Source organism: Arachis ipaensis, chromosome B1, assembly GCF_059453495.1.
Source record: "Arachis ipaensis isolate K30076 ecotype BB chromosome B1, ASM5945349v1, whole genome shotgun sequence".
Classification (NCBI taxonomy): domain Eukaryota; kingdom Viridiplantae; phylum Streptophyta; class Magnoliopsida; order Fabales; family Fabaceae; genus Arachis; species Arachis ipaensis.
The window spans coordinates 131,459,382-131,603,560 of record NC_142436.1 but is presented as its reverse complement, the minus strand read 5'-3'; the positions used below and the strand labels follow the sequence as shown (position 1 = coordinate 131,603,560).

The window sequence follows — 144,179 nt, the reverse complement described above, 5'->3', positions numbered from 1 at the left end:
AGGCCACTCCTCTTCCTCTCCTTTCCTGTTTCGAAGTGGAAGTAGAGAAGCAGAGAACAGAAATTACAGATACAGATCGAGATGTTGGAAGTAGAGAAGCAAGGATTCAAGTGGCAGAAGTTTAGAGAGCTTGTTAATTTGGGATTAGGGCAAATAGTTCTGATTTGGGGCAAAATGAAATCAATTTCCACTTAGGCTAACAAATTAATTAATTAAAAATTACAACTCAATTAAAACATGATTTGTCAGCATAATCCGGTGTCCAGGTAAGCATTGTCCTCACCGGAGTTTTGGTCCGGCAAGCTTATGGACACGCTTGTCAGTTTTTAAAATTAACCAAGTACCATTTTGTCGATTACAATATTCAGGTACCGCAATGTCAGCGTTTTAATCTTTCGGGTACTGATTTGGTCATTACCTCTTTAATTAATATTACAACATTCAACAATTCAGAAAAATTAAATCACCTACGGAACAAATCCTAGATGAACATGTACAAAAATAGTCAAATAAATTTTAACTATTTTGCCGTAAAATTTAACATTCCCAAACTTAGTAGAGAATTATCCGCATACATAGCAAAATCAACATACTTTTGATGTGAACAGAAAATCTAAAAATTGGAGAGAAAAAAAGGTTCCCGATTCACCATCTTTAGATAACTGAATCAGTTGTGATTATGTAGTTAGATTTCAAACCATTCATATAACATACAACCCAGTTGAGCATGTACAGGTACTAGTAGGGGTGTTCAAAACCGATCCGAACCGATCTAAACCGATCAACCGAACAAAAAAAAATCGAAAACCAAAAAAATCGAAAACCGAAAATACCGAAAAAAAAATACATTTTGCTGTTTTTATTGCGGTTCGGTTCAGTTTTCGATTCTGACAATGAAAATCCCAACCGAACCGAACTGAACTGATATATTAAAAACCCTAAAAAACCAAACCCCCTAGGGGTGTTCAAAACTGATTCGAACCGATCTAAACCGATCAACCGAACCGAAAAAACCGAAAACCAAACAAATTGAAAATCGAAAAAAAAATACATTTTGCTGTTTTTATTGCGGTTCGGTTCTGACAATGAAAACCCCAACCGAACCGAACTGAACCGGTATATTAAAAACCCTAAAAAACCAAACCCCCCCAACGTGACTCTCCTCTCCTGACTCACTCGCGACCTAACCCCCCTCCCCAGTCCACACCCCCAAAACGTAAACCTAGATCTAGGCCTCTAGCTGCTCTCTTCTCTCAGTCTCGCACTCTTGCTCTCTCCACTGGAGTCTCGAGCTCGAAGCCCTTCCTTCCAGCACCTGTCAGCGCCGCTGAAGCCTTCTTCCCAGTGAGTACGGACCCAGCAGTGTTCTTCCCAGCAGGGCCGAAGCCTTCCCCCAGTTCCCACCGAGCCACCCAGCACAGCACAACACAACACAGCACACCGAAGCCTTCTTCCTAGCAGCGTTTCCGGCCACCCACAACACAGCACAACACCGAGCCACTCAGCCACTGATTCAACTCAGATATGGAGCCCGAGCCTCCAAGTCAGGTTTGTAATTTAACTAATTTTTGTTTAATAATTATTGATTCATTGTTTTATTCTGTTCAACAGCTTTTGATTTTTGTTCATTGTTTATTGAAATTGCTTCTGATTGCTGGTTCACTATTCATTGGTTTATTTGTTATTCATTGTTTAGGGAAATTGCTTCTGATTGTTGGTTATGTGGTTCACTGTTCAATGTATTTGATTAGGGAAATTGCTTCTGATTGTTCAATGTATTTGTTTAGGGAAATTGGTTCTGTGATTCACTGTTCAATGTATTTGTTTAGGAAAATTGCTTTTGATTGTTCAATGTATTTGTTCATTGTTGGTGAGCACGTTGAGAACTATCACTGCCACTACTGTTAGCATAATTCTGTGATCAAGTATCTTTCATTAATGGAATGAAGCGAGGTAATTATTTTGAGATGGTACAAGCATCTCCGTGATGCATAAACAGTGGTCAGAATCTTGCAATTGACTGCTTTCTGTGTTGTAAATTTGTGGCTTTATTAATCAAGTAGAACTTGAAAAGCTTAGGAGATGCTCTGTCCAAGAATTATGTGACTGCCGAAAGATGTGTAATCTTGAAAACCTACCTTGGTCAAATAGGTTTTATCATACTCTGAAGTAGCTTAGTATTGTTTGATGTCGAAGGGTATGTGTTCCATTTCTTCGATCAGCTAGACTTGTTCAATGATACAGTTAGCTTTGGATCTCCCAATTGCTTAAAATGTTTGGATCTTTGTTTGCCGATTTTATGCATTCAGTGAAAAAGAGTTCATATGAACAACTTTGGAGAACCTATCAAACTGCAGGTATTTTTAATGTTTAGTGAATCATGATGTTTATCGGCTAGAAATATCCTTTCTTATTGTTTAAATCTGCATAAATTTACATGATACAAAAACAAAAAATAGCATATAAATGGTCATGAAAGAGATTTTATGTTATGATGATGGATTGGTGCTGTGCCAGTTCCTCTTCCAAATGAATCTACAAGCATCAGATCTCCGACTGCATTGCCTGCTGCGCCAGTCCTCGTAGAAACACTAGAAATTTATATTTATTTTATGTTGTGTTGACTACTAAACTTTAAACTTCTTTAATTATCGTATGTTAATTTCTTTTGTCGTTGAATTTCATTGGATTAAGACTTTGTTAGTTATTGTGTATTTGTGTTTGTTGATTTCAACGTGATGACTTTGTGAAATAGTATGGTAGTATTTTTTTGAATTGATTGAAAAACCGAACAAACTGAACCATACCAAACAGAATTTAATTGGTTTGGTTTGGTTCGGATGGTCTCGGTAAAAAACCGAACTGCATATTAATTAAACGATTAGATCGGATGACTTTTCTCTAAAAAACTGAACCAAACTGCACCGTAAACACCCCTAACAGGTAGAGTTAACAAATTATAACTATTGCCAATAAATTTTAAAACCATCTGCATACATGTTTAACTTCAGATCCATGTTCTTGATAACTAAAAACCAACAATGCAGAAAATAAATTGACTCTTGCATCATATTTAAGACCAAACTTAAATTAAACCAAAATCAATCTAAATTTAATCTAATTTTGGCATTGAACACCCAAACTACCTTTACAAAACAAAAAGTCTGTGCAAAACGTGCATGCAGAATCCACCAATTCAAGGAACAAACAACAGTACAGGAAACAAATTAAATCATCAACTTTTTTAATCGAAAAGAACAAAATTTTCTTTGTAAAAAAACTCTACAATCTATAATAACAATAACATCCAATCTATAATTGCATCTAATTTAGCATTATTAAACACAAATCAAAGGAAAAAACTCCAATTACTTCTTCCCTCCAATATAGGGTTTGAAAAAAGAAACATATACATATTCAAATGTAGTAGAAACAGGAACAGGGGACTCATAGTGGGAGGGTGGCGGCGCAGCGGCGGATAGCGCCGCAAGGAGGAAGGTCAGTGACGACGGTGGGCACGGACATCACTCAGAACGCGCGTAGAGGCGGTAAGTTGGTCGACGCGGCGGCAACGACATTGAACGGAACGGAGCTCGCGACTCGCAGCGATGGCGGTGACTTCATCGGTAGATAGCAGCGGCGTAGCAGGGATGGTGTGTGAGGGAGGAAGAGGAAGGATTGTGCGGTGAATATTTGAATTTTCTTGAATGTGAACTTGAAAGATGAGGTTAAGGTAACTAGTGGGTGGGTTTTTGGGTTTTTCTTTAGTTGTTTGGACTTTTTGTTATTGAGCCCAATTGAGTTGGCTGGTAATTGGTAGATATTGAGTTGGTTATCTAGCGAAGTTGAAAAAATATCTCACCAATCACACTTTCTAACACACACACACACGTGCATGCATGCACACAAGCTTTTAGTTAATGGAAAAGTATATGGAACCAAGAGGTGATCAGCCAAAACGTAAACAACTTAACTAATTTATAATTATATTTAATTAATTTTATTTGTTTTTAATTTATAATATTTGATATTAATTGCTTCTCACCCCAAATTAAAATTCTGAATGATACGTTGGAGAAATAAGGGCGAGGATCACGGAACTTCCAACAATCCCGATTCTTAGTATATAAAAATATTTATAAAATATATAAAAGAACATCTATTTAGTATGAAAAAGAAACATTCTGATACTTAGTAGAAGAAACATCCTAATGCCTAGCATAAACACCATCCACGTAGAGGTTTTGGATTCACCCAGAGGCATTTGGCTAGTTTTTGGCTGGTACCCTTTTGGTTCCCTAGCATTGTTGTTAGTTAATTTGTATGAGTAAATATTTTGTATTGTGTATGACAAAAAAAATACCTCACCAATTACACTTTCTAACACATGCACGCGCATGCATGCACACGAGCTTCTAGTGTAATGTGTGTGAGTGAATATGTTGTATTGTGTGTGACAAAAAAAATACCTCACTAATCACACTTTTTAACACACACGCGTATGCATATACACGAGCTTCTAGTGTAATGTGTGCGAATATATTCTATTGTGTATGACAAAAGAAAAAAAAATCTTACCTATCACACTTTCTAATCTTATTTGAGACACATGTATTATTTTAGACTTTAGTTGGCCTAGTATGATAAGGTTTTTTAAATTACATGGATATTAGCTAAAATAATATAGTATTTTTAAATTTATATGAAAATAAAAAATAACCAATCCATTTACATTGTCAAGCGAGTCAAGGCGAGTCCCTTTACTTGGCTCGTCAAAAAAAAAAAATAGGTCAACTCAATTTTTCAATTTTAGCTCATTGTGATAAGCTAGTTCAAATTTGCTAATTTATATTTTTAAAAGCATTATCTTAATCTAAAATGACAAATGTCAAACAAATATCATAGCCACGCCATATCCATGGTGCGCGAAATTGAACTCCACAAGTTTCGCACAGATAAACTGGCAAGTCCATCGGGTCGTCCAAGTAATACCTTAGGTGAGTGAGAGTCGAATCCCACGAAGATTATCGAATTGAGCAAGCAATGTCTATCTTGTAGATTTTAGTCAGGCGATTAGAAAAGATGGTTGTTTGTTGAAAGCATAAATAAAATAGTAAAGAACGAAATACCAGGTTGGTGTGAAAATAGTGATAGGTATTCAGTTAAGGCTTCAGAGATGCGTATTCTTTCTGGATTAACTTTTCTTACTGTCTACTTTAATAACGAATGATTCCTTCAATGGCAGCTGTACGTGATTAATTCATGTCCTCTCATCAAGTTAATCTCTTCTAAACCATAGCAGTCCACCATATCCGAGCAACTCATGTTCTCATCAAGTTAACTCATGGTTTTCCACTATGGCCGAAGGTGAAGCCCTAAGCAATCCACTCCCCTTCGTGATCCTACTCAAAACGCCACAGAGAAGATCAGATCTTCCGGATAAGGGAATACTACTTCCTTGACTCTAGCCTTAATGCCACAGAAACCTCAGTAACCCATGGTCAACGGAATTTTATGTCACATATCCAAAGTCACCCAGGTACACTCTTGGAATTTGCAATGCAATCTCTAGCTTTAGTTCAATGCTATCCGGGTCAGGACTCGCACGGAACCCAAGTAGAGCAAGGATGAATGTCATGGTTCATCCTCAATTCATGAGATGAAGAACGAGAATGCATAAGAGAATAGAATCAGACATATTGAAATAGAACAGTAATATTATTAATCCATGAGAATCAGCAGAGCTCTTAACCCTAATTTAGGAGGTTTAGTTGCTCATAGCTTACAGAAAATAATAGTAGTAATGTGTCGGTGCTTCTCCCCTCCCGGGAGGCATAATCCTCAGGAGGAAGGAAGTCTCTTATTTATAATAAAATACTAGACCTAAAAGATGTTACTCATAATTAAAAATTACAAAAATGTGATAAAATAAGCTAAAGGGTGCGTAAATCCACTTTCGGGCCCACTTGGTGAGTGTTTGGGCTGAGCTTGGGGTGAATCCATGTCCTAGTTCTCCTCTTGGGGCATTGGACACCGAGTTTGATCCCTTTTGGGAGTCCAAATGCCAAGCTTGCTCCCTTTAGGGCGTTGAACGCCAGAAAGGGGGTGTTTTGGGCATTCAACGCCCGTTTTGGACCTTCATTTCTAAAAACAAGTATAAAGTATTATCTATTGTTGGAAAGCCCTGGAAGTTAACTTTCCAACGCCATTGAGAGCGCATCAATTGGACCTCTGTAGCTCCAGAAATGTGTGTTTGAATGCACGGAGGTCAGGAGTTGACAGCATTTGCAGTCCTTTCTTTGCCTCTGAATTAGACTTTTCCAAAACCTGCCAAATTAATCCAAAAATCACCTAAAATCATAGAAAAACCAAAAGGACTCAAAGTAGCATCCAAAAAGTGATTTTTGCACTAAAACCTACTAAAACATAAAAAAACTTAACAAAACATACTAAAAATACTGAGAATATAGTGCCAAAAAGTGTATGAAATATCCGCTCATCAGAACTCCAAACTTAAACTGTTGCTTGTTCTCAAGCAACCAAAAATAAGTAGGATTAAAAAGAAGAAAAAGATACAATAAGTCTCAAAGTTTTTAATGAAGTTCAGTTCCAATTGATGAGCGAGGCTAGTAGCTCTTTACTTCTGAACAATTTTGGCATCTCACTTTCCTTTGAAGCTCAAAAGTATTAGCATCCCTTGGAACTAGAATCCAGATGATATTATTGATTCTCTTAGTTTAGCTTTTATTGATTCTTGAACACAGCTTCTTTTTTAGCCTGGCTGTGACACTAAGCATTTTGTTTTCCCGTATTACCACCGGATACATAAATGCTATAGACACTTAACTGGGGGAACCCTTGGATTCGACTTTAGCTTTGCTTAAAGTCACAGACAGTGGTGTCCAGAGTTCTTAGGCACACTCTTTTGCTTTCGAGATCATGACTTTAACTGCTCAGTCTCAAGCTTTTCATTTGATACCTTCACACCACAAGCATTTAGTTAGGGGAAGCCGTTCATTTGAACTTTTTAGGCCAATATTTTGTTTCTTTAGACCCTCCTTACCATTGATTCTCAAAGCCTTGGATCCTTGCTCTTGCCTTTTGGTTTTAAGAGCTTTTGGCTTTTTCTTCTACTTGATTTTTTTCGCTTTTTCTTTTTCTTTTTTTTTTCTTTTTGCTGCTTTTTCTTGCTTCAAGAATCAATTTTTTTGGATTTTTTAGATTACCAATAATACTTCTCCTTTTCATCATTCTTTCAAGAGCCAATACACTTAACTTCAACATCAAATATGCACTGTTAATTCATGCATTCAGAAAGTAAAAACAAGGGTCACCACATCAAAATAGTTGGACTACTCTTATTATATAACTCGAGCTTATGTATCTCACTATTCTTTTTCAAAATAATTTTTTTAAGCATGGTGAGGAATACATTGAATATTTTATAATCATAACAAGGCACGAAAAACAATACTAAAAGGAAATAAAAGACTAGATATGATCATGCACTAGAACATAAAATAGACAGTAATTTAAAGGATAGTGAAAACAGAAATAACATAGATAAGAGGAGAATGAAACTCAACCACCTTAGTGAGAGCGGCTACTGCTCCTCAAGCTGTGCTCTTCCATGAAGATGATTCAGCTTCCCTTGGTGCCATTGATAATAAGATAGAACTAGAGCTCGCTCTACAACACCAAACTTAAAAAGTTTGCTTGTTCTCAAGCAAAGAGAATATAGGAGGGAAGAAGGAGTGGGAAAGGTTTGAAGTTGAAGTGGGTGGGGTTTGAGTGGTACTCACTGGCTAAGGAGGCTTCAAACTTCGAGTTCACTGCCCCCTACCTGGCGTTGTCCTTCTGGGGCGTTAAACGCCCAGAGTGGTCATTCTCTGGCATTTAACGCTAGCTTCTTGTCCTCTATGGGGGTTGAACGCCCATTTTCTTCCTTGTCTGGCGTTCAATGCCAGCAAGGGGATCTCCCCATGGTGTTCTATTTCCAACTCTGAATGTCTCTGTTTCTGTTATAAGTACTACACATGATCACAAACATTAAAAAGGGAAAACAATGGAAATCAAATAAAATGAAGAAAAACAAAAGAAATAAAAACAATAGTACTCTACTCATGGTTGGGTTTCCTCCCAACAAGCGCTTCTTTACCATCACTAGCTTGACACTTGATTGCTGAATTTTTCTTCATCTTCTTCTAGTTGGTTAAAATAAATGACTCCAAGGGCAAATAGGAGAAGATTAATTCCCTCGGATTTGAATTCCTCCTAACAAGCTTTCTTTTATTGTTATCAGCTTGATTCTTTTTTCTTGTTAGGGTAGGGATTGTATTGTGTCTCCATCTCTTATGCATCTTCCTCTTGGGACGTTCCTCCTTGGTGGGTTGTGACTGCCCAACACCAAACTTAGGTTTGATATTTGGGGAAACTGTATAAGTTTTCACCAAAGGAGGAAGCTTCAGTATTGTACTCTGCATGGAAGTACCTCCTTTGTCAAGGGGTAATGGTGGTTTAAGGGCCTTGATAATCATGTAATCTTTCTATATCCTCAGCCCTAATTCGCCTCTCTTAGCATCAGAGAGGCTTCTTCCAGTAAAGAGAGACCATTGCTCCAAAACCTTAGCAAAAGGAATATTGATTTACATCTTTGTAGAGCCTTCTAAGGATTATGATCAGTGCTCGTCCTTGGTCTCCTTTTAGGGCATCTGAGGGTGTGGTACTTCAGACTTTCTTCCCATAAGAAGGGCGTGTGCTTTCAGCCTCTTCTTGAGCTTCTTCTTTATTTAGTTCCTCAACAGTGTATACCACCTTAGGCTTAGCCTCCTTGGTATTAATGAGGGCCTTACACTCTTCTCTTGGATTTACTTCTGTGTTTCTAGGAAGAGTGTTAGGGGGTCTCTGAAGTTTCTGAGGAAGGTTCCTCTGAATGACTGCATTGCACTCCTTAGTAAGCACCACTGTCTCTACTTCCCTCTAATCCCTCTTGTTATTCAGTATTTTCTTCATGAACTTAGAATATGAAGGCATTTGTTCAAGAGCCTCTGCAAAGGGGATTTTGATCTCCAGTTTCTTGAAAGCTTCTAAGAATTTGGCAAATTGCCTATCATTTTCTACTTTCTGGAGTCTTTGAGGGTAGGGTAACTTGGCCTTGTACTCAAGGACCATGAGTGGTGCAGGGTGAGTGTCTATAGTGCCTATAGAATGGCTACCAGCTTGCTTAGGAGAGGTGTTCTTAGCACTTGCACGTGTCTAGCCTCCCTTAGACTTGCGTTCAATGCCTGGGCTGCCCCTTTATGGGCGTTGGACGCCTAGGCTGCCCCCTATTAGGCGTTGAACCCCCTAGCGTCCCACCTCTGGGCATTGGACGCCCTGGCTACCCCCTTCTAGGCGTTCAGTGCTCTCTTGAGTGCCTTGAACTACAACTTGTTCATCTTCTGCCAAATCTTCTCCCTGCCTCTTACTATTCTGAGGTTGGGTGTTTAGGGTACTCCTTAATTGAAGAGCTTGGCACTCTTCTCTCATCTGTTCAGTCAAGTGTTGTTTAGCCTGGTTCAACCGTACTTCCATATTCTTGCTGGAGGCTCGGGTCTTCTGTACTTCTTCTTGCAAGCTTAGCACTTGTTGTGTGGGAAAGTGCAACTGATGGATTAATGATTCACTTTGTTCCAGAGGGTTAGATTCAGTGGTCACTGTCTTGATCTCTCCTTTCATTGAAGTCTCACCAGATGAGTATAAATGCTGGTTACTGGCGACTGTCTCAATGAGTTCTTGAGCTTCTTCAAGCGTTTTCTTCAAGTGGAGTCAACCACCAGCAGAGTGGTCCAATGCCATCTTGGACATATCTGTGAGTCTGTAATAGAAGATGTCTAACTTTACCCATTCTGAAAACATTTTAGCAGGGCATTTTCGTAGCATCATCTTGTACCTCCCCCAAGCATTGTAAAGAGATTCATTATCTCCTTGCTTGAAACTTTGAATGTTTAGTCTCAGCTGGGTTAATTTCCTTGGGAAAAGTATTGGTTCAAAAATTTGTTCATCAGCTTACTCCATGAGTTCAGGCTTGCTTTAGGCTGGATATCCAACCACCTCTTTGCGTGGCCTTTTATAGCAAATGAAAAGAGCAGTAGCCTGTAGACAACCTGGTCTACTTCATCAGTTCATACTGTGTTAGAGATTTGCAGGAAGTCTGCAAGGAATTTCGTGGGCTCCTTTTGTGGAAGTCCCTGAAACTGGCAGTTTTGCTGCAATAAAGTGATTAGTTGTGGGTTGAGCTCAAACTGAGCTACTCCAATAGGAGGCATACTAATGCTGCTTCCAAAGAAGTCAAGAGTGGGGGATGTATAAGACCCCAAGAATCTTTTAGGTTGAGCACTCTCAATTGGATCCATAGTAATTTTAGTGTTTCTCTGCAATAAGAGATAGAAAAAGGTGGGAGTCTCTATGTCAAATTTTAGAGAACTCCCAATGAGATACAAAAAAAAAACAGGAATTAAAATAATTTTTTTTCGAAAGTAAAGGAAAAATGGAAAAGAAATAATTAGAAATTTCAAAAATTAAAAAGAAAAAGTCAATTAAAGATTTCGAAATTCAAATTTGAAAGAAAGAAAGACCAAAGAAACACCGAACTTAAAATTAAAACAAGATAAAGTAAACAATTAATTAAAAAGATTTGAAAATAAGATAAAAGATTTGATTTTGAAAATTTTTGAAATTAAAAAAAAAAAAGAAAGGGTCAATCAAAGATTTGCAAAATTGAATTTTGAAAAAGAAAATCAAACAAGATAAGATAAGATAAGATTTTAAAATTAAAATAATATTTTTTATTTTTTTTAAAATGTTTTGAAATTAAAAGAAGAAAGAGAAAGGAGAATAAAAGAGATACCCAACTTTTAAAATTAGAATAAGATAAAACAAGCAACTAACTAACCAACAAGATTTGAAAAGATAAAAGATTTGATTTTAAAAATTTGAAATTTAAAAAGGAAGAGTCAAAAGAAGATCTTGAAAATTAAAATTGGAAAGAAAAAGTCAAACACAGATTAGGAAAGATAAGATTTAAAAGATTTGAAAAGATTTAATTTTTAAAATTTGAAAATTAAATTTTAAAAATTTTGAATTTTGAAATTTTGAATTTTGAAATCTTGAAGCTTGAAAATTGAACTTGAATTAAGGTAAGATAAGAATTTGAAATTTGAATTTTAAAATTTGAATTTAAAACAAGATAAGATAAAATTTTGAATTTTAAAGAAAAAGATAAGACAAAGATTTGGAAATATAACAAGAAAGTTTAAAATTTGAATTTTGAATTTTCGAATTTTGAAAAATTAAAAAGACAAATACTAAAAGACATCAAACTCAAAAATTTAGAAATCAATTGACTAGGATTTCGAAAAATTGGAAAGAAAAACACAAAAAAACACCAAACTTAAAAATTTTAAGATCAAACAAAAGAAAATAACAAGAACAGTTCGAATACTATGAAGAACACTCAAGGAAAATTTTCGAAAAACTAAAGAAAAGAAAAACCAAGAAACACCAAAAAGACACCAAAATTAAATATTTTGAAATCAAACAAGAAAAATTATCAAGAAAATTTCGAACATCAAGAAAGAAAACAAGAACAATTTCAAACATTCAAAGAAAAAGATGAACACAAAAAGGGACACCAAACTTAAAAACTGACAAAAGACTAAAACAAAAGATAAAGATTACTAAAGAAAAGAAAAGGTTTTGAAAATTTTTTGAAGAAGAAAACAAGAAACACAGTTAAAAGAGCAAATAAACCTTAAAGAATACCTAATCTAGGCAACAACATAGTCCGGCAACGGCGCCAAAAACTTGGTGCGCGAAATTGAACTCCGCAAGTTTCACACAGATGAACCGGCAAGTGCACCGGGTCGTCCAAGTAATATCTCAGGTGAGTGAGGGTTGAATCCCACGGAGATTGTCGGATTGAGCAAGCAATGGCTATCTTGTAGATCTTATTCAGTGGTGCACGAAATTGACTTTGTAATATTCACACAGATAGACTGGCAAGTGCACCGGATCGTCCAAGTAATACCTCAGGTGAGTGAGGGTCGATCCCAAGGAGATTGTTGGTTTGAACAAGCAATGGCTATCTTGTAGATCTTAGTCAGGCAATTAGAAAAGAGGAAAGTTGTCACAAAAAATGCATAAAATAGATAAATAAATAAAATATTACTGAATAAGTGTGAAATCAGTGATGATAGAATGGTTGAGGTTTCGGAGATGCTTCTTCCTTCTGGATCAAATTTTCTCACCATCTACACCAAATTCTGATGATTCATTCCATGACAGGCTGTAAATGATTAACGCTGGGTCAGCGGTCATTAATCTCCTCTGTTTCAGATCAAACGCCGAGTCAGCGGTCATCCAATCAAAACGAGGGTGAAGCTTTAGCAGTTTATTCCCTTGGTGATCCTAATCAAAGTGCCACAGACAAGGTCAGATCTTTTGGATCAGAGAACACTGCTCCTTGGATTCTAGCCTATACCACAAAGGCCCTAATCGCCCCGTACCTCGGCTGAACTGATATCTCGAGAAGTCCCCAATGAAGTCGTGGATTAGCCGTCTAAGAGATGTATAATCAAGCTTGTGGTTCAATACTATCCCGTCAAGGGCTCGTAAGAACCCATGTGAAATAGGGATGACGGTTAAGTTACACCTCCAATTCATTAGGATGAAGAACGAAGATACATCTTAGAATGGAATCAAGTATAGATTGAAATAGAATAGTGATATTATTAATTCATAAGAATCAGCAGAGCTCCTAACCTTAACCTAAGAGGTTAGTGACTCATACTGTACAATAAGGTTCGAATGTAAAAGTGGGGGAAGAAGATGAGCTGATCCCTAAACAAGGGTGATCTTCTCCTATAAATACTAATATGCTAACTAAGAATTACAGAAATAAGATAAACTAGTCTTGTAGTGAAAAAATCCACTTTTCGGGCCCACTTGGTGAGTGTTTGGGATAAGCTAAGGGTGTCTCCATGTCCTAGGACCCTTTTTGGGTGTTGAACGTCAGCTTTGGACTCCTGTTTGGGCGTTGGACGCCAACTACTCCCTTTTGGGCGTCCAACGCCAGGAAGAGGGTGAAGAACTGTCGTTGAATGCCAGTTTTGGACCTTTACTTCCAAAGCAAAGTATAAACTATTATATATTTCTGGAAAGCCTTAGATGTTAGCTTTCCATAGTCGTTGAGAGCGCGCTATTTGAACTTCTGTAGCTCCAGAAATTCTTCTTCGAGTGTACGGAGGTCAGATCTTGACAGTATCTGCAGTCCTTTCTCTGTCTCTGACTCAGACTTTTTCCAAAGCTCCTTAATTTCAGCTAGAAAATACCTGAAATCATCATAAAACACAAAAACTCAAAGTAGAATCCAAAAAATATGAATTTTGCACTAAAACCTATGAAAACATAATAAAACTTAAACAAAACATAACAAAAACTATATGAAAATGATGCCAAAAAGGGTATAAAATATCCGCTCATCAGAACACCAAATTAAACTGCTTGTCCCCAAGCAACTAAAAACAAAATAGGATTAAAAAAAAGAGAATGATACAATAAATCTCAGAGTTTTCAATGAAGCTCAGTTTTAATTAGATGAGCGAGACTAGTTGTTATTCACTTCTGAATAGTTTTGGCATCTCACTTTCCTTTGAAGCTCAGAATAATTGGCATCTTTAGGAACTTAGAATCTCGATGATATTATTGACTCTCCTAGTTCAGTTCTTTTTAATTTTTGAACACAGCTTCTTTTGAGTCTTGGTCGTAACCCTAAGTTCTTTGTTTTTCAGTATTATCACCGGATACATAAACACCACAGACACTTAACTAGGTGAACCCTTTTGGATTGTGATTCAGCTTTGCTAGAATCCTCAGCCAGTGGTGTCCAGAGTTTTTAAGCAAACCTTTGCTTTGGAATTTAATTGCTCAATCTCAAGCTTTTCACTTGACACCTTCACACCACAAGCATATAGTTAGGGAAGCAGCTCAATTGAACTGTTTAGGCTAAGATTTTTATCTCTTTTAGATCCTCCTAACCATTGATGCTCAAAGCCTTGGATCCTTGCTTTTGGTTTAAAGAGCTATTGACTTTTTCCTTTTTTCTTTCTTTTTCTGCTTGCTTTTTTTCGCATATATATATATATATATATATATATATATATATATATATATATATATATTCTTTTATTGCTTTTTGCTGCTTTTTCTTGCTTCAATAATCAATTTTTGGATTTTTCAGATTACTAATAATACTTTACTTTTATCATCATTCTTTTAAGAGCTAACACTCTTAACTCCAACATCAAATATGCACTGTTCATTCATGCATTCAGAAAGTAAAAGCAATGTCATCACATCAAAATAATTGAACTATTCTTATTATATAACTCGAGTTCATGCATCTTACTTCTCTTTTTCAAATAAAATTTATTTCTTTCAAGAAAGGTGAGAGATGCATGGAATATTTCATAGCTTTAAGGCATAAAATAAAGATGATCATGCACTAGAAACAGAAAATAAGATAAAATACATAGAAAAACAGAAAAATAACATAGGCAACAAGGGATTAAGGGAACGGGACCACCTTAGTGACAGCGGCTACTACTCCCTCTTTGGAATCCAATGGAGCGCTTGATGTCTTCTATATCACACCCCTGTCTCTGTTGTTCTTCCCTCATGACTCTTTGATCTTCTCTTATTTTATAGAGGATGGTGGAGTGCTCTTGATGTCCCATCCTCAGCTGATCCATGTTGGAGCTTAATTCTCCTAGAGAAGTATGCAATTGGTCCCGATAGCCTTGGAGAGAAAAATGCATCCCTTGAGGTATCTCAGAGATTTCTTGTTGAGGCCGTTCCACATGCTCTTATTGAGGTGCATGTGTAGGCTCTCTAGTTTACTCCGTCCTTCTTTTAGTGATGGTATTGTCTTCCTCAATGGAGATAGCTCCTTCTATGACAATTCCAGCTGAATTGCATAAGTGACAGATAAGGTGTGGAAATGCCAACCTTGCTAGGGTGGAAGGCTTTTCAGCTTTCTTGTACAATTCTTGAGGTATCACCTCATGTATCTCTACCTCACTTCCAATCATGATGCAATGAATCATGATAGCTCTGTCAATGGTCACTTCTGACCGATTGCTAGTAGGGATGATGGAGCGTTGGATGAATTCCAACCATCCTCTAGCTACGGGCTTGAGGTCAAGCCTTCTTAGTTGGACAGGCTTGCCTTGAGCATCCCTCTTCCATTGAGCTCATTCCACACAAATGTCTGAAAGGACTTGGTCCAGCCTCTGATCAAAATTGACTCTTCTAGTGTAAGGATGTGGGTCTCCTTGCATTATTGGCAAATGGAGTGCCAACCTTACACTCTCTGGGATGAAATCCAAGGGTCGCCCTCGGATCATGGTGCTCCAATTTCTGGGATGTGGGTTCACACTAGTATCATAGTTTTTAGTAACCCAAGTATTAGCATAGAACTCTTGCACCATCAAGATTCCAACTTCCAGGATATGATTGGTTAGGACTTCTCAACCTCTCCTCTGGATTTCTCGTCAGATCTCCGGGTACTCACTCTTTTTTAGCCTAAAGGGGACTTCAGAAATTACCCTTTTCTTTGCCACTACTTCATAAAAGTAGTCTTGATGAGCTTTGGTGATGAATTTCTCCATCTCCCAAGGTTCGGAGGTGGAAGCAATAGCTTTTCCTTTCCTCTTTCTAGAGGATTCTCCGACTTTGTGTGCCATACGTGTGAATGAAAAGCAAAAAGCAAGGTTTTTCCAACACCAAACTTAAAAGCTTTGCTCGTCCTCGAGAAAAATATGAACAAAAGGGAAGAAAGGAGTAGAAGAAGAAGAGAATATGGGAGATAGAGGGAGATAGCATTTCGGCCAAGTTGGGGCTTTAGTGTATTAGGAGTGTGTATAAAGGGTTGGAGGAAAGGGGTATATATAGGGGTGGGATAGGGTAGGGTTCGAATGAATGGGTGGGAATTGGGTGGGAAATTTTGAATTAGAAATGGGTGGAGATTGGTGGGAGTTAAAATGGTTTTGGAAAGAGATACGGATGTGATTGGTTGAGGGTTTATGGGGAAGAGTGTGTGGGAAAGAGTGAAAGTAAGAGAAAGAAGAAGGTGGGGGTAGGTGGAGATTCTGTGGGACCCATTGGTTCTGGGAGGCCTGGAAATTTGAATTCTCTACCCCCTTGTGGGCGTTGAACGCCCAGCTCCTGCTCTTGGCTGGCGTTCAACGCTAGCTTCATGCTCCTCGTAGGGCATTGAATGCCCCTAGGAGACCTCCTTCCTGGCGTTCAACGCCAGGTCTCTGCCTCCTGGCTGGCGTTCAACGCCAGCAATATTGCTTCTTTTCAGCGTTGAACGCCCATTAGAGATACCCTGTGTGGCGTTGAACGCCCACTCTAGCCTCCTTGTCTGGTGTTTAATGCCAGCAAGGTACCTGCTCTAGGTTGTTCTATTTCCAATTTTGACTGTCTCTGTTTCTGTTCTAACTACTGCACATGATCATAAACTTAAACAAATATGAAAATTAAATTGATATAATTGAAATAAACTTAATGAAAAACAGAAATAACTAATTATGGTTGGATTGCCTCCCAACAAGTGCTTCTTTAACGTCACTAGCTTGACGGTTAGCTCCTTACAGAGATGGATAGCGGCTCAGAATTTTGCCCCTTATAGTGAACTTCTTGCCTGGGCTCTCAGATAATCTCTACATGTTCTAGAGATAGGATCTTGTTTACTGTGTCTGGAATGACTGGGTTGTTAGTGACGACAACTCTCATGCCAGGTGAGAGGCCTTCAGTGGGGATTTTTTTGTCCCTCCAGCCTTTAGGTACTTTCTTCTTAGTACCTTTATTCTGACGCTTAACGATGGCTGCCCAAAAACAAACTTAGAATTGGTATCTAGGGGCTCTGGATAGCTTTGCACTGAGAGAGAGGGTTGGAACATTAAGTGTTGCACAACTGTCTCTCTTTTGTCAGAGGGAGAGTTAGGATTAGACATCTTGAACAAGATGTGGTCCTCCCATAACTGTAGAATCAGCTCTCCCATTGCTACATCAATGATGGCATTGGCAGTGACTAGGAAAGGTCTTCCAAGGATTATGGATTCATCCTTGTCTTTTCTAGTATCTAAGATTATGAAATCTGTAGGGATGTGGTGCACGAAATCACAATCACACTTTTGCAATTTCGCATAACTAACCAGCAAGTGCACTGGGTCGTCCAAGTAATACCTTACGTGAGTAACGGTCGATCCCACGGAGATTGTCGGCTTGAAGCAAGCTATGGTTATTTTGTAAATCTTAGTCAGGAGATTAATGATAAGAGTGATTGTATTTATGAAAAATAAATAACATGAAATAAAGGGTACTTGTTATGCAGTAATGGAGAACAGGTTGAGGTTTTAGAGATGCTCTGTCATCTGAATCTCTGCTTTCCTACTGTCTTCTTTTTCACGCACGTTAGTCTCCTTCCATGGCAAGCTGTATGTTGGTGGATCACCGTTGTCAATGGCTACCATCCGTCCTCTCAGTGAAAATGGTCTAAATGTGCTGTCACCGCACGGCTAATCATCTGTCGGTTCTCACTCATGTTGGAATAGGATCCATTGATCCTTTTGCGTCTATCACTACGCCCAGCATCCGTGAGTTTGAAGCTCGTCACAGTCATCCCTTCCCAGATCCTACTCGGAATACCACAGACAAGGTTTAGACTTTCCGGATCTCAGTAATGGCCGCCAATAATTCTAGCTATACCACGAAGGTTCCAATCTTAGATTAGAAACCCAAGAGATACACATTCAAGCTATTGCGGATAGAACGGATGTGGTTGTCAGACACGCGTTCATAGGTGAGAATGATGATGAGTGTCACGGATCATCACATTCATTAGGTTGAAGTGCGAATGAATATCTTAGAATAGAAACAAGCGTGATTGAATGGAAAACAGTGGTAATTGCATTAATTCATGAAAACACAGCAGAGCTCCTCACCCCCGACCATGGGTTTTAGAGACTCATGCCATCAGAAATACAATGTAAAGTGTAAAAATGTCATGAGGTGCATAATAAATCTCTAAAAGTTGTTTAAATACTAAACTAGTAACCTAGGTTTATAGAAAATGAGTAAACTACGATAGATAGTGCAAAAATCCACTTCCGGGCCCACTTGGTGTGTGTTGGGGCTGAGACTTGAGCTTTACACGTGCCTAGGCTGTTTTTGGAGTTAAACGCCAGGTTGTAGCCTGTTTTGGGTGTTTAACTCCAACTTGTAACCTGTTTCTGGCGTTTAACGCCAGAATGCAACATGGAACTGGCGTTGAACGCCAGTTTACATCATTTATCTTTGAGCAAATATGAACTATTATATATTGCTGGAAAGCTCTGGATGTCTACTTTCCAACGCAATTAAGAGTGCGCTATTTGGACTCCTGTAGCTCCAGAAAATCTATTTCGAGTGTAGAGAGGTCAGAATCCAATAGCATCTGTAGTCCTTTTTCAGCATCTGAATTAGATTCTTGCTCAGGTCCCTAAATTTCAGCCAGAAATTACCTGAAATCACAGAAAAACACACAAACTCATAGTAAAATCCAGAAATGTGATTTTTATTTAAAAACTAATAAAAATATACTAAAAACTAATTAAATCATACTAAAAACTATGTAAAAACAATGCCAAAAAGCGTATAAATTATCCGCTCATCACAACACCAAACTTAAATTGTTGCTTGTCCCCAAGCAACTGAAAATCAAATAGGATAAAAAGAAGAGAATATACTATAAATTTCAAAATATCGGTGAAACTTAGCTCCAATCAGATGAGCGGGACTAGTAGCTTTTTGCCTCTGAACAGTTTTGGCATCTCACTTTATCCCTTGAAGTTCAGAATGATTGGCATCTATACGAACTCAGAATTCAGATAGTGTTATTGATTCTCCTAGTTCAGTATGTTGATTCTTGAACACAGCTACTTTATGAGTTTTGGCCGTGGCCCTAAGCACTTTGTTTTCCAGTATTACCACCGGATACATAAATGCCACAGACACATAATTGGGTGAACCTTTTCAGATTGTGACTCAGCTTTGCTAGAGTCTCCAATTAGAGGTGTCCAGGGTTCTTAAGCACACTCTGTTTTTGCTTTGGACCTCGACTTTAACCGCTCAGTCTCAAGTTTTCACTTGATACCTTCACGCCACATGCACATGGTTAGGGACAGCTTGGTTTAGCCGCTTAGGCCAGAATTTTATTCCTTTAGGCCCTTCTATCCACTGATGCTCAAAGCCTTGGATCCTTTTTACCCTTGCCTTTTGGTTTTAAGGGCTATTGGCTTTTTCTGCTTGCTTTTTCTTTTTCTTTCTCTTTTTTTTTCGCCATTTTTCTTTTCTCTTTTTTTTTTCGCAAGCTTTTGTATTCACTGCTTTTTCTTGCTTCAAGAATCAATTTTATGATTTTTCAGATTGTCAATAACATTTCCCTTTTTTCATCATTCTTTCAAGAGCCAACATATTTAACATTCATAAACAACAAATTCAAAAGACATATGCACTGTTCAAGCATTCATTCAGAAAACAAAAAGTATTGTCACCACATCAAAATAATTAAACTATTTTCAAGGATGAATTCAAAACCATGTACTTCTTGTTCTTTTGTAATTAAAACATTTTTCATGTAAGAAAGGTGATGGATTCATAGGACATTCATAACTTTAAGGCATAGACTCTAATCTTTATTTATTATTTAATAGAAATAATATAAAATAGGCATAATAGCAGACACTTAGTAATAAAAAGAAAGGAAATTAAAGACATAAAGATAAATCACTCTAATTCTAATACTCATGTACTCTTAAAATGGATAAAATATTATCACAGAGTTAGGACTCAACAACCTTTATTTTGGGAGGTAGATGCCTCTTTAGTCTGTGGGGTGCTTGGCCCTTCAAGAGATAGCTTCTGGCGCTTCAGTTCCTTCAGTTCACGCCCTTGATCTTCTTGTTCCCTAAGCAATTTGCAGAGCATGCTGTTTTGATTTTGCTGTTCTTCCTTCAGTTGATCCATAGCTTCTTGCAACTTGGTGATAGATGCTTCTAGGCGCCCCCAGTATTCAAATTGAGGAATTTCCGGGAGGAACTCCTGTGCTCTCCTCTTGATGGGGTCGTCCTGCACTTGTCCTTCCATTGACTTTTTGGTGATTGGTTGCTCAACTGAGATATACTCATCTACTCCCATTTTCACCCCAGCATCTTTACATAGCAGAGAGATTAGGCTTGGATAAGCCAATTTGGCATCTTTAGAGTTCTTGTTTGCAATTTTGTAAAGCTCACAAGAAATCAGCTGATGAACTTCCACTTCTTTTTCCAGCATAATGCAATAAATCATCACTGCTCTTTTGATGGTGACTTCAGAGCGGTTGCTAGTGGGCAGTATAGAGCGCCCAATGAAGTCCAGCCAGCCTCTGGCGACTGGTTTGAGATCTCCTCTCTTGAGTTGGTTTGGGACACCCTTTGTGTTGGTTGTCCATTTTGCTCCAGGGATGCATATGTCCTCTAGGATTTTGTCCAAGCTCTGATTTGGTCTCATCATTCTCCTATTAAAGGAGTCTGGGTCATCTTGCAGTTGAGGCAGCTTGAAGATCTCCCTTATTTTGTCAGGGTGGGTGTAAACAATCTTCCCTCTGACTAGAGTTCTATAGTCATAGAATGTGGTTCTAGCTATTCTCTGCCTGTCTGTCTGCCACAAATTAGAGTAAAATTCCTGAACCATGTTTCTTCCCACCTTTGTGTCAGGATTAGTGATGAGCGGATATTTTATACACTTTTTGGGGATAATTTCATATAGTTTAGAGTATGTTTTAGTTAGTTTTTAGTCTATTTCTAGTAGTTTTTAGGAAAAATTCATATTTCTGGACTTTACTATGAGTTGTGTGTTTTTCTGTAATTTCAGGTATTTTTCTGGCTGAAATTGAAGGAGCTGAGCAAAAATCTAATTCAGGCTGAAAAAGGACTGCTGATGCTGTTGGATTCTGACCTCTCTGCACTCAAAGTGGATTTTCTGGAGCTACAGAACTCGAAATGGCATGCTTCCAATTGCGTTGGAAAGTAGACATCCAGAGCTTTCCAGAAATATATAATAGATTATACTTTGCACAAGAATAGACGACATAAACTGGCGTTCAACGCCAGTTCTCTGCCCAATTCTGGCGTCCAGCGCCAGAAAAGGATAAAAAACTGGAGTTGAACGCCCAAACTGGCATAAAAACTGGCGTTCAACTCCACAAATGGCCTCCGCACGTGAATTGCTTAAAGTCTCAGCCCCAGCACACACCAAGTGGGCCCCAGCACACCAAGTGGGCCCCAGAAGTGGATCTCTGCATCATCCCTCATAGTCCACTCATATTTTGTAACCCTAGGCTACTAGTTTAGTATTTAAACAACTTTTAGAGACTTATTCTGTATCTCATGACATTTCAGATCTAAACTTTGTATTCTCTGATGGCATGAGTCTCTAAACCCCATTGTTGGGGGTGAGGAGCTCTGCTGTGTCTCGATGAATTAATGCAAGTATTTCTGTTTTCCCTTCAAACACGCTTGTTCCTATCTAAGATGTTCATTCGCGCTTAACTGTGATGGAGGTGATGATCTGTGACACTCATCACCTTCCTCAAATCATGAACGTGTGCCTGACAACCACCTCCGTTCTATATACGATTGAATGAGGATCTCTTAGATTCCTTAATCAGAATCTCCGTGGTATAAGCTAGAACTGATGGCGGCATTCATGAGAATCCGGAAAGTCTAAACCTTGTCTGTGGTATTCCGAGTAGGATTCAAGGATTGAATGACTGTGACGAGCTTCAAACTCCTGAAGGCTGGGCGTTAGTGACAGACGCAAAAGGATAGTAAATCCTATTCCAACCGGATCGAGAACCAACCGGTGATTAGCCGTGCTGTGACAGAGCGCGTGAGCGTAGTTTTCACTGGAAGGATGGAAGGTAGCCATTGACAACGGTGATCCACCAACACACAGCTTGCCATTGGAGGACGGGCGTGCGTGAATCAGAAGACAGAGGAAAGCAGAGATTCAGAAGACAAAGCATCTCCAAAACTCCAACATATTCTCCATTACTGCACAACAAGTAACTTTTAATTTATGCTCTCTTGGTTATTCACAATTCAACTGATAAACATAATTGACTTCCTGACTAAGATTTACAAGATAACCATAGATTGCTTCAAACCAACAATCTCCGTGGGATTCGACCCTTACTCACGTGAGGTATTACTTGGACGACCCAGTGCACTTGCTGGTTAGTGGTACGCGTTGTGAAAAGTGTGATTCACAATTCGTGCACCAAGTTTTTGGCGCCGTTGCCGGGGATTGTTCGTGTTTGAACAACTGACGGATTATTTTGTTGCTTAGATTAGGAAAAATCTTTCTTTTTTTTTTTTTTGGTTTAGAGTCTTTTATTATTTATCCCTTGTTAAAATACTTTAAACTTATAGCTCAGTTATTTAGAACGTGGTGTTTATGTTCATGATAATTGGCTATCATATTTTTTTAAAACCTTTTTCAAAAATAATTTTTCTATTAAATCCTGTGCCAAACTTTAAGTTTGGTGTTTTTAAAAATAATCTTTCTTAAAATTTTTGAAGGTCCCATAACTCATTTGGCTAGAGCGTTAATCTGTGTTCTTAGTAATTGGGTTAGAGTCTTTCATATTCTTTTCAAAACTTTCTTTTTCATAAATAATATTTTTTCTATTAAATCGTGTGCCAAACTTCAAGTTTGGTGTTTTCTTGTTAAGTTCCCTTTGATTTTCGAAAATTTTAGTTGGGTTTTCTAAAAATTTTAAGTTTGGTGTTCTTTCTTCATGTTCTTGTGTTCTTGTGAGTCTTCAAAGTGTTCTTGAGTTTTCCTTGTGTCTTGATCTTAAAATTTTTAAGTTTGGTGTTCCTTGGTGTTTTCCCTCCAAAAATTTTCGAAAAACAAGGAGCATTAGATCTAAAAATTTTAAATCTTGTACTATCTTATTGTTTTTCTCTCTCCTTACTAAATTCAAAAATATCTTTTTAAAATATCTTTTCTAACTTCCTAACTTCTTATCTTTTCAAAATTTGTTTCAACTAACCAACTAACTTTTTGTTTGTTTCTTAACTTTTTCAAAACTACCTAACTAACTCTCTCTCTCTCTAATTTTCGAAAATATCTTCCCTCTTTTTCGAAAATTTATTTTTATTAACTAATTAATTTTTATTTTTTTATACGAAAAAAAAAAAACGAAAAAAAAATTTTTTTTTAATTTCAAAATTCAAATTCTTTTTAGTTATTTTATTTTATTTAAGTATTTACTTCTTATAAAATAAAATAAATAAAAAGATAAATCAGTCCAAGTTATATCCATATATCCATCATGGACATAAGTGGAATTGAACAGTCCAGGAGGACTCTGGGGTCATATTCTAACCCCTCTACTGCTTCATATGGGAGTAGCATATGCATACCCTCCATTGGAGTTAGTAGCTTTGAGTTGAATCCTCAGCTCATTATCATGGTGCAGCAAAGTTGCCAGTATTCCGGTCTTCCACAGGAAGAACCTACGGAGTTTCTGGCACAATTTTTACAAATTGCTGACACAGTACATGATAAGAAAATAGATCAGGATGTCTACAGACTATTACTGTTTCCATTTGCTGTAAAAGATCAAGCTAAGAGGTGGTTAAATAACCAACCTAAGGCCAGCATAAGAACATGGAAACAGCTGACAGAAAAATTCCTGAATCAGTATTTTCCCCCAAAAAGGATGACACAGCTAAGGCTGGACATCCAAGGCTTTAAACAAGGAGATAATGAATCTCTTTATGATGCCTGGGAGAGATACAGAGAGATGCTACGAAAATGCCCCTCTGAAATGTTTTCAGAGTGGGTTCAGTTAGACATCTTCTACTATGGGCTTGCAGAAGGAGCTCAGATGTCTCTAGATTACTCAGCTGGTGGATCTATCCATATGAGAAAGACAATTGAAGAGGCTCAAGAGCTCATTGATACAGTTGCCAGGAATCAGCATCTGTATCTAAGCAGCAACCCTTCCATGAATGAAGAGGTTAAAACAGTAACTGCTGAATTCAGTACTGTAAAACAAGCTGCTGAATTCAATCAGCAATTAGATTTTCTAACAAAGCAGCTAGCTGAATTCAAAGACAGGTTACAGGAGACAAGGATAGCTAATATACATATGGACGAACAGTTTAAGCAAACAAAGCAGCAGCTATCAAAGCAAATAGCAGAAGAATGCCAAGCAGTTCAATTAAGAAGTGGGAAAACATTAAATACCCCACCTCAAGGCATCAAAAATTCAAGAAATAAGCGACCCACCAAAGATTCCCCTGAGGACAGTAAGAGCCCAGGGAAAAATAATTCTGACACTAAAACGCCAGAAAATGGGTGGAAGGCTGGCGCTGAACGCCCAGACCATGCCCAAAATTGGCGTTCAGCGCCAGAAACAAGGCAGGATTGGCGTTCAACGCCAGAAATGGGGCAGAATCCAGCGTTGAACGCCCAACAGGGGCACATTTCTGGCGTTCAGGCGCCAGGAACAGACAGTGAGTTGGCGTCTAACGTCACTCCAGCTTCTGACTCTGGTACTCAATTGCCAGTGAGGGATCAGACACACACAAGTGCTGATAACAACCCCTCTAAAAAGGCTTCTTTAACCACTAAGGTTGAGGAATATAAAGCCAAGATACCTTATCCTCAAAAACTCTGGAAAGAGGAGCAGGATAAGCAATTTGCTCGCTTTGCAGATTATCTAAGGACTCTTGAAATAAAGATTCTATTTGCAGAGGCACTTGAGCAAATACCTTCTTATGCCAAGTTCATGAAAGAGATCTTGAGTCATAAAAAGGAGTGGAGAGAAACAGAAAGAGTTCTCCTCACTGAAGAATGCAGTGCAGTCATTCTGAAAAGCTTTCCTGAAAAGCTTAAAGACCCTGGGAATTTTCTGATACCATGCATATTAGAAGGTGATTGCACCAAGACAGCTTTATGCGATCTTGGGTCAAGCATCAACCTGATACCTGCATCCACTATCAGAAAGCTTGGCTTAACTGAAGAAGTTAAACCAACCCGGATATGTCTCCAACTTGCTGATGGTTCCACTAAATACCCATCAGGCGTGATTGAGGACATGATTGTCAGAGTTAGGCCATTCGCCTTTCCCACTGACTTTGTTGTGCTGGAAATGGAGGAGCACAAGAGTGCTACTCTCATTCTAGGAAGACCCTTCCTAGCAACTGGACGATCCCTCATTGACGTCCAACAAGGGGAAATAACCCTGAGAGTCAACGATGACGAGTTCAAGTTGAACGCTGTCAAAGCCATGCAGCATCCAGACACATCAACAGACTGCATGAAAGTTGACCTTATTGACTCTTTGGTAGAAGAGATCAACATGGCTGAGAGTCTCGAATCAGAGTTGGAAAACATCTTTAAAGATGTTCAGCCTGATTTGGAGGATTCAGGGGACATGAAAGAGCCTCTGAACTTTCTTCTGAAAGAGGAAAAACCTCCTAAACCAGAGCTCAAGCCACTGCCACCATCCTTGAAATATGCATTTCTAGGAGAAGGTGACACTTTTCCAGTGATCATAAGCTCTGCTTTAAATTCACAAGAAGAGGAAGCACTTATTCAAGTGCTAAGGACACACAAGACAGCTCTTGGGTGGTCCATAGGTGACCTTAAGGGCATAAGCCCAGCTAGATGCATGCACAAAATCCTATTGGAGGATAATGCCAAACCAGTGGTTCAACCACAGAGGCGGCTAAATCCAGCCATGAAGGAAGTGGTGCAGAAAGAGGTCACCAAATTACTAGAGGCTGGGATTATTTATCCCATTTCTGATAGCCCCTGGGTGAGCCCTGTTCAAGTCGTCCCAAAAAAGGGAGGCATGACAGTGATTCATAATGAAAAAAATGAACTGGTTCCTACAAGAACAGTTACAGGGTGGCGCATGTGTATTGACTACAGAAGGCTCAATACAGCCACCAGAAAGGATCATTTTCCTTTACCATTCATAGACCAGATGCTAGAGAGACTAGCAGGTCATGATTATTACTGCTTTTTGGATGGCTACTCAGGCTATAACCAGATTGCAGTAGATCCCCAGGATCAAGAGAAAACAGCATTCACATGTCCATCCGGAGTGTTTGCTTATAGAAGGATGCCCTTTGGGCTATGCAATGCACCTGCAACCTTCCAGAGATGCATGCTCTCTATTTTCTCTGATATGGTGGAAAAATTTCTGGAAGTCTTCATGGATGAATTCTCAGTATATGGAGACTCATTCAGCTCCTGTCTTGATCACCTGAAACTTGTTCTGAAAAGATGCCAAGAAACCAACCTAGTTTTAAACTGGGAAAAGTGTCACTTCATGGTGACTGAAGGAATTGTTCTTGGGCATAAAATCTCAAACAAGGGAATAGAGGTGGATCAAGCAAAAATAGAGGTAATTGAAAAATTACCACCACCTGCCAATGTTAAGGCAATTAGAAGCTTTCTGGGGCATGCAGAATTCTATAGGAGGTTTATAAAGGATTTTTCAAAAATCGCAAAACCTCTAAGCAATCTGCTAGCTGCTGACACGCCATTTGTGTTTGACACAAAGTGCCTGCAAGCGTTTGAAACGCTGAAAGCTAAGCTGGTCACAGCACCAGTCATTTCTGCACCAGACTGGACATTACCATTTGAGCTAATGTGTGATGCCAGTGATCATGCCATTGGTGCAGTATTGGGACAGAGGCATGACAAGCTTCTGCATGTCATTTATTATGCCAGTCGCGTTCTAAATGATGCCCAGAAAAATTACACAACCACAGAAAAAGAACTACTTGCAGTGGTTTACGCCATTGACAAGTTCAGATCATACTTAGTAGGATCAAAAGTGATTGTGTATACCGATCATGCTGCTCTTAAATATCTACTCACAAAGCAGGATTCAAAACCCAGGCTCATCAGATGGGTATTGCTTCTGCAAGAGTTTGATATAGAAATAAGAGACAGAAAAGGGACAGAGAACCAAGTGGCTGATCATCTGTCCCGGATAGAGCCAGTGGAAGGGATGTCCCCCCCTTCTCTAGAGATCTCTGAGACATTTCCTGATGAGCATTTATTCGCCATTCAGGAAGCACCATGGTTTGCCGATATTGCAAACTACAAAGCCGCAAGGTTCATACCCAAGGAGTACAACAGGATACAAAAGAAAAAATTAATTACTGATGCAAAGTACTACTTGTGGGATGAACCTTATCTCTTTAAGAGATGTGCAGACGGAATTATCCGTAGGTGTGTGCCTAGAGAAGAAGCACAGAGGATCCTGTGGCATTGCCACGGATCTCAATATGGAGGCCATTTCGGAGGTGAGCGAACAGCCACCAAGGTCCTCCAATGTGGCTTCTATTGGCCCACACTCTATAAAGATTCCCGAGAGTTTGTACGTAAATGTGACAGTTGCCAAAGAGCTGGTAACCTGCCTCATGGTTACGCCATGCCTCAACAAGGAATCTTGGAAATTGAGTTGTTTGACGTATGGGGAATTGACTTCATGGGACCTTTCCCACCATCATACTCAAACACTTATATTCTGGTGGCAGTTGACTATGTATCAAAATGGGTTGAGGCTATTGCCACACCCACCAATGATACTAAAACAGTGCTGAAGTTCCTCCAGAAACATATCTTTAGCAGGTTTGGTGTCCCTAGAGTGTTAATCAGTGATGGGGGCACTCACTTCTGCAATAAACATCTTTACTCTGCCATGGTTCGGTATGGAATTCGCCACAAGGTGGCCACTCCATATCATCCACAAACCAATGGGCAAGCTGAAGTCTCTAATAGAGAATTAAAGAGAATCCTGGAACGGACAGTAAATACCCGTAGAAAGGATTGGGCACGGAGCTTGGATGATGCTCTGTGGGCTTACAGAACAGCATTCAAGACCCCTATAGGGACCTCTCCATACCAACTGGTGTATGGTAAGGCATGTCACCTGCCTGTGGAACTGGAACATAAGGCCTACTGGGCAACCAGATTCCTAAACTTTGATGCCAAATTAGCAGGAGAAAAAAGATTGCTCCAGCTAAATGAGCTAGAGGAGTTCAGATTCACAGCTTTCGAAAATGCCAAACTATATAAAGAAAAATAAAAAAAGTGGCATGACAGAAAGCTGTCATCTAGAATCTTTGAACCAGGACAGAAGGTTCTGTTGTTTAACTCTAGACTCAGGCTATTCCCCGGGAAACTGAAATCCCGGTGGAGGGGACCATACGTGATTACAAGTGTATCACCATATGGTTATGTGGAGCTTCAAGATATTGATTCTGATAAGAAGTTCATTGTCAATGGACAGAGAATCAAGCATTATCTTGAAGGCAACACTGAGCAAGAATGCTCAAGGCTGAAGCTAGATTAAAAGCTCAGCAAAGTCCAGCTAAGGACATTAAAGAAGCGCTTGTTGGGAGGCAACCCAATTTTTATTTATTCTCATGATTTTTCATGTTTTATTAGGTTCATGATCATGTGGAGTCACAAAATAAATATTAAAAAATTGAAAACAGAATCAAAAACAGCAGAAGAAATATCACACCCTGGAGGAAGCACCTGTCTGGCGTTCAACGCCAGAACAGAGCATGGTTCTGGCGCTGAACGCCCAAAATGGGCAACATCCTGGCGCTGAACGCCCAGAACAAGCATGGTTCTGGCGTTCAACGCCAGAAATGGCTAGTAAATGGGCGTTGAGCACCCAAAATGGGCACCAACCTGGCGCTGAACGCCCAGAGTTGTGTGCAAGGGCATTTTGCATGCCCACATTGGTGTAGGGATGTAAATGCCTTGACACCTCAAGATCTGTGGACCCCACAGGATCCCCACCTTCCCTCCTCATAATCCTAGTTTTTTTTTCTTTCCACATCTTCTTCTTCATCTATTCCCTCTTCTTTTGCTCGAGGGCGAGCAACATTCTAAGTTTGGTGTGGTAAAACAATTATGTAAAGGATCTATAGCTCAGTGGTAGAACATGTGGCTGCAAATCAAGAGATACCTCAGGGGATGCAACTGAGGATAGAAATACCAAAAATCACTAGGAATCAAGCCACAAAGGCAAGGAAGAGACATAAAAGAGCTCAAGAACATCAGTGGTGCCTCAAGAAGGAAATGCCATCATCACTAAGGTGGACTCATTCCTTGTTCTTACTTTCTCTGTTTTTCGTTTTCTCTATGATAAGTGCTTATCTATGTCTGTGTCTTCATTACATGATCATTAGTAGTAATTAGTATCTATTTTGATTTTATCTCCAATTAAGCTATAGTTTATTTTTCTCATCATCATTAAACATGAATAAAGTAGTAGATCTTTTGAATAAGAGGCAATAAAATTTCGAGTTTTAATAAGAGAAATTCTAATTAGTTAAATGTGGTGGCAATGCTTTCTGTCTTCTGAATGAATGCTTGAATAGTGCATATGTCTTTTGAATTTGTTGTTTAAGACTGTTAAATATGTTGGCTCTTGAAAGAATGATGAACATGAGACATGTTATTGATGATCTGAAAAATCATAAAAATGATTCTTGAAGCAAGAAAAAGCAGCAAAGAACAAAGCTTGCAGAAAAAAAAAAAAAAGAGAAAAAGCCAATGACCCTTAAAACCAAAAGGCAAGGGCAATTAAAAGGGATCCCAAGGCTTTGAGCATCAGTGGATAGGAGGGCCTAAAGGAATAAAATCCTGGTCTAAGCGGCTAAACCAAGCTGTCCCTAACCATGTGCTTGTGGCGTGAAGGTGTCAAGTGAAAACTTGAGACTGAGCGGTTAAAGTCAAGGTCCAAAGCAAAAAAAAAAAAAAGAAGAGTGTGCTTAAGAACTCTGGACACCTCTAATTGGGGACTTTAGCAAAGCTGAGTCACAATCTGAAAAGGTTCACCCAATTATGTGTCTGTGGCATTTATGTATCCGGTGGTAATACTGGAAAACAAAGTGCTTAGGGCCACGGCCAAGACTCATAAAGAAGCTGTGTTCAAGAATCATCACACTGAAACTAAGAGAATCAATAACATTATCTGAATTCTAAGTTCCAATAGATGCCAATCACTCTGAGCTTCAATGGATAAAGTGAGATGCCAAAACTGTTCAGAAGCAAAAAGCTACTAGTCCCGCTCATCTAAGTAGAATCTGAGCTTCATTCAAAAAACTCTGAGATATTATTGCCTCTCAACCTATTAGTCTTCTATTTTATTTGTCTAGTTGCTTGAGGACAAGCAACAGTTTAAGTTTGGTGTTGTGATGAGCGGATATTTTATACGCTTTTTGGGGATAATTTCATATAGTTTAGAGTATGTTTTAGTTAGTTTTTAGTCTATTTCTAGTAGTTTTTAGGAAAAATTCATATTTCTGGACTTTACTATGAGTTGTGTGTTTTTCTGTAATTTCAGGTATTTTTCTGGCTGAAATTGAAGGAGCTGAGCAAAAATCTAATTCAGGCTGAAAAAGGACTGCTGATGCTGTTGGATTCTGACCTCCCTGCACTCAAAGTGGATTTTCTGGAGCTACAGAACTCGAAATGGCATGCTTCCAATTGCGTTGGAAAGTAGACATCCAGAGCTTTCCAGCAATATATAATAGTTCATACTTTGCACAAGAATAGACGACGTAAACTGGCGTTCAACGCCAGTTCTCTGCCCAATTCTGGTGTCCAGCGCCAGAAAAGGATAAAAAACTGGAGTTGAACGCCCAAACTGGCATAAAAACTGGCGTTCAACTCCACAAATGGTCTCCGCACATGAATTGCTTAAAGTCTCAGCCCCAGCACACACCAAGTGGGCCCCAGCACACCAAGTGGGCCCCAGAAGTGGATCTCTGCATCATCCATCATAGTCCACTCATATTTTGTAACCCTAGGCTACTAGTTTAGTATTTAAACAACTTTTAGAGACTTATTCTGTATCTCATGACATTTCAGATCTAAACTTTGTATTCTCTGACGGCATGAGTCTCTAAACCCCATTGTTGGGGGTGAGGAGCTCTGCTGTGTCTCGATGAATTAATGCAAGTATTTCTGTTTTCCCTTCAAACACGCTTGTTCCTATCTAAGATGTTCATTCGCGCTTAACTGTGATGGAGGTGATGATCTGTGACACTCATCACCTTCCTCAAATCATGAACGTGTGCCTGACAACCACCTCCGTTCTATATACGATTGAATGAGGATCTCTTAGATTCCTTAATCAGAATCTCCGTGGTATAAGCTAGAACTGATGGCGGCATTCATGAGAATCCGGAAAGTCTAAACCTTGTCTGTGGTATTCCGAGTAGGATTCAAGGATTGAATGACTGTGACGAGCTTCAAACTCCTGAAGGCTGGGCGTTAGTGACAGACGCAAAAGGATAGTAAATCCTATTCCAACCGGATCGAGAACCAACCGGTGATTAGCCGTGCTGTGACAGAGCGCGTGAGCGTAGTTTTCACTGGAAGGATGGAAGGTAGCCATTGACAACGGTGATCCACCAACACACAGCTTGCCATTGGAGGACGGGCGTGCGTGAATCAGAAGACAGAGGAAAGTAGAGATTCAGAAGACAAAGCATCTCCAAAACTCCAACATATTCTCCATTACTGCACAACAAGTAACTTTTAATTTATGCTCTCTTGGTTATTCACAATTCAACTGATAAACATAATTGACTTCCTGACTAAGATTTACAAGATAACCATAGATTGCTTCAAACCAACAATCTCCGTGGGATTCGACCCTTACTCACGTGAGGTATTACTTGGACGACCCAGTGCACTTGCTGGTTAGTGGTACGCGTTGTGAAAAGTGTGATTCACAATTCGTGCACCAATTAGCTAGGACTTCCCAGCTCCTGTTTCGAATTTGCTCTTGGATCTCCGGATATTCGTCTTCTTTCAGATCGAATTTAACTTCTGGGATCATTGACCTTAGACCCATTATCTTGTAGTAATGGTCTGAATGTCTTTGGTTAAGAACTTCCCTTGATTCCAAAGTGGTTTTGGAATATTCTCTTTCTTGCCTCTTGAGGTGGTTTGTTTTCCCTTAGGAGCCATGATCTTGGTGGGTATTGGCTTAGTGATCATGGATAAACACACCAAACTTAGAGGTTTGCTTGTCCTCAAGTAAAAGAAAGGAAAGGAGAGGGATAGAGGGAGAGCCAAGTTCGAATTGTGGAGGAGAGGGGGGAGGCCGAACGAGGATTTAAAGGGAAGGAGGGTGGGTTTTCAAAAATCTTTGAAAAAGATATGATAGAAAATGTGATTTGGAAAAGATACGTATAATAGAAAAAGATGTAATTTAAAATTGAAAAGATACGAAAGATATTTGAAAAAGATAGATTTGTTTTTTAAAAATATTGTGAAGATTTGAAAAAGATATTGATGAGTTTGAAAAAATTTTTGAAAAAGATAGATTTGTTCTGAAAAATATTTGAGAAGAGGTTGAAGAAGAATTGAGAAAGATTTAATTTTAGGATTAAGATATTTTTAATATTTTTGGAAAAGAGTTTGAAAAAATAAAGTATGGGAACATGTTTATGCAAGAAACTATGGATGGAAATATGAAAATTTTAAAAAATCAAGTTGGGAACAAAAACTTCCTCCTGTTCACAATCCTGGCGTTAAACGCCCAACTGCTGCTAGTTTTGGGCGTTTAACGCCCATCTGTAGCCTCTTTTGGGCGTTTAACGCCCAGCTGTTACTTCTGGCTGGCATTAAACGCCAGAAATCTTTCGTCACTGGGCATTTTTCTGAACGCCCAGGATGCTGCAAGTATGGCGTTAAACGCCCAGAATGGTACCCATTCTGGCGTTTAACGCCCAAAAAGGTATCATTACTGGCGTTAAATGCCCAGTAGATGCTTCTTTTGGGCGTTTAACGCCCAATTGTACCTCTTACTGGCGTTTTCTTGCCAGTGAGCTCCTTTTCCCTGTTTTGTACTCTGAATCCTTCTGTAACCCAGTGAACTTATGCAATTGATACTTTACCTTGAAGATTATCTATATTAAACTTGTATAATTAAAAATAAATAAATAAAATAAAAATAAAAATAAAAATAATAATAAAATAAAAAAAATTTAGCTAATGGCTGGGTTGCCTCCCAGCAAGCGCTTCTTTATTGTCTTTAGCTGGACCTTGCTGAGCTTTTAATCTAGCCTCAGCCTTGAGCACTCTTGCTCAATATTGCCTTCAAGATAATGCTTGATTCTCTGTCCATTAACAATGAACTTCTTATTAGAATCAATGTCTTGAAGCTCCATATAGCCGTATGGTGACACACTTGTAATCACATATGGTCCCCTCCACCGGGATTTCAGTTTTCCGGGGAATAGCCTGAGCCTAGAGTTAAACAGCAGAACCTTCTGTCTTGGTTCAAAGACTCTAGATGACAGCTTTCTGTTATGCCTCCTTTTTGCTTTCTCTTTGTAAAGCTTGGCATTTTCGAAAGCAGTGAGTCTGAATTCCTCTAGCTCATTCAGCTGGAGCAATCTTTTTTCTCCAGCTAATTAGGCATCAAAGTTTAGGAATCTGGTTGCCCAGTAGGCCTTATGCTCCAGTTCCACGGGCAGATGACAGGCCTTACCATACACAAGCTGGTATGGAGAGGTCCTTATAGGAGTCTTGAATGCTATTCTGTAAGCCCACAGAGCATCATCCAAGATTCTCGCCCAATCCTTTTTACGGGTACTTACAGTCCGTTCCAGGATTCTTTTTAGTTCTCTATTAGAGACTTTAGCTTGCCCATTTGTCTATGGGTGATATGGAGTTGCCACCTTGTGGCTAATTCTATACCGGACCATAGCAGAGTAAAGCTATTTGTTGTAGAAGTGAGTGCCCCCATCACTGATTAGTGCTCTAGGGACACCAAACCTGCTGAAGATATGTTTCTGGAGGAACTTCAGCACTATCTTAGTATCATTAGTGGGTGTGGCAATGGCCTCTACCCATTTGGATACATAGTCTACTGCCACTGGAATATAAGTGTTTGAGTATGATGGTGGGAAAGGCCCCATGAAGTCAATACCCCATACATCAAACAACTCAATCTCCAATATTCCTTGTTGAGGCATGGCGTAACCATGAGGCAGATTACTAGCTCTCTGGCAACTGTCACAGTTATGTACAAACTCTCGGGAATCTCTATAGAGGGTAGACCAGTAGAAGCCACATTGGAGGACCTTGGTAGCTGTTCGCTCACCTCCGAAATGGCCTCCATATTGTGACCCATGGCAATGCCATAAGATCTTCTGTGCTTCTCCTCTAGGCACACACCAACGGATTATTCTGTCTGCACATCTCTTAAAGAGATAGGGTTCATCCCACAAGTAGTACTTTGCATCAATAATTAATTTTCTTTTGTTGCCTGCTGTACTCCTTGGGTATGAATCTTGCAGCTTTATAGTTTGCAATGTCTGCAAACCATGGTGTTTCCTGAATGGCAAACAAATGCTCATCCGGAAAGGTTTCAGAGATCTCAATAGAGGGAAAGGACGCCCCTTCTACTGGTTCTATCCGGGACAGATGATCAGCCACTTGGTTTTCTGTCCCTTTTCTATCTCTTATTTCTATATCAAACTCTTGCAGAAGCAACACCCATCTTATAAGCCTGGGTTTTGAATCCTGCTTTGTAAGTAGATATTTAAGATCAGCATGGTCAGTGTACACAATCACTTTTGATCCTACTAAGTATGATCTAAACTTGTCAATAGCATAAACCACTGCAAGCAATTATTTTTCTGTGGTTGTGTAATTTTTCTGGGCATCATTTAAAACATGGCTAGCATAATAAATGACATGCAGAAGCTTGTCATGCCTCTGCCCCAATACTGCACCAATGGCATGATCACTGGCATCATACATTAGTTCGAATGGTAATGTCCAGTCTAGTGCAGAAATAACTGGTGCTGTGACCAGCTTAGCTTTCAGAGTTTCAAACGCCTGCAGACACTCTGTGTCAAACACAAATGGCGTGTCAGCAGCTAGCAGGTTGCTCAGAGGTTTTGCAATTTTTGAAAAATCCTTTATAAACCTCCTATAGAACCCTGCATGACCCAGAAAGCTTCTGATTGCCTTAACATTGGCAGGTGGTGGTAATTTTTCAATTACTTCAACTTTAGCTTGATCCACCTCTATTCCCGTGTTTGAAATTTTATGCCCAAGGACAATTCCTTCAGTCACCATAAAGTGACATTTTTCCCAGTTTAAAACTAGGTTGGTCTCTTGGCATCTTTTCAAAACAAGTGCTAAATGGTTAAGGCAGGAGCTGAATGAGTCCCCAAAGACTGAAAAGTCATCCATGAAGACTTCTAGAAATTTTTCTACCATATCAGAGAAGATAGAGAGCATGCACCTCTGAAAGGTTGCAGGTGCATTGCACAGACCAAAAGGCATCCTTCTGTAGGCAAACACTCCAGAAGGACATGTGAATGCTGTTTTCTCTTGGTTCTGAGGATCTACTGTAATTTGGTTGTAACCTGAATAGCCATCCAAAAAGCAGTAGTATTCATGACCTGCTAGTCTTTCTAGCATCTGGTCTATGAATGGTAAAGGAAAGTGATCCTTCCTGGTGGCTGTATTGAGCCTTCTGTAATCAATACACATACGCCACCCTGTAACTGTTCTTGTAGGAACCAGTTCATTTCTTTCATTATAAACCACTGTCATGCCTCCCTTCTTGGGGACAACTTGGACAGGGCTCACCCAGGGGCTATCAGAAATAGGATAAATAATCCTAGCCTCTAGTAACTTGGTGACCTCTTTCTGCCACCTCCTTCATGGCTGGATTTAGCCGCCTCTGTGGTTGAACCACTGGCTTAGCATCATCCTCCAATAGGATCTTGTGCATGCATCTTGTCGGGCTGATGCCCTTAAGATCACTTATGGACCACCCAAGAGCTGCCTTGTGTGTCCTTAGCACTTGAAGTAGTGCTTCCTCTTCTAGTGGATTTAAAGCAGAACTTATGATCACTGGAAAAGTATTACCTTCTCCCAAAAATGCATATTTCAGAGATGGTGGTAGTGGTTTGAGCTCGGGTTTAGGAGGTTTCTCCTCTTCCTGAGGAAGTTTCAGAGGCTCTTTCAATTCCTCTGAATCCTCCAGATCAGGCTGAACATCTTTAAAGATGTCTTCCAGCTCTGATTCGAGACTCTCAACCATGTTGATCACCTCTACCAGAGAGTCAATAAGATCAACTTTCATGTAGTCTTTTGGTGTGTCTGGATGCTGCATGGCTTTGATAGCATTCAACTTAAACTTATCCTCATTGACTCTCAGGGTTACTTCCCCCTTTTGGACATCAATGAGAGTTCGTCCAGTTGCTAGGAAAGGTCTTCCTAGAATGAGAGTAGCACTCTTGTGCTCCTCCATTTTTAGCACTACAACGTCAGTGGGAAAGGCGAATGCCCACGCCTGATGGGTATTTAATGGAGCCATCAGTAAGTTGGAGACATATCCGGGTTGGTTTGACTTCTTCGGTTAAACCAAGCTTTCTGATAATGGATGCAGGTATTAGGTTGATACTTGCCCCAAGATCACATAAAGCTGTCTTGGTGCAATTACCCTCTAATATGCATGGTATCATAAAGCTCCCGGGATCTTTAAGCTTTTCTGGAAAGCTTTTCAGAATGACTGCACTGCATTCTTCAGTGAGGAGAACTCTTTCAGTTTCTCTCCAATGCTTCTTATGACTCAAGATCTCTTTCATGAACTTGGCATAAGAGGGTATTTGCTCAAGTGCCTCTGCAAACGGAATCTTTATTTCAAGAGTCCTGAGATAGTCTGCAAAGCGGAAAAATTGCTTATCCTGCTCCTCTTGACGGAGTTTTTTAGGATAAGGCATCTTGGCTTTATATTCCTCAACCTTAGTTGCTGCAGGTTTATTTCCTACAGAGGTAGTTGGAGAAGCCTTTTTAGAGGGGTTGCTATCAGCACTTGTGTGTGTCTGATCCCTCACTGGCGTTTGAATTCCAGGGTTGGAAGCTGGATTGGCATTGGATGCCAACTTCTTGCCTGTTTCTGGCGTTTGAACGCCAGAACTGAGCTTCCATTGGGTGTTTGACGCCAGCTCCTTGCCTGTTTCTGGCGTTTGAACGCCAGAACTGCGCGTGGGTTGGGCGTTTAACGCCAGCCTTGCATCCTTTTCTGGCGTTTGAACGCCAGAGTTATTCCTCTCTGGGCTCTTACTGTCCTCAGAGGGATTTTGGATGATATTTTTCTCATCCTCTGTTAGTTATTCTTTTCTTGGCTTTCTGCTGCTCTGAAGTGAGGTATTTAATATTTTTCCACTTCTTAATTGAACTACCTGGCACTCTTCTGTTATCTGCTTTGATATCTGCTGTTTTGTCTGATTCAATTGTGCTTCCATATTTTTATTAGCATTTTTAGTGTCTTGTAGCATCTCCTTGAATTCTGCTAGCTGTTTTGTTAGAAAACACAATTGTTGATTGAGTTCAGCAACTTGTTCTGGAGGACTAGGTTCAGTAGATACTGCTTTGGCTTCTTCCTTTATGGAGGACCCACTACTTATGTACAGATGCTGATTTCTAGCAACTATATCAATAAGCTCTTGAGCCTCTTCAATAGTTTTTCTCATGTGTATAGATCCGCCAGCCGAGTGGTCTAGAGATATCTGAGCTCTTTCTGTAAGCCCATAGTAGAAGATGTCTAATTGCACCCACTCTGAAAATATTTCAGAGGGGCATTTCCTTAGCATCCTTCTGTACCTCTCCCAGGCATTGTAAAGGGATTCGTCATCCTCTTGTTTAAAGCCTTGGATGTCCAGCCTTAGCTGTGTCATCCTTCTTGGAGGGAAATATTGATTCAGAAATTTGTCTGATAACTGTTTCCATGTTTTTATGCTTGCTGTGGGTTGGTTATTTAACCACCTTTTAGCTTGATCCTTTATAGTAAACGGAAACAGTAACAGCCTGTATACATCCTGATCTACTTTCTTGTCACGTACTGTGTCAGCAATTTGCAAGAATTGTGCCAGAAACTCAGTAGGTTCTTCCTGTGGAATACCAGAATACTGGCAGTTTTGCTGCACCATGACAATGAGCTGAGGATTTAGCTCAAGACTGTCTGCTTTGATGGGAGGTATACAGATATTACTCCCATATGCAGCAGTAATGGGGTTAGCATATGACCCCAGAGTCCTTCTGGAATGTTCATTTTCACTTAGATCCATGACGGAGAAAGGGAGATGATGTGAATTGCAAGTAAAATATATATATTTTGTTTTATTTAATTAAGAATAACCAAAAAAATGAAATAAAATAAAGTAAAATAATTAGAAGATAAAATATAGATTTCGAAAATTAAAAGAAAAAGAAAATAAAAAAAAAGAAAATTTGAATGTTGAATTGACTAATTAATTGAAAAGAATTGAAAATTTTTGAATATGATTTTTGAAAAAGATTTGAATTTTGAATTTTTAAAACTAAGATAAGATAAAATAGAAAGTTTTTAAAATAAAAATCTGAATTTTTAAAGGGAAATTTCGAAAATTAATTGAAATAGAGAGAAAAGATATTTTTGAATTTAATGAAGAAAGAGAAAAACACACAAAAGACACAAGACTTAAAATTTTTAGATCTAATGCTCCTTGTTTTTTTGAAAATTTTGGAGGGAAAACACCAAGGAACACCAAACTTAGAAATTTTAAGATCAAAATACAAAGAAGACTCAAGAACACTTTGAAGACTCACAAGAACAACAAGAATAAATTTCAAAGACTCAAGAACATAAAAAGAACACCAAACTTAAAATCTTTAGAAAACTAAAAATAAATTTTCAAAAATTAAAGAAAAATAACAAGAGAACACCAAACTTAAAAGTTTGACACAAGATTTAATAAAAAAAAATTATTTTTGAAAAAGTTTTAAAAGGAAGATACCCAATTACCAAGAACATAAGCACAACGCTCTAGCCAACTGAGCTATAAATTTAACGTGTTTTAAAAAAAGTATTTAATGTACATAAATTTTTTGAATACTGATAATTTGAAAACGCACAAGAAAAACAAGAAAAGACACAGAACAGGAAAAACTAAAGATCAAACAAGAAAAATAGCAAGAACAACTTGAGGATCAAGAAAGAACAATGAATCCAAATTTCGAAAATTTAAAGGAAAATAAAAGCATGCAATTGACACCAAACTTAAAATATGAATTTAAACTCAAACAGAAGACTCAAAGAAAAATTAAAAATTAATAAAGAAAAATAGTATTTTTGAAAGGGAAATAGCAGATGCAATTCTAGTGACTCTAAACCAAGAAAAATAAATTATTCCTAATCTAAGCAACAAAATAAACTGTCAGTTGTCCAAACTCGAACAATACCCGGCAACGGCACCAAAAACTTGGTACATGAAATCACAATCACACTTTTGCAATTTCGCACAACTAACCAGCAAGTGCACTGGGTCGTCCAAGTAATACCTTACGTGAGTAACGGTCGATCCCACGGAGATTGTCGGCTTGAAGCAAGCTATGGTTATTTTGTAAATCTTAGTCAGGAAATTAATGATAAGAGTGATTGTATTTATGAAAAATAAATAACATGAAATAAAGGGTACTTGTTATGTAGTAATGGAGAACATGTTGAGGTTTTGGAGATGCTCTGTCATCTAAATCTCTGCTTTCCTACTGTCTTCTTCCTCACGCACGTTAGTCTCCTTCCATGGCAAGCTGTATGTTGGTGGATCACCGTTGCCAATGGCTACCATCCGTCCTCTCAATGAAAATGGTCCAAATGCGCTGTCACCGCACGGCTAATCATCTGTCAGTTCTCACTCACGTTGGAATAGGATCCATTGATCCTTTTGCGTCTGTCACTACGCCCAACATTCGTGAGTTTGAAGCTCGTCACAGTCATCCCTTCCCAGATCCTACTCGGAATACCACAGACAAAGTTTAGACTTTCCAGATCTCAGGAATGGCCTCCAATAATTCTAGCCTATACCACGAAGGTTCCAATCTTAGATTAGAAACCCAAGAGATACACATTCAAGCTATTGCGGATAGAACGGAGGTAGTTGTCAGACACGCGTTCATAGGTGAAAATGATGATGAGTGTCACGGATCATCACATTCATCAGGTTGAAGTGCGAATGAATATCTTAGAATAGAAACAAGCGTGATTGAATGGAAAACAGTGGTAATTGCATTAATTCATCAAAACACAGCAGAGCTCCTCACCCCCGACCATGGGTTTTAGAGACTCATGCCGTCCGAAATACAATGTAAAGTGTAAAAATGTCATGAGGGGCATAATAAATCTCTAAAAGTTGTTTAAATACTAAACTAGTAACCTAGGTTTACAGAAAATGAGTAAACTACGATAGATAGTGCAGAAATCCACTTCCGGGGCCCACTTGGTGTGTGTTGGGGCTGAGACTTGAGCTTTACACGTGCCTAGACTATTTCTGGAGTTAAACACCAGGTTGTAGCCTGTTTTGGGCGTTTAACTCCAACTTGTAACCTGTTTCTGGCGTTTAACGCCAGAATGCAACATGGAACTGGCGTTGAACGCCAGTTTACGTCATTTATCTTTGAGAAAAGTATGGACTATTATATATTTCTGGAAAGCCCTGGATGTCTACTTTCCAACGCAATTGAGAGCGCACCATTTGAACTTCTGTAGGTCCAGAAAATCCATTTCGAGTGCAGGGAGGTTAGAATCCAACAGCATCTGCAGTCCTTTTTTAGCCTCTGAATCAGATTCTTGCTCAGGTCCCTAAATTTCAGCCAGAAATTACTTGAAATCATAGAAAAACACAAAAACTCATAGTAAAGTCCAGAAATGTGATTTTTATTTAAAAACTAATAAAAATATACTAAAAACTAATTAAATCATACTAAAAACTATGTAAAAACAATGCCAAAAAGCGTATAAATTATCCGCTCATCAGGATGTAAAGGTTCTCAACGTTTACTAAGACATCTTCTACCAGACCATATGCCTTTTTTATTTTCTTGTCTACCATCTCTAGTGAGATTCTTGCAGCTTGTACCTCAAAGATTCCCATCCTCTCCATCATAGTGAGTGGCATGAGGTTTATGCTTGACCCTAGGTCACACAGAGCCTTCTCAAAGTTAATGGTGCCTACGGTGCAAGGAATTAGGCAGCGTCCGTGATCCAGTAGATTCCGAGGTAATTTCTGTTGGACCAAGTGACGAATGGATTTTTGACGGTTTAGAATTTCACAAATGAATTCTCGTTGCAAGTATAGTTTCTAAACCAATCACTAATCCTTTCATACAAAAAGTTGTTTGTCACTAGTACAAACCCCTAAAATTTATAAACCGAAGTATTGGACCTCGGGTCGTTCTCCCTAGGAATTACAATAAAGTGTCTTGTTATTGGTTATGAGTTATTTTGGGGTTTTGGATAAGAAGCATGAAAAGTAAATGGCAATGAAAATAAACTAAAAACTATAAAAGGCTCTTGGAAAGGTGTGAGAACTAGAAGTCCTATCCTAGTTATCTTTCTCAATTGTGATGAGAATTATTCATTGCCACCACTTAGTTAACCCTTACTAATTAAAGGAAAGTCAAGTGGATGGATTGACTTGAGCCACAAGTTCTAGCCAACTCCCAAGGGAAGACTAGCTTTAGTGCACTCCAAACCAATTAGCAACTTCTAATTATCAATCAGCAAAGACATTAGATAACTCAAGCATCACTAATTACTCTACCATAGCCAAGAGGAACAAAATCTATACTAAAATCCAACCAAGCATTTCATCAAACACTTGGAAGGCATAAAAGAAAAGCAAAGTAAATTGATAACAAAAATAGAATCTAACAACAATTATGGCAATGAATTAACAACAACAATTAAAAGGAACACAATTATCATGAAGTACCTCTAATTGCATTATTGAAAGAAAATAAAGAGAACAAGAGTATCATGATTACAAAACCTAGAAACAAAATAAGAGGAATTACAACAAGAGAATAGGGATAGAAAGAAGAACCAAAGTGTAGTAATCATCAATTGAAGATAGAAGTAGAAGGAGACTTGAATTAAACCTAGAACTATGAGATCCTAATCTAACCCTAATTCCTAATCTAATTCTAGAGAGAAGAGAGAGCTTCTCTCTCTAAAACTCTAAACTAAAAGTGATTATATGTCAAAAGGTGATGATAATGATGCCTTCCCCTTAATCCTTCATCCTTTTATTCCTTTCCCTTAGCAATTTGGTGCCAAAAATGGGTTCAGAAACCCTCTCAAATCGCCAGGCACGTGTTGCATTAGTGAGGTCATGTGCCCTCATCGACCCGTGCGCGCACGGTACGCGTGCGCGTCCCTGGCTAATTCTGCGATGTGCGCGCGAGCGCCTTGTGCGCGTGCGCGTGCATGGCTGACTTTGCTTCTTTGACTTTTTATGCTTCTCTCCACTTGTATGCTTCCTTCCTTGCTTCCTTTGATCCATGCCTAGCCTATTTCAATCCTGGAATTACTAGCAAACACATCAAGGCATCTTATGGAATCAAAGAAGAACTAGAATTCATCAAAATAAGGCTTAAAAGGCATGTTTTTACACTTAAGCACAAATATGGGAGAGATAACAAAATCATGCTAATTCCTAGGCTAAATGTGACAAAGGTTATCAAAATACTCTAAATTCAATGTGAAACAAACCGTCAAATTGGGGTTTGTCAACCTCCCACACTTAAGCCCTAGCATGTCCTCATGCTAAAGTAAGAAGGAACTAAGGGTTATGACATTTATTGAATGCAACTAAACTATATGAGTCCTATCTAAATGCAATTATCTAAAGCAATTGGAAAAGCTTAGTTCAAACAAATCAATTCCCAAGAGAGCATGTGTAAGCACAAGATTTAGGCAATAAGGACTAAGTCCAAACCACAATTGTATTGAATTGTCAAAAAGAGTTCAAACTTGCAAGAGTATAGATAATATGGGTGAACACATGTGATTGAACTTTTGAACCCTCACCGGATGTGTATCCGCTCTATTCACTCAAGTGTTTAAGGGTTAATTCACTCAATTCTCTTCTAATCATGTTTTCCAAAATTTGATTTTCTTCTAACAATCAACATTTATTCAATGCATGCATACATTCATCATGAGGTCTTTTATTTAGGTTGTAATGGGGTTAGGGTCAAGGTAGGATCATTTATGGTCAAGTGGACTAGGATTTGAATCTTTGATTAGCATAGACTTTCCCACCTAACCTATTTAATGACCTATACAAATGCGAGCTATTCTAACTACCCATTCTTCACTTTTTCTTACATACTCATGCATTTTCTTTTCATTTCACAACACTTATGCATTGATTCTTATTGAGCTTCACTTTGGGGCATTTTGTCCCCTTTATTGCTTTTCTCTTTTTTTTTTTTTCTTTTTCTATATACATTTTTTTTTCTTTTCTTTTCCTCATTTTTTTTTCTTTATATATATTTTTTTCTTTTTCTTCTTTCAAACTAAATACGAGAACATCAATGCATAAGGTCTCTATATTTAATCAATACATGAATATGTGCCCAATTCTTAAACATAAAAGTGTACTGCCCCTTTTTATCCCATCCAATGTTCCCAAGCCTCACCAACTTTGAATAATAAAACACTCTCACTAGCCTAGGTCAATCAAAGATCCAAACAAGGACTTTTCATTGGTTTTCCACCTTAGGCTTGTAATGTGCTAAAATAAGAATAAGTGGGTTGAGCATAGGCTCAAAATTGGCTAACAATGGGGGGTAAAAGGTTGGCTATTTGGGTAAGTGGCTAATGAAAGAATGGCCTCAATCATATAAATGCACAAACACAAGAAATAAACGGATATATAGAATCAAGCAAATCAAGGATCACAATCATGGAAAGAGAACAATTTCACACAAGAATGGAAAATAGGTGGTTATAAAATGTAACCACATCAATAGGCTCAAGTCTCACAAGCTTGTGTTCTCAATTCAATACATGCTTCACAAGGTATGAAATTCAAGCAAGTTTAAAAAAAAAATTCTCTTTCAATCAATTGGGTTAATGCCCTATATTTAAACTTCTTGAAAAATCTCAATGTTTGACTAAGCATTGTTGTGATTGAAAAGTTCAAAAATTTTCTTAGTTCACCCTTTCCTTTTTCACTTAAAACCAATATATTATGCAAAAAGGGTGACTAAATATTTGCAATTCAAAGTATGATTTCTAATCACAACTACAAACTAAAAACAAAGATAAACAAAATGTATAAAGAAGAATCCAACTAAAGGTACGGAATCTATCATCCAAAACATCTAAAAATATCCAAAAGCATCAAAATATCTAAAATCCAAAATAAGCAATAAAAGTATCCAGGGCAAACTAGAAATGCATCAAAATATATACAAAGATGTGCAAAATGAGATAACTAGGCCGAAAAGTTCACCGGTTCCCAAATAATGCTACCGGTGCCCTCCCCACACTTAAAACCAAGCATCGTCCTCGATGCTAAACCAGAGGATCAGTGGAAGGTACAACGATAGGCTCTGGCTCTGACTGTGGCTGTGGGACCGGCTCCTCCTGAGTCTGTGGTGGCTCTGTAGTGTCAGGGGCATCCTGCTGAACCGGTGCCTCCGCGTCGTCCTCCTGATGTTCCTGCTCATCGGAGGTCGGAGAGTCTGGAAGCGGAGGTAACTCGGCGCCAAGGGAGATGAGTGCCTGATCCATCCGATCCAGTCGGCGTCTGACATGGAGCCTCTCGCGCTCCAAGAACCGAAACAGACGCTGAACCAGTAGGTAAGTGGGCTCGGGTGCTGAAGGAGGTGGGGCTGCTGTCGAAGGAGATGGTATAGCTGCCTCGACTGCCGCTCTAGCTCGAGAACGGCGGCTGGTCGGGGGCCTCTTGTGCACCCACACACCCCAGGGAATAGTAACTTCCTTGTCGTTGTCATCTGGAGGTGGTGGTTGCACGTCATCGTCCTCCCACGGGACATCAGCTAGCTTAGCTAAGCTAGTAACCAGTGTGGGAAACGGTAACAAGCCGCGAATATGAGCTCTCCACATGCTATGCCTAATCAGTCGGGGAAAATATACTTCCTTCCCCTCCATGACACACCCAATCAGGACTAGCATATCCATCGGAATCTCTGAAAAGTGAGTGGTAGGGAAGACATAGTGGGCAAATATTTGTTGCCAAGTCCTAGCCTCCCTAGTCAGATGTGCAAATAGCATGCCCTTGGGCTTTGTGTTGCTCGAATCCATTACCCAAGAAGCATCTGGTGTAGCAATCACGCGCCTAAGTGCCTCATAGTCGAAAGTCATGGAGAGGAGAGCTACCTTTGCCTGCTGGTAGGCACAAGTCTCAGGAGTACCGACTCTGCAGAGCAGTGCATCCCTCAAGGCATCCTCAGTGATCATAATCTCTCTACCCCTCAAGAATACCGAATCCAAGCCCGGTCGAAAGAAATTGCAGTAAAATTCCTTGACCCATGAGATGTTAATCCGTCCCAAGTCCCTATCGACGAAATCCAAGCCCAGCTCAGAAATACGGGCGTTTATGGCACGCCTCACATCATTGGGAAGATTCAGCTTCTTCTCAATATTCAGATTCTTCTTTGCATAACGGGAGAGGCGTAGCTCGCAGTAGAGATTCGGAAATTTGGTTGGATCAGTGGACGGGAGTAACTGATTTTCTTTCTCCTCCTCATTCAGCGGGTTCCTCGCATAGTTAGCAGATGGTGGGGGTGTAGGGGTCTTGGAGCGCTTCCTTTTTTGGAAGCAGATGCTATAGCTTTTCCTCTATCTGACATCCTGAAAAATATGATAGAATATATAAAACATTTAGCATGTAACATTTAGGAGGCATGTTCAGGATACAATTATCAAAGAGCAATCATGATGTTGCACTGAATATGTAAAAGTGAACAAGTGAACATAAGTGAAGGAACCAAGACTGTAATCTTCATTAAAGGCAACATCTCATATTCAAAAGGCAATAATATCATCATATTTTTGAAAGAATTGTTAAAGAGGGTTAAAAGTGAGTGGAAGTAAAACGGTTAAAGAAATTAGTAAGTTAGAAAAGTGGATTAGCGATATGATGATATATAGGCTCAATTGAACGAGAAGTTGCGGTTCATGTTCACAATGATTGTGCAAATCCGGGAAGTCAAAAAGGGAAACAGAAATTTGCCCAAAACTGAAATAAAGATCAAAATGAAACTAATTTCCTTGAAAATCGGGCAGCATTCCGGCTTAAAATTGGACGTTCTCGGATAGCAAAATAGCACAATTAGCACAAAAAAATAACATCACTCATGCACAGCAGCAAACAGATATTATCTGGCAACACATATTGCATGGAATATCAACCCAAAACCAACATACCGAACCCAAGGAAGCAAGCAGCAGATATGCACATACGGAGCAATTATCAGGCCCAGAATCCTCTATCCAGCCCTAGCTACCTAACAGCAATTATATCTATCTAACCTAACATACAAAATTTGAATTTAACTAACTAACATGCAATTCCAGGAACTAACGTAAATGAACAAATAAAAGGAAAAACAGAAAAAAAAATAACAGAAATGGAGTAGGAACCTGGGAGCCGGGAAAAACTGAGAATGGAGAAGGGGGACGACGCTAAGGCAGGGGCAGCAGAGGCAGAACCTGGCACCGCCGTGAACGGTGGCGGTGAGGACGGCTGGCGCGGTGGTTGGCCGGAGGGATGAGAAACTGAGGGGAGGAGGGAGGGTGGTGGTGAGAGGGGAGAAGGATAGGAGGATGTGCAGGCAGAACAGAGAGGGGGGAGCCGCCGGCAGTGATGACGGAGTGGCGGCGGAGGGAAGGGTGAGATGGGTGAGAGGAGTGAGAGGGAGAGAGAGAGAACGGGTGGTGGTGAGAGGGAAAGGGAATTGATGGCCAAGGGCGGTGTCGGAAATAGGTCGTGCGGCGGCGACCGGCGCTGCTGCTGCGACGGCAGTTGGGGGAGAGAAGAAGAAGAAGAGGTTGGAGGTTGGGGAAAGGGTTGCGCGACTGCGCAGTGTGCTTCGCGAGCTAGGGTTATCCCTTTTTTTGAATCGGCGCGCACGCGCACCTTGCGCGTCCGCGCCCATTGAGAGAATGTGGACCCTACGCGTGCGCGTACAACGCGCTTAAGCGGGGATGAGCAGAAATAGGAAAGGACGCGTGCGCGTACCGTGCGCGCACGCGTGCATGGGGTTGGGCTAGGGGCTTAGAGTTGGCCCAACTCAGGCCTAACTCTCTGGAGACTGGCCTGGGAGTCGCGCACCAGACCTGCGCGCACGCGGCATGTACGCGTCCGCGCACATTGGGAAAAAGGGAGATTCATGCGTGAGCGTGCAGTGCGCGCTAACGTGGGGTGGCATATTAGGCAGGGGCGCATGCGCGTACGGTGCGCGCACGCGCCCGTGAGATTGGGCCTGAGGCTTAGAATGGGCTTGAGGCACGCCCGACTCTCGGGTTCGTGGCCTAGATTGGTGGCCACACGCAAAGACGCGCGCGCGGTAAATGCGCGTCCGCGTACATTGAGGAATTGTGAAATGGCGCGCTGGCGCAATGCATGCGCTCGCGCAGATCGGGTTGGGCCTGGGGCCTAAAGCTAGCCCAGAAATGGCTTAACTCTCTGGGGTTTGGCCCAATCATTTGCAGCAGCAAATCGGCGCGGACGCGGCAGGTGCGCGTCCGCGCGAACTTCCAGGATCTAACAGTCGGCGCGCCCGCACGTAGTGCGCGTCCGCGTGGGTCAGGTTGGGCTCAAGGCACAATGTTTGCCCAAGTGAGGCCCAACTCCCGGGAGTGTGGCTCGTGGTGCATCCGCACTGGGACGCATACGCGTACGTTGTGCGCGCGCGTCCACACCCTCTTTTTTTTTTTTTTTTTTTCAGAAAAAACTTGCTGGGTGCTCCCCTTAGTGTTCACAACTCTTATTCACTCAACCATCATATAATTCACAAAAATGCAATTTTGGATATTATTCATCTACTACTAAACACAACATGCATGTGACTAAGCTAACAATTAAGTTGTACAAACAAATTTGTATGAAACATCTACCTATAATGGTAACTCAAATCACTTATTAAGTAAATTTAGAAGAGTGGAAAGAGTTTACCATGGTGGGGTGCCTCCCACCTAGCACTTTTAGTTTAAGTCCTTAAGTTGGACATTTTGAGATGCTTATTGTCATGGTGGCTTATGTTTGTACTCATCCTTGAATCTCCAAGGATCCTTGCTTCTCAATTGGTTGACAGAATTTCCAACCATATTCATCAAGCTCGGGCACAGTTCTACCCAAGATATGAGTCCCCATAGTTGGTCTTCATATAGCGAACCGGGATCCCATATCTTATCTTCACACCCATCTTCGATTTGGTCTTTATACTTTTTCTTTCCGGGTGGTTGACATATAGAATTCTCTTTAACATACCAAACCTTCTATTGAGACCCATGCAATGTGATATTCTTCCAATCATCGTTCCTATGCCTTGAAACTTTGACCTTAATGAGCCTAATTTCTAACTTGCAACCACTACACAACTTATTCTTGCTTTTAATTCCACAAAGAGCTCTAAGTTGTCCATCCGTTTCAATCAAACCATATTCAAGCGAGAAAGTGAAGCTTATGGATAAGAATTTTACCCACTTGAATGTTGTGTTGGATGGTGACTCGGGAAGGAAGACCTCCCCACACTTAGACAATGCAAGGTCTACTTCCTTGTGCTCTTCTTTGTGTATTTCCACCTCTTTGTGAGCTTCCTTGATTTCAACCTTTTCCCTTTTATCACATAGCTTGGTGTTGTCTTCAAGAACTTTGATTTCTTGCCTAATGGGAGGTGGTTCAATTTTGGATAGAAATTCATTGATGAATAAATCCATTTCTTGGTCAACCTCTTCATATTCTTCAATTTCGATATGCACCATGCCAACGTTTTTCTCTTGGTAGCTCTCTTTCTCATTGCTCACCAAGGGTATGGGAGGTTGTGCACACTCTTTTATACTTTCAACTCCATGTCCAATGGGAGAGGATTCCATTGTAGAGAGGAATTCATCCATGATTGAATCCATCTCTTGATAAGCCTCTTCCAAGTCTCCAACGATGATATGCCTTGGGGGTTGCGCACCTTCTTCAACTTCAATATCAAGCTCCTTGGAAGAGTGCTCCATGAGACTATATTCCCTTGGACTTTCAACATCTCCTAAATCTTCAACCACTTCTTCCTTTTCTTCAATGATTATAGGTTCCTCTAGTTGCTCCAATACAAAATTTGACTCCTCTTTCTCCACCGAATTTTCCAATTTCACCTTCATACTTTGCTCTTCTTTTGACTTTTCACATGTGGTCACGGAAGTACCTTGAGTATTCAAGCATTGGTGGGCTAAAGTGTGCACCACCTTGGTCAAGTTGGTCACAAACTCAAGTGTATCCCGCTTCATGGCTTCTTGTCCTTGGAGTAACAAAGTGAGAGGGTCGTCTATTGGGGCTTGTGGTGGGTAGGAAGGTTCATTATTTTGGAGGGAGGGTTCATGGTAGGAAGGTGGTTCTTCTTGGTAAAGGTATGGAGATGATGAGTATTGAGGTGGTTCTTGGTAGTGATCTCGATAGGGTGGTGGTTCTGAGGGCGCTTGCTCATAATGGTCATAAGAATATGGTAGGGGTGGTCGGTTATACGAGGGGTAGGGATCATAGGAGGGTGCTTGGTATGAGAAGGCTTGTGAGAATGGTTGAGGTTCATGTTGAGGGTGAGAGTCATAGGCATATGGTGGCGGTGCTTGGAAGTCACAAGGTGATTCACCATAGCCATTGGATTGGTATGCATCATAGAATGGCTCTTCTTCATAGTGCGTTGGTGGAGGTTGTTGCCATGAAGATTGATCATATGCATATGGCTCCTCCCACCTTTGGTCATCCCATTCTTGATACACATCTTCATTATAGTCCTCATTTCCTACAACATGTTGATAACCAAACTCATAGCCAAAGTGAGAATTCATGATAGCAAGAGAAAATAAAAATAAAATCAAATAAGAGGCAAGAAAATTAAATCCTAAAAACTAGTAAGAACTAACAAAAGCAAACATATTCACACTATTCACATATATACAATAACCAATAACATAACACCATTGCATTCCCCAGCAACGGCGCCATTTTGACGAATGGATTTTTGACGGTTTAGAATTTCACAAATGAATTCTCGTTGCAAGTATAGTTTCTAAACCAATCACTAATCCTTTCATACAAAAAGTTGTTTGTCACTAGTACAAACCCCTAAAATTTATAAACCGAAGTATTGGACCTCGGGTCGTTCTCCCTAGGAATTACAATAAAGTGTCTTGTTATTGGTTATGAGTTATTTTGGGGTTTTGGATAAGAAGCATGAAAAGTAAATGGCAATGAAAATAAACTAAAAACTATAAAAGGCTCTTGGAAAGGTGTGAGAACTAGAAGTCCTATCCTAGTTATCTTTCTCAATTGTGATGAGAATTGTTCATTGCCACCACTTAGTTAACCCTTACTAATTAAAGGAAAGTCAAGTGGATGGATTGACTTGAGCCACAAGTTCTAGCCAACTCCCAAGGGAACACTAGCTTTAGTGCACTCCAAACCAATTAGCAACTTCTAATTATCAATCAGCAAAGACATTAGATAACTCAAGCATCACTAATTACTCTACCATAGCCAAGAGGAACAAAATCTATACTAAAATCTAACCAAGCATTTCATCAAACACTTGGAAGGCATAAAAGAAAAGCAAAGTAAATTGATAACAAAAATAGAATCTAACAACAATTATGGCAATGAATTAACAACAACAATTAAAAGGAACACAATTATCATGAAGTACCTCTAATTGCATTATTGAAAGAAAATAAAGAGAACAAGAGTATCATGATTACAAAACCTAGAAACAAAATAAGAGGAATTACAACAAGAGAATAGGGATAGAAAGAAGAACCAAAGTGTAGCAATCATCAATTGAAGATAGAAGTAGAAGGAGACTTGAATTAAACCTAGAACTATGAGATCCTAATCTAACCCTAATTCCTAATCTAATTCTAGAGAGAAGAGAGAGCTTCTCTCTCTAAAACTCTAAACTAAAAGTGATTATATGTCAAAAGGTGATGATAATGATGCCTTCCCCTTAATCCTTCATCCCTTTATTCCTTTCCCTTAGCAATTTGGCGCCAAAAATGGGTTCAGAAACCCTCTCAAATCGCCAGGCACGTGTTGCATTAGTGAGGTCATGTGCCCTCATCGACGCGTGCGCGCACGGTACGCGTGCGCGTCCCTGGCTAATTCTGCGATGTGCGCGCGAGCGCCTTGTGCGCGTGCGCGTGCATGGCTGACTTTGCTTCTTTGACTTTTTATGCTTCTCTCCACTTGTATGCTTCCTTCCTTGCTTCCTTTGATCCATGCCTAGCCTATTTCAATCCTGGAATTACTAGCAAACACATCAAGGCATCTTATGGAATCAAAGAAGAACTAGAATTCATCAAAATAAGGCTTAAAAGGCATGTTTTTACACTTAAGCACAAATATGGGAGAGATAACAAAATCATGCTAATTCCTAGGCTAAATGTGACAAAGGTTATCAAAATACTCTAAATTCAATGCGAAACAAACCGTCAAATTGGGGTTTGTCACCAAGGCATTGAGTTCCTTGGTGAGCATAGGGTTCTTCCTCCAATGTCTCTGTTCTAAATAACTTGGCATTTAGCTTCATGAGGATTCCTAGGTACCGAGCAACTTGCTCTTCCCTAGTTTTTTCTTCCTCATCAAAGGGGGAGTGATCCTCATAATCCATAATTTGCAGCAAAGCATTCAATGAAACTTCTATGGTTTCCTCATGAGCCTTAGTTGCCTTCCGTTCTTCAATAGGGGAGTGGTTTGTGGGTGTTGAATGCCCAGCTGCCCCATTACTGGCGTTCAATGCCAGCTTCTGTGCCACTTTGGGCATTGAATGCCTAGTAAGGCCTTCCTTACTGGCGTTCAACGCCAGTGATTGTGCTTCTTTGGGTGTTGAACGCCTAGTAAGGACTTCCTTACTGGCGTTCAACGCCAATGATGGTTCCTCTTTGGGCGTTAAACGCCCAGTAAGGACTCCCTTACTAGCATTCAACGCCCAGTAAGGACGTCCATACTGGCGTTCAATGCCAGAGTATCCCTTCAGATTCGGCCTCAGCTTCTACAGTGATGGCCTTGCACTCTTCTCTTGGGTTCACTTCAGTGTTACTAGGAAGAGTGTTAGGAGGGGTCTCAGGGATTCTCTTGCTCAGTTGATCAACTTATACCTTCAGATTTCTGATGGAGGACCTAGTTTCTGTTATAAAACTGTGAGTGGTCTTAGAGAGTTCAGAGACTATGGTTGCTAAGTCTGAAAGGCTCTACTTAGAAGTCTCCATATGTGGCTGAGAAGATGGGAATGGTTTATTACTGTTAAACCTATTCTGGTTTCTTCTGCTTTAATTATTGTTGAAGCCTTGCTGAGGCTTCTGTTGATCTCTCCATGAAAGGTTAGGATGATTCCTCCATGAAGGGTTGTAGGTGTTTTCATAGGGTTCTCCCATGTAATTCACCTCCTCCATTGTAGGTTGATCTGGATTATAAGCATCTCCATCATAGGAGGTGTCTTGAGTGCTGCCAGCTGTAGCTTGCATTCCAGTCAGATGCTGAGAGATCATATTGACCTGTTGAGTCAAGATCTTGTTTTGAGCTAATATGGCATTCAGAGTGTCAACTTCCAGAACTCCTTTCTTCTGAGCTACCCATTGTTCATAGGATTTCTCTCAGAAATGTACATGAATTGGTTGTTTGCAACCATTTCAATGAGTTCCTGTGCCTCTGTAGGCATTTTCTTTAAGTGGAGTGATCCACCAAAAGAATGTTCTAATGACATCTTGGACATCTTAGATAGACCATCATAAAAGATACCTAGGATAGTCCATTCTGAGAGCATGTCAGGAAGACATCTCCTGATGAGTTGCTTGTATCTTTCCCAAGCTTCATAGATGGATTCACCCTCTTTTTGTTTGAAGGTTTGAACTTCCACCCTGAGCTTGCTCATCTTTTGAGGTGGAACGAACTTGGCCAAGAATACATTAACCAACTTTTCACAAAAGTCTAGGCTTTCTATGGGTTGAGAATCCAACCATATCCTAGCTCTGTCTCTAACAGCAAAAGGTAAAAGCATAAGCCTATAGACCTCAGGATCAACTCTATTGGTCTTAACAGTATCACAGATTTGCAAGAATTCAGATAGGAATTGATGTAGATCTTCTAGTGGAAGTCCATAAAATTTGCAATTCTGTTGCATTAGAGAGACTAACTAAGGCTTAAGCTCAAAGTTATTTGCTCTAATGGCAGGTATGGAGATACTTCTTCCATAGAAGTCAGAAGTGGGTACAGTGAAATCACCAAGAACTTTCCTTACATCTCCTCCATTATTCTGATCGGTTGCCATGTTTGTATTTTCAGCTTCTTGTTTGAAAAGCTCTATGAGGTTTCCTCTGGAGTGTTATGCTTTAGCTTGTTGTAAACACTTCCTTAAAGTCCTCTCAGGTTCAGGATCAGGATCAAAGAGAGGTTCTTTATCTCTATTCCTGCTCATAAACAAGAAAAAAGAAAAACAAAAAAGAAAGAGAATGGGAGTTTCTATGTAAAAGTATAGAGAACTCCCTGTGAGATGTGAAGAAGAATTCGAATAGAGGGGTAGAAGAATTCAAAAATTAAGAAGTAAAAAGGGAAACTAGAATTAAAATATTTTTATTTTTATTTTATTTATTTATTGAAACCGAAAAACAAGAAGGAAATGAAAATCTAATTGATTAAAAAGATTTGAAAATTGAAAGATGATTTTCGAAAAAGAAGAGAGAGGAAGAGGTAAGAAATTTTCGAAAATAGAAGAGAGAGGAGAGTATTAAAGAGATTTCAAACTTTTAAAATTAAAATAAGATAAAGCAAGTAACTAATTAAGAAAGATTTGAAAATAAGATAAGATACAAGAGTTGAAAAAGATTTGATTTTAAAAATTTTAAAATTTAAAATTGGAAAGAAAAAGTCAACAAGATAAGATAATAATTGAAAAGATTTAAAAAAGATTTTGATTTTGAATTTTGAAATTAAAACAAGATAAGATAAAGATTTGAAAATAAGTTAGGAAGATAAGATATGGTGAAGATTTGAAAAAGATTTGAATATGAAATTTAAAATTAAGATAAGATAAGATAATAATTTGAAATTTAAAGAAAGATAAACCAAAGATAAGATAAAGATTTGAAAAAGTTTTAAATTTTAAAATTTAAAAGAAAGATAAGATAGGAAAAAAATCAAATTAAAAGAAAAGATTTGAAAAGATTTAAAAAGATAAGATTTGAAATTTGACTTTACTAACAAGAAAACACCAAACTTTAAAATTTTCAAATCAAAATAAAAAAAAAAAGAAAGCAAGATTTTCGAAATTTTTGAATAAAGATAGAAAAGATATATTTTTTTTATTTTTCGAATTAATGAAGAAAGAGAAAAACAACTAAAAGACACTAAACTTAAAATTTTTAGATCAAAGGATACTAATTTCCGAAAATTAAAAGGAAAAACACCAAAAGACACCAAACTTGAAAATTTTTAAGATCAAACAAAGAAAAGAAACAAGAACAACTTGAATACCAAGAAGAACACTCAAGAACAGTTCGAAAATTTAAAGAAATAAAGAACACACAAAGGACACCAAACTTAAGAACTGACACTAGACTCAAACAAAAGACAAAGAAAAGATGGATTTTGAAAAAGTTTTTTTTTTTTAAAAAGAAAAACAAAAGACACGAAACAAAATAGTAAAAAGTACCTAATCTAAGGAACAAGATAATCCGGTAGTTTGTCAAACTCGAACGATCCCCGGCAGCGGCGCCAAAAACTTGGTGCACGAAATTAACTCTGCAATATTCGAACAGATAGACCAGCAAGTGCACCGGGTCGTCCAAGTAATACCTCAGGTGAGTGAGAGTCGATCCCACGGAGATTGTTGGTTTAAACAAGCAATGGCTATCTTGTAGATCTTTGTTAGGCGATTAGAAAGGAGGATAGTTGTCACGATAAATGCATAAAACAGATAAATAAATAAAACGTTACTGAATAAGTGTGAAATCAGTGATGATATAACGGTTGAGGCTTCGAAGATGCTTCTTCCTTCTGGATCAACTTTTCTCACCATATACTCCACCTTCTGATGATTCATTCCATGGCAGGCTGTAAATGATGAACGCCGGGTCAGCGGTCATTAATCTCCTTTGCTTCAGATCAAACGCCGGGTCAGCGGTCATCCAATCTGAACGAGGGTGAAGCTCTAGTAGTCCATTCCCTTGGTGATCCTACTCAAATCGCCACAGACAAGGTCAGATCTTCCGAATCAGAGAACGCTGCTCCTTGGATTCTAGCCTATACCACAAAGGCCCTAATCGCCCCGTACCTCAGCTGAACTAATGTCTCGAGAAGTCCCAAATGAAGTCGTGGATTAGCTGTCTAAGAGATGTATAATCAAGTTTGTGGTTCAATACTATCCCGTCAAGGACTCGCAAGAACCCATGTGAAATAGAGATGACGGTCAAGTTACACTCCCAATTCATTAGGATGAAGAACGAAGATACATCTTAGAATGGAATCAAGCATAGATTGAAATAGAATAGTGATATTATTAATTCATAAGAATCAGCAGAGCTCCTAACCTTAACCTAAGAGGTTAGTGATTCATATTGTAAAATAATGTTCAAATGTAAAAGTGGGGGAAGAAGATGAGCCGATCCCTAAACAAGGGTGAACTTCTCCTATAAATACTAATCTGCTAACTAAGAATTACAGAAATAAGATAAACTAGTCTTGTAGTGCAAAAATTCACTTTTCGGGTCCACTTGGTGAGTGTTTGAGCTGAGCTAAGGGTGTCTCCACGTCCTAGGACCCTTCTTGGGCATTGAACGCCAGCCTTGGACTCCTGTTTGGGCGTTGGATGCCAGCTGCTCCCTTTTGAGCGTCCAACGCTTGGAAGAGGGTGAAGAACTGGTGTTGAATGCCAGTTTTGGACCTTCACTTCCAAAGCAAAGTATAAACTATTATATATTTCTGGAAAGCTCGGGATGTTAGCTTTCCATAGTTTTTCAGACCGCGCCATTTAGACTTCTGTTGCTCCAGAAATGCTCCTTCGAGTGCACGGAGGTCAGATCCTGACAGCATCTATAGTCCTTTCTTTGACTCTGACTCAGACTTTTTCCAAAGCTCCTCAATTTCAGCTAGAAAATACCTGAAATCATAAAAAAATATACAAACTCAAAGTAGAATCCAAAAATATGAATTTTGCATGAAAATCTATGAAAACATAATAAAACTTAAACAAAACATAACAAAAACTATATGAAAATGATGCTAAAAAGGGTATAAAATATCCGCTCATCAGTCAGGCGATTAGAAAAGATGGTTGTTTATTGAAAGCATAAATAAAATAGAAAAGAACGAAATACCAGGTTGGTGTGAAAACAGTGATAGATATTCAGTTAAGGCTTCAGAGATGCGTATTCTTTCTGGATTAACTTTTCTTACTGTCTACTTCAATAACGATTGATTCCTTCAATGGCAGCTGTACGTTATTAACTCTTGTCCTCTCATCAAGTTAACTCATGGCTTCCCACTGTGGCCAAAGGTGAAACCCTAAGCAATCCACTCCCCTTCGCGATCCTACTCAAAACGCCACAGACAAGGTCGGATCTTCCGGATGAGGGAATGCTGCTTCTCTGACTCTAGCCTTAACGCCACAGAGACCTAAGTAACCCACGGTCAACGAGATTTTATGTCACATATCCAAAGTTTCCCAAGTACGCTCTTGGAATCCACAATGGAATATCTAGCTTTAGCTCAATGCTATCCGGGTCAGGACTCGCACAGAACCCAAGTAGAACAAGGATGAATATCATGGTTCCTCCTCAATTCATGAGATGAAGAATGAGAATGCATAAGAGAATAGAATCAGACATATTGAAATAGAACAGTAATATTATTAATCCATGAGAATCAGTAGAGCTCCTAACCCTAAGTTAAGAGGTTTAGTTGCTCATAGCTTACAGAAAATAATAGTAGTAATGTGTCGGTGCTTCTCCCCTCCTGGTAAGCATAATCCTCAGGAAGAAGGAAGTCTCTTATTTATAATAAAATACTAGACCTAAAAGATGTTACTCGTAATTAAAAATTACAAAAATGTGAAAAACTAAGCTAAAGGGTGCGAAAATCCACTTCCGGGCCCACTTGGTGAGTGTTTGGGCTGAGCTTGGGGTGAATCCACATCCTAGTACTTCTCTTGGGGCGTTGGACGCCGAGTTTGATTCCTTTTGGGTGTCCAAACGCCAAGCTTGCTCCCTTTAGGGCGTTGAACTCCAGAAAGGGAGTGTTTTGGGCGTTCAATGCCCGTTTTGGACCTTCATTTCCAAAAACAAGTATAAATTATTATATATTGTTGGAAATCCCTAGAAGTTAGCTTTCCAACGCCATTAAGAGCACATCAATTGGATCTCTGTAGCTCCAGAAATACGTGTTTGAATGCACGGAGGTTAGGAGTTGACAGCATCTGCAGTCCTTTTTTTACATCTGAATCAGACTTTTTCAAAATTTGCCAGATTCATCCAAAAATCACCTAAAATCATAGAAAAACCAAAAAGACTCAAAGTAGCATCCAAAAAGTAATTTTTGCACTAAAACCTAATAAAACTTAACAAAACATACTAAAAATACTGAGAAAATAGTGCCAAAAAATGTATAAACACTACTAAAAAACTAGTTATTACAGATGGATATTTTCGACGGATTTTATCTTACGGAAATACAGACCGAATTTCAGAGGAATTTTTTGTTGGAAAACAAAAAAATTGAATTAGCATAAATTACAGACGGAAAAGAGAATCCGTCGATAATTCTGTCGGAAAAATTAATTTTTTTAGTGAGAAATGGTTACAGACGAAAAATCCATCTGTAATTAAATGGACAAAAATGCTGCGTTTTATTAACTTATTACAAATGGAAAATCTGTCTGTAATATAAAATTTTCCGTGGGAAATATTAACTTAAACCTAAACTCTACTTCTATCCCCTCGAGCTCCACAGTCCATACTCCAAACGAGCTTCACAATCATCTTCCTCTCCATTCACACTCCAAATCTTTCTCCTCAGCGCCGCATTCTTCCATCACCGCTTTTTCATCACCACAGTCATCCACCGCATTCTTCCATCATCAACACCTTTGGGACTTCCATCACTCCCGTCGTCGTCAATCATCACTCTCGTTAAACCTAACTCTACTTTTATGAGTATAAGCTTTAATCCTCTTTCAGTGACTTTTTCTTCTCTTCAAACTCAACATTGATGTTGAGTATTTAAATTTTCTACTATATTTTCTTCCAATTAGTTTAATTGCTGCTTGATTTCATTTCCGATTTGGAATTAAGCTAGCGTTTGCTTTTGATTTTGTGATTTATTTGGTTTGCTGTGATGAATTTTTATTTAATCAAAGCGTTTCGAATGATGCATGTAAGCTGTTTGATGAAAAGCCTCAGTAACGGGATTCTTCTCTTTCATTTCCTTCTGAGCTTTTTGGTTCCAAAGAGTCTCAACCATCACCTTCTTCTGTAATTTTTGGCTCTATATTTTCTCCTCAGTCACCTAAGGTCAATGAATTTTCCTTCATTTTTCCTTTTTCATTCTTATTTATTTAATTTATTTTGTTTCTATCTTTCTGGATTTCATGCTTAGGTTGATGATGATTTCTCCTATGTAACATATTTTCTTTTACTTTTGCATTTGCTCTTTGATTTTGTTTTTGTTGTTCCTGCAACATACTTTCAAAGAACAAAGATAAGCATTTAATTTGTACATAAAGATGAATTGAATTCAATTAGATTTTCCAAGTTCTTTGAATCATCATAACAAAGTTTTCATTGCATATATTTAGACTCATATTAATAAGCATCTCTTAGTGTTTTTTTTTAATTTTATTTATTTATTTATTTGTGTTGAGTCAGGTATTAGGTAGAGAATCTCTGAGTCATATTAATAAGTTTTATTTATTTATTTTATTTAGTTACTATGATACATTTTTGAAGAATTACAAAGACCTTGCAAATACACAGAATTGGATTCAACCATTACTTGGTAAGCATTTATTCCTCCTAAGATGACATATTTTTCTTTGAACCAAATCAAGTCTGCATTAATATCTCTCTTTATCAAAAAATTTGGATTTTGGATCTGCAGTTGCTCTGTCATATTCAGAACAAATACTAGATGGGAGTTTATGGGGTTCGGAACAAACTTTTTTACTACTTTAATGTTATGTAATTGAATATACTTATAAAACTATTTTACATTACATATTGAATTCATCTTATTTTGCCTGATAGATTAATTAGCATTATATATATATTATGAAGAATGATTTTATGAATATAGTGTTTCTTTTCCTTATCTATTTATTAGAACGGAGAGAGAGCAAGGGATTAGGAGGGTGTAAATTAATCTTTATTTAAGAGCTTCAGCAGTGAATGGTACAACCATTTTTTGACATAGTTTCTCACATACTCTTACCTCTTCGCTATCTGTCTATCTACAGCGGCCATCAACAGGTATCCATCAACCAACCCCACTTATTTATCTTAAACTCCTTCTAGCTGTTGCGAAGGCCTTAAGGCAAGTAGCTGAAGGAAAAGCTTTTGCTCAAGCTGAGGCTGCTGAATGGAAACGGAAATTTGAGTTGGAGAGGCTGAGGAATCTGCAGTTTGATTCTACAGGTTCTTATAATTAAATAATGCAAGTTTCACTTTCTGTTTACACATTTCCTGTTCTATAACAGTTGATATTGCGGAAGAAACAATAAACTTTTTTCATCTGCCTGAACAGTAAAATCAATTTTATTTGTTTACTTGAGATTATTTGCTTACTTGAGTTATTTTAATGTAAACAGAATATTATATTGATATAAGGTTTTAGGTTTAATTTAATGTGCTGTTTTTCAGCCTGGTGTGTGGGGAAATGAAGGTGGTCAAGTGTAGCGAAATTATTTCCTCATCAAACTATTTATTTCATATGGTTAATGGAATTATTCAAGATCGGATCAAGAGAAAGCTTATATAAATAGCATATGAAACAACTAGCTCAAGTTCTTGGAAGGTCCTTCTTTCTCAATCTCAATGCCTAATTTGCTTCTTTTTTCTTTCCTCCTGTTTTGATTTTTGAGTTTTCTGCTAACTATGTAGTGAGGAAGAGGCTAAGAAGAAGATATACTCTGTTTCCACTACTTGGCGCCCTCATTTCCGAAGAGCTTTCTTACAAAGTTAAAGGTAGGTTTTACCGCTACGTTTTTTCTTATTCCTCTTCCCATCAATTCTTGTCTTTCATTAATGTCGATGCTTATTAGATTTGTTTTCATTGCTTGCATGTGTTAAATTCTGATTTTCAAAGCATTTTTGATATCACAATTGCTTTGTATTTAAAAGACTCCTCAACACTCTTATTTCTTGATGAACCAACAAGTGGACTTGACACTGTTGCCTCTTACTATGTCATGAAAAGAATTAAATCCCTTGATCATAAATATGCCATTCAAAGGACAGTTATTTCATCAATCCATCAGCCTAGTGCTGAAGTTTTTCAATTCCTTGATAATCTCTGTTTGCTCTCTGCTGGCGAAGCTTGAAGCGAAGCTCGGAATGATAGTTAACTCCGTTGGTAACTTCTTCTCTAGCAAAGACCAGCTTCTCCACTAACTGAATCAAATCGAATCAAATACTTTATATATAAGGTTGCATAGATCTTCAATCTTTTGATCTATTCGCACTCCACTAACCAGGTTAGCCCTAACTCCATCCCTTGTTTCTCTCACTAATTTTTCATTCCAAACGCGTTATTGTGCAGTGTCTTGCTCTGGACTCGAAATTCGGTTTGAAACAGTGCCGATTAGTGGTTAATTGCTATCAATTTTGTATAGTTGAACATATCTCGAGAAAAATCGTCTAATTTTCTAAATATGAGAAGTTAAAGAGGGCCAAATATAATTAGAATGCTTAGAAAAAGTAGTTCTTGTTTTTTTAAGACTCTTAGGGTTTTCTGAATTCAGCATTGTGAAATTGTGATCCTTTGATTCTGCCATTACTGTTATGCTGGGCGAGCTAGTTAATTCATATATAAATTCGATTCACAATATTTAGATATTTTGGTCAGCTTCTGGAAACGAAAGCCTATATAAGGAACCAGCTCCAAATTGCTATAGCATGTTTATATTCATTCTAGTTTAGCAGTAGTATAGTAGTGACGTGAACTTCTGCTAGTAAAACTGTAAACACTGAATGAAGAATGATCGGACTCTTCAGATTGAACTTATTATATTTAGATGCAATGAATTTGAATTATTATATTCTTTGGTTTGTTTAGAAGGGTTTCCTAACAATTTGAAGAGCCCTAATCCTACTTTCTAGTTGTAATGATGCTTTCTTTCACGCAGATTTGAAGAGCCCAAATTTTTTAAAAGATATTTATCCAATTAGTGGGTAGAAGAGAAGACTGGTGGTCGAATAACTGCATCCACTGTTGCTTCTATTTCCATTGAACTTTTTGTTCCTCTATTGATACAGAACTTCCCAATTCTGCTTCAAATTTGAGTGATCAATTAATCGATCCTCTGTTTTCGTTTTTTTCACCCTCCAGGTTGGAATTGAAATGCAGAGATTAAAAAAGAAAAGAAATTAAAAAAGGATCTAAAATCATGAACTGATTAAAGAGGAAAAGAGAGAGGGCAAAGAGGACCAAAGCTGAAGATTTTGATGCTGAAGAGAGTGAGCTGATTAAAGAGGAAAATGAACAAGAGGAAGAAGTTTTTGATCAAGTTAGTTGTTTAAATTCGTTTTTAAAAAATCTGAGTTATGTTGATTGCTGGGCTACTGTCTTTGTATTATGATAGTCATCCTTTCAAAACATTTATGTAATGGCATATGATATTGTAATGGCATATGATAATCAAGTTAGTCATCCTTTCAAAACATTTATGTGTCCCAGATAATGAAATGGCATATGATAATGCTGTTTCAGCTCTGGGAAAAATTTGCCAATCTCATCGGGATAGTATTGATTTTGCCCAGGTCTTTACATTTTTTCTGTTAATGGTTACTCTTATTGTTTGGTTTGTTCATCAACATCTTGCCTTATCATGGTCTAATCTCTGTGGAGGCTGAGTTTTTTAATTGTCAGGTTGAGATGGCATATGCTTATTTAATCTTTTTGCAATCTTTTGTTATGTTTACAGGTGATTCCTGCATGGTTGAACTATTTGCCAATAGAAGGTGATTTGATTGAGGCCAAAGTTGTCCATGATCAACTTTGTTCCATGGTTGAAAGGTAAGGAACTCAAATTTTCCTTTTTAGTTTTCTAATGCAGTCCCGCATTTACTCTTTTTGTTCTAATTCTTATTTTTGTTTACCTGTAGGTCTGACAGTGAGCTTTTGGGTCCAAACAATTAGTACCTTCCTAAAATAGTTTCAGTTTTTGTTGAGGTTAGTTTTCATCAAGCATTTTCTGCTTTGATGTTCCAATGCATATTTGATTTGATTTAATTTGATTTTCTATTTAATGTTGCCCATTTTATGCGATGTAGGTTTTGTGTGCTGGAAAGGACCTCGCAACGGAACAAACTGCTGGCCGCATGATTAATCTGCTCAGACAACTTCAACAAACTTTACCGCCTGCAACTCTTGCTTCTAGTTAATGTTGCCCATTTTTTTGGTCATCTCTGCAGCCGCAACAACAACTTGCATTACAATCCATCCTTTCTTCATAGTTTCCATGGTTTTGCTTCCTTGAAGTCTATCCTTTCTTGATAGCGTCACATCTGAGTTTGCTATTGGTGTCTTACACTGCTTGGGGACATGCTTTTTCCGGTTTGGTGGTCTCTCAATTTGTTACCCATTCTTTGCCATAAGATGGTTTCCATCATTCATTCTTGCATGGTGTTTTTATAGCAACATGGCTTCAGTTTTGAGAATGCAGATTCAATTGTGATTGGAAAGGAAACTTTCTGTAGAATGTGTATATTACGAGTGTTAATAGTGCCGTTTAGCCCAAAATAAGAGTAGGCAATTGTGGCTATAGGTATTGGATAATGGTGTTGAAAAATAACATCCAATTTTATAGGTATCGTGTAATGAATATTATGTTTATCTATGTGATTTTTGGCTTTCTTTTTTTTTTTCAATTTACAGTGTATTTGATAGAGTAATTTTAGAAAACAAATCTAAAGTATTTATTTTGTAATGAAAAAAAAAAAAAAACTCTATTTTACCTTACTGACAGATTTACAGACGAATTTTCTGTCTGTATTCAGAGTGTGGGATGATTTTTCAAGGTTTAAATTACAGACAAAAAATCTGTCGGAAAATCTGTTGCCAATTACCGATGAAAAATCCGTCGGAAAATTTGTCTTTAGTTACAGATGGAAAATCCGTCTGAAAATCCGTCTGTAATTATTGACAAAAAATCCGTCTGAAAGTTCGTCGTCTTCGGGAAATGGATGGAGAATTTACAGAGGGAAAATCCATCGGTAACTGGTAAAAATCCGTCGGTAATTTTCCAACGGAAAAAAATTTGTCGGTAAATAATTTCCAACGAGGCTTTTCCAGAGGGACAAAATCCGTCGGTAATTTTTTCGGTAACCAAAAATTCATCTGTAATAAAGACTAAATCTGTCTGTAAATCTGTCTATATTAATCCATTTTCTAGTTGTGAAAATATCCGCTCATCAATTCGCACATAAATATTTTATTTTATTTACTCCGTAAATATTTTCTATTTCATTATTATTTATCATACAAAATACTATAAATAGGAATTTTAAATTCAAAACATTAGGATTCAGGAATTGGCATATTCACAGTAAGTTTCACTATCTATCACAAATTATATGCATTTGGTCCATTTATATGATTTTCATTAAAATTGCGTAGCTCTAACGACGGACTCGATTATAAGTCTCCAACAGACTCTATCTCATTTTCTTAGTAATCGACAATAAATAAATAAATCTCGGAGTCACCTGAATTGAAGAAACACATCAATAAGCACCTCTCTACAACTAAAGATCTTTTAAGTCTTAAAATTCCATATTCTAACATAAGAAATTAAGAAAAACAGATCAGAAATCATCATTATGATTCTACAAACATGAGAAGCAACCAACTTTTGCATAGTATTTTTTATGCATTTTCATACATCATTTTTGATACGTGACGTGTACTTGAAATGTGCCACGCTGGATCCTCTACATGTATGGATGGTTTCATAGTATTAGTCTCGATTCAAATTCTAAAAGTAGAAAGGTGTTTTTTTAAGGGTATACATTAAAATTATAAATTAAATTTTTTTATAGAAATATAAAAATTTAAGTTTTTAATATATTTATTCTATATTTATTAAAAAATTAATTTTTTAATAATAAATTTATCATATACCCTAAAGATATATATCAGTTACATTCTTTTTTTAATAAGAAATAAAAGAGTTAGGATAATATTAAGGATATAATCACTTGTTATCTCTTTCGGTTTGAAAGTAGCAGTTTCATGATAAATAAATAACAATAACATGCATACCATTCGAATCATTCGTTACTAGACAAAATCTTAGTCCTTCAACATCAATCCTCTTTTTTTTTTTTGAAAGCAAATAGCTCAACACAATAGCAGTGGAGCACCAGAGGTTACCCAAGTCTCAAAAAACAAACCTAAAAAGTAAAAACAAAAACCAAACTAAAACCGTTCCCATGTCATCTCCGGCATAGCCATCAACAACTAAAGGGATCACCACCGCTCCACTCGTTAGCACTATTTGAAGACATGTTGATAATTTCTTCAATAACATGCATGCCACTCGAATAAACTAAGGTGCGTTTGGACCACTAAAAAAAGTTTAATTTCTTATGCACGGTTCATTGTAGAATGACAATTAGTTAATAAATTTTAAATATTAATCAAATCATATACAATAGAGTAAATATTCATCTCGATCCCAAATAATTTTTTTGAAAGACCATGAGGTTCCCTCAAAAAAAAAAATTTAGATGATCCTTGAACTTTAATCTCGTGAGATCGGTTAGCCCCTACATCAATTATTTCTCTCTTTGGGGTTAATGAAACATGCTTATATGGCACATTAATATGATAATCTGAATATTAAGTGCTAGCTTGGAATGCTCATCCAATCCGACCCTTGTTAATTTTATAAAAACAACGTCTTTCTCTCTTTTTAAAAGAGAAGAACATGAATAGCCCTATTGTTTAACCCTAATGTTATTGTCACTTTCTCCTTGTGTAGCCACCATTCCTACCATCATGAGTCGTGGAGACCATTTTTCAGAAACTAGGAATCACATTCTGCATGATTATAGTTTTGGCAGAGATAGTAGGAGCTGCACTTTTTCTTTTGGAGTGTTGGACAGCCAAAAAAGAAAAAATTCATCTCTCCCAAATGTCATTATGGCAGCTAGACAATTTTTTTTCAATCTTGTACAAAACTTAATCCAGATAGATTTTTTCTAGAATGTCCTAATTACAATGTAAGTAATGATTCATATTTTTTGCGGGAATTTGATTTTTTTTGTATATTTTCTAATCTTTGTAAATTACATTGTAAGTATTTCAAGTGGCTAGATATTTTAATTGAAGAAAATATTGATGAGGACATTACTTGTCGAAATACTCTTTTCATAGAAAGGAGATTGAAGGAACTAGATTATATAGTAAAAGAATTAGACATGGAAGTAAATCTGAAAATTCAGAATGAGATTGGATCCCAAGATGGTTGATAACAAATATTTTCGGATTGTGGTTTTGAGTATGATTAATATCCTGGTTGTGCTAGCCTTCGAGACATGTCTTAAATAGATGATGTAAGACTATGTTAGGTATATTGTGGTTATTTATTTTGATATGTAATCCTTTTGAATGTAACCAAACCTATGTAAGATTATATTATGCTAATGAATCTTGTATTAGTTGTATTTTTTATTGTCAACTTACTATGAATTTATTTAATGTTGAATGAGACTGGATTACACTTCAACTATATTAGTGCATCAATGTATGAAAATACAATAACAAAGTAATTGTGAGTTCAATTCAAAATATTTGTTTCATTAATCTAAAATAAGATGGTACAATATGATTCGGATATGTTCAATAAAATAGTAGCAAATAATGTAACTATAAGTACAATCCAAAAGAGTACCATAATATATCTTAATTTATCTAATCAAAAGTAAGTAATTATTTGTGTAGTATCAAAATACACATGACTCTAATATGCTAATTTTCTAATATATAGATAAGCTCATAAGTTTATAATTACTAAAGTTAACTAACAGGGTACTAAACAAAAAGTATCTTCAGCAGGAACTTGCTCTTTTTTCATTGTTTGCTCTTTATTAATCAATATCCTTAAATCTTTCTTGGCTTGGCGGCCTAAACCTAGGTGTTGGCATGAAAGTAAACATGCTTGCAAATGTCTCTAAGCTAGTTACTTTAAGTGTCTCTAAATTATTTTTAGTTGATGGTACAGGAGGCCTTACAATAGGTTGCTTCATTCTAAGCCCAATAGAAGGAGGTGGTATTGGACCAGCAGGATGTGGTGGTATTAGTTGAGCAGCCTGCATAAGATAAATAACAATTTCAGTCTAATAAAACAAAAAATAACAGTCATTGTCACAAGTATTCTATCCTATACTTACTGGTTCATCATTTTATGATGCATATTGAGATAAATTTATTGCCAATTTAGATTTCTAGGTGCACCTTTGCAAGTCTTGTAATAATGTTCTTTCTTGCCACACTTACTACAAGTTACTTGGCATGACTTCCTAACTTTGTTGCCAATCACCATTTCGATTGGATCTTTTATTCTTCTAATTTTTGGCCGGCCAACTGGACGTACGATGGTCGAAGGGAGGGTTCCTGTACAACCTGTGAGGATCCAATACTCCTCACCGTTCACCGGTTGAATCACATAGGAGTATGTAGCTCTAACAACATCCATGGTTAGTGACTTATGTACAAAGTTCTTTGATTTGTATCCCATGTTTTTCAATCTAAAAATTGCAGTAACTGCATGCTTGCATAGAAGGCCTTCATAATTTTAGACAAAACAAAGTCCTAAGCGAATAGATTAATATATTAGATATAACTGACATAATTAATAATAGCATTATATACACAAAATTACTTATGAGTTGCCACACATTATATGTACAAGTGTGCTCTTTGATATTTACACAAAGCTTGTTGGAATTTCTTTGAACTTCATAAATAGCTTTGTCAATATCTTCACTCCACACTGCATTTCTCTTGTTGCTTTCAAGCATAATAACTTGTTCGAACTTGATTGGAACCAAAATCTCTCTCACATGTATGCCTGTTTACAAAGGTCTTGATTTGATAACAACGATCTCTAGAATTATATGAAGTATAAATCAGCCATGGACACCCTTTTGTAGCACACTTGGCTCTAATTCTTTCGGGTTCATTCCTAATGTATTGACATTCCTTTTTCTCATAGACAAAATAATCCTTCAAATAATTCTTGAACTCAACCATCGTGTTAAATTTCATACGAAACACAAAATACACTTCTCCATAGTCATAACCAGTTTTGTGCTCCAGTCATTCGTTTCTATTACCACCCTCATTATATGATGAAACAAGTGAGACAAATGCTTCACTTTCATACACATACGCCTTATCTTCTTCAGAATCAACCTCTTCTATATTGAGCTCAACAACCTTAGTATGGGTTGGTCCACTTCTATCTTGTCCAGCATCAGGTTGGATTTTACCACCACCAAGCCCACTACTTTTTCCACCTTTATTAGGTCTTGAACTAGCTCTAACATCACGTCACCACTTGGACTAAAGTTGGGCATAGCATGCTTCTTTCTCTTGTCAGCATACTTCTTTGGCACAACTTTTTTTTGCCAATGTTCACACTGGTCTATTACCACAATCTTCCCACAGCTCACAATCATCTTTCTCCTTTGCTAAATTTTCAACTTTCTTTTTCTTTGTAAATTTTCTCACATTGACTCTATCTTTATCACCATCAGTGTCACTTTTCTCAATCTACCCATCTGGAGGAGGTTGGTATGCCTCATCCTCAACACTCTTGTAACTATCATCAGATGGGGATGAGAAAGAAAAATCACTAATTGCAGCCACATCCTAGCCTATATCCTCTTGAGCATAACAAGGCAACCCAACTGGGTGCTCAAAGTACAAATTAAAATCCACACAATCATTCGTTAGTGATGCGTGAGCATCTTTCCTATCTTTTCCTAGTGAATTTGTATTTGAATTGCTAAGTTTAATCAAGATTTAATATATTTTAGCCATTATGAATGCTACTTTGAGTTGTGTGCAATGCTGCCACCTCCACGCCAAACTTGGCTTCTCCCAAGTTTGGCGCCAACTCCATTATCCAAGAAGAGCGTTCAGTCTCCTCGACGCCAAACTTGAAGTTCTTCAAGTTCGGTGCCAGCATGAAGCTTCCAAGGGACATTTGCGTACAACATCCCATGCCAAACTTGACGATTATCAAGTTTGGCGCCACAAGCCAAGAAGTAAAGTGAACATGCTGCCTAGTCCACACCGAACTTGACTCCCTTCAAGTTCGGCGCCAACCTTCAACTCACAAGTGGTCCCCAATTCGTCTACACAAGGCTACGAGAAGCAATTAATAAATTTTGATTAAACTTTATTTCTTTTAAAATTAGGAAAATATATTATTTAGTTTTTTAGGAAATATATTTTACATTAATTAGGATTAGATATAAAAGGGAAAAGAATCAGCCATTCGGGCTCTTCTCTTCTCTTCTACCTCATTCCGCAATTTACAGTTTTTAGAATCCTAGTTTTCTCTATGAACCATGAGCAACTAAACCTCCACTGTTAAGGTTAGGAGCTCTGTCTATTGTATGAATTGATACTATTATTTTTCTATTTTAATTCATATACTGATTTCTATTTCAAGAAATGTTTTTGTTCTTTATCTTATGAATCTGGGTGGAATGGAAGTATGACCCTTGTTCTAATTGAGTTCTTGTATAACTTGAAAAAGCTCTTTACTTGAACAACAACTTGAAAATAATTTCTCCTAAATTTCTAATTATCTGGACTTAACGGGATACGTGACATATAATCCTCTTATATTTGGGTAATTAGGTTTTCTGTGGCATATAAACTAGAATTGAACTTCACCCTCTAATTGGAATTAAGTGACCAAGGAATTGGCAGTTGATGAAGGTTGGAGGAGACTAAAAAGGTCTAAGGAAATAGGGTTTAGTCATATAAGTTTGCCATGAATTGAATCTTGCATGATTAAAATAGTTAATAAGAAAAGTCCATCCGGAAGATAGGTATCTCTGAAACCTTAACTGTTTTCTCCATCTATATTTCACCTCAATTTACTGCTTGTTTTCTGATTCTCTGAATTACTGTTTGATGCATTTGAACTCTCAACATTCTTTTCTATTTGTCTAACTAAGTGAATCACTTAACCATTGTTGCTTAGTCCATCAATCCTCATGGGATCGACCCTCATTCACTTGAGGTACTACTTGGTACGACCCGGTGTACTTGCCGGTTAGTTTGTGGTTCTAAATTCTGCACCAAGTTTTTGGCGCTGTTGCCGGGGATTGACTGTGATTGACAACTATTAGTTATTTGATTGCTTAGATTAGGAATTTTAGCTTTAAATTTATTTAATTTTGCACCTTAAATTTTTGAATTTTTCTTGCTTTATTTTTCCTTAATTTTTGAAATTAAGTTTGGTGTCCCCTAGTTATTTTTTATTCTAATTTCTCCTATTTATTTTTCTAAAAATTTTCGAAATTTTTGTCCTAATTTCAATAGTAATTTTCGAATTTTAGTATTCAGTTTATTTAGTATTTTTATTTTATTATTTTACACAAGTTACCTCACTAGAAATTCTCTACACTCTGACGTAGAGAATCCCATCTTTTCTTGTCTTTTGTCTATTTATGAGCAGGAACAGGGACAAAAAACCTCTATTAGATTTTGATCCTAAACATGAAAGGACTTTGAGGCGGCATTTGCAACAAGCAGGACTTTACAAGGCTGCAGAGTCCACCATGGATCATAATCATGCTGCTAATGCCAATATGACAAATCTGAATGGGAATGAGCAACCTAGAAGAGTTCTTGGCTCTTACACTCCTCCTAATGCAGATCTTTATGGCAAAAGTATTGTGGTGCCTCCTATAGATGCAAACAACTTTGTGCTGAAGCCACAGCTAGTTACTCTCGTGCAACAAAACTGTCAGTATCATGGACTCCCTCAGGAAGATCCAAATCAGTTTATTTCTGATTTTCTGTAGATTTGTGATACTGTGAAAACTAATGGAGTGAACCCTGAGGTGTACAAACTCATGCTCTTCCCATTTGCTGTGAAGGATAGAGCAAAGCTGTGGTTAGATTCTCAACCCAATGAGAGTCTGGATACTTGGGATAAGGTTGTCACTGAATTTCTGACTAAATTTTTCCCACCTCAAAAGCTGACTAAGCTAAGGGTGGAGGTTTAGACCTTCAGACAGAAAGATGGTGAGACCTTTTATGAAGCTTGGGAGATATTCAAGCTACTGACTAGGCAATACCCTCCAAACATGTTCTCTAGATGGACTCAGCTGGATATTTTTTGAGGACTTGTGTGAAATGTCCAAGATGTGCTTAGATAATTCTATAGGTGGTTCTTTGCACATGAAGAAGACACCAGAGGAGACTACTGAGCTTATTGAGTTGGTTGCTTGATGAGCGGATAATTTATACGCTTTTTGGCATTGTTTTTAGTAAGATCTAGTTACTTTTAGGGATGTTTTCATTAGTTTTTATGTTAAATTCACATTTCTGGACTTTACTATGAGTTTGTATGTTTTTCTATGATTTCAGGTATTTTCTGGCTGAAATTGAGGGACTTGAGCCAAAATCAGATTCAGAGGTTGAAGAAGGACTACTGATGCTGTTGGATTCTGACCTTCCTGCACTTAAAATGGATTTTCTGGAGCTACAGAACTCAAAATGGCGCGCTTCTAATTGCGTTAGAAAGTAGACATCCAGGGATTTCTAGAAATGTATAATAGTCCATACTTTGCCCAAGTTTAGATGATGCAAACTGGCTTTCAACGCCAGTTCTCTGCCCAATTCTGGCGTCCAGCGCCAGAAACAAGCTGCAAAGTGGAGTTCAATGCCCAAACTGGCACGAAAGCTGGCGTTCAACTCCAAGAAGGACCTCTACACGTGCAACACTCAAAGCTCAGCCCAAGCACACTCCAAGTGGTCCCCAGAAGTGGATTTATGCATCAATTACTTACTTCTATAAACCCTAGTAGCTAGTTTATTATAAATAGGACCTTTTACTATTGTATTAGACATCTTTTGATTAGTTGTATCGAAGTTGTGACAAATTATGAATTGATATTAGAGCACCAAGTTTTTGGAGCCATTACCAGAGATCACAATTTCGTGCACCAAGTTTTTGGCGCCGTTGCCGGGGAATCAATTTCGAATAATAATTCACAACCTGAGTAACAATTTCGCATACCAAGTTTTTGGCGCCGTTGCCGGGGATTGTTCGAGTTTGGACAACTGACGGTTCATCTTGTTGCTCAGATTGGGTAACTTTCTTTTCGTTTTCTTTTCAAAAAGTTTTCACAAATTTTTCAAAAATCTCTCAAAAATTTTCTCCTTTGTTTTCGAAAAAAAAAATTTTAAAAAAATGTTTTCAAAAATATATTTTTCTTCAGAATTTTTAAGAATGAATTCTAGTGTTTCATAAAGCATGTTGAAGCCTAGCTGGCTGTAAAGCCACGACTGTAGGGCATGTTAGGCGTGTCATGTCTAAGTTACATACTAAAGCTTGGCTGGCTATTAAGCCATGCCTGACCCTTTGATTGGAGCTTTAGACTAAAGAGCATAAGATTCCTAGAATTCATATTAAAAATTTTAGAATCCTTATTTTTCTTTTCCAAAATGATTTTCGAAAAAATTAAAAGAAAATACAAAAAAATCATAAAATCATAAAAATCAAAAAAATATTTTTTGTGTTTCTTGTTTGAGTCATGTGTCATGTTATAAGTTTGGTGTCAATTGCATACTCATCTTGCATTTTTTTTTCGAAAATTTTCATGCATTCATAGTGTTCTTCATGATCTTCAAGTTGTTCTTGGTAAGTCTTCTTGTTTGATCTTTACATTTGCATGGTTTGTGTCTTTTCTTGTTTTTCATATGCATTCTTGGATTCTTAGTGTCTAAGCATTAAAGAATTCTAAGTTTGGTGTCTTGCATGTTTTCTTTGCATTAAAAATTTTTCAAAAATATGTTCTTGATATTCATCATGATCTTCATGGTGTTCTTGGTGTTCATCTTGACATTCATAGCATTCTTGCATACATTCATTGTTTTGATCCATAACTTTCATGCATTGCATCATTTTTCTTGTTTTTCTCTCTCATCATAAATATTCAAAAAAATAAAAAAAATATCTTCCCCTTTTTCTATCTTAAAATTTCGAAAATTAGATTTGACTTTTTTCAAAAATTTTTAAAATCTAGTTGTTTTTATGAGTCAAATCAAATTTTCAATTTAAAAAAATCTTATCTTTTTCAAAACCTTTTTCAAAAATCAAATCTTTTTTCAATTTTTTAGTTATTTTCGAAAATCTCAAAAATATTTTTCAAAAATATTTTTCTTAATTTTACATCATATTTTCGAAAATAACATCATCAATTAATGTTTTGATTCAAAAATTTCAAGTTTGTTACTTACTTGTTAAGAAAGATTCAAACTTTAAGTTCTAGAATCATATCTTGTGATTTCTTGTGAATCAAGTCATTAATTGAGATTTTAAAAATCAAATCTTTTTCAAAAAAACTAATTTCTATCATATCTTTTCAAAAATATCTTCTCATCTTAACTTTTTCAAAAATTTGATTTCAAAATATCTTTTCTAACTCCCTAACTTCTTATCTTTTCAAAATTTGTTTCAACTAATTAACTAACTTTTTGTTTGTTTCCTACCTTTTTCAAAACTACCTGACTAACTCTCTCTCTAATTTTCGAAAATATCTCCCCTCTTTTTCAAAAATTTCTTTTTTTTATTAACTAATTATTTTAATTTTTGATTTTAATTTTCGATAATTACTAACTTTTTTTCAAAAACTATTTTCAAAAATCACTAACTCTTTTTCAAAAATAATTTTCAAAAATCCTCTCCTTCTATCATCTTATTCTATTTATTTATTCATCTACTAACATCTCTTCCTCACATCACTCACCAAATTCGAACCCCCTCTTCTATCTGTGTTTGAATTGTTTTCTTCTTTTCTTCTTCTACTAACAATAAGGAACCTCTTTACTGTGACATAGAGGATTCCTCTTCTTTTCTTTTTCTCTTCTCTTTCTTATGAGCAGGGACAAAGAAAAAGGCATTCTTGTTGAAGCTGATCCAGAACCTGAAAGGACTCTGAAGAGAAAACTAAGAGAAGCTAAATTACAACAATCCAGAGACAACCTTATTGAAAATTTCGAACAAGTAAAGGAGATGGCAGCCGAACCCAACAACAATAATGCAAGGAGAATGCTTGGTGACTTTACTGCACCAAATTCCAATTTACATGGAAGAAGCATCTCCATCCCTGCTATTGGAGCAAACAATTTTGAGCTGAAACCTCAGCTAGTTTCTCTGATGCAGCAGAACTGCAAGTTTCATGGACTTCCATCTGAAGATCCTTTTCAGTTCCTAACTGAATTCTTGCAGATCTGTGATATTGTTAAGACTAATGGAGTAGATCCTGAAGTCTACAGGCTCATGCTTTTCCCTTTTGCTGTAAGAGACAGAGCTAGAGTGTGGTTGGACTCTCAACCCAGAGATAGCCTGAACTCTTGGGATAAGCTGGTCACGACTTTCTTAGCCAATTTCTTTCCTCCTCAAAAGCTGAGCAAGCTTAGAGTGGATGTTCAGACCTTCAGACAGAAGGAAGGTGAATTCCTCTATGAAGCTTGGGAAAGATACAAGCAGCTGACCAAAAAATGTCCTTCTGACATGCTTTCAGAATGGAGCATCCTGGATATATTCTATGATGGTTTATTTGAGCTATCAAAGATGTCATTGGATACTTCTGCAGGTGGATCCATTCACCTAAAGAAAACGCCTGCAGAAGCTCAAGAACTCATTGACATGGTTGCTAATAACCAGTTTATGTACACTTCTGAGAGGAATCCTGTGAGTAATGGGACGCCTATGAAGAAGGGAGTTCTTGAAATTGATACTCTGAATGCCATATTGGCTCAGAATAAAATATTGACTCAGCAAGTCAATATGATTTTTCAGAGTCTGAATGGAATGCAAGCTGCATCCAATAGTACTCAAGAGGCATCTTCTGAGGAAGAAGCTTATGATCCTGAGAACCCTACAATAGCAGAGTTAAAATACATGGGTGAACCATCATGGAGAAATCACCCAAATCTCTCATGGAAGGATCAAAAGCCTCAACAAGGCTTTAATAATGGTAGATTAGCAATAGCAAGCCTTTTCCATCATCCACTCAGCAACAGACAGAGAATTCTGAGCAGAATCCATCTAGCTTAGTAAATTTAGTCTCTGATCTATCTAAGGCCACTGTGAGTTTCATGAATGAAACAAGGTCTTCCATTAGAAATTTGGAAGCACAAGTGGGCCAGCTGAGTAAAAAGATCACTGAAATCCCTCCTAGTACTCTCCCAAGCAATACAGAAGAGAATCCAAAAGGAGAGTGCAAGGCCATTGAATTAATCACCATGGCCGAACCTGTAAAGGAAGGAGAGGACGTGAATCCCAAGGAGGAAGACCTCCTCGGACGTCCAGTGATCAATAAGGAGCTTCCTTCTAAGGAACCAAAGGACTCTGAGGCTCAATTAGAGACCATAGAGATTCCATTGAACCTCCTTATGCCATTTATGAGCTCTGATGAGTACTCATCTTTTGAAAAGAATGAGGATGTTACTGAAGAGCAAGCTGCCAAGTTCCTTGGTGCAATCATGAAGCTAAATGCCAAATTATTTGGTATTGAAACTTGGGAAGATGAACCTCCCTTGTTCACCAATGAACTAAGTGATCTGGATCAACTGACATTGCCTCAGAAGAGACAGGATCCTGGAAAGTTCATAATACCTTGTACCATAGACACCATGATCTTTAAGGCTCTGTGTGACCTTGGTTCAGGAATAAACCTCATGCCCCTCTCTGTAATAGAGAAACTGGGAATCTATGGGGTGCAAGCTGCGAAAATCTCATTAGAGATGGCAAATAATTCAAGAAAACAGGCTTATGGACAAGTAGAGGACGTGTTAGTAAAGGTTGAAGGCCTTTACATCCCTGCTGATTTCATAGTCTTAGATACTGGAAAGGAAGAGGATGAATCCATCATCCTAGGAAGACCTTTCCTAGCCACAGCAAGAGCTGTGATTGATGTGGACAGAGGAGAATTGATCCTTCAAATAAATGAGGACAACCTTGTGTTTACAACTCAAAGATCTCTCTCTGCATCCATGGAGAGGAAGCATAAAAAGCTTCTCTCAAAGCAGAGTCAAACAAAGCCCCCACTGTCAAACTCTAAGTTTGGTGTTGGGAGGCCACAACCAAACTCTAAGTTTGGTGTCAAACCCCCATATCCAAACTCTAAGTTTGGTGTTGGGAGGTCTCAACAAAGTTCTGCACATCTATGAGGCTCCATGAGAGCCCACTGTCAAGCTATTGACATTAAAGAAGCGCTTGTTGGGAGGCAACCCAATTTTTATCTATCTAATTATATTTTTCTTAGTTATATGTCTTTATAGGTTAATGATCATGTGGAGTCACAAAATAAATATAAAAATTGAAAACGGAATAAAAAACAGCAGAAGAAAAATCACACCCTAGAGGAAGCACCTGCCTGGCGTTCAACGCCAGAACAGAGCATGGTTCTGGCGCTGAACGCCCAAAATGGGTAGTATCTGGGCACTAAACGCCCAAAATGGGCAGCATCTGGGCGCTGAATGCCAGAATTGCACCCTGGAGAAGAGCTGGCGCTGAACGCCCAGAACAAGCATGGTTCTGGCGTTCAACGCCAGAAATGGGCAACAAATGGGCGTTGAACGCCCAAAATGGGCACCAACCTGGCGCTGAACGCCCAGAGTTGTGTGCAAGGGCATTTTACATGCCTAATTTGGTGCAAGGTTGTAAATCCTTGAACACCTCAGGATCTGTGGACCCCACAGAATTATCTCATGATCTGTAGACCCCACAGGATCACCTCAGGATCTGTGGACCCCACAGGATCCCCACCTACCTCCACTCACTTCTTCTCACCCATCTTTCACACAATCCCATAAACACTCTTCCCCAAAACCCTTCACCTATCACCTCCATCTCTCTTCCCTATTAACCCTTCACCACTCACATCCACCCACTCTTCCCCATAAACCTACCTCATAAACTCCACCTACCTTCAAAATTTAAAATCAATTTCCCACCCAACCCACCCTAAATGGCCGAATCTTACCCCCTCCCTTCCTTATATAAAGCCATCCATTTTTCCTCATTTTCACACACTACAACCCTCTCTTCCCCTTCTTGGCCGAATACACTCTCTCTCTCTTCTCCTCCATATTTTCTTCTTCTTCTTCATCTATTCTTTCTTCTATTGCTCGAGGGCGAGCAATATTCTAAGTTTGGTGTGGTAAAAGCATAAGCTTTTTGTTTTTCCATTACCATTGATGGCACCTAAGACCGGAGAATCCTCTAGAAAAGGAAAAGGGAAGACAAAAGCTTCCACCTCCGAGTCATGGGAGATGGAAAGATTCATCTCCAAAGCTCATCAAGACCACTTCTATGATGTTGTGGCCAAGAAGAAGGTGATCCCCGAGGTCCCTTTCAAACTCAAAAGAAATGAGTATCCAGAGATCCGACATGAAATTCAAAGAAGAGGTTGGGAAGTACTAACAAATCCCATCCAACAAGTCGGTATCCTAATGGTTCAAGAGTTCTATGCCAATACATGGATCACCAAGAACCATGATCAAAGTAAGAACTCGGATCCAAAGAACTATGTTAAAATAGTTCGGGGGAAATACTTGGATTTTAGTCCGGAAAATGTGAGGTTGGCGTTTAGCTTGCCTATGATGCAAGGAGATGAACGCCCCTACACTAGAAGGGTCAACTTTAATCAAAGGTTGGACCAAGTCCTCATGGACATATGTGTGGAAGGAGCTCAATGGAAGACTGACTCCAAAGGCAAGCCGGTTCAACTAAGAAGATTGGACCTCAAGCCTGTGGCTAGAGGATGGTTGGAGTTCATCCAACGCTCCATCATCCCCACTAGCAACCGATCTGAAGTTACTTTGGATCGGGCCATCATGATCCATAGCATCATGATTGGAGAAGAAGTAGAGGTTCATGAAGTCATCTCCCTTGAACTCTACAAAATAGCCAAAAAGCCCTCTACTGGGGCAAGGCTAGCTTTTCCTCATCTTATCTGCCATCTATGTTACTCAGCTGGAGCTTTCATAGAAAGAGACATTCACATTGAGGAAGAGAAGCCCATCACTAAGAAAAAGATGGAGCAAGCAAGAGAGCCCATTCATGGAGCTCAAGAGGCGCAAGAAGCTCATCACCATGAGATCCCGGAAATGCCTCAATTGCATTTTCCTCCACAAAACTATTGGGAGCAAATCAACACCTCCCTAGGAGAATTAAGTTCCAACATGGGACAACTAAGGGTGGAACATCAAGAGCACTCCATCATCCTTCATGAAATAAGAGAAGATCAAAAAGCAATGAGGGAGGAGCAACAAAGACAAGGAAGAGACATAGAAGATCTCAAGGACATCATTGGTTCCTCAAGAAGGAAACGCCACCATCACTAAGGTGGATTCATTCCTTGTTCTTATTTCTTCTGTTTTTTCGTTTTCTATGTTAAGTGCTTATCTGTGTTTGTGTCTTCATTACATGATCATTAGTAGTTAGTAACTATGTCTTAAAGTTATGAATGTCCTATGAATCCATCACCTCTCTTAAATAAAAACTGTTTTAATTCAAAAGAACAAGAAGTACATGAGTTTCGAATTTATCCTTGAACTTAGTTTAATTATATTGATGTGGTGACAATGCTTCTTGTTTTCTGAATGAATGATTGAACAGTGCATATGTCTTTTGAAGTTGTTGTTTAAGAATGTTAAATATGTTGGCTCTTGAAAGAATGATGACAAGGAGACATGTTATTTGATAATCTAAAAATCATAAAAATGATTCTTGAAGCAAGAAAAAGCAGCAAAGAACAAAGCTTGCAGAAAAAAAAATAATAGGCGAAAAAAAAATTAGAAAGAAAAAGCAAGCAGAAAAAGCCAAAAGCTCTTAAAACCAAGAGGCAAGAGCAAAAAGCCAATAACCCTTAAAACCAAAAGGCAAGGGCAAATAAAAAGGATCCCAAGGCTTTGAGCATAAGTGGATAGGAGGGCCTAAAGGAATAAAATCCTGGTCTAAGCGGCTAAACCAAGCTGTCCCTAACCATGTGCTTGTGGCGTGTAGGTGTCAAGTGAAAACTTGAGACTGATCGGTTAAAGTCAAGGTCCATAGCAAAAAAAGAGTGTACTTAAGAACCCTGGACATCTCTAATTGGGGACTTTAGCAAAGCTGAGTCACAATCTGAAAAGGTTCACCCAATTATGTGTCTGTGGCATTTATGTATCCGGTGGTAATACTGGAAAACAAAGTGCTTAGGGCCACGGCCAAGACTCATAAAATAGCTGTGTTCAAGAATCATCATACTGAACTAGGAGAATCAATAACACTATCTGAACTCTGAGTTTCTATAGATGCCAATCATTCTGAACTTCAATGGATAAAGTGAGATGCCAAAACTATTCAAGAGGCAAAAAGCTATAAGTCCCGCTCATTTAATTGGAGCTATGTTTCATTGATAGTTTGGAATTTATAGTATATTCTCTTCTTTTTATCCTACTTGATTTTCAGTTGCTTGGGGACAAGCAACAATTTAAGTTTGGTGTTGTGAGGAGCGGATAATTTATACGCTTTTTGGCATTGTTTTTAGTATGTTTTTAGTAGGATCTAGTTACTTTTAGGGATGTTTTCATTAGTTTTTATGTTAAATTCACATTTCTGGACTTTACTATGAGTTTGTGTGTTTTTCTGTAATTTCAGGTATTTTCTGGCTGAAATTGAGGGACTTGAGCCAAAATCAGATTCAGAGGTTGAAGAAGGACTGCTGATGCTGTTGGATTATGACCTCCCTGCACTTAAAATGGATTTTCTGGAGCTACAGAACTCAAAATGGCACGCTTCCAATTGCGTTGGAAAGTAGACATCCAGGGATTTCCAGCAATGTATAATAGTCCAAAATTTGCCCAAGTTTAGACAATGCAACTTGGCGTTCAACGCCAATTCTCTGCCCAATTCTGGCGTCCAGCGCCAGAAACAAGCTGCAAAGTGGAGTTCAACGCCCAAACTGGCACGAAAGCTGGCGTTCAACTCCAAGAAGGACCTCTACACGTGCAACACTCAAAGCTCAGCCCAAGCACACACCAAGTGGGCCCCGAAAGTGGATTTATGCATCAATTACTTACTTCTGTAAACCCTAGTAGCTAGTTTATTATAAATAGGACCTTTTACTATTGTATTAGACATCTTTTGATTAGTTGTATCAAAGTTGTGACAAATTATAAATTGAGATTAGAGCACCAAGTTTTTGGAGCCATTACCAGAGATCACAATTTCGTGCACCATTGCTAATAACCAATACTTATATTCCTCCAACAGGAATCCTGTGAACTCTGAGACCCCTCAGAAGAGAGGCGTTTTGGAAGTGGAAGCTGTTTATGCTCTTCTTGCTCAGAACAAAATTTTTCTCAGCAAATAAGTCTAATTACTCAACAGTTGAGTGAAATGCAAGTTTCAGCTGTCAACACTCAGAATGCACCCCAAGAAGCCTCTTACGACATGACAGGTAATTTTATGCAAAATGAGAATTATGATTATGCTCAGTCTTCTTCTGAATAGGTCAATTACATGGGGAGTGCTCCTAGACACCCCAATAATGATCCATACTCTAAGACCTACAATCAAGGGTTGAGAAATCACCCAAATTTTGGGTGGAGAGACTAACCTCAGAGATCTCAGAATTTTAACAACAATTCTCAGGGCGGTTTCCAACAGAATAATAACAATAACTGCCAATTTCAGTCTCATCAATAACAACCACCTCAACAGGTGAATTCTCAGCCCCAGCAGAACTCTAACTGGGAGACAATGATGAATAGTTTTATACAGGAAACCAGAGCTTCCATTAGAAACTTAGAGGTGCAAATGGGCCAGTTAAGCAAGTAAATACCTGAGAGGTCTTCTAGTACTTTTCCTGGTAATACAGTGGTGAACCTAAGAGAAGATTGCAAGGCTATTCAGTTGAGAAGTGGTAAAGTAGCTGGTTCTGATACCAAGGTCAATGAGGAAGTAGTTGAAAAAGAAGCTCCAGAGGAGAAGAAGGAAGTAGAGCACACCCCTCCAAAGCGTGCAGACAACCCATTCCCTGACTCTCTTGACACTTATCCTACACTGCCCAAGGCTCCTGAGTACAAGCCAAAAATGACATACCCTCAAAGGCTTCAGAAGGCTTTCAAGGACAAGCAATTTTCTAGATTTTTAGAAGTCTTCAAGAAGCTGCAGATCAACATTCCTTTTACAGAGGCTCTTGAGCAAATGCCTCTCTATGCTAAATTTATGAAAGAATTGTTGACCAACAAGAGGAATTGGAAGGAACAAGAAATAGTGGTGTTAACTAAGGAATAGAGTGCCATTATTCAACATAACCTCCCTGAGAAGATGCAAGATCCATGGAGCTTTGTAATTCCTTGCACCATTGGAGATGTCACCATTCAGAGAGCTCTATGTGATCTTGGAGCTAGCGTTAATCTCATGCCACCTTCAGTGATGAAAAAACTCCAAATTGAGGAGGTAAAACCCACTCGTATTTCTCTTCAACTTGTTGATCTTTCTATTAAATTTCCTGTGGGTGTTGTTGAGGATTTACTTGTGAAAGTAGGACTGGTGCTCAAAATTGTGATTCATACTTAAATTGTTGTTCGAAATTGATTCCCTGGTAATAGCTCCAAAAACGTATGCACAATACCATGGCCCAAACATAACTTCACAACTTCGCGCAACTAACCAGCAAGTGCACTGGGTCGTCCAAGTAATAAAACTTTACGTGAGTAAGGGTTGATCACACGGAGATTGTTGGTATGAAGCAAGCTATGGTCATCTTGCAAATCTCAGTCAGGCAGATAATAATTGATTATGGAGTTTTCGAAAATAAATAATAAAATAAAGATAGAAATACTTATGTAAAGCATTGGTGAGAATTTCAGATAAGCGCATAGAGATGCTTTCGTTCCTCTGAACCTCTGCTTTCCTGCTGTCTTCATCCAATCAATCCTACTCCTTTCCATGGCAAGATGTATGTAGAGCATCACCGTTGTCAATGGCTACTTCCCATCCTCTCTTGTGAAAATGGTCCAATGCGCTGTCACTGCATGGCTAATCATCTGGAGGTTCTCGATCATACTGGAATAGGATTTACTATCCTTTTGCGTCTGTCACTACGCCCAACACTCGCGAGTTTGAAGCTCGTCACAGCCATCCCTTCCCAGATCCTACTCGGAATACCACAGACAAGGTTTAGACTTTCTGGATCTCAGGAATGGCCATCCATGGGTTCTAACTTATACCACGAAGACGCTAATAACTCGGACTCGGTCCCCTGTATTAGATATCCAAGAGATACTCATTCTAGCTCGTTTGCATGTAGAACGGAAGTGTTTGTCAGGCACGCGTTCATAAGTGAGAATGATGATGAGCGTCACATAATCATCACATTCATCATGTTCTTGGGTGTGAATGGATATCTTAGAAGCGGAATAAGTTGAATTGAATAGAAAAACAGTAGTACTTTGCATTAAATCATGAGGAACAACAGAGCTCCACACCTTAATCTATGGAGTGTAGAAACTCTACCATTTGAAAATACATAAGTGAAAGGTTCAGGCATGGTCGAATGGCCAGCCCCTAAACGTGATCAATAGATCAAAGTATAAATCCAAAGATGATCATAAGATGTAAATACAATAGTAAAAAGTCCTATTTATACTAAACTAGTTACTAGGGTTTACAGAAGTAAGTAATTGATGCATAAATCCACTTCCAGGGCCCACTTGGTGTGTGCTTGGGCTGAGCTTGAAGTTTACACGTGCAGAGGCTTCTTTTGGAGTTGAACGCCAAGTTGTAACGTGTTTTTGGCGTTCAACTCTGGTTCGTGACGTGTTTCTGGCGTTTAACTCCAGACTGCAGCGTAGAACTGGCGTTCAACGCCCTTTTGCATGGTCTAAACACGGTCAAAGTATGGACTATTATATATTTCTGGAAAGCCCTGTATGTCTACTTTCCAACGCAATTAGAAGTGTGCCATTTTGAGTTCTGTAGCTCCAGAAAATTCACTTTGATTGCAGGGAGGTCAGAATCCAACAGCATCAGCAGTCCTTCTTCAACCTCTGAATCTGATTTTTGCTCAAGTCCCTCAATTTTAGCCAGAAAATACCTGAAATCACAGAAAAACACACAAAATCATAGTAAAGTCCAGAAATGTGAATTTAACATAAAAACTAATAAAAACATCCCTAAAAGTAACTAGATCCTACTAAAAACATACTAAAAACAATGCCAAAAAGCGTATAAATTATCCGCTCATCACAACACCAAACTTAAATTGTTGCTTGTCCCCAAGCAACTGAAAATCAAATAGGATAAAAAGAAGAGAATATACTATAAATTCCAAAATATCAATGAAACATAGCTCCAATCAGATGAGTGGGACTTGTAGCTTTTTGCCTCTTGAATAGTTTTGGCATCTCACTTTATCCATTGAAGTTCAGAATGATTGGTATTTATAGGAACTCAGAATTCAGATAGTGTTATTGATTCTCCTAGTTCAGTATGTTGATTCTTGAACACAGCTACTTTATGAGTCTTGGCCGTGGCCCTAAACACTTTGTTTTCCAGTATTACCACCGGATACATAAATGCCGCAGACACATAATTAGGTGAACCTTTTCAGATTGTGACTCAGCTTTGCTAAAGTCTCCAATTAGAGGTGTCCAGGGTTCTTAAGCACACTCTTCTTTTGCTTTGGACCTTGACTTTAACCGCTCAGTCTCAAGTTTTTACTTGACACCTTCACGCCACAAGCATATGGTTAGGGACAGCTTGGTTTAGCCGCTTAGGCCAGGATTTTATTCCTTTAGGCCCTCCTATCCACTGATGCTCAAAGCCTTGGGATCCTTTTTATTTACCCTTGCCTTTTGGTTTTAAGGGTTATTGGCTTTTTGCTCTTGCCTTTTGGTTTTAAGAGCTTTTGGCTTTTTCTGCTTTCTTTTTTTCTTTTTCTTTCTCTCTTTTTTTTTCGCTATTTTTTCTGCAAGCTTTGTATTCACTGCTTTTTCTTGCTTTAAGAATCATTTTTATGATTTTTCAAATTATCAAATAACATGTCTCCTTGTCATCATTCTTTCAAGAGCCAACATATTTAACATTCTTAAACAACAACTTCAAAAGACATATGCACTGTTCAAGCATTCAGTCAGAAAACAAAAAGTATTGTCACCACATCAATATAATTAAACTAAGTTCAAGGATAAATTTGAAACTCATGTAATTCTTGTTCTTTTGAATTAAAAACATTTTTCATTTAAGAGAGGTGGTGGATTCATATTCACTACTTTAAGGCATAGACACTTAGACACTAATGATCATGTAATAAAGACACAAACATAGATAAACATTTAACATAAGAAAATGAAAAACAGAGAATGTAAGAACAAGGAATGAGTCCACCTTAGTGATGGTGGCGTTTCCTTCTTGAGGAACCAATGATGTCCTTGAGCTCTTCTATGTCTCTTCCTTGTCTTTGTTGCTCCTCCCTCATTGCTCTTTGATCTTCTCTTATTTCATGAAGGATGATGGAGTGCTCTTGATGTTCCACCCTTAATTGTCCTATGTTGGAACTTAATTCTCCTAGGGAGGTGTTGATTTGCTCCCAAAAGTTCTGTGGATGAAAGTGCATCCCTTGAGGCATCTCAGGGATTTCTTGGTGATGAGCTTCTTCATGTGTCTCTTGAGATCCATGAATAGGCTCTCTTTCTTGTTCCATCCTTTTCTTAGTGATGAGCTTTTTCTCATCAATGAGGATGTCTCCTTCTATGTCAATCCTAGCCGAATTGCATAGGTGGCAAATGAGGTGAGGGAAGGCTAACCTTGCCATATTGGAGGACTTATCAGCCACCTTGTAGAGTTCTTGAGGTATAATCTCATGAACCTTCACCTCTTCTCCAATCATGATGCTATGGATCATGATGGCCCGGTCTATAGTAACTTCAGACCGGTTGCTAGTGGGAATGATTTAGCGTTGAATGAACTCCAACCATCCTCTAGCTACAGGCTTAAGGTCCAGTCTTCTTAGTTGAACCGGTTTGCCTTTTGAGTCAATCTTCCATTGAGCTCCTTCCATACATATGTCCATGAGGACTTGGTCCAACCTTTGATCAAAGTTGACTCTCCTTGTGTAGGGGCGTGCGTTCTCTTCCATCATTGGCAAGTTGAATGCCAACCTCACATTTTCTGGACTAAAATTAAGTATTTCCCCCAAACCATGGTGAGATAATTCTTTGGGTTCGGGTTCTTACTTTGATCATGGTTCCTAGTGATCCATGCATTAGCATAGAACTCTTGAACCATTAGAATTCCAACTTGTTGGATGGGGTTTGTTAGAACTTCCCAACCTCTTCTTTGGATCTCATGTCGGATCTCCGAATACTCATTTTTCTTGAGTTTGAAAGGGACCTCGGGGATCACCTTCTTCTTGGCCACAACATCATAGAAGTGGTTTTGATGGGCTTTGGAGATGAATCTTTCCATCTCCTATGACTCGAAGGTGGAAGCTTTTGTCTTTCCTTTCCCTTTTCTAGAGGATTCTCCGGTCTTAGGTGCCATCAATGGTAATGGAAAAACAAAAAGCTTTATGCTTTTACCACACCAAACTTAGAATATTGCTCGCCCTCGAGCAAGAGAAGAAAGAAAAGAAGAAGAAGAAATGGAAGAGAGGGAGAGAGGGTTGTGTTTCGGTCAAGAAGGGGATGAGAGGGTTTTGTTGAGTGAAAATAAAGAAGAATGGAGGGGTTTATATAGTGGAGGGAGAGGGGTTAGGGTTCGGCCATATGGGGTGGGTTTGGGTGGGAAAGTGATTTTGAATTTTGAAGGTAGGTGGGGTTTATGAGGTAGGTTTATGGGGAAGAGTAGATGGATGTGAGTAGTGGTAGGTGGTAATAGGGAAGAGAGATTGAGGTGATTGGTGAAGGGTTTTGGGGAAGGGTGTTTATTGAAAAGAGAGGATGAATGAGAAGAGGGAAGAGTATGAGTGGAGGTAGGTGGGGATCCTGTAGGGTCCACAGATGCTGAGATGATCCTGTGGGGTCCACAGATCCTGAGGTGTCAAGGAATTGTATCCCTGCACCAATTAGGCATGTAAAATGCCCTTGCATGCAATTTTGGCGTTTAAACGCCGAGTTGATGCTTGTTCTGGGCATTCAACGCCCAGATGCAGCATGTTTCTGGCGTTGAACGCCAGTTCTATGCTTGTTTCTGGCGTTCAGCGCCAGCTTTCCTCAGTGTGCATTTCTGGCGTCTGAACGCCAGGATGCTGCTTGTTTCTGGCGTTCAACGCCAGATGCTCCTTACTGGCGTTTAAACGCCAGTAAGTCTTTCCTCCAGGGTGTGATTTTTCTTCTGCTGTTTTTGATTCTGTTTTTAATTTTTTGATTTATTTTGTGACTCCACATGATCATGAACCTAAGAAAACATGAAAGAACAATAAAAATAAAAATAAAATTAGATAAATAAAAATTGGGTTGCCTCCCAACAAGCGCTTCTTTAATGTCAATAGCTTGACAGTGGGCTCTCATGGAGCCACACAGGTGATCAGGTCAATTTTATAGACTCCCAACACCAAACTTAGAGTTTAATTGTGGGGGCTCTGTATGACTTTGTTTTGAGAGAAGCTTACTGTGCCTCTTTTCCATGTTTACAGAAGGATGACCTTGAGTTTTAAACACAAGGGAGTCCTCATTCACTTGAAGGACTAGTTCACCTCTGTCAACATCAATCACAGCTCTTGCTGTGGCTAGGAAGGGTCTTCCAAGGATGATGGATTCATCCTCATCCTTCCCAGTATCTAGGATTATGAAATCAGCAGGGATGTAAAGGCCTTCAACCTTTACTAACACGTCCTCTACTTGTCCATAAGCCTCTTTTCTTGAGTTGTCTACCATCTCTAATGAGATTCTGGCAGCTTGCACCTCAAAGATTCCCAGTTTCTCCATTACAGAGAGTGGCATGAGGTTTATCCCTGACCCAAGGTCACATAGAGCCTTCTCAAAGGTCATGGTGCCTATGGTACAAGGTATTAGGAACTTTCCAGGATCCTATTTCTTTTGAGGCAATCTCAGTTGATCCAATGCATTTAGTTCATTGGTGAACAGGGGAGGTTCATCTCCCCAAGTCTCACTACCAAATAAATTGGCATTCAGCTTCATGATTGCACCAAGGAACTTGGCAACTTGCTCTTCAGTAACATCCTCATTCTCTTCAGAAGAGGAATACTCATCAGAGCTCATGAATGACATAAGGAGGTTCAATGGAATCTCTATGGTCTCCAGATGAGTCTCAGATTCCTTTGGTTCCTCAGAGGGAAACTCCTTATTGATCACTGGACATCCCAGGAGGTTTTTCTCACTGGGATTCATGTCCTCCTCCTCTCTTGTGGGTTCGGCCATGATGGTCAATTCAATGACCTTGCACTCTCCTTTTGGATTTTCTTCTGTATTGCTTGGTAGAGTACTAGGAGGGATTTCAATGATCCTTTTACTCAGCTGGCCCACTTCTGCTTCCAGATTTCTGATGGAAGATCTTGTTTCATTCATGAAAATCACAGTGGCCTTCGATAGATCAGAGACTAAATTTGCTAAGCTAGATGGATTCTGCTCATAATTCTCTGTCTGTTGCTGAGTGGATGATGGAAAAGGTTTACTATTGTTAAACATGTTTCTTCCACCATTATTAAAGCCTTGTTGAGGCTTTTGATCCTTCCATGAGAGATTTGGATGATTTCTCCATGAGGGATTATAGGTGTTTCCATAGGGTTCACCTATGTAATTCACCTCTGCTATTGCAGGGTTCTCAGGATCATAAGCTTCTTCTTTAGAAGATGCCTCTTGAGTATTGTTGGATGCAGCTTGCATTCCATTCAGACTCTGAGAAATCATATTGACTTGCTGAGTCAATATTTTGTTCTGAGCCAATATGGCATTTAGAGTATCAATTTCAAGAACTCCCTTCTTCTGAGGTGTCCCATTACTCACAGGAATCCTCTCAGAAGTGTACATGAACTGGTTATTAGCAACCATGTCAATAAGTTCTTGAGCTTCTGCAGGCGTTTTCTTTAGGTGAATGGATCCACCTGCAGAAGTATCCAATGACATTTTAGCTAATTCAGACAGACCATCATAGAATATATCCAGGATGGTCCATTCTGAAAGCATATCAGAAGGACACTTTTTGGTCAGTTCCTTGTATCTCTCCCAAGCTTCATAGAGGGATTCACCTTCTTTCTGTCTGAAGGTTTGAACATCCACTTTAAGCTTACTCAGCTTTTGAGGAGGGAAGAACTTGGCTAAGAAAGCATTGACCAGCTTATCCCAAGAGTTCAGGCTATCTTTAGGTTGAGAATCCAACCATATTCTAGCTCTGTCTCTCACAGCAATAGGGAAAAGCATAAGCCTGTAGACTTCAGGATCTACTCCATTAGTCTTAACAGTATCACAGATCTGCAAAAATTCAGTTAAGAACTCAAAGGGATCTTCCGATGGAAGTCCATGAAACTTGCAGTTTTGTTGCATCAGAGAAACTAATTGAGGTTTAAGCTCAAAATTGTTTGCTCCAATGGTAGGGATGGAGATGCTTCTTCCATGTAAATTGGAGTTAGGTGCAGTAAAGTCACCAAGAATCCTCCTTGCATTATTATTATTTTCGGCTGCCATATCCTCTTCTTGTTTGAAAATTCCTTTAAGGTTGTCTCTGGATTGTTGTATTTTAGCTTCTTTGAGTTAAATTGGATTCCTGTAATGTTGTCTTTTATTGTTTGAAAATTCCTTTTTAGAGTCCTTTCAGGTTCAGGATCTGCTTCAAAAAGAATGTTCTTGTCCTTGCTCTTGCTCATATGAAAAAGAAGGGAACAGAAAAATAATAATAGGGATCCTTTTTACCACAGTATAGAGGTTCCCTTATGTGAGTAGAAGAAAAGAAGATTAAGAATGAAGAAGAGAAGAATTCGAACTCAGAGGAGAAGAAGGGGTTCCAATTTTGGGTGAGGAGAAGTGTTAGTAGATGAGTAAATAAATAAAAGAAGATGAGAGGTGAGAGGATTTTCGAAAATTAAAAATTTTAAAGTTAAATTTCGAAAATAGTTTTTGAAAAAGGGTTAATGATTTTCAAAAATTAAGAATGAAATAAAATTAAAATTAAAAATTGAAAACAATTTAAAAAGAATTTTTGAAAAAGAGGGAGGTATTTTCGAAAATTAGAGAGGGATAGTTAGTTAGGTAGTTTTGAAAGAGATAAGAAACAAACAAAAAGGTTAATTAGTTAGTTGAAACAAATTTTGAAAATCAATTTTTAAAAGATAAGAAGATAAGAAGTTAGAAAAGATATTTGAAAAAGATAGGATAAAAAGATATTTTTGAAAAGATATGATTGAAATTAGTTTTGAAAAAAAATCAAAATTAATGACTTGACTCACAAGTAATCACAAGATATGATTCTAGAACTTAAAGTTTGAATCTTTCCTAACAAGTAAGTAACAAACTTGAAATTTTTGAATCAAAACATTAATTTTTGATGATATTTTCGAAAATTATGAAGTAAAATTAAGAAAAAGATTTTTGAAAAATATTTTTAAAATTTTCGAAAATAAATAAAAAAATGAAAAAGATTTGATTTTTGAAAAAGATTTTGAAAAAGATAAGATTTTTAAATTGAAAATTTGATTTGACTCATAAGAAACAACTAAATTTTAAAAATTTTTGAAAAAGTCAATTCAAATTTTCGAAATTTATGAGTGAAATAAGGGAAAGATATTTTTTTTATTTTTGAATTTTTAATGATGAGAGAGAAAAACATGAAAATGATGCAATGCATGAAGATTTTGGATCTAAATATGTGATGCATGCAAGAACACTATGAATGTCAAGATGAACACCAAGAACACTATAAATGTCAAGATGAACATCAAGAACTTATTTTTGAAAAAATTTTCAAGAAAAGAAAACATGCAAGACACCAAACTTAGAAATTTTTCATGTATAGACACTATGAATGCAAGAATGCATATGAAAAATAAGAAAAGACACAAAACAAGAAAATATGAAAATCAAACAAGAAGACTGGCCAAGAACAACTTGAAGATCATGAAGAACACTATGAATGCATGAATCTTCGAAAAATGCATAAAATTTTTTTGAAAAAAAGAATGCAATTGACACCAAACTTAAAAATTGACTCAAGACTCAAACAAGAAACACAAAATATTTTTTATTTTTATGATTTTATAAATTTTTTTTGTATTTTTCAAAAATTATTTGAAAAAGAAAAATAAGGATTTCAAAATTTTTAATATGAATTTCAGGAATCTTGTACTCTTAGTCTAAATCTCCAATCCAAGGGTTGGACATGGCTTAATAGCCAACCAGCTTTAGCATTCAAATCAGACATACAACAACTGATACTTCAAATTAACTTGCCTCTATGCTGATGGTTTGGAAGCCTCAGTCCAAAAGAATTTGGACATGGCTTTATAGCCAGCCAGGCTTCAATATTTTTCATGAAACACTAGAATTCATTCTTAAAAATTCTGAAAAAAATATAAAATATTTTTTTTCGAAAATTAATTTGGAAAAACGAAAAAAAAGGAAATATTTTTGAAAAATTTTTGAAAACTTTTTGAAAACAAAATAAGAAGAAAATTACCTAATCTGAGCAATAGGATGAACCGTCAGTTGTCCAAACTCGAACAATCCCCGGCAACGGCGCCAAAAACTTGGTGCTCGAAATTGTGATTCATACTTAAATTGTTGTTCAAAATTGATTCCCTGGTAATGGCTCCAAAAACGTAAGCACAATACCATGGCCCAAACATAACTTCACAACTTCGCGCAACTAACCAGCAAGTGCACTGAGTCGTCCAAGTAATAAAACCTTACGTGAGTAAGGGTCGATCCCACGGAGATTGTTGGTATGAAGCAAGCTATGGTCATCTTGCAAATCTCAGTCAGGCAGATAATAATTGAGTATGAAGTTTTCGAAAATAAATAATAAAAGAAAGATAGAAATACTTATGTAAATCATTGGTGAGAATTTCAGATAAGCGCATAGAGATGCTTTCGTTCCTCTGAACCTCTGCTTTCCTGCTGTCTTCATCCAATCAATCCTACTCCTTTCCATGGCAAGCTGTATGTAGGGCATCACCGTTGTCAATGGCTACTTCCCATCCTCTCTTGTGAAAATGGTCCAATGCGCTGTCACTGCATGGCTAATCATCTGGAGGTTCTCGATCATACTGGAATAGGATTTACTATCCTTTTGCGTCTGTCACTACGCCCAGCACTCGCGAGTTTGAAGCTCGTCACAACCATCCCTTCCCAGATCCTACTCGGAATACCACAAACAAGGTTTATACTTTTCGGATCTCAGGAATGGACATCCATGGGTTCTAACTTATACCACGAAGATGCTAATAACTCAGACTCGGTCCCCTGTATTAGATATCCAAGAGATATTCATTCTAGCTCGTTTGCATGTAGAACGGAAGTGTTTGTCAGGCACGCGTTCATAAGTGAGAATGATGATGAGCGTCACATAATCATCACATTCATCATGTTCTTGGGTGCTAATGGATATCTTAGAAGCGGAATAAGTTGAATTGAATAGAAAAATAGTAGTACTTTACATTAAATCATGAGGAACAGCAGAGCTCCACACCTTAATCTATGGAGTGTAGAAACTCTACCGTTTGAAAATACATAAGTGAAAGGTTCAGGCATGGCCGAATGGCCAGCCCCCAAACGTGATCAATAGATCAAAGTATAAATCCAAAGATGATCATAAGATGTAAATACAATAGTAAAAAATCCTATTTATACTAAACTAGTTACTAGGGTTTACAGAAGTAAGTAATTGATGCATAAATCCACTTCCGGGGCCCACTTGGTGTGTGATTGGGCTGAGCTTGAAGTTTACACGTGTAGAGACTTCTTTTGGAGTTGAATGCCAAATTGTAACGTGTTTTTGGCGTTCAACTCTGGTTCGTGACGTGTTTCTGGCGTTTAACTCCAGACTGCAGCGTAGAACTGGCGTTCAACGCCCTTTTGCGTCATCTAAACTCGGCCAAAGTATGAACTATTATATATTGCTAGAAAGCTCTGGATGTCTACTTTCCAACGCAATTGGAAGCACGCCATTTTGAGTTTTGTAGCTCCAGAAAATCCACTTTGAGTGCAGGGAGGTCAGAATCCAACAGCATCAGCAGTCCTTCTTCAACCTCTGAATCTGATTTTTGCTCAAGTCCCTCAATTTCAGCCAGAAAATACCTGAAATCACAGAAAAACACACAAACTCATAGTAAAGTCCAGAAATGTGAATTTAAAATAAAAACTAATAAAAACATCCCTAAAAGTAACTAGATCCTACTAAAAACATACTAAAAACAATGCCAAAAAGCGTATAAATTATCCGCTCATTAAGGACTATTTATTTTTCCTGCTGATTTTGTTATATTGGATTTGGAAGAGGATGCAAAGTCCTCTATTATTCTTGGTAGACCCTTTTTAGCTACAGGTAGAGCTTTGCTTGAAGTACAAAAGGGTGAATTAACCCTGAGGGTCAATGAAGAACATGTGGTCCTTAATGTATTTGAAGCACTTAAACACCCTAATGATTGTGAAGGGTGTATGAGAGTTGATGTTGTTGAACCACTTGTTTAAGAGATACTGGAAGCTGAGGTACTTGATGATGTTCTGGATCCTATTTCTGAGTATGAATTAGTGGAAATTGATGATTCACCACCCCAGAAAACAATGGTGAACACGCCTAAAAGGGAGGAAGAAGTCCCCAAGCTTGAGCTCAAACCCTTGCCTCCTTCTCTGAAATATATGTTCTTGGGTAAAAATGAGTCATATCCAGTGATTATTAGCTCTTCCTTGAAGCCTGGAGAGGAAGAGGCACTTATTACAGTGCTCAGAAGCCATAAAACAGCTCTTGGGTGGACCATTGGTAATTTAAAGGGGATTAGTCCAACCAAGTGTATGCACAAAATCCTTCTTGAAGATGATGCTAAACCAGTTGTGCAACCACAAAGGAGACTCAATCCAACTATGAAAGAGGTGGTCCAAAAAGAGGTAATGAAACTTTGGGAAGCCGGCATTATTTACCCTATTTCTGACAGCCCTTGGGTAAGTCCTGTGCAGGTAGTTCCCAAGAAAGGAGGGATACCAGTGATCAAGAATGAAAAGAATGAGCTAATTCCTACAAGAACTGTCACAGGATGGAGAATGTGCATAGACTACAGGAGGCTCAACACTGCTACAAGGAAGGATCACTTCCCCCTGCCTTTCATTGATCAAATGCTTGAGAGGTTAGCTGGTCATGCTTTTTATTATTTTCTAGATGGATATTCTGGATATAATCAAATTGCAGTGGACCCTCAAGATCAAGAGAAGACAGCATTCACATGTCCTTTTGGAGAATTTGCTTACAGAATGCCATTTGGATTTTGTAATGCTCCAGCAACTTTTCAGAGGTGTATGCTTTCCATTTTTCTGATATGGTTGAAAAGTTCATTGAGGTATTTATGGATGATTTTTCTGTCTTTCGTAATTCTTTTGAATCCTGCCTTAAGCATTTATCTCTGGTTTTGAAACGGTATCAAGAATCAAACTTTGTTTTAAATTGGAAAAAATATCATTTTATGGTTATAGAAGGTATTGTTCTTGGACACTGATAAACCCCGTTTTTAGGGTTTATCATGTGTTGAATTTAGAGCATTTTGTCACCATCTTCTCACATTTATTCAATAAAATATCATGGTTTTGTGATTCTTCCTTAAATTGTGCTTAAATGTGAAAACATGCTTTTTAGACCTTAAATTAGCTAATTTTGATTCACCTTTGATTCCACTAGATGCCTTGATGTGTTTGCTAGTGAATTCAGGTTGAAAAGGTTAGAAATAGATCAAAGGAGTGAAGAGGGAAGCATGCAAAGTGGAGAACACATGGAAAAGCCAAAGATTTGAGAAGCACCACCCACGCGCACGCGCAGTGTACGCGCACGCATGGATCGCAAAACTTCAAGGGACGCGCATGCGTGCTGTACGCGTACGCGTCGGTGCCGGCATGTGATCTTAAAGTAAAAACGTACCCAGCAAATTCTGAGAAGCTGTGGGGCCCAATCTAAACCAACTTTGGCGCCAAAACACTTAAAAGGACCAAGGATTGAAGGGGAGAGGCATCTTTTGCTCATCAATCATTCATTCCATCATTAGGATTAGTTTTAGTTAGTTTTAGAGATAGAATCTCTCACTTCTCTCTAAAATTAGGATTAGGTTTAGGATAATAAGCTTAGATCTAGGTTTTAATTCATGCTCTCATCTACTTCTACCTTTCAATTCTTTGTTGTTACATCTTGTTTTTCTATTCTTTTGTTGTATTTTCTTCTATGTTGTTTCTATACTTTGTTGTTGATCTACTCTTGTTTCTTTCCTTTTCTTTCAATTTAATTTGAGGTAATTCATGTCAATAATGTTCTTTTTTATTGTTGTTGTTAATTCTTTGCAATAATTGTTGTTAGATTTCATTCTTGTTGTCAATTTACCATGCTTTTCTTTTGTGCCTCCCAAGTGTTTGTCAAAATGCTTGAGAGGATGTTAGAGTAGAATTTTATGTTCTTGGCTTGGGAAGGTAACTTAGGAATTCTTGAGTTACTAATGTCCAAGTGATTGATAGTTGATAGACATTGACTCTAGCTCTCATTGACTCAATTAGTGAATAGCTAGGACTTATGGACTTGGATTGATATAGCTCATTTGACTTTCCTTTACTTGTTAGAGGATGACTTAGTGGGATTGATCCTTGCAATTATCATATTATGGTTAGTGATGAGGATAGAGATCCTTGACCACCAAACCTTGCCACGACCTTTTTGTCATTTGATTTCCTTTATCATTTACTTTTCTTGTTCCCTATTCAAAACCCCAAAATATACATGTCTATAGCCAATAACAAGAACACTACCCTGCAATTCCTTTGAGAGACGACCCGAGGTTTAAATACTTCGGTTTATAATTTTAGGGGTTTGTGCTTGTGACAAACAATCTTTTGTATGAAAGGATTATTTGTTGGTTTAGAAACTATACTTCGATGAGATTTCATTTGTGAAATTCTAAACCGTCAAAAATTTCATTCATCAAAAAATGGCGCCGTTGCCGGGACGTTGTAATTATGTGCATTGTTATTGGTTATTGTATATATGTGAATATTGTGAATATGTTTGCCTTTTGCTTCTTTGTTAGTTTTTGGTAGTTGTAGGAGTTTGTTCCCTTTATTTATTATTAGTTTTTGTTGTTATTTTCTCTTGCTGCTATGAATTCTCACTTTGGCTATGAGTTTGGTTCTCACTATGTTGTAGAAAATGGGAGCTACAATGAAGATGTGCATCAAGGATGGGACGATCAAAGGTGGGAGGAGCCATATGCATATGATCAATCCTCATGGCAACAACCTCCGGATACTTATAGGTATTATCATCATCCTGATGCATGTCAATTCAATGGCTATGGTGAATCTTTTTGTGACAATCAACAACCACCATCATACGCTTATGAATTCTATCTTCAACATGAACCTCAACCATACTCACAAGCCTTTCCTTACCAAGTACCTTCATATGACCCTTATCCATCATATGACCAATCACTCATACCATATCCTTGTGACCATTATGAGCAAGAACCTTTGGAACCACCATAACCCAATCATGATTACTACCATGAACCACCTCAATACTCACAATCTCTATACCCTTCTCAAGAAGAACCACCTTCCTACTATGAACCCCTTCTCCAAAATGATGAACCCTCTTGTTCATACCTTGGGTCGAGCTATCCAACCTGGGATGATCGACGATGCAGCGACCGACCTGTTAAGGTCAAGTGGACCGACTTCATTATGAAGAACTCGGCCAAATCGACAGGAGAGCCCAAAGGAGGGCCCAACTCAAGGAATACGACCCAAATCCTAAGGCAGCCCAAGCCTATAGAGATAAAGGCGGTTCCATTGAAGATACGCTGACCTGAACTCAAAAGATAAAGATAAGATAAGATAACTAACTTATCTTATCCGAAAGGTCACATCTCACCATTATAAATACACTGGAGCACCCAGGTATAACTCATACTCTGATTCTACATAACACCTGTTTAATACCCATGCTAACTTAAGCATCGGAGTCTCTTGCAGGTACCCCCACCCTTCGGTGACAAAGGATCAGCAGCACATCCAGTCCAAACAAGTCGGACGCACCAGCTTCGGCCACCGTTCACTAGCCGGACACATCGGTTCCGACCAGCGCAGAAGATCTCGTCCGAGATCGACCTACAGTTTCAGGCAACCCTCGGAATATTGGCGCCGTTGCCGGGGAACCTGGAAGTCATCCCATCACCATGGCGGACGCCCATGACAACGACCACGATTCAGATCTAGAAAACAGAACGCCGCACAAAAACGCGGACACCACACCGAAAGATACCCCGGAATCCAACGGAGACAAAAATTCAGCAAACCCAGGAGCAATAGAAGCGCTTCAAGATCGCTTGAAGCAACTTGAAAATGAAAGCCAACAACAACGAGAAATCGGAAAGGATCTACAAAGAGAGGTACGGCGACGTCGAGAATTGGAAGAAAAATTACAGCAATTAGAAGCCGATCTCAAATCAAAGGCCCCTCGGATCACTCCTGAGGAAAGCTCACGCAAAGAACAGGATCCATTCACCAGGGAGATCATGAAAACCAAAATCCCAAAGGACTTCAAACTCCCGGATATGATTTTATATGACGGTACCACAGATCCCAACCACCATCTTAGCAATTTCAGAAGCAGAATGTACCTTACCAATGCCTCAGACACCATTCGCTGCAAAGCTTTTCCAACAACTCTCACGAAGACAGCAATCCGATGGTTTAACAATTTACCTCCAAAGTCCATCTCAAACTTCGACGACCTGGCCAAAAAGTTCCTGGCCAGATTCTCCATCCAGAAAGATAAGACCAAGCACGCCCCCAGTTTACTAGGGATCAAGCAAGGAGATCGGGAGAGCCTCCGCAACTACATGGAAAGATTCAACAAAACATGCATGGACATACAAAGCTTACCAACAGAGGCCGCCATCATGGGACTCATCAATGGCCTATGAGAGGGACCATTTAGCCAATCTATATCAAAGAAGTACCCTATCTTATTAGACGAAGTACAGAAGCGAGCAGAAAAATACATCAACATGGAAGAAAACGCTCGGTTGGGAGAAACCTCAAAATCTGGGAACCCCTACCGGGATAAAGACAAGGAATCCAAAAAGAAAGAAGATCGACAGGGGGAGAAAATAAAAAAGTACCATAATTACACTCCTCTCAGGGCATCCCTGGTCGACGTGTACAAAGAAGTCTGTCATACAGAGAAAATCCCCCCAGCACGACCACTCAAAGGTAAAAGGGGAGGGGGAAACCGGAAGGAATATTGTGAATACCATCGAGTTCGAGGGCACTCCACCAACGAGTGCTTTGACTTAAAGAATATCATAGAAAAATTGGTGAGAGAAGGAAGATTAGATCAATTTCTGGCTACCCGAGATGATGACCAAAGAAAAAGACGAAGGGACGAAGATGACGGATGAACTGAACGATCACCTCGGACACCAGAAAGACACGTCCACATGATACACGGCGGATTCGCAGGAGGAGGGATCTCCAAATCATCTCGCAAAAGATATCTCAAAGAAATATATCATGTCGAGGGAAAGGAGGAAGCACCCGACATCCCTGCGATAACATTCACTAAAGAGGACGCATCTGGCATCATCTCAGGACACGATGATCCCATGGTCATCACTGCCATACCGGCAAACGCCAATCTACATCGCACATTAGTGGACCAAGGGAATTCTGCCGACATCTTATCCAAAACAGCCTTCGACAAATTCGGCTTAGACGAAAAGGAGCTTAGAGCATACCCGAACAGCCTGTTTGGATTAGGGGATACCCCAGTACAACCATTGGGATACGTATCCCTACACACAACCTTCGGAAAAGGGAACCAATCTCGGACCCTCAAAATAGACTACATTGTGGTCGATGTTAGTTCAGCCTACAATGCTCTAATAGGTCGGACAACACTCAATCAACTCGGCGCAATAGTCTCAACTCCACATCTATGCATGAAATTCCCAACCACAGAGGGGATAGCCACGATAAAAGCAGATCAAAAGATGGCACGCCGCTGTTACAATGAAAGTCTAAACCTTAGAGGAAGGCGAGAAGAGTTTCATACAATTGAACTGGGCGGAGTCCAGCGACGAGAAGAACTCCGTCCGCAGCTAGAAGGCGAGATAGAGACGATTCAAATCGGAGACACCTCGGACAAAATGACCAATATTGGCACGACCCTAAGAGGAGACTCAAAAGAATTACTGATACAATTCTTACGAGATAATGTTGATCTCTTCGCATGGAAAGCCGCAGACATGCCAGGCATAGACCCTAAGCTAATGTGCCACAAGTTGGCGGTCTATCCAGGATCTCGGCCGGTGCAGCAGAGACGAAGGAAACTCGGGCCAGAACGATCCAAAGCTGTGAAAGAACAAGTACAAGCACTACTGGAGGCAGGATTTATAAGAGAAGTCAAGTACCCACTATGGCTAGCCAACGTCGTCTTGGTGAAAAAATCAAATGGGAAGTGGCGAATGTGCACCGATTACACCAATCTCAACAAAGCCTGCCCAAAAGATCCATACCCACTCCCAAGCATCGACGCTCTGGTAGATGCTTCCTCCGGATACAGATACCTCTCGTTTATGGACGCATACTCGGGATACAACCAAATCCCCATGTATCCACCAGATCAGGAAAAGACCTCGTTCTTAACACCAAAGGCAAACTACTGCTACATCGTGATGCCTTTCAGTCTCAAGAACGCAGGAGCTACTTATCAAAGGCTAATGAATAAAGTCTTCTCAGATCACATTGGAAAAATTATGGAAGTTCATGTGGACGACATGTTGATAAAGACACAAACCGAAGATACATTATTATCCGACCTGGCTCAAGTGTTTGACACCATAAGGAAACACAACATGAGACTCAATCCCGTAAAATGTACCTTCGCAGTAGAAGCAGGCAAATTCTTAGGTTTCATGCTCACACAAAGGGGAATTGAAGCAAATCCAGACAAATGTCAAGCCATACTCAACTTGAAGACCCCAACCTGTGTCAAAGAAGTACAACAACTCAACAGCAGATTGGCCGCCCTATCCCGATTCTTAGCAGGAGCTGCGATAAGATCTCTCCCCTTCTATGCTACCTTAAGAAAGGGAAAACAGTTCGAATGGACGACAGAATGTGAGCAAGCCTTCCAAGACTTCAAGAAGTTCTTAGGACGGCCACCTATCCTATCTCGACCACGAGAAGGAGAACCGCTCATATTATATCTCGTAGTAGGGAGCCGGGCAATAGCCTCAGCACTAGTCAGAGAAGACGAAAATGGGCAACAACCCGTCTACTTCATTAGCAAGGCACTACAGGGATCCGAGCTGAACTACCAGAAAATAGAAAAATTTTGCCTATACTCTTATCCTAACATCTCGACGACTCCGCCCGTACTTCCAGGTTCACACCATTAAGGTTCGAACTAACTAGCCCATAAAAGGAATATTACAGAAAACAGATCTAGCAGGCAGAATTCTACAATGGGCAGTCGAGTTGTCAGAGTTTGACCTCCAATATGAAGCTCGGACGGCCATCAAATCACAGATCTGGCCGACTTTATCGCAGAATTCACAGATGCCCTAGAAACCCCCACAGAATGGAATCTTTACATGGACGGTTCTTCAAATAAAACTGGAAGCGGTGCGGGCGTGATAATAGAAAGCAACCAAGGAACCCAAGTTGAGCTCTCCCTCAAGTTCGGGTTCCCGGCCTCAAACAACCAGGCGGAATATGAAGCATTATTAGCTGGTTTGAAGCTGGCTAAAGAGGTCGGAGCTCAAAAACTCAACATTTACAGTGATTCACAAGTGGTCACATCACAAATAATAGGGAGCTACCAAGCCAAAGATCCCACCATGAAAAAGTATTTGGATAAAACCAAGGAACAGCTCGGACAAATTGGGGAGTATAAGATCTGCCACATACCCCGCGAACAAAATGCCCGAGCTGATGCACTCTCAAAACTAGCCAGCACCAAACCAGGGGGCAACAATAGAAGCCTCATCCAGGAAATGTTGCAGAACCCGTCAATCTCGGAAGAGGAAAAAGTCCTGACTATAACAAGTCAGGACCAAGGATGGATGACCCCCATAATCAACTACCTCAAAACAGGAACGCTCCCTACAGAAGAAAAGGAGGCAAAGAGGTTAAAAAGGAAGGCACAGTACTACACCATCATAAACAACATCCTGTACAAAAGAGGAATCTCAATACCTTTACTAAAATGCGTGCCGACCTCCAACACAAGGGAAGTGCTAGAAGAAATACACGGCGGCATTTGTGGCAATCATCTCGGAGCACGAGCTCTCACCAAAAAGGTACTCTGAGCAGGATTTTATTGGCCAACTCTACAGAAAGAAGCCACAAAATTTGTAAAGACATGTCCACCATGTCAGAAACATGCCAACTTTCACATCGCCTCTCCAGAAGAACTCATCAGTGTGACCTCGCCTTGGCCGTTTGCAAAATGGGGGCTCGATCTCCTCGGCCCCTTCCCACAGGGATCAGGACAAGTTAAATTCCTCATAGTAGGGGTAGATTACTTTACAAAGTGGATCGAGGCAGAGCCCCTAGCCAATGCCACCGCTCAAAGAAGCCAGAAATTCTTATATAGAAATATTGTCACGAGGTTCGGGGTTCCATATTCAATAACCACAGATAATGGCACTCAATTCACAGATGCAGGCTTCAGAAAACTAGTAGCCGACTTGTATATAAAGCACCAGCACACCTCCGTTGAACATCCACAAGCCAATGGATAGGCCGAAGCTGCTAACAAAGTCATACTGGCCGGATTAAAATGGAGATTACAAGATGCAAAAGGAGCCTGGGCAGAAGAGCTTCCACAGGTCCTATGGGCATATCGAACAACGCCACATTCCACCACGAAGGATTCTCCCTTCCGATTAGCATACGGAATAGAGGCGATGATCCCAGTAGAGATCGAGGAAGGGTCGCCTAGAGTAGTTCACTACAATGAGGAAGCAAACTCCCAACTTCAGAGAGAAGAACTTGACTTGTTACCCGAGATCCAGTAAAGAGCTTGGATCAGGGAAGAAGCTCTAAAGCGCCGAATGGCTTCCAGATATAATCAAAAGGTAGTGCCGAGAAGTTTTGCAGAGAATGATCTCATCCTAATCCAAAATGATATCGGAACAACTCGACCAGGAGAAGGAAAGCTGGCAGCAAACTGGAAAGGACCCTACCGAGTTGTAGAAGTACTTGGAAAGGGCTACTACAGACTGTCTGAACTCGATGGACGAGAGCTTCCCAGGTCATGGCACGCTTGCAACCTAAGAAGGTACTACAGTTAAGAAGAGATAAAAGATCTCATCATTGGATGCACTCTTTTTCCTGAAAAGGTTTTTTAATGAGGCACCAAGTTGAGACTCAGACAATCCCATATGTATCTATTTGCACTTTTCCTTTAAATAAAATATATTTTAGATATTCTACAAAGATTTCAAGACGCATTAATCTGAAGCATTCATCGTCCAATTATAAAGCAACAGATCGGCAGAAAGTGAAAAAGAATTTCACTGCACGATCACGATAAAGACAACCGTCCGATAAAGGTAAAAATGCGATTCACCCAAAGGACGATCTAGAGATGACAACCACTTTCTACAAATCGGCAAAGATGAACACAGAATAATGTAAGAAGTTATCGAAAGTGATCTAAAAAAGAACCTGACGAGGTCTTACGGATCGCTAAAATAATAACTTAAAGACTGGTCGAACATTAAGAAGTCGAACCAAGTCAAACCAAGTTATAAGTAAACCCTGGAAAGAGGTCTGGCCAACCCTATTAAAGAGGATTACTTTAACTTAGAAGGGCCCGACATAACCAAGTCGGCCCAAAACAAAAAGTTATCAAAGTAGTCCCTGAAAGAGATCTGACAAAGATCCAAGAAAGAGGACTACAAAAAATAACTTAAGGGAGACCGACATAACCAAATCGGACTCCTACTACTAAAAAGTTATCAAAGTAGTCCCTGAAAGAAATCTGACAGAGATCCAAGAAAGAGGACTACAAAAAATAACTTAAGGGAGACCGACATAACCAAATCGGACTCCTACTACCAAAAAGTTATCAAAGTAGTCCCTGAAAGAGATCTGACAAAGATCCAAGAAAGAGGACTACAAAAAATAACTTAAGGGAGACCGACATAACCAAGTCGGACTCCTATTACTGAAAAGTTATCAAAGAAATCCCTGAAAAAGACCCGACAAAGGTCTAGAAAAGAGGATTACAATAACAAAGGGGACCAACGCAAAGGAATCGGTCACAAATACAGAAAATTGAGAAACAAGTTGGACCCCACAATCACAACCTCAAAGGATTCAAGCTACAAACAACAAAATAACCCAAGGAGGTCGAGCTGCAAGATATCACACATCAGCAGAAAATAGAAAAAAATGTCAAAACAAAAGGCATTATATAAAATCTACAAAAGTTATAAAAGCCTCGAAGGCTAGCAAAATCTAAGGATGGCGAGCTACCTTTTTTTTGTTTTTCAAAATAAAAGTTGCTAGAAAAGCAACTAGGAAAGCGTCAGTAAATAAATAAAAAAGTTTTAAAAGCACACAAGCCGAGCCAACTACAGGAAAGAGATCAGCAAACATCAGGAGCCTTCTTGGCAGCATCAGGACAAGGAGAAGGAGGACGAGTCTGGATCGGCACAGCGTCCACAGTCCCATCCTCCCAGTTCAGGATCTGGCAATCCGAGTCAAGCGCAGCAGGAGGAACTGAAGAGGTCGACACTTTGGCAGAGGACGCAGGGGGAACAACATCATCATCACCATCCTCATCATCAGGAACAATCTTGCCATCCCTGACAACGTTGTCCAGGCTAAAAGAGGTGAGATCGGCCTCGGGAGCAATGACCTGAACTTGCTCCCTCAAGTTCTCATAAGCAGCAGTCACGCTGCCAACGAGATGACTTTGAAGCTCAGAATAATCTTTCCGGACACTATCGAGCTCCCCCCTCAGGCGCATCACCTCCCGATAAGATGCAACGTAACTCTCCTTATACATCAGGACTGCGTCCTCAGCCAACCTCAAAGAAGCCGCCAGTGATTGAGAACTCGCCTCCTCGTTCTTCAAGTCCTTCTCCAACTTGGCTACCTTTATCTTAAGTTCCTCCTTCAACTCCTTCATCCGATCAAACTCTTGTTTCGCCTCCTCCATAAACGCTTTAGTGGCGTGGAGAGGGAGATTCTGAGCAGTCCGATATATGGCAGCCACCATATATGCCATCTTCACGTGATTTTGGGCCATAAATTCCAAGTGACGGAGGATGGACACATCATCCATGGAGAGAGTGCCGTAGGGACCGATTTGCTGATCCACAAATTCAATGGCATTAAAATCAGGAGCATCGAGGTCAAAGGGCTCAGCAGTCTTTTGTTTTTTATTGGGAGGAGCAACAGAGGGAGCAGCAGAAGTAGGGTGAGGATCCACCAAACGGACTCGGGGTGTAGGGATCACCTTCTTCACCCCGGGAGAACTCGGCACTGATGGCTTATCGCGCACTTGGGAGGACCCCTCCCCAGCCACTTTGGCTGCAACATTTCTGGCAGCAGTCGCCCTCTGCGCCCTCTTAAAAGCTTTCATGGATTCACTATTCTTCATTGTCTCTGCAAATAAAATAGAAAATTCAGCTACAAGTCGGACAAGTCGGAAAGACAGCTACAAGCAACATAAACAGATAATAAAGGAAACACAAGATACCCAGTTCAGTTTGAAGAAGAGAAGGATTGGTTAGAAATTTCTTTGTGTCAAGATGGGGAGGTTGACCCTAGCGTTCTTCCAAGATAGTGACAAAGGCTCGCTCAGCCTCATCCAACATCTCCCACGAGTACCTAGAGACCCTCACGTCTTTTTGCCATTCCAAGGGAAAAGCAGGTTCGTCATTCTCATCCAGGAAAAAGGGCCGAGCTCCTTCAACAGCTCGGACCTTAAAAAAGTAGTTTTTAAAATCACGGAACGACTCGTCGAACATAGAAAAAACCTTCTTTCCCTGGGTAGAACGAAAGGAGACCCAAGCTGACTTCTTTTTTACCAAACCGGGCTTCGTCAAGACAAACAGATAGAAAAAGAGAGATTGGGAAGCAGTAATACCAAAACTATTGCACAACAATTGGAAAATTTTAATAAAACCCCAGGAATTGGGGTGAAGTTGAGAAGGGGCAACATTACAAGACCATAACAGGTCGGTTTCAAATTGGGTAAAAGGAAGGGTGATACCCAGCTGACCAAAGAAAAAATCATAAGCATAAAAGAAAGGGCGACCATCAACAACCCGAGTTAAAAAGCAGACTCTCTCGTCAGAAGAGGGAGGGACAAGTTCATAGTTCTTCTCATCACCAAAATTACTACAGACACTATGAAACTGCCTAAGCTGAGCATAAAATTCAGAATCAACCAGCGAGACACACATGAGAACCATGGAGTCCACCCAATCGGCCATACCCACGGGAACCTGGGAAGGTATCTCTACAACGTTATTTCGGGAAGACATGAGGTCAACTAAATCCTACAAAAAGAAAAGAAGAATGGATTACTTAAAAACATCTCGGACAGGGGGCAAAACATCTCGACGGGCGGATAAACAAAAAGGAAAAACCCCAAAACTCAAGACAAAAAGTCTTAGGGCATCCCTTGGAGGCAGTAAACAAGCAAGGTCTTTAAGTTATTTCTACAGCCTACATCCCAGCACTCATCAAAATAAAATCCAGAAAGAAAACAAAGGAAGCAAAAATGCAAAAGGTCCACCCTCCTACAATTTATCAGGAAAAGCATTGCTCCTACAGTTTATCAGTGGAAAAATAGCAAAGGCGCAAACTTTTTCGAAATCAAGCAAAAAATCATCAGCAAAGAACAAGCACCAACATCGAACATACCAAACAGAAATCGTCAAAGACGCAACCTTTTTTCAGAATCAAACAAAGTCATCATTCCATGCAAAGTTCTTAAAGTATCAAGCAACAGATGGAGAAACTACAAGACACACAGTGATCAGCAAAAAGACAGAAAGATTCAAACTTTCTCAAAACAGACACAAAAATGGCGTAGAGAAAGGAAGGAAGAAGAGTCAAACCTGTGAAATAAGAGAAAACTACGAAGAAAAACAAGGAAGTGGAAGGCGAAAACCAGAATCACCCCTTCTCCCACGAAAAAACGAAGTGACAAAGCAAACGTCGCTAGGCTAAAACGCGAAACGGCAAACTCCAGGTAGAAGCTTCAAAAAAATAAAAAAGTTGAAAGCAAAGAGAATGAAAGATGAAATGTGAAGAAGTTACGAAAAGGGTGAAGGAGAGAAACCGTTTCTTGAGTACAAAATTTAAAAATAAGAGAAGTTAGGGGAAATGGGGCAATTAAATGTCAATTAAATGCGGATATTAAAACCGCTTGCATTCCCAAAAAAGCACTAATACGAAAGCACGCGCTTGTAGAGGAAAACGTTCTACATTCAAAAGCTGCTACAAGAGAAGGCGACAAGATGCTTGAGTTCGGCTTCGCTACGAGAAGGACCGAAGTCAAGGACTCGACCTCGACAAAGAAGACCGAGCTCAAGCAGGGGCACTGTTCATACCCTAGGTCGAGCTATCCAACCTGGGATGATCGACGATGCAGCGACCGATCTGTTAAGGTCAAGCGGACCGACTTCGTTACGAAGAACTCGGCCAAATCGACAAGAGAGGCCAAAGGAGGGCCCAACTCAAGGAATACGACCCAAATCCTAAGGCAGCCCAAGCCTATAGAGATAAAGGCAGTTCTGTTGAAGATACGCTGACCTGAACTCAAAAGATAAAGATAAGATAAGATAACTAACTTATCTTATCCGAAAGGTCACATCTCACCATTATAAATACACTGGAGCACCCAGGTATAACTCATACTCTGATTCTACATAACACCTGTTTAATACCCATGCTAACTTAAGCATCGGAGTCTCTTGCAGGTACCCCCCACCCTTCGGTGACAAAGGATCAGCAGCACGTCCAGTCCAAACAAGTCGGACGCACCAGCTTTGGCCACGTTCACTAGCCGGACACATCGGTTCCGACCAGCGCAGAAGATCTCGTCCGAGATAGACCTACAGTTTCAGGCAACCCTCGGAACACCTCTTATCTGCCTCAAGCCCCAATAGATGATTCTCTCACCTTGCTACTTCAAGGACAAGCGGATATGTAAAGGAACACCCTAGAGTTTGTGACCAACTTGACCAAGGTAGTGCACACTTTAGCCCACCAGTGTTTGAACACTCAAGGTGCATCCGTGACCATGTGTGGAAGACCAAAAGAAGAGCAAAGCATGAAGAAGAGATTGAAAAATCCGGTGGAGAAGGAGGAGTTGTGTTTTGTGTTGGAACAACTGGAAGAACCTACAATTATTGAAGAAAAGGAAGACATGGTTGAAGATTTCGGAGATGTGGAACCACCATGGGAGTCTCAACAACCTCCGGAGTATATCAAAATTGAAGAATATAAAGAGGTTGATTAAGAGATGGATTCAATCATCAATGATTTTTTATCCAAAATTGAATCACCTCCCATGGAAGAAGAAATTAAAGTTATTGAAGACAACTCCACACCAAGTGATATTGGTATCCTTGCTGAAGAAGTTGACAAGCAAGAAGAAATTGAAAGAAGTTGTCAAGAGGTGGAAACAACTAAGGAAGAGCCTAAAGGAGTAGACCTCGCAGTGTCCAAGTGTGGGGAAGTCTCCCTCCCTAAGTCACCATCCAACACAACATTCAAGTGGGTAAAATTTCTGTCCTTAAGCTTCACCTTCTCACTTGAATACGGCTTGATTGAAACGGATGGACAACATAGAGTTCTTTGTAGACTTAATAGTAAGAGGGAGTTGTGTAGTGGTTGGAGGTTTGAAATTACGCTCATTAGGGTCGAAGTTTTAAAGCATAGGGACCATGATTGGAGGAATGCAAACTTGTGTGGGTCTAGAAGGAAGAGGATTTGGTATGCTAGGGAGAATTCTATGTGTCAACCACCCAGATGGAAGAACCATGACAATCAACTTGAAGACGGGTGCGAAAATAAGATATGGGATCCCGGATCGTACTTTGAAGACCAACTTTGGGACCTCATCTCTTGGGTTGAACTTCACCCAAGCTTGGTGAAGATGGTTGGAATTTCTGTCAACTATTTGAGGAGTAAAGATCCTTGGAGATTCAAGGATGAGTATAAGCACAAGCCACCATGACAAAGAGCTTCTCAAATGTCCAACTTAAGGACTTAAAATAAAAGTGTTAGGTGGGAGACACCCCAACATGGTAAACTCTTTCCATTCTCTCTTGTAGATGTGATTAATAAGTGATTTGAGTTGCCATTGTAGGTAGTTCCCTCTTCATATAGTTGCTTTAATAACTTGGTTGCTAGTTGCTTATGATGCAAGTTTTCCTTACTTATACTTGAAAACCCTTAAAAATATTTTTGTTAATTTTGTATTTCAGTTGGTTTTGAGCTGTAGGTAGTGTAGGGAGATTTTTAGCTGTTTTGGTGTTTCTGAAAAAAAAGAGAAGGGTAGGGACGCGTGCGCACGCTGTACGCCCACGCGTCGATGAGGGAATACAGGTCCATACATAGTTCCAGAGAGTTAGGCCAACGTCGTGCAAACATTGGGCGTGGGGTACAAGGGAATACACGCGTACGCGTACATGACGCGTACGCATCGATGCGCTGACACAGTTCCCATAGATATAACCTGAGAGTTGTGCTAACTCCGGGCCAACACTGGTGCGTCTGGCCCAACCTTTAACCCACGCGGACGCGCACTATACGCACACGCGTCCTTGCGCACATCCCCATCCACGCTCAGGCGCACTTGGCACTTCCGCATCCATTCATTTTTTCGCCCAACCACGCGGACGTGTACAGGACGCGCACGCATGGATTCAAATCCATTAACCCCGTCCACACGGAAACCCTTGCCATTCGCGTGCCCTATCTCCTCTTCCTCCCAACATTTCCTTTCTCCCTTCCCTCCATAATCATAGCGCCACCCTCATCCACCTCCGTCCGGCAACCCCATCATCGCCGCCGTCAATGCACCACCATACGCTTTCCCCATTTCCTTTCTTCTCCCCTCTTCTCATCACCTCTGACCCCTCCTCCTCTCTATCTCACCGCATCTTCTCTCGCCTCCGCCCAGCACCACCGTGCACCTCCGTTACCGCCGGCGAGCACTCACACCCTTTCTTCCCTTCGTTCCATCTCTCAATCCTCTCTGTCGTTCCTCTGCCTCTGCCTTGTATTCACACGACTGCTCTGCTCCACTACCGCGAACCACTAAGCCGCCACCGTCCCTGGGCGGCGCTGATATCAACCACTACTATCTTCTTCCCCTTCCATTTTTCAATACTGTCTTTGCGACCTTCCAGGTTCCCTGCCCATTGCTCTGTTTGGTTTCTTTTTCATTAATTTTGTTAAATTCCAGTTAGATCAGTGCTTAATTCTACTTGCTAGGTTAGATAGATATGTATGCTGTTAGGTAGATAGGATGTGGTTAGAAGATTTTAGGCCTGATAAGTGCTCCGTTCCTGTTTATCTGAATTGACTGATTTGAAATTGTCTGCTGAATGGTGATTGCATTTTTTGTCACTGCTGTGTGGGTCTTTGATTCATATATTGTCACTGCTGCCTTGTTGGGTAATTTTCACTGATGTCACCTAAACCATATGAACTTGTTCCTTGTTACATGTTTGTTGGACTCATATGTGTTAATTTGCTGCTTTTGTTATCCGGGAACATCCGATTTACTACCGGAATGCTGCCCAAATTTCTAGAAATTGTTTTGTTTTTAAACTTGCTACCTAGAATTGAACTTGACACTTTTGACATTGAGATTTACTTGACTCGTAGCAAGTTCAGTTCTTGGGTACTTTGGTTGGCATTTCCGTGTTTATTTTGTTTCCCGCTTATATGCATCATACTTGGTGACCATGGGCATTGTTGATGAACTGCTTTCCTATTGTATGCTTTTATACAAACTCATATTTCATCATCAATGACTGCATCATCCTCATGATTGTGGGCATGCTTGTTTCTTATATACTTATTTGAGCTTCTCGTGGTTAAGTCCCATAATTGTCATGCCACTAATATATGACTTAGTTTTCTAACTTTTGACCTTGTTAACATTTTAACTCTTTTTTTTAATTTTCTCACTAACACTTATATTCTTTTAGGCATGATGACTATGGTTGCTTAACAAACAAGCATTCTGTTCTTATTGCATGATTTCTTGGTTGCAGTTTGATTTTAATTCTGTATTTTGTCTGCTTGCATTCCAAGTTTTTATTCTTTTTTACTCACTTCATGGATATGTCAATCCTCTTGCATTTTGTATATGCTTAATGCCTTGCTTTATTTTCCTCTACGTGGCTTAATTGTTTATATCATGTATCTCTTTTTTTCAGGATGGCCGATAGCGGAAAATCTAAGGTTACCTCTAGAAAGCGCAAGAAACCTCAGCCATCCACTCTTTCTCCGTACCACGACTATGCCAAGAACCCTCTTAATGAGGAGGACAAAGCTAACCAGCAGCTGCCACCTACGGATGCGTACAGGTTCCCTAACCTATACTGCGAGCTCCGCTTCCCGACATACCGGAAGAAGAATCTGAATATAGAGAAGAAACTGGCCATCCCCACTGACCTAAGGTGATCCATCGAGACACGTATTCAGGGGATGGGCCTAGGTTTTATTGATAGGGAGCTAGGTAGGGTGAACTCATCATGGGTCAAGAAATTTTACTGTAACTTCTTCAGACACACCCTTGACTTAGTCTACCTGCGAGGCGGTCAGATATTGGTTACGGAGGCTACTATTGAGGATAGACTCCATTGTCTGCCTAGGACCAGTGGCACAGATGCCATTGAGCAGGCAGAGGTGGCGATACATTGTATGACCTTTGATTATAATGCTCTAAGGGATGTTATTGCCACCCCGAATGCCCCTTGGGTGATGGATGCTGACAATAGGAAGCCCAAGGGGATGCTATTTACTCATCTTTCGAGGGAGGCCAGGACGTGACAGCAGATCTTTGCCCATTACATCATGCCGACCACCCACTTTACTGAAATTTTGATGGACATGCTCGTCCTGATCGGATGTGTTATAGAGGGGAAGGAGGTATACTTTTCCCGATTGATCAGGAGATATATGTGGCGAGCACATGTCCGTGGCATACTTCTATTTCCCACTTTAGTCACTGAGATGATTCAGCTGGCCGGTGCCCCATGGGATGCAGATGATGAGACACCACCCCCCCCCCCCGACCATGAAAAGGAGGAAGTGATTCCGTGGGGGACATGGGTGCATGAGAAACCCCTATCCCGGCGCCGCTCTAGAGCTAGAGCCAGAGCAGCAGCGACACCTGGCCCGTCTTTTTCCTCAGTCGCAGCAAGCCCATCAGCACCAGCAGCACCGATACCACCACCAGAACCCCAGCCGATATATCTCTTAGTACAACATCTGTTCCGCTTCATGGAGCGGAGTGAGCGCCGCATCATATGACGTCTCGATAGAGTGGATCAGATGTTTGTCGCACTGGGCGTCGAGCTGCCCCCTATTGCCGACTCTTCTTCATAAGAGGAGGAGGAGCATGAGGCAGAGCAGGCTCAGCAGGAGGCCCCACCACAGACACAGGCTACCCTGCAGGCGCAGCAGCCCCCCGAGGAGCCTCAGCCTCAACCTCAGCCCCAGCAGCCAGATATGACAGTTGACCCTCACCCCGAGCCCGAGCAGTAGCATCGAGGACGATGCTCCATTCTAAGTATGGGGAGGTCACCGTCGTTGCCGTCGGTGGAGTTGCCATTTTGGGTGATGAGTTCAGAAATTTATCACTTATTTTGTGTTATTTTTAGCTTTTTGCACTTTATTTTACTGCACTTTTGGAATTATTGTATATATTTGTTATTTTGGTACTTTTATTTTAGTTGTTGCATCTTGCATCTTAGTTGATAGATATTTCATACTTTTAGTTAGATTTGCTTTATGTAGTTGTTTTAGCTTTTTGGTTGTGATTAGAAAAATATTTTGGATTATTAGAGCTTGGTTTACCCTTTTTACATAAGAAATTTGGTTTGATTTGGAAAAAGAAGGGATAAAATAAGGAAATTTTAAAATTTCTAAATCACAACATTGCATTTAGGATAAGCTTAGTCAAAACAATAAATTTTCCAAAGAATTTATCTATAGGACACACCCCAATTGAATGAGAAATTTTTTTGTGGAACTTGCTTGAATCATACATATTTTGTGAAGCATGTTTTTGAGCTAAGAACATAAGCATGTGAGATTTGAGCCTAATGATGTGGTTACATCTTATAACCACTTATCTTTCTTCTTGTGTGCAATTGTTCTCCTTCTATGATTGTGATCCTTGATTTGTTTAATTCTATATGTCCATTATTCCTTGTATTCATGCACTTATATGATTGAGGCCATCGTTTCATTAGCTCACTTATCCAAATAGCCTGCTTTTTACCTTCCATTGTTAGCCAATTTTGAGCCTATGCTTAACCCAATTGTTCTTTATTTTAGCACATTACAAGCCTAAAGCGAAAAATAATAAAAGTCCCTTATTTGGATCTTTGATTGGCTTAGGCTAGTGAGAGTGTTTATTATTCAAGTTTGGGAAAATTTGGGAACATTGGTTGGGATAAAATGGTGCTTTGTATTTTCTATATTTGGGAATTGGGTGCATACTCATGTATTAATCAAATGTTAGACCTTATGCATTGATGCTCTTGGAAAGAAATGAAAAATGAGAAAACCAAAGGAAAAAGAAAAAATGGAAAGGAAAAGAAAAAAATATAGAAAAAAAGAGAAGAAAAAGAAAAGAAATAAAAAGGGGACAAAATGCCCCAAAGTAAAGTTCAATAAGAGTCAATGCATAAGTATTGTGAAATGAAACGAAAATGCATGAGTATGTGAAAAAGTGAAGAATGGGTAGTTAGGTTAGAACTCAATTGTATAGGTTACCATAGGTTAGGTGGGAAAGTCTAGGCTAATCAAAGGTTCAAATACTAGTCCACTTAACCGTATATGACCCTACCTTGACCCTAGCTCCATTACAACCTTTGAGAAAGACCTCATGATAATTGTATGCATGCATTGAATAATTGTTGATTGTTAGATGAAGAACAAAACTTGGAAAGTATGATTAGGGGGAATTGAGTGAATCAACCCTTAAACACTTGAGTGACTAGAGCGGATACACATCCGGTGAGGGTTCGATAGCTCAATTACATATATTCACCATAATCATTCTTATTCATGCAAGTTTGTGAATATCTTTTTGGTAATTCAATACAATTGTGGGTTGGATTTGGTTCTCATTGCTTTAGCCCTTGTGCTAGCATATATCTCTTGGGATTGATTTGTTTTGACCAAGCATTTGCATTCATGTAGGTAGTTGCATTTAGATAGTTTGCATATAGTTTAGTGCATTAAATAAATGTCATCCCCTTACTTCATTCTTGGTATAGCATGAGGACATGCTATGGTTTAAGTGTGGGGAGGTTGATAAACCCCGTTTTTAGGGTTTATCATGTGTTGAATTTAGAGCATTTTTTCACCCTCTTCTCACATTTATTCAATAAAATAGCATGGTATTGTGATTCTTTCTTAAATTGTGCTTAAATGTGAAAATATGCTTTTTAGACCTTAAATTAGCTAATTTTGATTCACCTTTGATTCCACTAGATGCCTTGATGTGTTTGCTAGTGAATTCAGGTTGAAAAGGCTAGGAATGGATCAAAGGAGTGAAGAGGGAAGCATGCAAAGTGGAGAACACATGGAAAAGTCAAAGATTTGAGAAGCACCACCCACGCGCACGCATACTGTACGCGTACGCGTCAGTGCCGGCACGTGATTTTAAAGTGAAAACGTGCCCAGCGAATTTTGGGAAGCTGTGGGGCCCAATATAAACCAACTTTGGCGCCAAAACACTTAAAAGGACCACAAATTGAAGGGGAGAGGCATCTTTTGCTCATCAATCATTCATTCCATCATTAGGATTAGTTTTAGTTAGTTTTAGAGAGAGAAGCTCTCACTTCTCTCTAGAATTAGGATTAGGTTTAGGATAATAAGCTTAGATCTAGGTTTTAATTCATGCTTTCATCTACTTCTACCTTTCAATTCTTTGTTGTTACATCTTGTTCTTCTATTCTTTTGTTGTAATTTCTTCTATGTTGTTTCTATACTTTGTTGTTGATCTACTCTTGTTCCTTTCCTTTTCTTTCAATTCAATTTGAGGTAATTCATGTCAATAATATTCTTTTTTATTGTTGTTGTTAATTCTTTGCAATAATTATTGTTAGATTTCATTCTTATTGTCAATTTATCATGCTTTTCTTTTGTGCCTCCCAAGTGTTTGTCAAAATGCTTGAGAGGAAGTTAGAGTAGAATTTTATGTTCTTGGCTTGGGAAGGTAAGGAATTCTTGAGTTACTAATATCCAAGTGATTGATAGTTGATAGCCATTGAATCTAGCTCTCATTGACTCAATTAGTGAATAGCTAGGACTTATGGACTTGGATTGATATAGCTCATTTGACTTTCTTTTACTTGTTAGAGGATGACTTAGTGGGATTGATCTTTGCAATTATCATATTGTGGTTAGTGATGAGGATAGAGATCCTTGACCACTAAACCTTGCCATGTCCTTTTTATCATTTACTTTTCTTGTTCCCTATTCAAAACCCCAAAATATACATGTTCGTAGCCAATAACAACACTACCCTGTAATTCCTTTGAGAGACGACCCGAGGTTTAAATACTTTGGTTTATAATTTTAGGAGTTTGTACTTGTGACAAACAATTTTTTGTATGAAAGGATTATTTGTTGGTTTAGAAACTATACCTCGACGAGATTTCATTTGTGAAATTCTAATCTGTCAAAAATTCCATTCATCAGACACTAGATTTCAAGCAAAGGGATTGAGGTTTATAGAGCAAAGGTGGAGGTGATTGAAAAATTACCACCACCAACTAATGTTAAGGCAGTCAGGAATTTCTTGGGTCATGCAGGTTTTTATAGAAGATTTATAAAGGATTTTTCAAAAATTGTTAAACCATTGAGCAACCTATTAGTTGCTGATGTTCCTTTTGTCTTTGATGCTGAGTGCCTGCATGCTTTTGAAACTCTGAAATCAAACCTTACCTCTGATCCCATTATATCTCCCCCTGACTGGGATTTACCATTTGAATTAATGTGTGATGCTAGTGATTTTGCTATAGGAGCTGTTTTAGGACAGAGGCATGGCAAGCTTATACATGTCATTTACTATGCTAGTCGTGTGTTAAATGATGCTCAAAAGAATTACACAACTACAGAGAAAGAATTATTAGCTATTGTGTATGCTATTGATAAGTTTAGGTCATATTTAATTGGTACTAAGGTTATTGTTTATACTGATCATGCTGCTTTGAAGTACCTTCTAACCAAACAGGACTCTAAACCAAGATTAATCAGATGGGTGTTACTCCTTCAGGAGTTTGATATTGAGATAAAAGACAGAAAATGGTCAGAAAAATAAGTGGCTGACCACCTTTCCAGAATTGAGCCTGAAGAAGGAGTACACCACCCACAGCTATGGCTGCGATATTTCTGGATGAGCAACTATTTCTCATTCAGCAGGCTCCATGGTTTGCAGACATTGTAAATTACACGGCCATGAATTTCATTCCAAAGGAGTACAGTAGACAACAAGTGAAGAAGCTACTGACTGATACAAAGTACTACTTTTGGGAGGAACCATACCTTTTTAGAAGATGCTCAGATGGTATAAGCAGGAGATGTGTTCCAAATGAGGAAACACAACAGATTCTTTGGCACTGTCATGGTTTTGATTATGGAGGCCACTTTGGTGGTGAAAGGACAGCTACAAAGGTCCTTCAGAGCGGGTTTTAATGGCCGACTCTCTTCAGGAATTCCAGAGTGTTTGTGAAGAGTTGTGACAGATGTGAAAGAGTTAAGAATCTCCCTGCTAACCATGAGATGCCACAGCAGGGGATTCTTGAGGTTGAGTTGTTTGATGTGTGAGGTATTGATTTTATGGGACCTTTTCCACCCTTATATTCCACCAACTATATTCTAGTGGCAGTTGATTATGTGTCCAAGTGGGTGGAAGCTGTGGCTCTACCCACCAATGATGCCAAAGTGGTGTTGAGCTTTCTTCAGAGATATATTTTCAGCCAGTTTGGTGTCCCAAGGACACTCATTAATGATGGTGGAAGTCACTTTTGTAACAGACAGCTGGACTCACTTCTGCAGAGATATGGAGTCCATCATAAAGTGGAAACCCCCTATCACCCTCAGGACAAGTTGAGGTTTCCAACAGGGAACTAAAGAAGATTCTAGAGAAGACCGTCAGTGTCTCCAGAAAGGACTGGTCTAGGAAGCTTGATGATGCTCTCTGGGCTTACCGGACAGCTTACAAGACTCCTATTGGCATGTCCCCTTATCAGCTGGTCTATGGTAAAGCCTGTCACTTGCCAGTTGAGCTGGAGCATAAAACTTACTGGGCAATCAAGTATCTGAATCTTGATGCTCAGGCTGCAGGAATTAAGAGAATGCTCCAGTTGAATGAGCTTGATTAATTCAAATATTTGGCTTATGAGAATGCCAAGTTCTATAAAGAGAGAACTAAGATATGGCATGACAAGAAGATTACCATAAGAGTCTTTGAGCCAGGCCAAAGAGTGCTTCTGTATAATTCAAGGCTCAAACTCTTTTTCGGGAAGTTGAAATTTCGGTGGTCAGGACCGTTTGTAGTTACCAGAGATTCACCATATGGTCATGTAGAGATTCAAGAAGAGAATTCTGACAGAAAATTCACAGTTAATGGTTTGACTCGGTCAGGTTGACACCAAACTTGGGATCTCCAAGTTTGGCACCGTGTATGCGTGCAAAAGGAGAGTTGGACTCTAGAAGGCCCATGCCAAACCTGGAAAATCCCAAGTTTGGCATGAAGAATGATGTAAACACGATACAATTAGGGAAGAAGTTGATGTCGAAATTGAACATTTCAAGTTTGGCGTGGGTGCTACATGCAAAAGAGGCAGAATTCTCTGCCAGGGGGATGCCGAACTTAGCTCCCCTGGCATTTGGAGTGGAGAATTTACAAAAAAAAAAAGGAAACTGGTGCCGAACTTGAGCTACCCCAAGTTTGGCGTGGAAGGGAAAGCTCATATGGAACTCATGGCGCCGAACTTCAATTACCTAAAGTTTGGTGCCAGATTAGTTATTTTATGCTATAATACAGCCAAATCTTCCCAAATCTCCACCAAATCCCTGCAGATTGGAGCCCTCCACTTGACTAGATCCCCACCTTTTCTCCCCCTTCTTATATACCACCCCTTCCCCATACCTGTATGTGATCACTTTCCAACACTACAAGACCTGATCCCTTTACCCTTTTCCCAACGCCAACCCGTGAAGTCCTCCCTTCCCAAAACAATCCTGTGAACAACCCCCTCCCACCAACCCCCCTCTCTTATATAAACTACTTCCACCCTACTTCAACCCACCCACCATACTCACATACAAATCACCCCCACTCTCAAAGCCAGCCCCTTGCCTCTGTGCCTTAACCCACAGCCCCATCCCACACCCCCTTCTTACAGAACCACACGTCCACCACAAACACAAAACCCTTCAATACCACCATAACCCCAACCCTGCAACCGGCCACCCTCCTCTCCCAACCCACATCCACCTCGTCCCCCCCATTCTATCTATCCCCTCTTTCCTTTTTTATTTTTTTTATTATTCATCATTAAAAAAAACGAAAAAGAAACTTTTAGCATTATAATTTATTTTCTTCTGTTGTAATTTGTGCTCTCTTTTCTTCTTTCCCTTTGTATTTTTTTATTTTGCTCGAGGACGAGCAACAGTTTTAAGTTTGGTGTTGTCGCTTTGTTGTTTTATTCTGTTTTTTCTATGGCACCAAAGACCACCCAACCTTCCAAGAAGAGAAAAGGAAAGGAACTGGCCACCGGTTCTCGTGATTCAAGACGCTTCCGCTCTAAACTTCATGAAGAGCACTTTTATGAAGTTACTAGCAAGAGGCCGGTTCTGCCAGAAGTGCGGTTCAACCTCCAACCGGATGAATATCCAGAAATTCAGCGTGAAATTTAGAGAAGAGGATGGCAATTTCTATGCAATCCGCACACACAGGTTGGACAATTAATGGTTCAAGAATTTTATGGGAACCTGTGGATTACTTATAAGGATGTGTCTGGAGTCAATGCAAGGGACCACAAAAGCTTTGTAAAGGAAAGAGTCATTGATTTCAGCCCAGAGATTATCCGGCAGACCCTCCAATTACCACTCGTAGACCGTAATGAAGAGGAATACTACAGTGAGAGGGTAAACAGAGATAAGGAATTAGAGCAAGTACTCACTGATATTTGCATTCCAGATGCCCAATGGAAACTGGGGGTAGAGGGGAATCCATGCCATATCAAAGTCGATGACCTGACGCCTTTGGCTAGGTGATGGCACCATTTTATTCGCCGGTCTATCATACCCACAAGTAACCGGTCCAAGTGCACTGTGGACTGGGCCATTCTGATTCATTGCATCATAAGAGGAGAGATAGTGGAAGTGGAGGATGTCATTGCCCAGCAGATTTACCATGTCGCCACCAACACCAAGGATAATGCCAGGTTGGGCTTCCTACATCTCATCTTCCGCCTCTGTGAGGCCGGTAGGGTGAAGATAAAGAATGATTTCCCTATCCTAGTCGAGAAGCCCATCACAAAGAAGACTATGGAACTGGTAAGGGACTATCAGAGACTCCCAAGAGTCGAACAGGCTAAAGAAGGAGCTCAAGAGGAGTAGGCACTGCCTCTGGGACATTACTTTCCTCCTCAAGATTACTGGCAGTAGCTCGCATCCTCCATGGAGCAGATGAGGGTCACTAATGACAGCCGCTGGCAGCAGTACATGGTGTCTGTAGAAAAGATGAGAGCCACATAGAACAGCCATTGGGAGCATCTATGTACCACCCTTGATGAGATGAGGACTGATCAGAACCTTCAGCGGCAGGAGATCTCGCAACTGAGATAGGATTACAGCCGTCAAAGAGGACCTTACGGAGCACAGCCTGAGGAGAGAGATCCCCACCAAGGAGATTGAGGTGGCTCAGTTCCTTTTCATTTTCCTTATTATTTTGCTATTTTTATGATTAGGTTTCTGTTTTCTGCTATTTTTTTTGTTATTGCATGATTAGTTGTTATTTCAATTCCTAGGTTCTATTTTAATTTACTATTTATTTTGTTATTTGATTTTTATTCTGAAAAAGTGTCTCATGTATTGCTCACTAAGCTTGAAATCAAAAGAAAAGAAAGAAGAAAAAGATGTAATGCATGAGTAAAAGAGTTTATGAAAGATAGTAGTCTCATTTAATCAAATGTGGTGGTGTTCTCTGTGATTCTAAATGTATGACATGAACCGTGCATGTTTGAATTTGAATCAAAGGATGTTGATGTATAAGGAAAAGAAATTTAGAGAACTATTATGAATTTTCTGAAATTAGTGAAAGTTGATCCTTGAAGCAAAAGAAACAGCAAAGGAAGAATAAAAAGCAAGGTCCAAGGCTCTGAGCATCAATGACTAGGGAGGTCAGGCATAATTAAAAGCTCAAAGATTTGTTTCCCTGGTCATATGCTTGTGGTGTTCTTGTGCCAAGTAATCCTTGAGACAAAACATTTAGAGTCGAGATCAGATGCATTTAGCAGAGTATGCCAAAGGCTTTGAGTACCACTGTCTGGGAGTGACTGAAAGAAAATCAGAACTTCAAAAGAGTTCCGCAGTCAAGTGCTTGTGGTGTTCTTGTGTCAATTAACCATTGAGACGGCACATTTAAAGTCACGGCTAGGCTCAAGGTGCAAAGCATCAATTAATTGAAAATTAAAGAATATCGGCTGTGTTCAAGGATTAAACTGAAGTATAAAGATCAAAGAATTCATAATATGATCCGGATTCTGATTTTGAATGACAGTGATGTTCCTCTGATTCAAAGGAGAGTGACATGCCGAAAATGTTCAGAATTACAACAGATAAGCCCCACTTTAAGAAGAGACATGAGCAAAACCGAACTATCACCTCTCATGCAAATTCACATCTCAATAATGTACTAACTTTTGTTGCTTTAAGTTTGGTGTTGTGATGCGTGAGCATCTTTCCTATCTTTTCCTAGTGAATTTGCATTTGAATTGCTAAGTGATGAGCGGATAATTTATACGCTTTTTGGCATTATTTTTACATAGTTTTTAGTATGATTTAGTTAGTTTTTAGTATATTTTTATTAGTTTTTAATTAAAAATCACATTTTTGGACTTTACTATGAGTTTGTGTATTTTTCTGTGATTTCAGGTACTTTCTGGCCGAAATTGAGGGACTTGAGCAAAAATCTTATTCAGAGGCTGAAAAAGGACTGCAGATGCTGTTGGATTCTGACCTCCCTGCACTCAAAGTGGATTTTCTGGAGCTACAGAAGTCCAAATGGCACGCTCTTAATTGTGTTAGAAAGTAGACATCTAGGGCTTTCCAGAAATATATAATAGTCCATACTTTTCCCGAGTTTAGACGACACAAACTAGCATTCAACGCCAGCTTTCTACCCTATTCTGGAGTTAAACGCCAGAAACAGGTTGCAAAGTAGAGTTAAATGTCAGAAACAGGTTACAACCAGGCGTTTAACTCCAAAAGAAGTCTCTACACATGAAAGTTCAATGATCAGCCCAAGCACACACCAAGTGGGCCCCGGAAGTAGATTTCTGCATCATTTACTTATCTCTGTAAACTCTAGTAACTAGTTTAGTATAAATAAAACTTTTTACTATTGTACTAGGGGTCTTTTTCCCTATTTTCGAATTCATATGCCATTTGGGGAGGCTGGCCATTCGGCCATGCCTGGACCTTGTTCTTATGTATTTTCAACGGTAGAGTTTCTACACACCATAGATTAAGGTGTGGAGCTCTGTTGTTCCTCATGAATTAATGCAAAGTACTATTATTTTTCTATTTAATTCAAGCCTATTTCTTCTCTAAGATATTCATTCTCACACAAGAACATGATGAATGTGATGATTATGTGACGCTCATCACCATTCTCACCCATGAACGCGTGCCTGACAACCACTTCCGTTCTACATGCAAACAAGCTTGAATGTGTATCTCTTAGCCTCCTGATCATGAGATCAGAGTCTTTGTGGTATAGGCTAGAATTATTGGCGGCCATTCTTGAGATCCGAAAAGTATAAACCTTGTCTGTGGTATTCCGAGTAGGATCTGGGAAGGGATGGCTGTGACGAGCTTCAAACTTGCGAGTGCTGGGCGTAGTGACAGACGCAAAAGGATTACTGAATCCTATTCCAGCAGGATTGAGAATCGACAGATGATTAGTCGTGCGGTGACAGCACATTTTGGACCATTTTCACTGAGAGGACGGGATGTAGCCATTGACAACGGTGATGCCCAACATACAGCTTGCCATAGAAAGGAGTAGGAATGATTGGATGAAGACAGCAGGAAAGCAGAGGTTCAGGAGGAACAAAAGCATCTCTATACGCTTATCTGAAATTCTCACCAATGAATTACATAAGTATCTCTATCTTTATTTTACATTTTATTTATCTTTTAATTATTAAAACTCTATAACCATTTGAATCCGCCTGACTGAGATTTACAAGGTGACCATAGCTTGCTTCAAGCCGACAATCTCCGTGGGATCGACCCTTACACACGTAAGGTTTATTACTTGGACGACCCAGTGCACTTGCTGGTTAGTTGTGCGAAGTTGTGATAAAGAATTAAGATTATGAACGTGCGTATAAAGTTTTTGACGCCGTTACCGAGGAATGAACGATCACGATTTCGTGCACCACTAAGTTTAATCAAGATTTAATATATTTTAACCACTATGAATGATACTTTGAGTTGTGTGTAATTTTGTTTATTTCAGGTAGAGTTTTGGACAAATTTGACAGAGTTTGAGTCAAGGATAGAAAAAGGAGATATTTGAAGGCAAGGCTGCCACCTCCACGCCAAACTTGAGATACTCAAGTTTGGCGCCACCTCAAAAAGCCCTAAGAAAGCAATGCTGCCACCTCCACGCCAAACTTGGCTTCTCCCAAGTTTGGTGCCAACTCCATTATCCAAGAAGAGCGTTCAGTCTCCTCTACGCTGAACTTGAAGTTCTTCAAGTTCGGCGCCAGCATGAAGCTTCCACGGGATATTTGCGTACAACATCCCATGCCAAACTTGACCATTGTCAAGTTTAGCAGCACAAGCCAAGAAGTAAAGGGGAACCTGCTGCCTAGTCCACGCCGAACTTGACTCCCTTCAAGTTCGGCGCCAACCTTCAATGCACAAGTGGTCCCCAATTCGTCTACACAAGGCTACGAGAAGCAATTAATAAATTTTGATTAAACTTTATTTCTTTTATAATTAGGAAAAGATATTATTTAGTTTTTTAGGAAATATATTTTATATTAATTAGGATTAGATATAAAAGAGAAAAGAATCAGCTCTTCGGGCTCTTCTCTTCTCTTCTCTTCTACATCATTCCACAATTTACAGTTTTCAGAATCCTAGTTTTCTCTCTGAACCATGAGCAAGTAAACCTACACTGTTAAGGTTAAGAGCTCTGTCTATTATATGGATTGATACTATTATTTTTCTATTTTAATTCATGTACTAATTTCTATTTCAAGAATAGTTTTTGTTCTTTATCTTATGAATCTGGGTGGAACGGAAGTATGACCCTTGTTCTAATTGAGTTCTTGTATAACTTGGAAAAGCTCTTTACTTGAACAACAACTTTAAAACAATTTCTCCTAAATTTCTAATTATCTGGACTTAACGGGATACGTGACATATAATCCTCTTATGTTTGGGTAATTAGGGTTTCTGTGGCATATAAACTAGAATTGAACTTCACTCTCTAATTGGAATTAAGTGACCAAGGAATTGGCGGTTGATGAAGGTTAGAGGAGACTAAAATGGTCTAAGGAATTGAGGTTTAGTCATATATAGTTTGCCATGAATTGAATCTTTTATGATTAAAATAGTTAATAAAAAAAGTCAATCCGGGAGATAGATATCTCTGAAACCTTAACTGTTTTCTCCATATATATTTCACCTCAATTTACTGCTTATTTTCTGATTCTCTGAATTACTGTTTGATGCATTTGAACTCTCAACACTCTTTTCTGTTAGTCTAACTAAGTGAATCACTTAACCATTGTTGCTTAGTCCATCAATCCTCGTGGGATCGACACTCATTCACTTGAGGTACTACTTGGTATGACCCGGTGTACTTGCCAGTTAGTTTGTGGTTATAAATTCCGCACCAGTTAGTAGATTATTCCTCTACTCATTTATCCCACAATCTTCCTTGATTATCTGAAGGCCAAATTCTAAATTAGCAGTGGTGGATTCTAATTAGTACATTGCAGTATAATCAACATACCCTAAACTCTTTAATAGTTCTTCTAGATAAAAAAGGTTCACTAAGTATATGTCTATTGAAAAAAATTTATGTACCTTTCTATCTAAATAACGCAGCACTCTATTGTTATCCTTCCCAAGTCTTCCACCATGGTTAAACACGATACGAGCACAACAAAATTAGAATTTATAGCAAAAAAAGAAAAAGTAGCACCTAAATCAAAAATAAAATTCAAAAAGAGGAAAAGCAATAGCAACTTCATTTTAAAATAGTTTCGCTTAACCCCAAAGTCAACTTGTACAAATATAATAACACAACATGTAAAATATAATAATAATAATTTAGTCATTGTAGCCATTTCAAATCAACATACACACATGCAAAATGTATTGTGATTATTCATTGAAGATTTTTAAGTATAGAAAATTAATTAGGAAAAATTTTGTGGTAGAAAAAGCTTCAACAACTAAATATTTATATGCATAAAGGGAGATAAGTATATCAAAAGGGGCTATTATTTATTTTGTATTCCATATGACCATATCTCAATGTTCATTCTATCTCATAGGAACAACTATCAAGAAACATGACAATCCTTAGATATAGTACAGTTTAAATAGTAATGAATTGATTTCTTTCATGACTGTTAGAAACAAGAGACTAAACTGGAGGAAGGATCTATGTATTATTGAGTGTAATCAAGTTGTCTGGAATGATACAATATAAAAGGGTATTTATAGGTGCTAAGAGAATCGTAATAATAAAGATGTAATATTCTATAATAAATATTCAGATATACTAAATAATTCTAATTGATCATAATTGATCCTAATTATATTCTAACATCCCCCCTCAAACTCAAGTGACAACTTGAGTTTGAAACATATTTAAAACAATGAAATAAAAAAAATGCATAAACTAAGAGAACGGATGCAGACGGAACTGCCGAAAGAAAGTGCAGACAGAACTACCGCTGTTGGAAGGAAGCGCAGATGGAACTGCCGCTGTCTAAAGGAATCGCAGATAGAACTGCCGCTATCTGAAGGAAGCGCAGATAGAACTATCGCTGTCTGAAAGAAGCGCAGATGAAACTGCCGCTGTCTGAAAGAAGTGCATATGGAACTGCCAGAAAGAAGTGCAAACAAAACTGTCGAAATGGAACACAAACGAAACTGCCAAACGGGAAAACAGTCGAAACTGTAGGACGGGAAAGCAGACGGAACTGCCAGACGGGAAGTTTGACGGAATTGCCGGACGGGAACGCAGACAGAACTACCGCAAGAGTGGCCGAAAAACTGTTGAAAAGATGGCGAATCTCCGGAAAAAAGCATTGACAAAAGAGAAGGAAAAATGGCACAGAAGAAAAATATGGTGATTTCACTAGAAGAAAAACAACTTATCCTCCTCAAGGAGGATACCATGGCTCTGATACCATATTAGAAACAAGAGACTAAAATAGAGAAAGGGTCTGTGTATTATTGAGTGTAATCAAGTTGTCTGGATTGATACAATATAAAAGGGTATTTATAGGTGCTAAGAGAATCGTAATAATAAAGACGTAATATTCTATAATAAATATTCAGATATACTAAATAATTCTAATTGATCATAATTGATCCTAATTTTATTCTAACATGTTAGAAACAAGAGACTAAACTAGAGAAAGGATTTGTATATTATTGAGTGTGTTTAAGTTGTCTAGAATGATACAATATAGAACGGTATTTATAAGTACTAAGAGAATCGAAATAATAAAGACGTAATATCCTATAATAAATATTCAGATATGCTAAATAATGCTAATTGATCCTAATTTATCATAATTATATTCTAACATCCCCACTCAAATTCAAGTGACAATTTGAGTTTGAAACATATTTAAAACAACGAAATAAAGAGAAAAAAAACTGCATAAACTGATAAAACGGGTGCAGACGGAACTGCCGGAAGGAAGCGCAGACGGAACTGCCGCTTGTCTGAAGGAAGCGCAGACGGAACTACCGCTTGTCTGAAGGAAGCGCAGATGGAACTGCCGCTATTTGAAGGAAGTGCAGACGGAACTGTCGGAAAGAAAAGCAGACGGAACTACCACAAGGAAACACAGACGAAACGCAGACGGAACTGCTACAAGAAAACGCAGACGGAACTGCCACGAGATAACACAAACATAACTACCACGAGAGAACGCAGATGGAACTACCACGAGAGAACGCAGATGGAACTGCCGAAAGAGAGCAAAAACTATATGATTTCTTCATGAGAATAGGTAAGCAGCGGATGACAATGGTGTTTGATCATTTGACTCGAAAAAAACAAGACAGAAAGAACAGGCTAATTGGTGTGGTGAAAAAGTATCAAAGGAGTGACAAAAGGAAAGGGAAAATGGCATAGAAAATAAAGTGTAAAAACTACAGTGATTTCATCGCAAGGAAAACAACATATCCTCTTCAAGGAAGGTGCCATAGCTCTGATACCATGTTAGAAACAAGAGACTAAACTGGAGGAAGGATCTGTGTATTATTGATTGTAATCAAGTTGTTTGGAATGATACAATATAAAATGGTATTTATAGGTACTAAGAGAATCGTAATAATAAAGACGTAATATTCTATAATAAATATTCAGATATACTAAATAATTCTAATTGATCATAATTGATCCTAATTATATTCTAACAATGACTATTTTACATTTAGTTCAATTAGGATAAAATCCTTCTATCAAATTTGCTTTTTGTTTATGGTAGTTCAAATACGGTACAATTGATTTCTTTCTTTCTATATACATTCACATGCATAGAATATCACTGACAAAGCATAACTCAGAATCATATGCAACTTGCAAAAGTAACAGAATCATGAGCAAAAGAAATTATGGAAACTAGAGTAAAATGTAATGGTAGAGTCCTTAAGTAAATATATTTATCTTACTAGTGAAATGCTCCGTTACGACGCCATCAAACGCCGTTAGTGGACGTCGACACTAACGTCTTTCTGGGAGTCAAGCTTAGTCAATGGAATTTGAAGGGAGATGGTTAGGGTTTCATATAATTTCAGAGAGGAAAGAAGGGTTTTTGTGTTATGAGGTGATTATTGGTATTATATTCTCACCTAATTTATTAAAGGGTAAAGCATACTTTTTGTTCTTGAAGTTTGATAAAAAATTTAAAAATATCTTTAAGTTTTATTTTGTTTCAATTTTACCCCAAAAGTTTTCGATTTGCATCAAATATACCCTCGACGGCTAAATTTTCAAAAAAAATAAGACCAATCTAACAATAATACATGAAAATTATCCTTGATTTGCTTGTGTTGAAGGTTGTTTTTACGAAATTATTGTTGAATTGGTCTTAAATTTTTTGAAAAATTAGCTGTCAGGAGTATATTTGATGCAAATCGAAAACTTTTGGGACAGAATTGGAACAAAATAAAACTTAAGGATATTATTGAAATTTTTATCAAATTTTAGGGACAAAAAATATACTTTATCCTTTATTAAATGATGTAGTTTTAGTGAAATTTACGGTGACCGGGTTAGGTGAGCCCAATATTTGTCATTTTAAGATGGCACTTCATGTGCCACATAGGCATGCTCCGTTAACCCCAGAGACAGATTATTGACAAAGAGACTAACCAGTCACACAAAGTTAATTGTAAGAGGCCGAAAAGGGAATTTATTTTTAATAGGGGCCTAATTGTCTTTTGGTGTAATTTTTAGGAGTCGTTTAGGATTTTTTCTCCACACAATAATAGTAGAACTTGTTGTGATAAGGTTGAATAGGTGGATGTCCATTCTCAAGAGTGAATGAATTTAATGAGAGTTTGAAAACAAGGAATTTTTGCATGTATAAATAGAGGACAAATCGTCAAGCAATATACACTACAATCAATAACAAATACTATTCTCTCTCTCTTTATACATAGCAATAATACTCTTTCTATACATTACTAATATTTTTTTCTTTCTTTTACGTTGCTACATATATTTAAATATATGAATTATTTTTATTATATTGAGTAATTATATTGGTAGATATAATATTAATATTAAGGCTATCTATTTATGTTTCATTATTTTATATCTATTTCCTCTTCCTTATTTATTTATTCTACAACAGAACTAATCATTATAGGAATTAATAAATAGGGATGCGTTTGTTTCTGAGAACAGGACAGGACAAGATACTGAGAATAAAACAGGACAAGATACTGAAGGACAGAGACATAAATTTTTGTGTTCTTGTATTCTGTTTGGTGAAAAACTAGAACAAATTATGAAAATTCAACTTATTCTCAGTTTTTTCATTTAAAAATTTGAGATGAAAAATATAATAATAAAAAATATAATCATGAAAAATTAATAAGAATAATGAAAAAAATATAAAATAAGTTGTGTCTTTGTGTCCTTTCTGTCAGGATGGACACAAAATGCACTAATTCAGTGTCTCTGGACACATTGTCTATGTCCATGTCTCTTCTGCCAAACATGATTATGTGTTTCTGTGTCATTGTTTCAGTGTCCTGTCTCTGTAAACAAACATAGCCTAAGAGACACTTTGATACAAAGTGAAAGAGTGCAGAGATATAAAAAGGGTAAGAATAACATATTTTATAAGCCTCTTTAGTTTTTTCAATAGGTACTATACTATAATCTTTATATCCTATATATGGCATAAATTTGTATGTGAGTATAGCTCTTAATAATTAGATATAGAAAAAATTATGTAACCGACACTACCTTAAACTTACACCCACCCAAACACTACTCTAACATATACTCATACTCGCTAATCAACTACATCTTCTTCCAACTCTCTAATGACATAACCCCTTCCCTCTACAACTTTACCTAATACCTACTCTCTTCTATAACCACCATAGATTGAGCTTGGTTATTGGTGATACCCGCCCACTGCTGCTTCAATTTTACACTTATCACAAAAAAACCAAATGGGTATAGATAAAATCAGAGAAGCAAAGGATGCTCCCTAAGGACGAAGACGTCCTCTCTGACATGGGCGCTCCACCTCAAAAGACGGGATATAAAAAGAAGTTGTATGAGTGCTTCGAATAAGTCTGAATCTCTTCTTATGTTTTCTTTAATTTCACAAATTCCTCCATCTGTTGATATGATGATCTTCACACTGAATTTGGTGTAACCAAATTTCTTGGAATTGGATTTGCTCCTATCCCACTTGGGCATGGTTTGTTAATGAAGGAGAAAGGTGCTTCTTTGGCTTCGGACATGATGATGTTGCGGATAGGGACAGGCAGTTCCGTGCACCACTATTGGCCTAGATTTTCCGATTCTGCTCGGATTGCCACCTCATGTACCAATTTATTTTCCTGCCTCGAAGTTCATGTGAATCAACTATTTGAAATTGAGCTGGACAAATCCTTGATATCCCCTAGTATTGGTTGGATATCTACTATTGATCCCTTTGACTTCATCGCTTGAACCAGGTTTAAACTATCCAATTCAATAATCACATTATGTAACTGCATATTTTTTTGCCAAAATTAAAGCCTCTCTAATTGCTAATGCTTCTGCAGCTAAGGTTGATAACACATCTACTTTCAATGCAGAACTATGGAGTACCTTCCATAAGTGATCTCTAAAAACTACACCAACAGCCACTTCCAAAGTACTCTTTTTAAACGAAGCATTAACATTTTTTTGATCCAGTCTCTCGGAGGAGGCTTCCAGGTAATATTTCTACTGCTATTTCTTAATTCTATTGTGTTGTTCTGTGCTAATTTGTTGCTTTATTATCATATATGATCTGTATACTCAAATTCCATTAAATTAGCTCTAAAAATTGTTAATCTTGGATTAACTTCCACCCTGTTGTGAATTGCTTGATTCCGTGTCTTCTATATCTCCCAAGTTAGGAAGCCAGCTTTGCATATATATGATTTGTGATGGTCTCCCCCACCTGATTTTATTTTCTGAATAATTCCAAAAGCCAGTTTTCAAATGTTGAGATCGTCTGGGCACTAGGGCAGATTTGTAGTTGGGATCCAAACCAAACTGTTCTTGTCCAGAGACACAACAGTAAAGTATGCTCTACAGTCTCCTATTTCTGCAGACATAAAGGACAGATTGAGGTGTTATTAATTTTTTTAATGTTAATTAGTAAAAACTAAAATTATATTGTGAGAAGCTCTCCATAGGAAAATCCTAATTTTCTGTGGAACATTTAGACTCCAAATCTCATCCTATTACTCTCTCTCATATCCTCACTTAATGAAGGTTTATAATTTTCTCCTGTCCTCTGTTCATCTTTGGGAATATGATATCATGTTCGCGCTGAATATTTTCCATCACTTCTATGCAGCTAGATAAATTTATCCCTTTTATTGACAGTGTTTTAAAATAGTGGCCATGGCGGCGCTATGGCGGAATGGCGTGGCGGAATTTGGCCTCGCCGCCATACATAGGCCACTGCAACGTGCTTATCATGGTGGGGCAAAAGGCGGCCGCAATTGCGGTGGTGCCATGGCGAACCACCATGAAAATGGCAAAAATGGCGGGTTTTTTCGGATTTTTCAAAAAAATTCGAGGCTAATTGGGTAAATTAGCAAAACCCTAAATGATATATGTAACCCAGTTCAGCCGATGTAATTCAAAAATGACTCTTCCTCTCTGAACGTCCAAAACGGCTCTTTATCTCTGTTCTCTTTCTCTCTTCTCTCTGCCTCCCATCACCGCCGATCTTAGCCACCGCCTGTCGTCGTCTGTCGCCGCTGCCTGTTGCCGTTCGTCGCCGACCGTCGCCGCTGGTGGTCACCGCCCCTCATCACCACAGTTCCCTCTTTTTTCTGGTTCGTAGAAGGTAGAAGTTACAGTTCCTTTTTTTCATTCAGTTCACTCACTTCACTGTCTCCTTCTCTTCCCTCATAAACCTCTCTTGCTCTAATTTTTTCCTTTCAGCTCAGTTCACCATGTTAACTTCTAGACCAGCCCATAATTCTGATGCCCCTGCCTCTGCCCCTGCCCCTGCCACTACCTCTGCCTCTGCTGGCCATGCTGCTGGAACTGCTGCTCGTCTTGCAGCTACTGTCCCTGCCACTAGGATTGATCCAGGGTGGAAATATGTTAGTGCTGTAGAAGAAGGAAATACCAATGACACCATATGTAATTTTTGTGGAAAAATTATGAGAGGAGGAATTACACGGGCAAAAGAGCACTTAATGATTAAGCCTGGGAATGTTGTTGGATGAAAAATGGTCCCAAAGGATGTTATTGTTGAATTATGGGAGTTTTACAACCAGAAAAAAAAATTGAGGAAGACAAAGTTCTACGTAGGCAAGCACCAAGGAACATAGTGTCAATGCTAGGGAGCTTGATTTAGATAGTTTGGTTTTGGATTGTCAGAGGAAGATGCTCAAGAAATTGATGAAATTCCAAATCCAACTCCAATGGCAGCAGCTAAAGGGGGGAAAGTTCTATGAGAGGTCAAATGGACGTGTTTATGAAAAGACCCGAAACTACCATTACAAGAAACAAAAAGGAGAAATTGAGGCAACAGAATATCAAGGAAGCATGTAATAAGGAAGCGGTTCGTAGAGTTCATCGATACATAGCCCGGTGGTTCTACCAAGATGGGATTCCATTGAATCCAGTGAGGTTGAAGAGTTTTCAAGAAATGTTGTGGGCTGTTGGAAGCTTTGGTCCTAATTTACCTGCTCCCACTTATCATGCTCTAAGGGTTCCATTCCTTAATGAGGAATTAGAATACACCAAAGACTTGTTGAAGGGTCATAAGGAACAATGGAAAAAGTATGGCTACTCTATTACGTCAGATGCTTGGACGGATAAGAGACAACAGAGCATTATCAATTTTCTTGTAAACTCTCCTGCTGGAACAATGCTTTTGAAGTCTATTGATGCCTCTGATTATGTGAAGACGGGTGAAAAAATGTTTGAGCTTCTTGATGGTATTGTTGAGGAAATTGGGGAGCAAAATGTTGTTCAAGTTGTAATTGACAACGGGAGCAACTATGTTCTAGCTGGTAAGTTGCTGATGGAGAAAAGACCGAATCTGTTTTGGACCCCGTGTGCTGCCCATTGTTTGGATTTGATGCTTGAAGACATTGGGAAGTTACCATTAATCCAAAAAACCATAAAAAGTGCCATTTCTTTGGTTAGCTTCACTTATAGCCACTCTAGCACTTTATCCATGTTGAGACAATTCACAAATGGCAAGGAATTGGTGAGGCATGCAGTCACCCGATTTGCCACTTCATTTCTCTCTTTGGAAAGGCTTTATAAGGAGAAAGGAAATCTAAGAAGAATGTTTACTTCGGATGAGTGGGTAAGGAATAAGTTGTCAAGGGAGGCAAAGGAGAGGGAAGCAACAAAGATTGTTATTAGGCCCTCCTTTTGGAATCATGTCAAGTACACCCTTAAGATCATGGGGCCTCTTATTCGGGTGCTTCGACATATTGATGGGGAGAAGAAGCCACAAATGGGTTATATATATGAAGCAATGGAGAAGGCAAAGGAATGCATCAAGAAAACATTTTCTAATGATGTGAGAAAATATTCTGAAGTTTTTAAAATCGTTGACAACAGATGGAATTGCCAACTTCATTGTCCGTTGCATGCAGCTGGTCATTTTCTGAAGTTGTTTTATGAGTGTAATGAGTGGTTAGTGGGATAAATTGGGACTGCCACCTTTCGAGATGTGATAATATGGATGATGATACTGATTTGGTTCATCAAGATGACAACACTTTAAGTTGGAACCTTGTTTTTGAAGCAATGGGAGAACATGAGCCTATGACATATACTAGAAGACAACAAAAGAGAAAAAGAAAAGAACCTGTAACTGCAAGAGGTGGTGCAAAGGGTGGACCAAGTGGGTCTAAGGCTTCAAAAAAAGGAAAAGGAAAAGCAGTAATTGTGGAAGAGGAAGAAGAACCAGAATTTGAAGATGAAGAGGATTTTGAAAATGAAGAAGAACAAGAAGAGGAGATTCAATTCAATGATACTAAATCAGAGGATGATGAGGGGGTAGAGGGACACGATAATAATCGTGTTAATTTGGATGAATTTGATGAGAGCTAGAATGTAGATAGTTTATAGTTTTTATGTTTTATGTCTTCTATTTTATGGCTTGCTTATGATTTTTGAGTTATGATTTGAACTTGATGTTATATTTATTTGCTAAATTTGCTACTATATTTGCTATATTAATTAGATATTTTATGACTAGAAAGTTGCTTATATAGATAGATTTTATAGTTTATTATATTTATAATTTTTCTGCATGTTTTTTTGTACATATATGTGTATTTTAGGTAATCCGCCATTTTCGCCATTTTCCGCAACGCCATCCGCTATAACTTTATGGCGGATTTTTGGCTCACCGCCATGAGCCGCCACCCGCAATCAAAAACTATGTTTATTGGTTAGGCTGATAGGAGTTCTTTTTATTTTTTCCCAATGTCCTCTGTGAAATTTGTGTTCAGCTTGTGGATATTCCAACCGTTTCCTTCATTAATCAACTCATTCACTAATTTAGTATTCTCATTTTTTCCTTGAATTTTTTTCCGCTCCAAGCACCCACCTATCCTTCCAAATTCTGATCTTTTTGCCATTTCCTATAGCTCATCTCCCATTTCTAAGTAAGAACTCTCTTCCTTCTATGATACTCTTCCAAACGTATGATGAAGTTGTCCTACTTTTTGCTTCGGTGAAGTTGCAAGATTGAAAATAAGTTGCCTTTAATACCTGCACCCATATTGCATTGGGTTCTCAAAGGTTCTCCAAGGTTACTTTGCAAGAAATGCTAAGTTTTGAGTGTGTAAAGCCCCCATCCTATTTTCTTATACATAATTTTGTTAAACTTCTCCAATGAATGTCCCTTTCCTTGCCACCTAAATCCCATAAAAATCTAGCTACCTTGTTTTGAGCCTTTGATAGAGCTCTTTTAAAAATCTAACTATGTTCGTGGCGTAAGCCGGGCTACCCTGAACAACTACTTTAATTAAGATTTCCTTCCCTGCTTGATTGGGAAGATTTCCTTCCAACCCTCAATTTTATTAATGACTCTTTCCTCAATCCATTTTAAAACCTTGTTTTTAGATCTATCCTACTGAGTGAATAATCCTAGATACTTTTCAGGTTTGTCCCATGTTGGCATACCAAGAATATCCTTAATGTTTACTCTAGTTTGGATAGAAATATTCTGGCCAAAGGTGATCTTAAATTTTTCTAAATTTATTTTTTGTCCCAATGTCTCTGTGTATAAGTTGAGCATATTAATGAGTTAGTAAACGTCCTCTTCGTTTATCCTAAAAATATAATACAATCATCAGTAAAAAGAAGGTGAGTAATAACTAGAGCAGTAGGAGCTATCTTTAAACTTGAAATCTTTTCCTCTTGAAAAGTGTCATTCATAAGAACAGTAAAAATCTTAGCTGCTATGATAAAGAGATAAGGCGAAAGTGGGTCACCTTGTCTCAGACCTCTTTGAGGTCTGGTTTCTCTAGACAAAATACCATTAATCTTAATTTGATAATTTATCTTCCTAACACATTCTATTAGCAAATTGATCCAATGTTGATTAAGACCAAAGGCCTTAAGGGCTGCTTCAATAAAATCTCACGCTAACTTATCACATGCTTTATTCATATCAATCTTAACAACTAGGTTATTGGATATTTTTCTACCTTTTTCATTGAGATAATGAAATATTTCTTGCACAATGAGTATGTTATCTTGAATTAATCTACCCCTAACAAAGTATTTTGTATAGGAGAGACAATTTAGCAATGATCTTTTTCAACTTTAATACTAGCATTCTAAAAATAATCTTATCTATCAAGTTACAACAATTAATTGGCCTAAGCTGATTTAGAGATTCGGGATGTTTAACTTTTGTTATCAAAACTATGGTAGTTTCGCAAATGTTACCTGGCAAGGATCTTTCCTGAAAAAATTGATTCACTACATCATATACCTCTTTGCCGACAGTGTCCCCATGCTTCTGGAAGAAAAGACCATTGAGCCCATCCAGTCAGGAGCTTTCAGTCCCCCATCCTACTACTTGCTCTCAGTTAGCTATTCTTCCTGTAAATTAAGGATCTCTCTCTTCAGCTTGTTGATCTCCATATCAGCCTAGGAGTGGAAATGGGTAAGATATGGTAGGATTTGGACCCAACCCTAACTCTACCCATAGGTTAAAAACAACCCAACTTTAACCCTACCTACACTCTACCCGCGGGTATCCGACCCTATCTGCGGGTTAACGAAAAATACAATATTATTATATAACCTAAAAAGCATACAAATTAAAAATTTAATATAAACAACACAAATTATCCCACAAACAATACAATCATCCCATATGCAACATAACCATCAAATCTTCAATTTCACATAAAAAATATTTGCTTAAATTAATAACATAAACACAAATAAAATCATTTAACTCCATGTCTCCATAAGCATTCCATTTGCTGCAACAACACCATCACTAATCTATGACTTCAAATACAACAGCAACATCATCATCATTTGTAGTTTAATAATAAGGTTTTTTACCTAAAAATAAAAGATAATAAATTTATTTATTAATTAATCTCTATATAAATTTAGAGTTATGCAAAGTGTACACTAAAATCAATCACCAAAATCAGCCACTAGTATAAAAATACATCTATACACTACAGTATTCTAAAACTAAAAACTCAAGCCCTCCCTAAAGGCCCAAACTACGCAGTTGTACACACAAAACACAATGAAGACACTTTCTCCTACACCTCCTCTCTCGGCCACTATTTTCACCGTGATTGCATATTTTTTGTTATTCTTCGCCGCATTTGTATCTTCGTCTTTGTTGTTCTTCATGCTTCATGGTCTTCTCAGGCCTCTCTGCTTGCTTTTTGATACATTCACGCGAAGAAGTTACCAATAAACAAAACAAAACCTTTGTGAGATTTTTCTCTTCTCGCTGTTTGATTTTCACTCAAAAAACACTTCATACAGTTTTGCTCTGAACCAAGTGTTATCATGTTTAGTTGTTTGATTCACAATTATTACAGCATAAGAAAATACAGGGAGGCATTGGCTATAGTTTGGGAAAAGGAGGCTTCAAACTGTGTCTTCGATCTTCCGGCTTATTGTTGTTGTTTTGAATGATATACCTAGAGACGTGAGATAGTTTTCAAAGCTTAAAGAAGCTGGGTTTTCTCCCACTTATGACATATGCAAGAACTTGCTTGGAATCTACATGGCCTCCGGGAGAACCACGAAATGCAAGGATATTTGGAAGGAGGCAGAAGAAGCGGGATTCAAGTTGGATAAATATTTGGCTTCACATGATGATTCGATGAATAAAAAGCAATAGATTTTAATAATCTTAAAGCTTCTAGTTGTTTATATCATTTATCATACCTTCTTCATAATGTAATAGTTACTAAGTTATTATGAGCTTCCATGTACATTTCATTATCAAGGGAGAGAGGTAGAGAATTTTGTTGTATACATGTAGCTATTGAATTGTGAAAACCATTTGTATCTATTGTAATATTCATATCCTAAGTATGTTTGGTTATTATCTTTAGCAATGTTTGATTATAATGTTGTTATGAACTTTGATTTGTATTTGAGTTTGATTATTAGCATATTTGACACCTTTATTGTGAAAGTGGTTATTATGAGCATTCTGTTGCACTTGAGCACCAAATACTTGTGAAAATGTTTGAACTAAGATATGCCTTTCTTTCTTGTGATTTTGATTTTTGACCTATTAATAAACTTGGCCTAATCTTGTTTCATATCAAATATACATTAGATTACTTTGATTTAGGTCTTAGTGTTTGGTTATAGTTGGATTTCGAATTATGATATAAAACGAATTTGATTATAATTTGATTTTTGAACTTTGATTTGGATTCTTAAGTTTAATTATTATCTTTAGTGTGTTTGATTATAAATGAATTTCAAATTATGATTTAGACGATATTTGATTATAATATATTTTTGGATTTTGATTTAGATTTGTGAGTTTGATTACAACCTAGAGCATGTTTGATTATAATCAAATTTTAGGGTATGATTCGGTGCGTGTTTGATTATAATCTATAAATACAGAACGAAGTTTTTTTAATAATTTTTTTACACTTTTTAAAAACAATATTTTTCTACATTTTGATACCTTGCTTTCTAAAACAACAATGTTCATATTTTGCTTTTGTGTCTACTGCTATTTTTTTAGAATTTGGAGTATCATTCCATGTTAGTTTTAGAGGGTCACTATTTCATTTCTTTGTATTCAATTAATGCTTTTAGCCATATGATTACACTATTTTTACCCATGGTTGGTGTTGGCATTCTCAGCCTTCCTTATGCCATGGCACATATGGCATAGTAGGTACGTGCGTAACGATTCTAGTTAGTGTGTGTGTGTTTGTCTATATATATATATTATATATATATATATATATGGTACTTGAAATAATAAAATTGTTGAACATGTAGGGGTCTTAAGGAGAAGTGGAAAAGTGGAAGGAAGAGACTCAAGTAGAAGGAAAAGTGGAAAACTCTAGGCAAACTACAATACTCAAGGAGAAGTTGAAACAGTTGCGGACCATGGCCAAGGAGGAGCTTTGCGAGCCAGAACCTCCTGCCATGGAAGAGAAGCGGTGACAAAGGAGGAAAGACCAAGACAACTTAGTGAACCAGATCTAGAACTAAGTAAGGAGATCGAAACCAGCAATCGAAAATAAGTAGAATAGAGACGAAGGAGGCGGTTTGACATGGAGAAAGATGAGGTGACAAGCGACGAAAAAGCAAAAACGACCAGGAGGAGCGGCAAAAAACCAAGAACGACCATTGTCAGCGGTGAGCTGTCCGACCTCTAGCATGGCGGTGATACAAGGATGATGGTGGTCGACAAAGAGACGGATCAAGGAAGCAAGGATCTGAGGGAGGCGGCAAGATCTGAAAGAGAAGGGAAGGCATGAGATCTTATTTTAGTGTACATATAGTATTTTTGATAAATTTAACATTAATATAAACAAATAAAAAATATTTATGTAACAGAAACAACATGAAGCCATGAACTCCTCTCTCTCTAATTTCTTAATATTTAAATAAATTTTTGAGAGAAATATAAATTTATGACAAATAATTTATATGTATATAACAGAAATAGCATGAAGTCATGAACTCCTCTCTCTAGTTTCTTTACTGGTTAATTATCTAATTTGCATATGTACTTAGGCTAGGTTGATAAATAATCATTGATTAATCAAATTCTCAGTGTTTTAATAAGTTCCCACTCCACAAATTAAATTAAATCAAATTAAATAACCACTTATCTAATCTGCATATGTACTTAAAAATTTCAGTGATCAAGGCAGAGTAACATACTTTCAAGCAAAGCGAGCACGATGAGTAGATGCTGAAGTCTGAATGAACATGGTGGCAGGAGGAGCGCTGAATGGCAAAACAAAGTACGCGAGCAAGCCGACGGATGGTGGGGACATGAGCAGCGCCACAACGAGAGTGGGGCTAGACGCTAGTAGGGTACAGTAGCGCCGATGATGCGAGTGAGGGTAGACATGGGCAGGGTGCAACAGCGACAGCGACGTGAGTAGGGCAAATGCAGCTAAGGTGCAATAGCGCTGGTGACGGGAGTGGGGGCAAATGGGGGTAGAGTACAACAGCGGTAGGGTGCATAGAGATTGAGATTTGAGAGAAGAGGATTAGGGTTCATTGTGTTCTTGGGGAGCTGTGAAATGTGAATCTGTGATCCGAGGACTAAGGCTAGGGTTGATGATGTTTTATTTAGGGAAAAAAAACAAATAGGTCCCTAACTTTTTGTTCCGCAGACATTTTTATCCCTGAAGATTGAAAAATACATTTAAATCCCTGACCTCTTTAAAAGGTGGACATATGTATCCCTCCATTCCATTGGGTCTGTCAGACTCAACAGAAAAGTCTGACGTGGCTCTTGTTACGCTGACCTGGCTGTTGTAGATGCACATGTGGAGGAAAACCTTTTAAAATGGGACAAATTAGTCCCCATAATTCAAAACGGCGTCGTATGCACTCACAGCATCGAAGCTGAGTTTCCCAAACAACAAGAAGCAATCTTCAATCCCTTTTCTTCTCAGAAGACCCTTGCTCATTCTTTTTCCTTCTTCCAATTTCCATTCCTTCTATCGCTGCCTCAACGCCTCTGCTCCGACGATGCTAACAGCACCGACAACGGCAGTGGAAACAACTTCTGATGGGACGCCATCCAGGACTTCGTCAGGAATGCTATCAAGCAGTTCGATTCTCTTATCAACTCGCTCTTGAAGGAAAATGCGGTGATTGAGGGTAGTGGTAAGAAGGAGAAAGAGTGGGATTGCAACCGGTGGTGGCTGTACTTATGTAAGTTTTATTTAGTTTTGGTAGGGCAAAAAAATAGAGAAAATGTTGTAAGGTTTTCTTTTAAGGGGTTAAAGCCAGAGAGGTATATTAGGTTTGAAATTGCAGCAAAACCGTTTGAGAGCCCTTCATTTCCCTTAGCTGTAGAGAGAACAAGAAGAAAAGACCCTCTTGATGGCTTCGAAGTCTATACAAATAGATGGAATATCACTGACCACCATTATTGGACTATAAGTTCATCAAAACTTTTATTAGTAGTTTGTTTAATTCTGTGTTTGCTAAGCATTGTGACTTAAGTTTCTTGCTCTTAGACTTGTATATGAATTTTCCTTTTATTAAAAAGGGTGGAGCTTTTTAGGAAAAGTGAGTAAGAAAGGATCATTCTTGTCTTTGAAAGGGTTACATGGAATGATGATAACCATATTTTCTTTGGGGCCTTTTGTAGCTTTATGCAAAATGCAAATGCCTAGATGATGAGCGGATAATTTATATGCTTTCTGGCATTGTTTTTACATAGTTTTTAGTATGATTTAGTTAGTTTTTAGTATATTTTTATTAGTTTTTAAATAAAAATCACATTTCTGGACTTTACTATGAGTTTGTGTGTTTTTCTGTGATTTCAGGTATTTTCTGGCTGAAATTGAGGGACTTGAGCAAAAATCAGATTCAGAGGTTGAAGAAGGACTGCAGATGTTGTTGGATTCTGACCTCCCTGCACTCAAAGTGGATTTTCTGAAGCTACAAAACTCCAAATGGTGCGTTCTCAATTGCGTTGGAAATTAGACATCCAAGGCTCTCCAGAAATATATAATAGTCCATACTTTTCTCGAGTTTAGATGATGCAAACTGGCATTAAACGCCAGTTCCATGTTGCATTCTGGAGTTAAACGCCAGAAACAGGTTGCAAAGTGGAGTTAAATGCCAGAAACAGGTTATAAACTGGCGTTCAACTCCAAGAAAGACCTCTCCACGTGAAAGTTTCAATGCTCAGCCCAAGCACACACCAAGTGGGCCCCATAAGTGGATTTCTGCATCATTTACTTATTTCTATAAACCCTAGTAACTAGTTTAGTATAAATAGAACTTTTTACTATTGTCTTTACATCTTTAGTTTCATCTTTAGATCACATTTGGGGGCTGGCCTCTCGGCCATGCCTGGACCTTCATCACTTATGTATTTTCAACGGTGGAGTTTCTACACACCATAGATTAAGGTGTGGAGCTCTGCTGTTCCTCATGGATTAATGCAAAGTACTACTGTTTTTCTATTCAATACAAAATTATTCCACTTCTAAGATATTCATTCGCACTTCAATGTGAATGTGATGATCATGACAATCATCATCATTCCCAACTTATGAACGCGTGCCTGACAACCACTCCCGTTCTACCTTAGATTCAATGGGTATCTCTTGGATATCTAATACAGGGGACCGAGTTCGAGATATTAGAATTTTCGTGGTATAAGTTAGAACCCATGGATGGCCATTCCTGAGATCCAGAAAGTCTAAACCTTGTCTGTGGTATTCCGAGTAGGATCTGGGAAGGGATGGTTGTGACGAGCTTCAAACTCGCGAGTGCTGGGCGTAGTGACAGACGCAAAAGGATCAATGGATCCTATTCCAGTATGATCGAGAACTAACAGATGAATAGCCGTGCTGTGACAGAGCATCTTGGACCATTTTCACTGAGAGGATGGGAAGTAGCCATTGACAACGGTGATGCCCAGCATACAGCTTGCCATGGAAAGGAGTAGGAATGATTGGATGAAGACAGCAGGAAAGCAAAGGTTCAGGAGGAACGAAAGCATCTCTATACGCTTATCTGAAATTCTCACCAATAAATTACATAAGTATCTCTATCCCAATTTATATTTTATTTATGTTTTTATTATCAATTCACCATACCCATTTGAATCCGCCTGACTGAGATTTACAAGGTGACCATAGCTTGCTTCAGGCCGACAATCTCCGTGGGATCGACCCTTACTCACGTAAGGTTTATTACTTGGACGACCCAGTGCACTTGCTGGTAAGTTATGCGAAGTTGTGATAAAGAGTTGAGATTACAATTGTGCGTACCAAGTTGTTGGCGCCATTGATGATCACAATTTCATGCACCAAGTTTTTGGCGCCGTTGCCGGAGATTGTTCGAGTTTGGGCAACTGACGGTTCATCTTGTTGCTCAGATTAGGTAATTTTATTTTAATTTTAAGCTTTTTGTTTTTATTATTTTTATTTTCGAAAATTCTTCAAAAAATACAAAAAAAAAAATTATTCTATGTTCTTCAGAATTTTTAAGAATGAATTCTAAAGTTTCATGAAGCACGTTGAAGCCTGGCTGGCTGTAAAGCCATGTATGATTCATTTGGACCGAGGCTTCCACTTATCAGCATATGAAGTTGGATGAAGTATCAGCTGTTGTATTTTTTATTTGTATCTGCTGAAGCTTGGCTGGCCATTGGCCATGTCTAGTATTTTGGACCGGAGCTTTCACTGAAAGCTTGGCTGGCTAGTGAGCCATGTCTAATTCCTGGACCGAAGCTTTAGACTAACATTGCAGATTCCTGGAATTCTTATAAAAAATTTTGAAATCCTTATTTTTTATTTTTTAAATTAATTTTCAAAAAATCCAAAAAAATTAATAAAATCATAAAAACCAAAAATTTTATGTTTCTTGTTTGAGTCTAGTGTCAATTTTTAAGTTTGGTGTCAAATTGCATGTTGTTACTTTTCTTTCATTTTCGAAAATTCATGCATTGCATTCTTCATGATCTTCAAGTTGTTCTTGGTAAGTCTTCTTGTTTGATCTTTAAAATTTCTTGTTTTATGTCTTTTCTTGTTTTTCATATGCATTTTTAATTTGTTAATGTCTAAAAATTAAAAATCTTTAAGTTTGGTGTCTTGCATGTTTTTCTCTTCTTCAAAATTTTCAAAAATAAGTTCTTGGTGTTCATCTTGACATTCAAAGTGTTCTTGGTGTTCATCTTGACATTCATAGTGTTCTTGCATGCATCATGTGTTTTGATCCATAATCTTCATGTTTTGAGTCTTTTTGTTGTTTTTCTCTTTCATCATTAAAAATTCAAAAATCAAAAAAATATCTTTCCCTTTTTCTTCTCATCAAATTCGAAAATTTGAGTTGACTTTTTCAAAAAATTTTAAAATCTTGTTATCTCTTATAAGTCAAATCAAATTTTCTATTTTAAAATTCTATCTTTTTCAAAATCTTTTTCAAAAATCAAATCTTTTTCAGTTTCCGTTTAATATTTTCGAATTCCTTTTTAAAATTTTTCGAAATATTTTTCATTTTTTTTTAATGTTTTCGAAAATATTCAAATTAATTTTCAAAATCTTTTTCTTATTTTATTTTATAATTTTTGAAATTACTACTAGCATTTAATGTTTTGATTCAAAAAATTTTCAAGTTGTTACTTGCCTATTAAGAAAGGTTCAATCTTTAAATTTTAAAATCATATCTTTTAGTTTCTTATTAGTCAAGTAATCAACTTTAACTTCAAAATTCAAATATGTTTAATTTTCTTTTCAAATCTTTTTCAAATTAAGTTTCAATCATATCTTTTCAAAATTAATTTTCAAATCCTTTTTTTTTTGTAATCCTATCTTTTTGTTTTAATCATATCTTTTTCAAAACTACCTAACTAACTCTCTCTCTAATTTTTGAAAATCCCTTCCTCTTTTTCAAAAATTCCTTTTTAAATAATTAATTGTTTTAAATTTAATTTAATTTCATTTTTCTTTTTAAATTTTTGAATTTTAATTCTAACTTTAATTAAAAACAAAAATATTTTTCTTTTCTTTTTATTTAATTTTTGAAATTCTCTCCCCCTCATCTCTTTCTAATTATTTTATTTATTTACTAACACTTCTCTTCATCTAAAAATTCAAACACTCTCTTCCTCCTGGTGTTCGAATTTCTTTTCTTCTACTCACATAAAGGAATCTCTATACTGTGACATAGAGGATTCCATATTTTCTTTGTTATTTCCTTCTTTGTCATATGAGCAGGAACAAGGATAAGAAAATTCTTGTTGAGGGTGATCCTGAACCTGAAAGGACTCTAAAAAGGAAGCTAAGGGAAGCTAAAGCACAACTCTCTGGAGAAAATCTGACAGAAATTTTCGAAAAAGAAGGAGACATGGCCGAAAATAATAAAAATGCAAGGAAGATGCTTGGTGACTTTACTGCACCCAATTCCAATTTACATGGAAGAAGCATCTCAATTCCTGCCATTGGAGCAAACAATTTTGAGCTAAAACATCAACTAGTTTCTCTGATGCAACAGAACTGCAATTTTCATGGACTTCCATCTGAAAATCTTTTTCAGTTCTTAACTAAATTCTTGCAGATCTGTGATACTGTTAAGACCAATGGGGTTGATCCCGAGGTCTACAGGCTTATGCTTTTCCCGTTTGCTGTAAGAGACAGAGCTAGAGTATGGTTGGACTCTCAACCTAAAGATAGCCTGAACTCTTGGGATAAGCTGGTCACGGCTTTCTTAGCCAAGTTCTTTCCTCCTCAAAAACTTAGTAAGCTTAGAGTAGATGTTCAGACCTTCAAACAGAAGGAAGGTGAATCCCTCTATGAAGCTTGGGAGAGATACAAGGAACTGACCAAAAAGTGTCCTTCTGACATGCTTTCAGAATGGACCATCCTGGATATATTCTATGATGGTCTTTCTTAATTATCTAAAATGTCATTGGACCATTCTGCAGGTGGATCCATTCACCTAAAGAAAACGCCTGCAGAAGCTCAAGAACTCATTGACATGGTTGCAAATAACCAGTTCATGTATACTTCTGAAAGGAATCCTGTCAGTAATGGGACGCCTATGAAGAAGGGAGTTCTTGAAATTGATACTCTGAATGTCATATTGACTCAGCAAGTCAATATAATTTCTCAGAGTCTGAATGGATTGAAGGAATCATCCAACAGTACTAAAGAGGCCTCTTCTGAAGAAGAAGCTTATGACCCTGAGAACCCTGCAATAGCAGAGGTGAATTACATGGGTGAACCCTATGGAAACACCTATAATCCCTCATGAAAAAATCATCCAAATTTTTCATGGAAGGATCAACAAAAGTCTCAACAAGGCTTTAATAATGGTGGAAGGAACAGGTTTAGCAATAGCAAGCCTTTTCCATCATCCACTCAGCAACAGACAGAGAATTCTGAGCAGAATCCATCTAGCTTAGCAAATATAGTCTCTGATCTATCTAAGGCCACTTTAAGTTTCATGAATGAAACAAGGTCCTCTATTAGAAATTTGGAGGCACAAGTGGGCCAACTGAGTAAAAGAGTCACTGAAACTCCTCCTAGTACTCTCCCAAGCAATACAGAAGAAAATCCAAAGAGAGAGTGCAAGGCCATGGATTTGACCATCATGGCCGAACCTACAAGGGAGGGAGAGGACGTGAATCCCAGTGAGGAAGACCTCCTGGGACGTCCAGTGATCAATAAGGAGTTTTTCTTTGAGGAACCAAAGGAATATGAGGCTCACCTAGAGACCATAGAGATTCCATTGAACCTCCTTCTGCCCTTCATGAGCTCTGATGAGTATTCTTCCTCTGAAGAGGATGAAGAAATTACTGAAGAGCAAGTTGCTAAGTACCTTGGTGCAATCATGAAGCTGAATGCCAAATTATTTGGTAATGAGACTTGGGAAGATGAACCTCCCTTGCTCATCAATGAACTGAGTGATCTGGATCAACTGACATTTTTTCAGAAGAAACAGGAACCTGAAAAGTTCTTAATACCTTGTACCATAGGCACCATGACCTTTGAGAAGGCTCTATGTGACCTTGGGTCAGGGATAAACCTCATGCCACTCTCTGTAATGGAGAAATTGGGAATCTTTGAGGTGCAAGCTGCCAGAATCTCATTAGAGATGGCAGACAACTCAAGAAAACAGGTTTATGAACAAGTAGAGGACGTGCTAGTAAAGGTTGAAGGCCTTTACATCCCTGCTAATTTCATAATCCTAGACATTGGAAAGGAAGAGGATGAATCCATCATCCTTGGAAGACCCTTCCTAGCCACAGCAAGAGCTGTGATTGATGTGGACAGAGGAGAGTTAGTCCTTCAACTGAATGAGGACAACCTTGTGTTTCAAACTCAAGAATCTCCTTCTGTAACCATGGAGAGGAAGCATGAAAAGCTTCTCTCACTGCAGAGTCAACCAAAGCCCCCACAGTCAAACTCTAAGTTTGGTGTTGGGAGGTTCCAACAAAGCTCTGATTATCTGTGAGGCTCCATGAGAGCTTACTGTCAAGCTACTGACATTAAAGAAGCACTTGTTGGGAGGCAACCCAATGTTACTTAATTATTTTATTTTATTTTTATTTCTATGTTTATTTCATGTTTTAT

General features: G+C 38.6%; 1 protein-coding gene and 5 non-coding genes across 6 annotated transcripts; 3 read left to right on the top strand and 3 right to left on the bottom strand.

The window, feature by feature from the left end:
* The first annotated feature begins 53,032 nt into the window (after positions 1–53,032).
* LOC148578397 (small nucleolar RNA R71) lies at positions 53,033–53,136 on the top strand. Its single transcript, XR_015903422.1, has one exon. It is a non-coding gene; the product is annotated as a small nucleolar RNA R71 (small nucleolar RNA).
* Positions 53,137–70,708: 17,572 nt separating this feature from the next.
* On the bottom strand, positions 70,709–70,815 carry LOC148578396 (small nucleolar RNA R71). Its single transcript, XR_015903442.1, has one exon. It is a non-coding gene; the product is annotated as a small nucleolar RNA R71 (small nucleolar RNA).
* Positions 70,816–74,142: 3,327 nt separating this feature from the next.
* Positions 74,143–74,250, bottom strand: LOC148578395 (small nucleolar RNA R71). The gene has a single exon (XR_015903626.1). It is a non-coding gene; the product is annotated as a small nucleolar RNA R71 (small nucleolar RNA).
* A 13,616-nt stretch (positions 74,251–87,866) lies between these two features.
* Positions 87,867–87,974, top strand: LOC148578394 (small nucleolar RNA R71). The gene has a single exon (XR_015903598.1). It is a non-coding gene; the product is annotated as a small nucleolar RNA R71 (small nucleolar RNA).
* Positions 87,975–129,928: 41,954 nt separating this feature from the next.
* On the top strand, positions 129,929–131,068 carry LOC107611542 (uncharacterized). Its single transcript, XM_016313457.2, has one exon. It carries the CDS (start codon positions 130,052–130,054, stop codon positions 131,066–131,068), a length of 1,017 nt encoding a protein of 338 aa, XP_016168943.2. The 5' UTR covers positions 129,929–130,051.
* An 11,276-nt stretch (positions 131,069–142,344) lies between these two features.
* On the bottom strand, positions 142,345–142,452 carry LOC148578393 (small nucleolar RNA R71). Its single transcript, XR_015903345.1, has one exon. It is a non-coding gene; the product is annotated as a small nucleolar RNA R71 (small nucleolar RNA).
* Positions 142,453–144,179: the final 1,727 nt, after the last annotated feature.

Coding starts and splice junctions, on each gene's coding strand:
- LOC107611542 (XM_016313457.2), top strand. CDS start 130,052: ATGTTGTGGGCTGTTGGAAGCTTTGGTCCTAATTTACCTGCTCCCACT.